The following is a 144,179-nucleotide window of genomic DNA, read 5'->3' as shown; positions in this document are numbered from 1 at the left end:
TCTTGTCTCCTCACTTTTTCGTCGTACTACACCTTAAGTTTGTAGCTATACATTTCCCTTTTATCCTATACTCATACTCAATTAATTACGTCTGTCTTGGGTGCTTCTTTTAGTATTCCTTTCATTTCGCCAATCTTTGTCCATCTTTTATTTTGTGCACGAGGAATCTCATGTTACTTCTGTATCCTTCAGAAAACACTACTTCTGCATAACCCCTTTCTCATTTTCATAGCATATTCTGTTCATCCCTATATATTCTTATCATACCTCATTTCTGGCATTCATTATTCTGTCTCGTTGCTCATCTTCCTTTAGGTTGGTCTTTCACAATCCTGTCACTTGTATTACTCGTTTTCCAAGCTATACATGTCATAACGCATCGCTACACTGTAATCCCACTCGCTTTCTCCTTATCTTCCTCTTTCTATTAACTCCTTCTCTTCCTGTGCTCGCTTTCACTTTCGTTACCACTTGACTTTTATTCTGTACTTTCCCTATAGAACTTTGTAAGTCTTTCTTATTCGTTCTACATTTTCTTTTCCGTTTCACACTAATCACATCGTATTCTTTAGTTACTTCCTTGCTAGGCTTTACTCATTTCGATAGCAATCCTTATGGTATTCACATTACATCCTGTTCGTAATCCATTCTATAACGTAACACTTCTTAATCTTATTCACGATTCTTACTATGTTTTAATTACACTCTATGGACTAGGCGTACTTAACCCGTCACTCTTTTTGATCAATCTTTACCCTTAATATCTCACATGCTGTCTTATCAATACCTTCATAATTTGTCATAGCTCTTCCTCCCCCGTACTTTTGTCTCAATCATACTACTACTCCTTTTGACTGTAAACTCGTCGTAATTTACCCCTACTTATCGGTTCACTTGATACCTCAATAAAATGTTCTGTTACGAGTTGCCACCTCTTTCTAAATCATCCCTTAGTATCACAAGCCCTTCTGAATCATCCTAGCATCTCACCAACAACATATGAAATACATGATCCTAGACAGCCCATAATTTAAGTTTTCCTTCCACAAATTCCATCTCCAACTAGTTGATTAAGAACCAATAAAATGTTACTAGGGAGCATTCTCCAACAACCAGCAGAAGAAAACTAGAATCCGACAAGCACCACAGGACCTCTAGTGCTTGATTCACATGGTTTACCTCCAGGTTTATTCTTGAGTCGTGAACGAATTATCTAGTTCACAAACTACCTGCTGTATGCTTTGTACTTTTCAATAGAAGTGAAACTTAAATACCGGAAGTTTTTGCCCTTCAACATAAGTTTATTCTAAGGCAAAAATGCGGCTGGACAATATTCTGGTCCGTCCAAATGAATTCCAAATTCTGATGCTCATATACGCTTCTTCAAAACAAGGTCTCTCAAACAAGAATAATGCTTCTTATGGATGATGTGGGGGTATTTCTTAACTCTTTAGTCCAACATAATTGATTTACCTTGTCGGTATCAACCTTCAAAACATATTATGAACTTATATCTCATTCTCTTCCTTTTCCTACTTCTGGAAAATTTGGGCAGAGTTTCCTCTGTACTTCTTACTATCCCAGAACTTGCACGCAGGAAATACCAACAATGCCTCACAGGGCCAACATATATACGCATATATCATATCGTATCATAGCCACACAGAGCTCCCAATTTCCAGTAAAAATATAAAGGTGTCGGAACTTACCTTACATAGCGCCTCGAGACGTACCTGATCCTTTGACGATCTGTTCTGTTATACTTTCCTATCCACCTCTTCTTTCACCCTTCAAATTAACGTTTCAATCATGTTTCAATATTCTTACCTTATCCAACATGCCTCTTTCGCACCGTAACTTACCTGTGTGCCTTGTAACTGCCAATATCATCGGTCGCTTTCTTCTGTCGATGTCGTTCTTCAGCTGAAATCAAAGGTTAGTGTAAGCAATTTCATTTCCTATGACTGGGGCTCTATCGCACGATCTTAGATATGAAAGAAAGGTAACATCCTAAATGCCTTGTAGCTTCCTATTTATAGATGTGGTGCACAACACACCGATAAACAAGACTCTACTAGACACGGTATGTAGACACTCCGAGGACGAACTGCTCTAATACCACTTTTGTCACGACCCAACCCCGTAGGCCGTGACTGGTGCCCGACCTGGACACCCATATACATACCTATCAGATATAGTCAAACTAAAACTACGAACAATATGGAACTTTACAAAAGAACTCTGAAGGTTCATAGCGTCATCATATATGTATATTGAGATACACTGTCTCCTGAGGAGTCACAACTGGTCATATCATGAAATAATACGCAAGCCGACAAGGCTGCCACTATAGATGAACATCGTACCACACCACATCGTATAGACACAGCTGAACAGAACCCATACACAACCCACACATATGTCTACAGACCTCTAAGAGTATCGATAGCGAAATATGACAGGACAGGGCCCCGCCGTACCCCTGGGTAAACATATACATATACATCATAAGATCTGTACCAAAAGTTTAGGCTCCGGAACAATGGAGCTCTCCAAGACAGCTGAGTAGAAGTCCTATGCTGAAAGGTCACCAAACCGACTATCTGTACCTGCGGGCATGAAACGCAGCCCCCCGAAGAAAGGGGGTCAGTACGAAATATGTACTGAGTATGTAAAGCATAAAATACAGTAAAGAGTATCATAACTGAAATAGGGAGTACAGGAAACAGGTACAATGTCCAGAATACCAAAACACTTGCCTTTGAAACATAAATCATGCATGTCAATATCACATATCATATACATATATACCGTACTCGACCCTCTAGTGAGGGACTCGGTGAATAAAGTCATCATATGCCCTCCTGGCCTCCATAGCATGTCATCATATCATCATATCATCATATATATATATATATATATATATATATATATATATATATATATATATATATATATATATATATATATATATATATATATACCGTACCCGGCCCTCTAGTGAGGGACTCCGTGAACAATGCAGTGAAACTGTGCACGATAACATACCCGGCTCGGGACTTGGTGAAAGACATATTGAGGCATGCACGAGCAGAGTAGTGAGCAACCATATGCAATTTAGATCATTATCAAGACTCTACAGAATAAGAAGAAGAGATTAACACCTGAGTATCAATAGCGACAATTATATCAAGTATCCCTCGAATGTCATCATAGTTCATATCAAAAGAGTCTTAGGAATCGTAGACACATGTCAATATAGTGTGAAATAGCTTATAGAAGTCAGAGACATTAGTTCGTAGAGTTTCTAGGAATAGGGGCTTATATATGTCGACTATTATCCAACGTATAGAAAACTGGAGAGGGAAGCTCAATCACTTAAGAGCTCTAACATCAAGAAGTGAATAAGAATCATAAATCACACTCAAGACTTATGAATAGTATTACCCCAAAGCTCATATCATTCATCACATAAATCTAAGACATGCCAAAAGAAAGAAGGGACAGCTTTACATACTTGCTGAAGGTTAATCGCACTTTCGTTCGCTTCGTCGCTCTTTTAGCCTATTTAATACAAGAGTAATGTTATCGTCAGTAACTATACTTTCTAGTTCATAAATCCGTAGCCCATCACTTTATAGAACTTGTTCTTTAACCTATACACTCTCGTTTAGGGTTTTCCATTAGTTAAGGGCTTAACGAAAATCGGGCAGCATTTCCCCTATATATTCGCCTAACCCGAATTTCTAATTGTTCTCCTGTCAACACAGAAATACCAACAACAACAATATACACATAAAATTCTCACAATTCAGCCCATAACAATTCTAACAGCCCAACAATTTCTCTTAATCCATTTCAACCCACAATTTCCTATAATATCGATTTCATGCATTTTCTTAATTCCAATTTCGTCCAATCCAATTCTAATAATTCCATTACAATACTATTGACACAATTACATCATAAAAGAAGAAAATCTTACCTTAATTTTCTCGGAGGAATTTCTACTTTTAATTGCTCCAATTTCGCAATTTCTTCTTCCCCGATTCAATATCCAACGTTGCTATCACCTCCTTGAACTTGTAAATCACCTCGGAATTGATTCAAAGTAAGAAAACACACATATTTTTTTATGATCTCCCATGGCCGTAGCAGCCATGGCCATAGCTTCATATATATTTTTTTTCTTTCAATTAATATTGAAGGTGAAGATGAAAATGATTTACATTGTCATCCAATTTCTTTTATATGTTGCTGCCCATGTGGACACGTTGTTGCCACTGACCATTGCTCAATTGGTGCCACGTGGTAGCCTACTTGGTGCCACGTGGCAGCCCTTTAATTTTTTTTTTTTAAACACTAATCCCTTACTTAAAAATTTAACCATCATTAATTAATTCCTAATCCCCAATAATATTTTTACACTAAATAAAATTTATAAATAATTTATATTCTAATTTAAAATTGAAATTTAAAGGTTTCTATTTCATGTCCGAAAATGACTCCGCCTTTAACTTGAGTCGACTTGCTTGCGAATAATTCGATGTATAAATATACGGGGCATAACAGGGACCTTGATAATTTTGCCGTTGATAACCCCCTTGCGAGTTGTTGACATAATTCGCATCTTCATATTGTGGATGCCCCTCTAGATAAGCTTCTTCAAAGACTTGGTACATTCTGGGAGCATGAGGTGGCATCTCCTCGACAACATTAACGCATCTGGCTTCTTTCTCCGTAAGCATCTTCGATAATAAATCCACGGTGGTTTGCAATTGAGCAAAGGCATGATCTTGCTCATGATTTTCTTTGGCCACCGCGGCAGTAGAGGGACTACCATATGACAAGACTTCACTATCACTCGAGTGCCAAGCTTGATTGTGGGTGGTAAGCTTATCGAGCAATCTGGTGATGACAAATGATTTGTCCATGAAGCATCCCCCAGCTGCAGTGTTGACAGCAATTTGATTCATGGTATCTAACCCCTTGTAGAACTTTTCAGTGAGGATAGCATCCGGAAATCCATGAGTCGGAGATAGAGCTAGATAGTATTTGAAACGCTCCTATGCTGCATATAATTGTTCCCCTGGAAGTTGTTTGAACTCAAAGATCTTGTCCCGAAGCTCAGCCTTTTTGCTTGGTGGGAACCACTTTTTCAAGAATATATTGGCTAACTCGTTCCAGGTGTGAATAGTATTGCTAGGGAGCTTTTCATACCATTCCCTTGCTTGGCCAGCCAAGGAATATTTGAAGACCCGTAACTGCAGTGCATCAACAGGAACAACACCTTGGGATTGTTGAGAACATACATGCAGGAAGTTCTTCAAGGGTCGGAGTGGACAATCCTCCGAAGAATTGCGGAAATAGCCTTCAAGTTTCTATAGCTGATAGATAGAACTATCAATTTTGAAATTAAGATTTCCCGTTCTAGGAGGAACCACAACAGAAGCATAATCAGCTTCATTGATGAATTCTGCAAATACATTCTCATCCTCCTCCTCTTCTGGTGCAGGAGGGTTCACTTAGAGTCCCCCTTGGTTTCCTTGATTGCGATTGGGTCTTCCTGCCATGTTCACCTGGTTCACTAAAACAGCAAACAAGGTGTGATGGAATAGAAAAAGTTTTAAAGAAGAGTACACAACAATTAGTAATTTCTAAACCGTAGTCCCCGACAACGACGCCAAAATTTGATACGCTCAAATTACACCTATTAATGGCGTAAAGCGGACGTTGTCAAATATAGTAACCCAAACAAGGTTGGGGTCGAATCCCACAGGAAATATGGAGAGAAAAGGTTACTAATCGTATGCGATACTAGTCTTTAACGACTTTAATCCTATTCCTGATAGTTTGAAATGGTTGTTGAATAATGTAATTGAATACTTTAACTTGAAATGTAATTAATGCAAGAGAGAGACTAAGGTTGTGTTCCCCAACTTGATTAGATATTATGCTTTAGGTTTCAATGCGATATATTTCTAATGGTTGTTCTATGAATATGCATTTGATCTCTTAAGGACTTCTTAATGTTTCCCAACAGTTAAGCAGTATTTCCTCTTTATGATTCTTCCGAATATAAAAGAGTTGCAATCGAAGAGCGACCAATAATGCCAATTTAGACTTGTTCTTATTCCTAAGTTAGTCTATTAAACGAGGGTTAACGCCTCGAGTCATTGTTATTCAATCTTACCAATATTAACTCTTTTTCCCAAGAAAAGTTAATATAATGGCTTCGGCTAATGCTTGCAATCATTACCCAACGCTAACGCACAAAGATAGAATAAATAATAACAGCCATTATGCATATATCAATAGTAGAAACCCATTCACATAATATCCATCAAGGGACCCACAACCTTAGCGTTAAAATTAGCTACTCATAATTTTGGCTAACAAAGAAAGCTTACAAGTTAACATATTATACTTACGATGCGAATACGATATGGAATAAAGGTGAAGTTGTTGCTTTGAATGCTCCCACCACTTTTACTATTAAAGACCTAGAGTTAATGCTCCCAAAAGAAATCTGAATAACGAAATTAAAACCCTACTTTAAGTATTTGTAGGGACAAAAATCGCGCTAAGTTTCTGGACAAAAACACCCTTACACGGCGTCGTTACGGACCGTAACACAGGTTACTGTCCGTCCTTTGGTTCGTCCCTTTGTCATGCTGATGTCACGGTCATTATGCGACGGACCGTAACTCAGGTTACGGTTCGTATCTCCCAGCGTATCATGGCTTCAGTCTTAGTGGTCAATGCGGTACGCCACGACGTTACGCCCCGTAACTCAAGTTACGGACCGTCCATCTGGGGCGTAACCTGTGATACTACTTGGCAACTTTCTGGAAATTTTCCTCATCTTACGGTACACGTTACGGCCCGTAACATGAGTTACGTACCGTCCTTCGTAGCGACACGTATCCTCTTTGGTACGGATCACGTTACGGTCCGTAACACGAGTTACGGATCGTCATTTGGCTCCAAGTTGTCCGTTTTTCCAGTATTTCTTATCATTTCCGATCCTTATTCAACCAACCCTACAAAAACAAAAAAATAACATAAGAACGATGTAAAAACACTTAAAAACAAGCAACACTTCTAGTTACAAAGGCATAAAATGTGCTGAAATTCACGGCAAATCAACAGCGAATCGGGCAAGAATGATAGGAGGAATGATCAAGGCAAAAGTAGCCATGGATTGATAAACAGAAATGTTGTCGATGGAGCCCCGAGAAATAGAGAAACTCCAAAGTTATTGTCACGACCCGACTCGGGGCCGCGACGAGCACCCGGTGCTAGCCCACCCGGGCACCCTCTTAGCTTACTCTTATGCTTACATCTAGGTGAGCCACATAATTATACATGTATTTCCATTCATTCGTCAACTAGTCCCATTTGGACACCAGCACATTTATATCATCATAGGCATTTATGCCAAATCAATGTACATGGGCCAACGTGGCCGACAAAATGATACACAAAACATAGGCCGACAAGGCCAAACACATCTACCCACACACACACATGTCTACGAGCCTCTAAGAGTATAACATATCACATTAGCGGGACAGGACCCCGCCATGCCCATAATTATATACACAAAAGAATGAGTACCCAAAAGATATGGCTCCGAAGGAAATGGAGCTCTCTATGTAATCTCCGAATAGGCAGCTATGGATCAAGTCTGTCTCCCTGTACACCTGTGGGCATGACGCAGCGTCCACAAATAAAAGAACGTCAGTACGAAGAATGTACTGAGTATGTAAAGCATGAGCAACATCAATAAATAAGCATCATGAACAACATATGAAATAGCATAGGAGGGGGGAGACAATAATATCATCGTCATAACACTTACCTGCCTTTCGTAGGACTTTTCATTTTTCATACGTATTTGTACACCTACGTCATCATCCGTATTCCATAATAGTACTCGTACCATACTTGTGCTCATATTCGTATACATGTCCTTATTCGTATTCTTATACATAGTCTTATCACATTCATATTCATATTATATACATAGTCATTTCATATACATAACATTTACATAGCATACCCGACCTCATAGGATCGGTGTTTCATACATACTTGGCCAACCAAGGCTCAAGGTTACTCATACCTGGCCCTACCAAGGCTTCAGGGTTATCCGTACCATCTGTAGAGGTCTGCGCGCGTTTCGTAATCTTATACATACTTTATACATATTCATATACATATATCCTACCCGGCGTTATAAGCTCGGGGTGTCATTATAGGCCTTCATAGGCACATGTAAGTATAATAGCCCGTAGGAACCTTTAGCATCATTATTATTATCATCGTCATCACTATCATCATCATTTTCGCCACATCTATATCTTATGCTTACTCGTCATATGGGGTGCGTGGTACAATCGTAGCACATATCGAGGATCGTGAGCTTATGAGCTCGGAGTGTCAATCGTTTGAATACAACATACTCATATAGAGGATTTAAGAGTTTGGCCAAGGAACCATGCCTTATGAAAGAAGGGTTAGCCTTACATACCTTTTCGTCGGACTATTCTACATTTGCACGCTTCCTCCCAATGCTAGCGTCTATACCTTTATTAATATCATAACAATGGCCATTAGTCATTCACATCATCCACATTATCTAGATTCCTTAATTTGCCTCTAATTCACCCATATTCATGGTCATAACATCCAACTTCGTCCATTCGTCTAAAGTGTCCAGTTCATGATCTTAGTGCCATTTATAATACATTCATATCACAACACAACAACATTAATGATTCAATTTAAACTATTCCTCAAAATGTCACTATTCATCATTCATGACCTACTTGACCATATTTTCTACAATCCATGTATTTCAACTCTTCAATACCTTAAACATCGTGTAAAAATCATGAATCTTACCTTAGAAGTTGTAGGAACAAGCTTTGGTTAATAATACTCCACTTCGAGCAAAACCCTAGTTTTTCTCCATTTGTATTTCTTGACCTAGATGATCTTGGATGATGTTCTTACTCTTGATTCACCTTGTTTTATGTTGTTGATCCTCAAATATCCTTGAAAACTTGTATAATAAATGTAGAGAGAGGTTTTAGAGAGAAGTGGTGTAATGTTGTAATGAAATAAAACAAGTGTTGGTCCCTTTATTTAATGACTTGCAAAATCTGTGCTTAGGTGAACAGTGGTCGTCCATCATGGTTTACGGCCCGTATTGCAGTTTACGGACAGTCCCTCGCGATCGTCTTTAACCATTTCCAGAACCAGAAGCTTTTGCTGCTTGCATGGTGATTTACGACCATAGTTTACAGGCCGTAAATCACTTTACGGTCCGTCCTCCAGGTCGTATTTTACCATTTCTCGGCTGGCAGAAAGTTGAAGCCTTGCATGGCAGTTTACGACCTGCTAGTTTACGGACCGTATACCAGTTTACGGTCCGTCCTAGCACTTTACGACCACTGGGCAGTTGCAATTCTGCAACTTCCCATATTTCTTAGACTTCTCATTTTAATCACCCACGTCCATGCACATGCATTGCTTACCTTATATCTCATCTTAATTTAGCCAACTTTCTCATCTCACATCGGATACCTTCGAAATCTCGCCTAAGGTCATCAAACGTCGTTTCTTGCTCATAGACATCATGCACTCATACTTATCACTAGTTCGTTCACTTACGTACCAACGGAAAATTTTTCCGAGGTGTAACAATTATCCGAGTATAATTTTTGCGTCGATGTAGCAACCATAGCGGCGGCCGTTATCCATAACAAAGAAACAAGGCATCCAAGGCCAATCCAATCTGATCCAGAGAAGCGGGATAAAAGTCTTATTTGCAAATATCATCACACTCACGGCCATCAAACCGAAGATTGTCGGCAGTTGAGAGAGGAGGTTGCTCGTCTGTTCAATTTGGGACACCTTCGAGAATTCCTAAGTGAACAAGCAAAAACTTATTTCAAGAACTTGGACTCCAACAAGCAGGATAGGCCGGAAGAGCCTCAGCAGGTGATACACATGATCATAGGAGGAACTGATGTTCCCATTGGGCCGGCTGTAAAACGCACCAAAATTTCCATAACAAGGGAAAAGCGTGTCCAGAATGATGACCCCGATGGTCCCATCTCGTTCAATGACGAGGACATGGAAGGCATCGCCCAGCCTCATAACGACGTATATGTCCTTGTCAATAAATTTAGAATCAAACGTGTGCTAATTGATCCAGGTAGCTCGGCTAATATCATCCGATGGAGATTCATCGAGCAACTGGGACTACTAGATCAGATCGTGCCAGTAATACAAGTCCTCAACGGATTCAACATGGCATGCGAGGCGACGAAGAGTGAGATCACTTTACCGATCAATATGGTAGGAACTACGCAGCAGACAAAATTTTATGTGATAGAGGGAGACATGGGATACAATGCATTGCTGGGAAGACCGTGGATTCACCTCGTGAGAGCAGTCCCCTCAACTATGCATCAGGTATTGAAACCCGACCCCAGAAGGTATCAAAACCGTCCGTGGTAAACAACAGGCCGCAAAGGAAATGTTCGCGGTTGAAGAATCTGTTAAGATTATAAAGGTGCAGGATCGGAACGAAGGGAAGAATGCCAAATAGCAATCACAGATTCCGATCCCAGAGTTCTCGGAAGATCAAAACGGAGACACACCAGATGAAGAGTTAAAGTTCGGAGTACCGAGGACCTTTGTGGTGCCCGATGACTCTGATGCCACTAAATACACAGTCGAAGAATTTGAACAAATCATATTGTCCGCTCATCCACCGGATAAGAAGGTATACCTGGGCACGAGGTTAACCCCCGAGCTCAGGGAAAAATTGATTGAATTTCTTAAAAATAACTCAGATTGCTTTGCTTGGTCCCATTTAGACATGACAGGTATTCCACCGGATGTGACAACACACAAGTTGAGTCTGGATCCAAATTTTCCTCCAGTCAAACAAAAGCGGAGGCTACAGCCCGAGGTAAAACATGCATTCGTCAAAGACGAGATAACCAAGCTCCTTAACATAGGGCCCATTCGAGAGGTAAAATAGCCGGATTGGTTAGCCAACGTTGTGGTAGTGCCTGAAAAGGGAAATAAATTTAGAATGTGCGTAGATTATAAAGATTTAAACAAGGCTTGCCCAAAGGATTCATTTCCTTTACCCAGCATCTATCGCATGATCGACGCTACTGCAGGTCATGACACGCTGAGTTTCCTTGATGCTTACTCCGGGTACAACCAAATACAAATGGACCTGGAGGATCGAGAAAAAACCTCTTTCATAACTAGGTCTGGCACGTATTGTTATAATGTAATTCCCTTCGACTTAAAAAATGTCGGTGCCACCTATCAGCGGTTAGTCAACTGCATATTTGAACACCAAATAGGGAAATCAATGGAAGTTTACATAGATGACATGGTCGTCAAGTCCCTGCGAACAGAGGACCATTTGAAATTTTTGCAGGAAACTTTCAGCATATTAAGAAGGTACAACATGAAGCTGAACCCAGAAAAATGTGCTTTCGGTGTTGGATCGGGCAAGTTTCTCGGGTTCATGGTATCGAATCGAGGGATCGAAATCAACCCGGATAAGATAAAGGCAATTGAAGATATCACCGTGATAAACGACATCAAAGGGGTACAAAGATTGTGAGGACGGATAGCTGCTTTAAGCTGATTCATCTCCAGATCCTCGGACAAAAGTCATCTGTTTTTCTCGTTGCTAAAGAAAAAGACTGACTTTTCATCGACCCCCCGAATGTCAGATGGCCTTAGCAGAACTCAAAAAGTACTTATCAAGTCCGCCTCTACTCCACACGCCAAAAGCGAACGAGCAGTTGTATCTATACTTGGCGGTGCCCGAGATAGGGGTGAGCGGTGTCCTGGTTCGAGAGGAGAAACGTACGCAATACCCGGTTTATTATGTAAGCAGAACCCTCAGTGACGCCGAAACCAGGTACCCATATTTGGAAAAACTCGCTTTGGCTTTATTTGGCGCATCTAGAAAATTAAAACCTTACTTTCAGAGTCATCCCATATGCGTCGTAACGTCGTACCCCCTAAGGAATGTCATGCATAAACCCTAACTCTCAGGCGGACTACCAAAGTGGGCGGTGGAGATTAGCGGGTATGATATTGAATACAAACCCCGAACTACAATCAAATCCCAAATACTAGCGGATTTCGTGGCCGATTTGAACCGGCCATGATTCCCGAGGTCGATAAAAAAGTGATTCTTGCCTCGAGGACAAGCACGGGAGTCTGGACTCTTTACACGGACGGTGCGTCTAATGTAAAAGGGTCCGGGTTAGGGATCGTTCTCAAACCTCCCTTAGGTGACGTAATAAGACGATCTATTAGATCGGCTGATTTAACTAACAACGAAGCCGAGTATGAGGCTATGATTGCAGGTTTAGAACTGGCTAGAAACTTGGGAGCCGAGATCATAGCGGCCAAATGCGATTCTCTCCTGGTGGTCAACCAAGCGAACGGAACCTTCAAAGTCAAGGATGATCGAATGCGGAGATACTAAGAGAAACTGCAGGTTGTCCTTCGCCGGTTCAAGGAGTGGACATTGGAACACGTGCCCCGGGATCAAAATAACGAGGCGGATGACCTGGGAAATCTAGGATCCTCGGTCGAATCGGATGGGTTCAACTCCGGAGTTGTGGTGCAGTTGACAAAATCGGTCATAGAGACCGGCCACGCCGAAAGAAACTCGACCAGCCTCACCTGGGATTGGAGAAACAAATACATAGACTATCTTCAAACAGGAAAGCTGTCATCCGATACTAAGCAATCAAGAGCCCTCCGAACCAAAGTAGCTAGATTTTGTTTGGTTGATGGCCAGCTATACCGACGGTCATTCCACGGCCCCTTGGCGAGATGCCTAGGACCGAGAGAAACCGACTATGTTTTGAGGGAAATTCACGAGGGGACTTGCGGGAACCATTCGGGAGCCAATTCATTGGTTCGCAGGCTGATCAGAGCGGGATACTACTGGAACGAGATGGTGGAAGACCCCAAAGCCTTCGTTCGAAAATGCAACGAATGCCAAAAGCACGTCCCGTCAATACATCAACTCGGGAAAGAACTCCATCCGGTCCTTTCCTCATGGCCATTCATGACATGGGGTATGGACATAGTAGGGCCTTTTCCATGGGCCCCAGGTAAGACGCAATTTATTTTGCTTATGACTGATTATTTCTCTAAATGGGTTGAAGCACAGGCAGTCGAGAAAGTCAGAGAAAAAGAGGTCATTGATTTCATTTATGACCATATAATCTGTCGCTTCGGGGTACCTGCGGAGATCGCATGTGATAACGGGAAGCAGTTCATAGGCAACAAGGTCAGCAAGTTTTTCGAAGAATACAAGATCAAGAAGATCTTATCCACCCCATATCACCCGAGCGTGAATGGCCAGGCCGAGTCTACCAATAAAACTATACTGCAGAATCTAAAGAAAAGACTGGCCGGCTCTAAGAACCGATGGAAGGAGGTTCTTCCCGAGGTTTTATGGGCCTACCGCACAACGGTAAGATCAAGCACTGGGGAGACTCCGTTTTCCCTTGTATACGGAGCCGAGGCCCTAATACCCGTTGAAGTTGGCGAACCAAGCTTGACATTTCGATATGGCACTGAGGACTCGAACCATGAAGCAATGTCTGCTAGTCTAAATCTCGTGGACCAAAGGAGGGAAGTTGCTAATATCCGGATAGTCGTACAAAAACAAAGGATGCAAAGATATTATAACCGGAGGGCCAACCTCAGGCACTTTCAGATTGGGGACTTGGTACTGAAAAAGGCTACACTTCATACAAAGAACCCTCACGAAAGGAAACTAGCCCTGAATTAGGAAGGACCGTACCGAATCACTGGAATAACCGGGAAGGTTCTTATCAGCTCGCGAATGAAGACAGACAACAGTTGAACCACAACTGGAACGTAGCACACCTAAAGCGATATTACTGTTAAAGGTACGAAAAGCTTTTCTTTTTGTTTTTCTTCTCTCCCGATCTAACCACGCAGGGATACAGTCCGAGGGACACCGGAGCAGCTCGATGGAAACTCGAAAGTCATAGACTTAGGACTGAAAGCACGTGCTGCACTCTTTTCTCCTTCGATCGTTTTGTCCCGAAGTGGGTTTTCGGCAAGGTTTTTAATGAGGCAGCGCTGAACGGCGTGCTACGCGAATAGAGCATACCGATCAAAGATCGGAGACTGGAGACTGCATATATCGGGCTAATAGTACCCGAGCCCTCATATCTCAGACTCGAGTACTAGGGTACTATTATACCATGAGCTAAGTGATAACTATGTAAAAGCCAAGGCTTGAACGATAGGATCGGATGTAAGGACCAAACGATCGATTGAATCGTGTCCAATTAGTTTATTCTTGCCATGGCAACAATTGCAGATACATCTCCAGTCGGTTTATCAATAAAAATCTTGCTTCGATCAAAATGATCCAATGTTGCCAAGTACTAAAAGGCTATGGCCTAAACGGTTAAAGACTACGGTCTAAAAAATATACGCAGGCTTGAAAGGCTATGGCATAAGCGGTTGAAGACCACGGTCTACAAAACAAAATGATCCAATGATGCCAAACACTAAAAGGCCACGACCTAAACGGTTAAAGATTACGGTCTAAAAACTTAAAAAATATTGTGATCCGGTCTGTCTTGTAATTTATAAATAAAGCAACGATTAACTTCAACACGGACTAAAACCCGATCACGAGCCGTTACCACTTGAATTCTATTCTGGTTGAAACAATAAGGCAAGCCAAAACGATGGCATAAATCGGACAAACAATGAACCGAGAAATACTTTGTAAAGGGCAACAAAAGGCGATGAATAGGTCGAATGAAGATTTTTCTTTTCATTTACACATAATATAAGTGGATTTACAAAGGCTCAAACTAGCGGCCTTAAAACTAAAAAACAAAAACAACAACAAGGACATAAGGCCCACGAGCCTAATCTTCACCCCATCCCTCAGTTTCTTCCCCGGCTGACTCAAGGTCGATATCCGAATCCTCGAGGTCGAATACAGCCTTTGCTTCCGCTTCGAGCTTTTTGGCCTCCTCGATCAGATCTGATAAGTCCACTCCAGTGGCTTGGACTTCTTTAAGGGTTTCTCTTCAGGATAAACACCGCACGTACTAGGCTCGAAGATTATTGGCCTTCTCGGCTGCAGTCACGTCGGCTTTATACTGGTCTAACATATCGTTATAGCCCGAGATCTGGTCAAGAGCCTTTCCATGTTCAGCCTGCAGATCGGTGATGACCCGGCTCAGTCTATCTCGTTCAGCTTCGGCCGCAACAAGCGACGAGCTAAGTCCATTTACTTGTTCCACCGTCACCCGAAGCTGCTCTTTGAGAAGATCCCGCTCGGCTATAGCCCTGATTGACGTTTCTTAGAGGGCATTAAGCTCGGGTTTGATCCCATCAAGCTCCGCCCGAAGTTGATCAATCTGGCTAACGTATGCCAGGCCTGAGAAGGAGGGGCATTAGTATCGGCCATTAAAGATTTATTGTAAACTTCGAAAGCCCTTACCTTCTCCGCCAACTGCTCACGTTCGTGCTTAGCCTCGGCAGCTTCATTTCGAGCCGCTGCCAAATCCGACTTAAGGATCGAAAGGTCAGGGAGAGACGAAATGTATTCCAATTTCTGCTCGTACAAATCCATGAGCTCGTCCACATTCTGACCCTTCCTTTTGAGCTCCTCCTTGAGCCGATCCACGTCGTCCTGAGCCGGTGGAAGTTTTCATGATGAAGCACGGAGGCCTATAAGGGAAAATATGAGGGGTTATTAAAATGAGGCATGAAATTAAAGCTAAGTGCAAAGAGCATAGGAACAAGACCTACCCGGTTCAACGCCTGCTGAGCCTCGTTGAAAAGGCACGATTCGCTGACTTCAGATATTTTCTTATGGTCCTTTTGGGACACCAGAGGGTATAGATAGCTGGCCACCCCGACCGTACCCGATAACATGTTCATATCGGCCAGCACCTTGAAAGAGATTAGCCTCTTCCAATTCGGGTCGGTACTAGGGGCAGGAAAGACTTTCTCCAACCTAGGACCGGAATTAACCCCGAAATGGTTGGCCACGGGGATGGATAAATGCTCGAAACCCGACATGCCAAGAGCGAGTATTTCATAACCCTCATAACCGGTTGCCCCTTCCGACCCCGTTGACTCCTCGGTCATCTTGCCTTTGGCTTTGTCAACATCGGCAGAAATATCCACCAATTGGGGGGGGGGGGAAGAGAATCCTGTATGCAAATTATCATTTCAGACGAGGCCACATCCTGTATCAGAAGGACAGAATCAATACCATACAAAGGCGGAATGTTAGGTACCTTTGAGGCCGGTACAGAGGAAGCTGCCTTCGATCCAGCAGCTGCGGCTGGAAGCCTTCCCGAGCCGTGAGTAGGAATGTGCTTTGTCATAAAGCCTTTGGATGTCCCAGCCTTCGAGCCGATGTTCCCATCTTCCGTTGGTCTCGGGATATCCCTCGAACCCGTCAGAATTGGGCTTGACCTTTCCACCAAGGGTAGAGTAACCTCAGCAGAACCGGTCAGCTCTTGCTCAAGGAGCTCATCGGTAAGTCGATGTTTGCCCGACTACTAGTCCTCATCATCGGAATGATCGGATGGTTGACCGGCGACATTGGCATTCAGAGCCCGGGCCGAGGCATCTTCCGAAGAGGTCTCTCTGATGGTGAGCCTCGATCCTTTCCTGGCTTCGGAAGAAGCTCGAGAAGACTAGGATGACCGCCTTTTCCTCCTCTCTGCTTTTTCTCCCTGATCGGGAGCCTCGATATCTTGCTCATTGGACGAGGCCTCAGCAACCTCCTGGCCCCGAATTATAGTGCCCTTTGATAGACCTGTGAAGCGAAGAAGAACCTTTTTAACTTATCAAATATGGCGTAGCACGTAGGGGAGACGGGCCATCACTCTAAGGGAAGGACTTACCGTGAGTTCCGGCCTCCCACCGGGACCGAGACAAACATCTCCAGGTGCGGTCGGCACAAGTAAGTTGGGAACAGATTTTTTCGATCCATTGATCAACGTTAGGAACTGTACCGAGGGTTCGAACAAGTGTTATGTACACACGAGCAAATCGAAGGGTCAGTATAGGTACAGTTTGGGTTCCATTTCTCAGGAAATGGCAATTTGTCAGCGGGAATCAGATCTGTTATCCTGATTCGGACAAATCTGCCCTGCCAACCTCGGTCTCTATCTTCGTTCAGACCGGAGAAGGGTGCCTTTCTGGCTCATTTTGAAAGTTTAATCATACCCCCTCTGAAGATACGGGGACTATATAGCCAGAGTAGATGGTGCACCGTCAATGGAATATTCATGTTTGTAGTGAAATAACGGAGGAGCACAATGATCCTCCAAAACGACGGATCAATCTGGCCGAGGGTAATGCCGTACCGTTTGCAAAAATCCACTACCGCAGGATCGCGTGTGCTAAATGTGAAAGGATAGGTATAAACACTTAAATACCCTTCCACGTAGGTCGTTATAGCTTCATTCTGATCGGGAATAACGACCTCCTTACCCTTCCACCCGCTATTTGCCTTGACCTGTTCGAGTTTGCTCTGGAGTATGGTGCACAAGTAGTCCGATATTTCGACACTTCGATCCCCTTGTTGAGAGGGTTTCTCGACTTTGAAATCCCGGATGGTCGAGCAATCTTGAGGAATGAAATCAGTCAGTACTGGCTCCGATTTTGGAGCCGACGAGGTCTTACTAGTTTTAGCTTTTGAAGATTTGCTCGTCATTTCGAAAGTATGAAGGTAAGAAGGTTTGAATGAAGGTTTGAAGATTGGGTAGAGGACTGATAAGGAGATATAAAGATATGAAGGTTTGAAGATATGAGGATCAATGTATCCAAAGCACACGAAGGTAAAATTCTCTTTGGTAAAAGTCAGAAAGTGAAAAATAAAAGGGAAAGCATGCTTTTATAGAGTGGGGCCGAGACGGTTCGCCTTCCATAACTGTCTTCACAGCCAACAGGGTCTCGACACGTGCCGATTTCAGATGGATATGACGGATGTGACCTTGATCTTATCTAACCATGGGAAGCGTACACGAGAAGGAACCGGGACGCCCCACTCGATCAACAGATTGTACGTGAGCAAGTCGGCCTTCCGATGAGACCTAGGTCGGGCTCTCACACGAATACCACTATGATCAAGTAAAGCTTCCATATCGGTCACAAAGGATGTAATCCCGAACCAGTTGCGGTCGAGTATAAAAAGTAAAATGTTCGAGCATGGGGGTCGGTAGCAAAACATTTCGAATTTTGGTGAATTGTACAACAAGTGACTATTGATCGAATATTGCAAGGACATATACAAAGGTTCAGGTACAAACAACACACATGGAATGCTAAATAAAGTCCAATAAAAACCAATTCGCAAAGTCCCATTAAAGGTTGTTCCATTTCACAAAATTCCGACTATGTCGGATACATCAGTACATCAGGAAAAAACAGGAGAAGCCCTACTCTACGGCTATAAATTGGGAAACGAAAGTAAGACAGCAACACCCTTAACCGACTTAGCAAGTCAAAGGTTGAGATCCTTAGCCTATCCTACGGGATGCGGCGATGATGCGTGATACCGATTAGACATCCCCACGACCTGCACCAGAGGCGGATGAACCAGGGATATTTGGCTCCGGTAAATCTTTTTCATCAAGCACTATTGTTAGCAAAGTCTCGCCAAAAGGAATTTCCCGACGGGTCTCCATGATATGATGGGCTCGAACCCGAGATCCAACCCCCGAATGCCCAACTGGGAAGCTTTCAGTCTCTCTTCGCCCAGGTGCCCTCGGTGGCGCAGGTGCTCTTTTTCCCCGAACAATATCCTCAGCTACCGACTTTCCCTTGGAAGCTCTTCTTGTCTGAAGCCCTGAAAATCAAATGCATTGGATCGAGACATAATACAGGGAAGTGAGGGTCGAAATGATCAAATTAAGGAATTACCGTGGCTTTTTCCTTTCCACCCTTCGGGTGCCATTCATCTCCAAGAACGGCCTATGCTACGAGAAGCTCGGAGAAGGGCAACTACCCATTCAAAGATAGTCGTATCAAGCTCGGGTTCAACTGGATTTGGTGAAGGGTTCCGCGCCTCATGAAAATCGGTAGATGATGGACGGTGAAGTTGAGCTGTGTGTATCATCACAAACCGATGAAGCCACCCTCAGTCATAATCATCTTCGGGGTCAATCAGGCTTCGACTTCCCCTAGGAAGCATATGAACAATCCCCCCTCGGATCACCTGAGGTATGTATATATGAAGCAGATGGTCAAGGGTGAAGGCGACCCCGGCTACAGTAGCCAACTTCTCAATACAATACACAAGTCTCCAAATATGTGGGGCGATCTGTCCGATACATATCTGATACCGACGACAGAAGTCCTCGATCACTCGATGAACAGGGAGAGTGAACCCAATGGAAAAACGATAAGTGTATGACAATGAGTAACCGACAACATGGTGATTATTTTCACACCATTCCCAACAGGGCGAACGTCAACATCTGCGCCTATATTGCAATCTTCCCTGATTGCGGTAATGATGACCTAGCATCGGGCAGAGTAAGATGTTGACTAAAAAGTCTTATCCTAGATAGTTGGGGACGGCTGTTCAGCTTTATTTGGGTCCATTTCTCGCTGTCAAAAATTTTACCTCGGGAAATGGGGGGACTATCTGTATACGGGTAAAACCGGGGATACAGACATGTTCGTTTTTCCGTTGTCATGGTTATGTTCGGGCACGATATGACCGGCTTATCGAGGATGAGGCTTCGAGCTCGATCTGGAACGAGGCATTAAAGGAAAGACGGTTAACTACCATAAAGAGAAGACCAGAATATCCGACCTCAACCGGATATTTCGGCGTCAATCTCGGCAACAGCTGTCACCAGATTTCTTTTCCTTACTTAGAATTGTACTAGGGTTAGGACTCCTCTATTATATAAAGAGGAGGTCCCCATCCATTTGGGGGGGTTCGGCAACAGAAAGAGAGAAAGAGTTCATGCAAAAAAGTAATAGAATCATCTGAGTTCATTCATATTGTTTCGAAGTTTATCTTTATTATTCATTGTGTAAGCACTCGGCAAAGGGGTTCGACCTCGGTTTCGATACTCGGGGCTAGTCATCATTAATATTTGGTCAGATCTGCTTCTTTATTTACTTATTCATTTATCTCGTAATCTAATCTCGAATTGAATTTAGCCACATATCTTTGGCATCACGCATAAATTTAATTGTTCTCCATTTTAAGGTTAGACAAGGTTGTCAACCTGAATTACAACAAATCCAGGTTTATGAATTCAAAGGAATGTAAGTATAAAATCCTGACAATATATCCTTTTGAATTTTGATAAAAAATTACTCAAGCACATTATAATGAAAAAAGAGGAGAGGTCAAAACATTAGCCTTGGTCGAGTGACACATGATTGTATAATCATAATCCTCGAGCAACTCCAACCATCTTCATTGCTAAAAGATTCAAATTCTTCTGTTGAAAAAATGCACTTCAAGTTTTTGTAGTGTGTGCAAATCTTACAAGTCTCATCATACAGGTAGTACTGTAAGAACTTTAGAGAAAGGACAAATTTAGCTATCTCCTAGTCATAAGTGGGTAATTCTGCTCGTGCTTCTTCAACTGTGTTGAAGCATAAGCTATCACAATGCCACGCTACATCAAAAACACGCACTAGTCAAGTTCTCAATATACTGAATAGCTACCTAAACCAGAGTCTTGAGTTATAGATGGTTTGAATTTAATGATACGGGTAGACTTTGTAATTTTAAATGGTGGTGCTTTATTTATGGTGTCAAGTTCTGAAGATCTTTATTTTTAACTTGCATGATTATTACTAATCGAGAACTTTAGATGGCTGCAGAGTCTTGCAATGTAGTTATAAATGGTATAGACTCTGTGAAGAGTAGACATTTGGGAAATTCGGTGTGTAATGAATTGGAGGGTGCTATAAAAGAGTTAAAGTTTGTAGCTCACTTTCTCCAGCAATTGGAGAAACATAACCCTGAGAATAGGCTTTCTGCACAAATTAAGTCTCTATTTGAAGAAGCTCATAATGATTTTTATGAGATATGGGGACATATGAATAATGAAGGCCGGATAAAGGTCACTATCAGTATGATTTCAGAGGTGCTGAAAAAACTAAAACCAGCGTTCATTGCAAGGGGAATCAAAGATTCAAAGTCACTGTTGAGACGATGACAGTTGTAGATTATTTTCTTGAGAGTGTTCGGGTTCTATGGAACTGTATGAAGGATATTATTTCACCTTACGTCACAAAAAGTGAAGTGCTTGAAAAGAAGCTGATATCTCTAAGATTCCTTATGTTTATTACATATCATTGCGTTGATGAGCATGAGATAATGAGTGATCTCCTGATCCATGCTGAGGATGTAGCTTACGCTGTTGCACGCCTATCTTTCTTATCTTTAGACCCACGGTCATTTGCGGTACGTTCTGAGTTTTCTAAGCTTCTGGAAACAATAAATCCTGTTAGGCCTGAATTGACACAGATTTATATGAGTGTCCTAATGACACACCCCTATCAGGAGTATGACGGGCTCCGACCCGTAGACCGGGAACCACCTGACTTATCCCTTACTCTGAACATTATAAACCATAACTCAAAGAACATCTGCACGCAGAAAAGGCCCAACATAGAAATATCCGATCATTCAGCACATATGTTCATATGCGGACCGACAAGGTCGCCATAACATAACGTATATCATAAAGCCGGCAAGGCTAACAGTAAAGTATCAAGAGCTCAAAATAAGGCCGATAAGGCCACCAAAATATCATACAACAATATGAACCGGTAGAGCTATAAAACATCTAACTGTACACACACGTCTACGAGCCTCTACATAGAATACAATGATCATAAGGACAATACCAAATAGACTGCAGCTCCGAAGTAAGTGGAGTGCTCATGAGAATCCGCTGATAGAACACCTACGGATCTGATCCATCTCCTTGCCTACCTGCGGGCATGAGCACAGCGTCCACAAGAAGGGACGTCAGTACGAATAATGTACTGAGTATGTAAGGCATGAATAACAACATAATATAGATATGGAAGGTAACATGGAATAAGAGAGATAACTTGTACATCTGGATGCCTCACAAGGCGAATGTCATGCATGCTTAGCCTTTTAAAAAAACATTTATATACATATACATAGTACCATGCCCGATTATTAAGGCTCGGTGTCATATATATAGTATCATGCCCGGCCATTAAAGTTCGGTGTCATATATATAGTATCATGTCCGGCCATTAAGGCTCGATGTTATCATCATTAGCCCGCGTCCGGGGCGATATCATAACATGCCCACTGCAGTGGTGTGCACATCTACGTGCCATGCCCGGCCGATTATAGCGCGGTGCGGTGTGAGAAAGTACATATATATATATATATAAAGCATTTATGAGAGCTAAATAAAAGCTACGACTCTATCGGAGTGACGTAAGGTCGGTAACCTCCGATTTATATTGTGGAGCTATCATCTTCGCTATATCTCACCTTGAAGGAACAATTATTGTAAGGTGAGGTCAACAACAATGAATAAAATCACGAAAATAACTCAACATTCTCATATTCACATTGAAATCATAAGCTTGGGACTTTTAAATATGAAATCATCATCATCATCGTAATCCTCATAAAAACATTCTCATCTTTAGCATCGTCATTCATATGGTAAAAACATGTCCGTTGTTATTGTCATAAAAGATTATAGAATCATAAATCTTTGACTCGGAAAATAGGGACATTTTGGAAAACATTTATGGATTATCAAGAAAGAAGTCATGTCTTTGAATCATGAACTCTAACTTTTGGAAGTAATGAGGTTATGAAGCATATGTAAGGAATTATAACATAGGAGTTTCTAGAAATAGGATCATCGTCATCATAAAACATGTTTATCTTTAGCATCATAAGAACTCTATGAATCATGAATCTCTAGCTTTTGAGAATAAGAATATTCTTGGAAAAAAATTATGGATTCACATAAAGGGATCATGGGACATTTGGAAAACACCTATTGGATTCATAAGAAAGGAATCATGCCTTTAGAAGAAAGGGACTAGCCTTAACATACCTGGAAGATAATTTCTCGACGTCCAACTTAATTCCTGTCTTGCAATTCACTTAAGATCATTCGTAGCCTCATAATCTACATATACGACCATTCATACTATTGTTAGGCTCATCATCATTCGCTCGTCTTAAACCCTTAATTTAAATCCATTTAGAATCTGCCGAAATTCGGGCAACATCTCCCCTGTTTATATGCCTAGCCCGAAATCACAATCATAACCAACAACAACAATACCAACATCACAATAACATTATCAACACCAATAGGCTCCATAAAACATCTCACACGATGTTTTCCAAGTTTCTCAACCATCCAACTTATTATACGACTATGTAATAACTTTATCTCCGTAAATAAACTGAAATTAATATTAATAAGGAGAGATTCATACCTTATTCTTTCTAGAGCAACAATATATTCAATATTTACTTTGAATCCAAGCCAATTCCAACGCAAGACAAAACTATAATTGTGACTACACGTTGTCCGGATCTCGATTAATACTCCGTAACTTGAAATCTCTCAAAATCCTCGCTTTTATGTTATATATATGCTCTCATATGTGGCTGAATTTTCTAGAGCATTTGGCAAATTTTTGTGAAGAAAAAAATGGGGTTTTGCCTCTTATATAGGGTGCCAAAGTCGGCATCACTGTAGCAGTACTGTAGCAGCCCGCCCCTGCTCTGCCCGCCTAACTTGTAACGTCCATAATTCTCTATTCCGACGTCTTATCGATGAGCAATTTGTTGCATTGGAAACTAGACTCGACAAAATTCATTTTAAGATTTTGAAACACCTTAAAACTCCCCATATACCTGGAGATATACCCCTCCAAAGTTGACCCAAAATTCTGTCCTTAATTCTGCCAACTTGTTCTAAATTTTCGACAAACTTATTTTCGTTGATTTGCTTGGTCCCAAAATCTTCTGAAACTCTGATTACATGATATTTATCACTAATCATACTTGATAATGGTCATGTCCTTTGGTTCCAAGGCTGTCCTTCTCGGTTACGACTTACAAGATCATAATTCATCCTTTACTTAAACAATATACTTAATAATGTTTCGTTCCTCACACTCCAAAGTTGTTTTACCTAGCCATAGCTTGACATACTTACATTCAAATTTAACCAGTGCTTCTCCGAGGTACGGGGTGTAACACTGAAAGTGCGGGGTGTAACACCTAAACGGCCACTCAAAGTCAACAACATCAAAAAGTACTCCAATGATAGCTCATGAAGTTGTGGAAGGTTTTCTTTGTTCTCTCCAGGAGGACCTGGAAGAGTTGCTAAGTCGCGATGCCATCTTGAAAGTGGCCTTTGATGATCAGATGCCTTGGCTCCAACAAGGATTGATTTACCTTAGTACTTTTCTTCATAACTTGCCAACACCATGCACTGTTGAGGACCAAAAACTATATTCTCTTCTATCACATATTGAAGCTTTGGCCAGTGAAACAGGACTTCTTGTCTACTCCTTCTATGATAAGGATGTGGACAAGGCTGCTGTTTTTCCTTTGCATGTTAAGTATAATCATGTCAAGATAGCAGGTGATCAGATTAAGCTACATGAAGCAACCAAAATGTCTTCTTTGAAGGATCTGATTGATAAAGTTCAGCAAGAGCTGATGGTCCTAAGAACTCGTTGTTCGCAACAAATTTCCTAGTTATGAAAATTAACCGCAATTACAAAAATAAAAGTAAAGTAATCCTGCTTCTGAAGGTAGGGTTATTCCTGCAGTTTTTTTCAGTTATTTACCATAAGGATGCTTTGTAATCTTCTGAACAATACCATAAGAATGCTTTGTAATCTTCTGAACAATGAAATGTATTATTCTATCTCAAGAAAAAGGAAGTAATTGTTGTCTGGAAAATTTACATGCTAAGTTTGAAATGTGAGAGGAATTTGAAGTGCTTATGTTTCTTGATGAAAAGTATTCAAAGGTAATGACTGTTAGAAATGTTATGTTGCTGCATTTTAGCTAAGTGGATAAACTAAAATGGAGTAAATGATCATTTAATTACTTAAGCTACTTCAGCTTTCAATACCTTATAATTACCTCATACTAAACACTATTTACATATGTTTTTGAATTTTCTAGGACTGGCATATAAGGAGTCAGTATTGTTGTTCAAATATGAAATATGTTATCAGTATGCCACTGCTTCAATGGGAATGACAAGCAAATGATCTTTTAAAGGAGTTATAACTTGAAAGTAGGAGGAATGTACGCATCGGGCAATTCTGCGAATTGCCCTACTTTTGGGGTGGTCTTTAAATTTTGTCCCTTATATTTGAAATCTTTAAATTTTGCCCTTCGGCTAAACCCCATGGGTTTCAGGTTCGAACCCCCACACAGTCAAAATTTTTAAAAAAATTCTTAAGGCAGAGTTTAAATTTCGCTATGCCCCCACCGGCATACACTTGTGAAGGAATTACCAAAGTTATGCCGAACCCGGCATACTTATGCCTTATGGGCAGACTTGGCATAAGTATGTCGGGTCCGGCATAACTTTGGTAATTCCTTCACAAGTTTATGTCGGGTCCGGCATAAAAGTTTCCCTATTAAAAGTATGCCCCCGCCGGCATAAACTTGTTAAGGAATTACCAAACTTATGCCGGACCCAGCATACTTATGCCTTATGGGCAGACTTGGCATAAGTATGCCAGGTCCGGCATAACTTTGGTAATTCCTTTACAAGTTTATGCCGGGTCCGGCATAAAAGTTTGCCCATTAAAAGTATGCTCCCACCGGCATAAACTTGTTAAGGAATTACCAAAGTTATGCCGGACCTGACATACTTATGCCAAGTCTGCCCATAAGGCATGAGTATGTCAGGTCCGGTATAAATTTGGTAATTCCTTAACAAGTATATGCCGGGTCCGGCATACACGCGATCCAAACCTTGTTTTGCAATTTTTTTTTTAATTTATGCTTGAGCGTGAACGCTCAGAGTTGCAATGCGAAAGGCAAAAATTAAAGACCAACAATATAAGGGGCATAATTTAAAGACCACAAATATGAGGGGCAAAATTTAAAGACCACCCCAAAAGAAGGGCAATCCACGCAAAAAAATGGTACGCATCCAGGAGTTGGGCCTCAATATTTTAGCCCACATGTAGTTTGACTTCCACTCTGGGCTTCTCTATATTTGTTTGTTTTGAAGGAATTTCACCATCTAGCCTATTTGCACGATGGCATTTAAGCCGCAATTACCTGTTTGAAGTATATGCGCATCCATAGCCAGTTAGGGATTTTCAGCATTAAAATCACCATTATAGCAAGCTTGAAAAAGTGGGTCTTGAATTTCGAATATAAAAATTGAGTTTAAATCAAGTGTCTTTGTTGGAAAAGCTTGGAAATGTTGACAGAGATAAATATTACTCTCAGTCCCGAATGTGTATGTCTGAAACTCCTTATATACATGTTGAAGTTTGACCTTGACAAATCAAACTTCACGGGAAAATGACCAAAGTTTGCTACCGAACTTCATAGGCAAATTTTTGCAATTTCGATCTTGTATGGTTGAAGTTTTGGAAGTGCTTAAACTTGCAAAATTTGATACACTGCGACTATTACTTAAATAGGAGTCCCAAAATCAACTATTTATGCATTTGGCCCATTTATTTTCCACCAGTAAATCATTACTGCTGATGCTGCTCTTGCATCTGCATATAAGCCTCAGAAATACCAAGCATATGGGGAAGCGTTACAGAAACATGTAGGTCTTGCATCATATACCAAAGTTCTTCTGATTTTCAAAGTAACTCAAGATTTAACCTGAAGAATAAAGTAATAAAATGCTCTAGCCGTGCCTATTAAATTTAATTGATAGTGTAATAATTTTTTACATTGTCAAAATATATACAAAACTAATTAAATCCTTTACAAAAGTACTATGATGGATTGAACAATTGCCATCAACAAGCAATTGACTGACGCATAGAGTCCCACCTATTTATAAATAACAGGTCCTTCCCTACAAGTACTCTGGCATATGGATCAAAAGAATAGAACCTCCTAAATAAAGAAAAGAGATCTCTGAGGTGGGGCTCCTAACAGATGGTCTCTTTTGACCAGTACACCTTATTTTCTTTTATTTTAGAAAAAAATCTGTCCTTTTTATTAAAATAATATAAATAAATAATCTATACTACTCCACTACTTAAGTTGATATCCAGGGGGAAAAAAGAGAGCATGAAAATAACTGGTTATAGCATGGTTATCTTTTGAGGGAAATGAAAGGGATAGGGCCATATATAGAGGCAAAGTGGTCACTTGTGAATTCCTCGGAAACTATAGCATCTTTATTGAAATTTGCAAAAATGAGAGATATCCATTTCTATTTTCTGGTATGACATGCGATATAACTTGGGAAAAGGGTCAAATTTACCCTCCAAATATGGTTTATAGTTTAAATTTGTCCTCCGTCAAAGTTTGGGATCAAATTTACCCTCTCCGTCAAAGTTTGGGATCAAATTTGCCCTCCAAGTATGGGTTATAGTTTAAATTTGCCCTCCGTCAAAGTTTGGGATCAAATTTGCCCTCATCGTCGAAGTTTGGGATCAAATTTGCCCTCATCGTCGAAGTTTGGGATCAAATTTACCCTCCCATTAGCATACTTGATAAATTTGCCCTTATATGAATGGAAGTCTGACTTGGACTCCACAACACAAAAAGTTAGCCACGTTGATCCACATAGGCTCCACGTAGTCTCCCAATCTCAATTCTCTTTTGGAAAAAAAAAATGCCCCTGCAACATTTGTTTTGTAATAGTGAAGGTTTCTTCATGAACTCTTCAGAGCATTTCTGAACAAAGGAAAATATTTTTTCTCAGAATACATTCCTAAACGTATACAGAAAGTAAGATCAGAAAAGTTGTGATCCTGCAAAAGTGATAACAAGACAATAAAATAAATTTGTGCAGTTCAGCTACGAAAATCCATTTTCAGTTCTCTTGAATAGTTTTTGAGAGCTTCTGACAAGGAGGCGACAACAATGAGTTAGTTAGCTCCATTGAAGTTCACCTAAGATAGATGTCATGTTCAAGAAAGTTTTGCTGGTCAGATAAATTCTATGTTTCTGGAGAGAACAACGAATCCTTGGTCGTATTAAACATTTGTTGTTGCTGCTGTAGAATTTTTCTTACATGCCTCCTATTTTATGCATTACGTGTGTACCTCGATGCGATTAAAACTTCGGCTTTTCACATTACTACATGTGCCTTAGTGTCAGCAATAGTCTAGATGGGTTAAGAGAATTGAGATTGGGAAACGGATTAAAAAGAGAATTGGGTTTGGGAGTCTACTTGGAGCCTATGTGGATCCGTCGTGGCTAATTTTTTTGTGTTGTGGAGTCCAAGTCAGACTTCCATCCATGTAAGGGCAAAGTTATCAAGTATGCTAATGGGGAGGGTAAATTTGATCCCAAACTTCGACGATGAGGGCAAATTTGATCTCAAACTTCGACGATGAGGGCAAATTTGATCCCAAACTTTGACGGAGAGGGTAAATTTGATCCCAAACTTTGACGGAGGGAAAATTTAAACTATAAACTATACTTGGAGAGTAAATTTGACCCTTTTCCCGTATAACTTCTATGTCTATTTGGAGAAAATATTTATCCAAAATGGCACATATTTCTAATATTACCCGAAATGGCCCATATTTCTAATATTATTCGAAATGGCCCTTTTATACAAGGTTGATACATTGTCGATAGTAAGTGTATAATGTTGTATATCGTGTGCATAAACACTGTTGCGAAAAAGAAAAGAAAAAATTGGCTATGCGGATGTAATTTAAAAATATGGATATGTGGATGTAATATTTTATGCTGGATTATACATTATTGAAATTGTCCCCTTTTTATTTTCACCTAGTATACGTTTGTACGATATCCCCATTGGGTCTCAATTAATTTGGATTCCAGCACAATGTAAGACCCATTAAACGAGGAAGCGCTCCTTACCATGATTTTTACATTTAACCCTCGGTGATAAAGAAGTAACGATTATATGTATTCTATTCTCCTTGCCTTTGCAGGTTTTTGCCCTACATTATATAAATTATGAATATTTGTGACAGCAATGTAACAGTTCCTTTTTCTGAGGAATTAATTCTTGATTATGACGGATCTTAAAACAGGTATATTAGTTGCTTATAACGATTGAAACTCAACCTTGTCTTCTGAATTATGTGATCTAACTAAATAGGCATATATAAGGTCATTCGGATTATTCTGTGTATAATAATTATTTTGAAGACTCTTCTGATTTGACAAGAAAACCAAGATGATTGAAAGATCCCTTTTTCTTAAAATAGTAAGAAAATCATTCAAACTTTGCGCTAAAATGTCATACATACTGCTACTATCTCATGTAATTGACTATAATTTGATATTTTTTTTATTTTATTTTTTTAAGATGAAAATTGTCTAACCTTTGATGGGAAATTAAATAAAGGGGTGGGGATTAAATACTGGTATTTCAAAAGTTTTAAAGTTTAAATAATATAAAAGCAGCGGGAAATTATGTTTGATAGTAAAACTTAATAACCCCACAGGGGCCTCCTTATTTTTCATTTTTTTTTTTTACTTTTTATTAGAGGGGCCTTCGTTTTAAGTACAGAGTAATTTTCTTTTTCTTCTTTTTTCTGCCAAATAGGGGTCTCCAAGTTTTGATGATGATATTACAGGCCCCTCTCAAGATAATATTTATTTCTTTAGCATCTGCATATGGCCACAGAAATTGCTTTGGCAGTATAATAATTTGACAACCATGCATTTGAAAAAACATTATAAACACATTATTTAACTGAACTTTAATAAAATATCCACCCCCTCGCCACACACACCCCACGGCTTAATTTCTAGTAAATATTATTGATTTTGTTACAGCCTTACAAGACAATGTGCCCTCATGGTAATGTTTTAAATTAAAATATTTAGAATTTACTAGGACCTATTCTTCTTTCCTATCAATAGTAGAAAAAATAAAAGTGATTAAACACTGATTTCAAGTAAATACCCTCCTTAATTCTAGTTATTCTTTTAGGTATTAATAAACAAGGTAGAGGTTAATGTCGTATCCCCCGCATTATAGAAGCTAAAATCCTGGGTGGAAGAATTTGTTTTAAAGAAAAAGTAAATACAGTGGAATATTAGAAATACCGTTGAATAGCGCGTCAATATACGGAGCCGAATTCATGATTTGAATTTTATGGGTTCACAGTTCTAAAATGACTTTAAGTACTATAATAACTAAGTTTAAGTTTAAAATTTATGCATACTTAGTGAATTTTATGACGTAAAAACAAGGTTTAGGACAAATATAATTAAACGTACTGAATTCAGTTAAACATGTAAGTTGTCTTCTAGCTCCGTCGCTGCTAAAGTGCTAATACATAAGTATTAGAGTTATGAGCACTAGGGAAATTTAGCCATCACCAAACATTTTACATTTTATGTCCATTAGATAAAAGGAAAAACAATAACGTGGACAAGAAACTGCATATGTGAATTTATAGCAGGGCATAGGATTCTCCAAACCCCTTTTTCTTTACGAGAGCGTGCCTTTGCAGAAAAAGCGAAGTCCCAAGTGGAGTGTAACATAAAATTAAAGAAAAAAACAATACTACTAAGAAAAGGACAGGAAAATCAACAATCAACTTATGATCACCTTAAAAAGTTGGTTTTAATGACACAAAGAGAAAGGGGGTGCCCACACGGATGTAGGTATCCCAAGCATACAAGCCCTACCTTTCACCCTAAAGCTAATTATAAAGGACAAATAAAAACAAGAAATGAATAGAAAAGACTAATTCCATATTTTCTTTCCTCATGCACGTGGAGCCTTTCTTCGTCTTTTACACTATTTGATGTGTCTTAAGTCTTAACATTATATCAGGTATCACATCTTACTTCCTCAATCAGAAAACGGGAAGAAAAAACCAACCACGTAAAGAAAAAAACAAACAAGAAAAGTATTTAGATTTTATATGAAAAGACAAGTTGATAATTTGTAAAGTCAAGATCAATGAGGTTTTTCATATGAGTGAGCTCAAATGGACATTTTTGTCAGTTTTGGGTTTAGGAATCATAGTTTAAGACTCTGCAAAAACACTAGCCTAATTAGAAGCTTAAGTAGAGGAGTAAACTCCTAAAGATTAAGGTAAAACCTAAAGTGTATCATTAATCGAATAGCAGAATAATATATTTTACATGTAATTATCTTTTAGGTGATTTGGTATCTAGTGTTAAAGTTCATTATACCACCATTTACTATATCAATTATACTTTATATATATGTATATGCATCAGAGGATGGTATATATGGATGAAACTTTACATGTAATATACTAGTCATGTCACATTTTAAGGTATGTGATAAAGGAAGTTGACAAAATTGTACGTTGTTTGTGGCTCATTAGAATTATATTTAGAAGTCATTACTTTCCTTTAAATTTAAAATCAAACGAGATTGGCCTAATTTGATGCCGATTGATGATGAATTTCCAATATCAGCAACAGCCAAAGTTTTCTGTTTCATTTTTGGTTCATGATTGTGACTAGCATTTAGTTTAAGATCAAAATTAACAATCAAGAAACTTTTAGAGTAGAACCAAAAAACTAAGATGAAATATAAAGTTCATTTTCTACAAAACTTAACAATTAGTAAGGTTAAATGGTTCTTCGTAGCAACTTCTTTAGATTCCTCAAAAGATTGTAACTAGCATCAAGAATATATAAATACTACCCTCCGAATCTCAAGTTATATGTCATACTTTTCTTTTTTATTTGTCCTGACAATAATGTCATATTTTCTTATTTAGAAATAATTAAATTTTAAATTTCTCATTTTATCATTAATGAGATGATTTATATAGTAACACAAATATTTCTTACTTTCAATTTTAACAATAAATTTAGTCTTTATTTCATTCTTATATTTCATCCACGGTCAAATTAAATATCGCCACATAATTACTCTAGCAGACGCAGTAAATGTAAATTGTGTTATCAAGACGGTAGCAAACATTATAAAGAATGCCCCATATATTGAAAAAAGCAACAGAAAGTGATTGTACTATTTTGTTTGGTTCCGTTAGTTGTATAGTATTATCCTACTTCAAACTTTAGTTTTGTAGGGTAAAAGGCAACTCACTTTTCCTTTTTGTTCATCATTATATTTGCTTACCTTTCTGTGAATCCTAACTTTGATTAGCTGAAGAGTAAATAATAAGGGGAGCGTTAATCTTAGATTTTTGAGGGACCCAATTCACAATCAAAGGCAAAAGATTATTGCTCCTTTTCCTCTAAATAAAATTGGCACATGATAAGGGTGATGCACAAAAAACAAACATAAATCAGATTTTGTACTTAATCCTTTTTTTTTTTCCCCTTCGGAAGGTTTTGTCCTTAATCCGGTTTTACTTTCTGTTATATTTCCTAATAAAGTTCTTTCATAGAATTTTTTGTTACCTCTTTGGTAAACTGTGGGACAGCGCTATTCTACACATAATAACGGTTGGAAGAGTACTAAGTCCAAGTTAAAATAGAAAATTAAATTATTTTAGGATCTTTTAGTTCATGTTTAAATAGGATTATAGTAAAACCTATATAATATGAATAAGTTTTTTTAGTTTCTAGTAAAAGTAGGTGCATACTATTATAAATATATGCATTGCTACTACATCTATCGTAAATGAAGAATTGAGAGAAGAACGTTAATAGCTATATTGAAATTTATTAGATTTCGGGTGTATTATTTTTTTTTTCCTTCAAGCACTCTTCATACACCATCATTTATCTTACAGTATCAAAAAAGAATATTCATATTTTATTGCCATTTTTATTTCTTTTTTGCTACTTTCTTTAACCCTTTGATGCCGGAAACTCACGGGCTCAAACTAATCAGGATTTGTGATTAATTTGAAACTTGTACAATCCCTTTTTTTTTTCTTTTTCTTCATATATGTGATTAATTATATGCAAATTTTCAAAGTGATAGGACTAGAGTAGACTAGTAGAGATTTCATGGAAGTACTCAAATTCATCATTTCCATCATCCATATTTATCGTTTGGTTGTCACAACTCTCAAGTACTAATAAAATATGTAGTGGTCAATTAGCTAGACTTCTATTCAAAATCTCAAGAATGATATGATTAAAAACCATTCAAGCTCATTATTACGACATTTGGCTCTTGGTTGAATATATTCTACCAAACTAAGACTCAAGAATCTCTCACTTCGAAGAAAATACAATTGAATGCTAATCATTGGATGCCATTTTCTTGAAGCTAAAAACTCATTTTCAACAGCAAGCAAATAGCACCATATATATACAGAATATATAGTAATAGGACAATTGAGAAATTAAAAAGTGAGTTAAGACAAAATGTGAAGAACATCGATTACTGTTTTAATTTTCTTAAAAATGAATTAAAGAACTGCAAGAATATAACAAAGCTAAAGCTTAGTAAAAGGATAACTGAGTATTATGTGTAGGACAATTGTATTCCAACTTTGAGAATGTATAGCAATGTTTAAATTGCTTTTGCCTAGGCCCTAGGGTTCCATCACTGTTTAATCCTTTCCTGTTTAGTTTGTTAATTTCTACCGACCTTTTGGCTTCTTCTTTCTCCCTTTTACATGTTACATTTAGATTCCCGCTATGAAAAATTTAATTATTTTCTACGCAAAATCAAACCATTTTTAGCAACTCTTTCAACTACTTGATCAGTAGGGGTCATTAAAATAGTGTAATTCAATGGGTCAAAATGCAATTCAATCTCAAAGGTACAACTCAAATTAATTTGGAGATTGAAAATGAGGTAAATTCGGGACATAAACTTTTTTTTTTTAAGAAAACAAAATAAAAAAGGATAGGATGTTGATCAAGTGTTGGGTGAATTGAGTCATGATACATTATTTAACCCAACTTGGCCCAACATATTTTGATCTAAGCAAACTTTGGACAAATTAGGTCATGATTTGTTTATCCACTTGACCCTTTTTTGACGGGCCAAGTTTGACCTAACCCACCTGTTTGTCACCTCTGGTGCAATAATGTAAAGTGTGTCTAATAGGCACATTTTTTAAATAAGTACAAGTATTAGTATAGGAGTTTAAGTGAAAAATTCGGGCAAGTTTAAGGGGATGACCTATGTACCTAGCCTAGATAATATTATTATATATGTAATTTGGAACCATATGAACAGATGATCATGAATGGCATAATGCAACTTGTTTATTGATTTGTACTGTTGTTATAATTTGAATCAATGAAGACTTTCATCGCTATCAATCAGAAAGAGAGACAAATAAATTGGTCACTCTATGCTTTAGCAGGAGCGCTATTGTAGGCCTCCACTACTATTCCCTGTTGATCCAAATAGATTAATAACTTATAATACATCAATCCCTTTCATTCCACTCTTTGGGGCACTACTATTCTTGCAAATAGTAGTATCAATTACTCTTGAATGCAACGTTAATGAGAGAGAGGAGTCACGTAGACTTGCAAGTTGCAATGTACACCATCATTCATCTTATCATCTACCCGTTAAATTTGAATGGATTTAATCTATATATACCGATGATGTTAAAAAATAGAGACTCTAGATCTTAACTTCTTGTTGCCGGTGAGTTGTTTTATTTTTCAGAATATTATATAAGTTTTAAATGAATGATTGACTGTAATTATCTTTAGCTGTATTTGATAAGATATGAAACTTAAACGGAACGGAAACTCGGTGTGCCTACATCAAAAGTATCTGCATCTTGTGTTTACTTGTCTTGCACACACATAATTATTAACTTAATCATAATTAAGTGAGGTGTATTTTCGCTTCGATTTGTAATCCTTCATATTAAAATAATTTGATTTAATTTGAACACCAAGTGCAATATATGAGTATCTTACCTTATAAATATACCAAAAGAAACGAAAGAAAAATTGGGGAATGAGCCATTGAGGTAGTGTTAGTATCTAAGCGTATTAATTATAAGTCTCATGGAGTTTAGCGTTAGTTTTCAAATTTCCCTTCATACCCGCGCCTAAAGAGAGAATCCCTTCATCAATACTCCCTTCATTTTAATAGAAATGAATTTTTGGCACTTTTTCTACGGTTCAAAATAAATGAATTTTTCAAAGTTTAAAGATGTATTAATTTTATTTGGAAATGCAAGAAGTAATATATAGTACTAGATATCAAAATTTAAACCAGTTTGCAAAGTACAAATTAAATTTTACCACCTTTCCCCAAAAAATAATCTGAAAACTGGTCATTCTATGAGGTTGTGTGACCAAATGACAGCTGGGGACCAAAATGAATCTAGCAAGTAATAAAATGTGCAATTATTAGAAAACATCGACTTCTGTTTTTACATAACAACTTAGATAGTTATAATCAAATTATAAGTTACCACTTCAATGATTATAAAAATGTACTCCTATCACAGGTGAAGATATGTTTGCTTGCTTCAAACCGACCAAAGTGCTAAAGGCACTGTAAAAGTAAGTCATTATAACATGCACATTTGTATATAAATTGAGTTAGCAACAATTACAAGTTCTGTACCTTTTTGCTCCGCTGGCTTCAGCAGTTGAGCGTGCCTCCTTATATATGAGGTAATCACCAAAAATTGTGATGGAATGGTAGGTATTAATTAAGTTTCGGGTTCGAATTTTAAAAATAAAATTACTTTGATAATGATTATTTTACCTCCAAAATGAAACTTTTCAAAATCTGAATTAGTCGGGTCGGGCCTCAGAACCATCGATGGAAAACCAAAAAAATATGTATAAGGAGATACTCTTATATGGTGGACATTCTTCACTCCTCTCGCGTTCTAAATTTCAATGTTGAATTATATGAATCTGTCTTTTAAAAAACAAATTGTTAAAAAGAATATTTTTATTTCATTTAAGCGGTATCCAAAATTCCAAATTCCAACATGCTTGTTAGTTATTACGTGCAAGTTCGATTCTTTTTCTTGAATAAACTGTAATGTTGTTTGTTCGTAAACGATAATGTAAAACCTGAATTGGTACAATATTGAATTGTATGAAACGCATTATCTAAAAGTTTATAAAGACGACTCTAACAGCTTATCCTACCTAAGATTTTATTCAAAACGAGATACTTAAAACTAATTCAACAAAAATTGGTTTGCTGGCACAATTCTCTGAATGGGCCGGAATTGTAACTTTGAATCAGATGGACCAAATCGTTTACTGGATCAAAACTCTGCGACAACTTTGTATCTACTATTATGTGCAATGCACAAACGTGCAAACCAGTGAACTAATATGTAGTTGTTGTTCGCTTAACACAGGGTTTGTTGGGTGTTGGTCACGCAGCTTGGGGAAATTTTAGTTGTGATAATTTTCCAAGTTACGGATATATATTTAATGTAAATACTATTTTTGTATAATTATCCGGTATTCATTACCCACATTGGCCTGAGTAATCTAGGTTCGTGCTGCATAATGGCCATCGGGGATCATATCCTACCAAAGGTTTCTTTACTCTTAAGATTCAAACACGAGATCTCTAGTTAAGGATAAAATGATCTCATCTATCCCACCACACTCTTAGTGGTAAATTATGTTTAATGTAAATAATTGCCTATAATATAATTTCAAATGACATGACTATATAAGTATTTTTACATTATCAATAGACAAAATAACTGTAGTGAAAATATAGTGAGTTGGCTTCTTATGATTGAATCTCAGTAATGTAGGGGTTTGCACCAAAATCTTTTTGAAGGATTGAAGAGTTGCCATCGACAAGATTGCGCCAAAGAAAGTGACTGACGCATTGAGTCCCACCTATTTATAACCAAGCAGCTCATAAATTAACAGCTCTTTCACCCACATATGAATCAAAATAATAGAACCCTTCCAAATAAAAAAATTAAAGAGAATCTTTGCTGGGGTTGCTCCAAAGAGATATACTCTTTTGACCAGTCCTCGTTCATTTTGTTTTTCCCACTACAAGAAAGTATAGATATCGCAACAAAAAAATTTATATTTGACAACAACTTAGTTTTATTGTTGGCAAATGATTTTTTTGCTGCCAAAGAATTTAATTTTGTTGTCATATTATTGATTATTGTTGCAACAAGTACTTTTGGCAACAAAAAAAAAGTTGTTGCACGTTGTTGCAATAACAGCCGTTGGGAAAAGTTCATGCAACAATATTTTTTTTTTTGTTGCCAAAAATACTTTTTGCAACAATAATCAATCTATGGCAACAAAAAAAAAATTGTTGCCACATATATTTTTTCTTGTAGTGAATTCCTTTTAATTGAAGAGTCTTGGAGCAACGGTAAAGTTGTCTCCGTGTAATCTATAAGTCACAAGTTCGAATCGTGGAAGCTGTCACTAATGCTTGCATTAGGAATGTCTGCATCACACCCCTTAAATCTTCCCCTAACCCTGCTAACGCATCATGCTTTGTTAACCCTGCTAACGCATCATGCTTTGTTAACCGGACTGCCTTTTTTTGTCCTTTCAATTAAATTGATAACATGAAATAGAGAAATAACTTCTTATAGCATGAATAACTTTGTAGGAAATGAAAGGGATAGGGCCAAATTGAGGTCATGTGGAAGGTGGTGTCTAGTCATGAATGCCTGAGGCAAAGAAAAAGAAACAGCTGATTATTGTGATTAATTCCTCTTGGAGTATAACATCTTTATTGAAATTTGTAAAAGATGAGAGAGACCTATTTCTGGTATGACAGCATGTATTCCAATACTCCAATCCTTCCTGTAGTTTAGGCCTTGCCAGGCTTTGCCCATCCTTGTTTTTGCTTTTTGCATGCTACCAAAAATCATTAACATTGTGACATTTATGATGTGGGTGATTTCTTCTCATCCGTTTGATATTTATCGAGCAGAGTTACCTGATGCTTTTGTTGGTAGGAAGTAGCAAGCAGAGCAGAGCTATAAGGGCGCAAGTGGGCTAGCTCATTCGAATCCCCTTCACAAGAAAATTACATTATATATACAAGTTTAAATTTGTCATATATAGTAGATGTTCATGAATCCCCTTAGCTTCTTCCTGTGTTTATATGATTATAATTTAAATTGCCTTAGTGAAATCTTGGAGCCGTCGTTGGTAACAAGTATATATCAAGTAAAATAATCGAAGTTGGTGCAAGCTTACCTAGACGCAATAAAAATTTACATGCACTCAATTTTTACGCCTGGCTATACAATTTAACTTTAGAAGTTAAAAATTAAAGTGAAAATGCATATCATTTGACTATGTGCGAGTAAATTATTACGGCCACCATCGTTCTAAAATAAAAAAGATCATGAACATTGTGACATCAATGTAACCGTACCTTTAAAGGGATTAACCTTGATTTGGAGAGATCTTAATATAAGTATAGTAGTTGTTTGAATGATTAAAACTCAATGTCATGTTATGTGTTGATCTATATAAACATAATTTTGATGAAGAACTTCTAAGTTTCATATGGTTGCTTATTTGAAGAGTCGAGTTTGCACTATTAATTGAAATTGGTGGGGAAAAGATAATAAGTACTAATATGCAAGCTTGAATTATTTTTTATGAACATATTATTTTGATGAAAGTAACGATCGATATACTTGAATTCTTGAAAGACTCATATTTCTAATAGCATTTTTTTAAAATAATGAAAAAATATTGTTGAATTTATTTAATTATTCTGCATAACGATATATATCTGCTAGCATCTCAATCAATCAACTATGGTTGATACGAAAAAGAAAAAAAATATCTGTGCGACTTTGATTACAAAATAGTAAAGAGTGGGGAGGAATGGGGTTATATATAGACAAGCATTTCAAAGGTCGTAAAGTAATATTTATATAATAATAAGCAGGCCGGGAATTATGGTAGCTAATATGGAATTTAAAACCCACATTTAGGGGAGTTAGATTTTCAGAATAAACTTATTGAATTTAAGTTTTATATATTGATGGTTAAAAAAAATTATACAGTCAAGTTATTTATAAAATAATTTCAGATAAACTTTTATGATAACTAATGGTGATTGACGACCTGAAATAATCAACCTACTACATAAGTACATTAATAACATAAAAAAAAATATAATGGACATATATAATATAAATCGATTCTGTTTTATTTATTTATTATATTAGCCAAAATGGGTCTCCAAGCTTTGATGATAATATCTCTTGCAGGCCCCTCTCAAGATAATGTTCATTTTTCTCAGCATATGGGTACAAAAATTGCCTTATAATAATTTGACAACAATGCATTTAAAAAAATATGATCACATATTTTTTTAACTCAACTCCAAATATAAATTAATATAAATCCCTCCACGCCCCAACAATTTTCGAGTAAATATAATTTGCCCTGTTGCAGCATTACAAGACAATAGGCACACCCTCATGGGAATATTCAAATTAAAGTATCTTGAATTAAGTAGAATGGAGCCTTATTTATTTATCCGGAGAAAATTAAATAGTAAATACTAAAATCATGCCCAAAATAAATAATAAAATAAGTACATATGATGGTTATTATATATTTCTTATACACATTTAGAGTACAAAATGTACATTATTTGTTACAATATTACCCATCTTACCACGTCCCGTGATATTGTACTTTAACAAAATATACACAATCAATGGGTAGAATACGTACGTTAAGCTCATTCAAAAAATTTGACAAAATCAATGTATATCTCATCTAATACCTTTTTGTTTGCAGAAGATTAACCTAAACAATAGCTCACCCAACCGATTTAATTAAACATGGCTGACGAATGTATAATTCATGTATAATATGTATATAACTGTGTTATTAAACCTGTATTCGAAAATGTACTTAAACAGAAACTGGAAAACTTCAGATAATAGAAAATCAGAATCTGGAAATTTAGAAGAACAGTATCTAAAAAATATGTAGGAATTAAATCGAGCCCACCAAATTCACAGTATGTCCTTAAGGAAATTATTCCCCTCAATATACCCGAGGTGTTGGAATATATCCTCCCAAGATAAAACGATTTATTTACCGTTGTAGCGGTACTGTAAATTCCGGCGACAACGAACCACTTGAAGGTTGTAAATCACCTGAGAATTTATTATTGTGCAAGAAGAAGAAGAGAGGAGAAGATCAAAAAATTCGTAAGGAATATTCTGAAGATCAACAGGAATATATAGCCATGGAAGTGTTGGTTCAAAAAGATTTGCTTCCTTTCAGAAAAGTTGTGTTCTAACAGATGGCAGGAATATATAAATAAATTCGGGAAAGAAAAATGGGTCAGACGCGCGGATCCGGTTCACTAACCGGGTCATGATTTGGATAATTAATTACTAATTAAATAATTAAAAATTAAATAAATTTGGTCTAAAAAGATTATCAATCAAATTCGAAGCCGAGCGAGCGACGGCGCGAGGCTTGCCTTCTTCTCAACCCTTTAACAACTAGAAGGAATGCTTCTATATTTAAATATAAGGACTTTTCTTTCCACTAGCAATGAGGGAGAAATGCTTCCTCCATAAAGCAAAAAGGAACAACTCATCTTCCCTCCATATTTCTTCCCTCCATTTCCCATTCAACCAATCATTAAAACCCAACGATCCCCCATATGAATGGGGAATGGCTATAAGATAAAGGAATGCATAGACAAGTGTGTGATTTACAAGTAAAGATTAATTGCATATGGATAAGTAGGTTTCCCTTTGAACTTTCCGCAGTGAACTTATATCGGATATACTCGGTCAATTGGTAGATGTGATATCTTTGAACCGTCGAGCTTTGTTGTGTACCTAGACAACATAAGTCACACAATTAACCTTTAACCGTCTATGGTTCTCACGGTTGTGTTCGTTTCAGCCATGAACACCGCCTGGTTTCATGAGTGCATAGAGAATGGGCCTTTACTATCATTCTCCTTGAATCGGCTTACACTTCACACTCACATAGGTGATTTCTAAACGTGTACCCTATAGATACACTATCTGGTCATATCTTGCCAAACTTAGAAACCATTAAAAAACTTTAATGCTTTATTAACTCATTAAAAAGCCTTAACTTTTTATCCTCGTTTCTAAACATTGTATTCATCACGAGAATGGGTTGAGTTATTTAACAATGTTGAACCGTCATTCATAACTTATTTGATCTCTTTGAACCTAGCTCTTGGCATCTCCAGTGTACTAGGTAGAGGTACCGCCATGATGACTTGTCCTAGGCCTTAAACCCATTCCCCTCGATGATCTGCCTCTCTAGATAGGCCTTTTGTAAGTGGATCCGACACATTATCTAGACTTTACGTAGTCAATAGTGATAACACCACTAGAGAGTAGTTGCCTAACGGTATTGTGTCTCCGTCGTATGTGACGAGATTTTTCGTTATACATAACGCTTCTTGCCTTACCTATTGCAGCTTGGCTACCACATTGTATACTAGGTGCCAAAGGTTTGGGCCAAAATGGAATATCTTCCAAAAAATTCCGAAGCCATTCAGCTTCTTCACCGGTTCTATCTAAAGCTATAAATTCAGATTTCATTGTAGAGCGGGCGACGCATGTCTGTTTGGATGATTTCCAAGACACTGCTCCTCTACCAATGGTGAAAATGTATCCACTTGTGAATTTAACTTCAGATGATCCGGTTATCCAATTTGCATCACTATATCCCTCAATTACAGCGGGATATTTTTATAGTGCAAAGCATAGTTTTGGGTGTGTTTTAAATACCCCAGAACTCGTTTCATTGCCATCCAATGAGTTTGATTGGGATTACTTGTGAACCGACTCAGCTTACTAATAGCACATGCTATATCTGCTCGTGTACAATTCATAATATATATGCTCGTGTACAAAGAATGAAGGTGAAAGTGATTCACAATTGAACAATGCACAAGTTTTGAGAAGTTTGATATATATATATATATATATATATATATATCAAACTTCTCAAAACTTGTGCATTGTTCAATTGTGAATCACTTTCACCTTCATTCTTTGAAGTGCAAAACTTACATCAATTGGAGTCTTTGCAACATTGAAATTCAAATACTTGAACTTGTTAAGTACCCTTTCCATATAATGAGACTGTGATAATGCTAGACCTTGTGAAGTTTTATGAATCCTAATTCCTAAGATCAAATCAGCAACTCCTAAGTCTTTCATGTCAAATTTGCTAGCAAGCATACGCTTAGTAGCATTTATTGTCCGCAATATCGCTACTCATTATCAACATGTAATCAACATATAAACAAACAATGACTTCATGATTTGGAGTGTTTTTAATGTGTACGCATTTGTCACACTCATTGATCTTAAATCCATTTGTCAACATTGTTTGGTCAAATTTTGCATGCCATTGTTTGGGTGCCTGTTTTAGTCCATAAAGCGACTTAACAAGTTTGCACACTTTCCTCTCTTTAACAGGAACCACGAAACCTTCAGGTTGTTTCATGTAAATTTCTTCCGCTAAGTCTCCATTTAAGAAAGCTGTCTTAACATCCATTTGATGGATTTTAAGACCATATACTGCCGCTAGTGCTATTAACACCCGAATGGATGTTATCCTTGTCACCGGCGAGTATATGTTAAAATAATCAAGACCTTTTTGTCTATAACCTTTAACAACAAGTTTTGCCTTATATTTGTCAATAGTGCCATCAGCTTTCATTTTCCTTTTAAAGATCCATTTCGAACCTAAGGGTTTATTTCCAAGAGAAAGGTCAACCAATTCCCATGTATGGTTGTTCAAGATTGATTCAATCTCTCTATTGACTCCTCTTTCCAAAACGGTAAATCTAAAGAAGACATGACATCTTTAAATGTTTGAGTCTCATTTTCTAGCAAAAACGTCACAAAATCCGATCCAAAAGAAGTAGATGTCCTTTGGCATTTGCTACGCCTTGGATCTTCTTTACTTGGTGTATTTTCCTTCGGTTTTTCCCGTGGTCGTTTAGATCTTTCGCTGGACGACTCACATTCATGTTTATACGGATAAATGTTTTCAAAGAATTCAGCATTATCTGATTCAATTACCATATTAACATGGATGTCGGGATTTTCGAATTTGTGAACCAAAAATCGACATGCTTTGTTGTTGGTAGCATATCCAATGAAAACACAATCCACATTTTTGGTCCTATTTTGACCCTTTTGGGTATAAGAACTTGTACTTTCGCTAAGCACCCCCACACTTCGAAATATTTCAAGTTGGGTTTTCTTCCTTTCCATTTTTCATTTGGAATAGATTGTGTTTTGCTGTGGGGTACCCTGTTGAGTATTCGGTTAGCTGTAAGGATAGCTTCCCCCCACAAGCTCTGCGGCAAACCGGAACGTATTATTAAAGCATTCATCATCTCCTTGAATGTTCGATTTTTCCTTTCCACAAGTCCATTGGATTGTGGTGTGTAAGGGGCAGTAGTTTGATGGATGATTCCATATTCTAAACATATCTCTGCAAAAGGAGATTTATACTCTCCACCCCTATCACTTCTTATCATTTTTATCTTTTTATTCAATTGATTTTCAACTTCAGTTTTGTATTGCTTAAATGCTTCAATTGCTTCATCCTTACTATTAAGCAAATTAACATAGCAATATCGAATGCAATCGTCAATAAAAGTTATGAAATACTTTTTCCCACCGCGAGATGGTATTGACTTCATATCACAAATATATGTATGAATTAAGTCTAAAGGATTGGAATTCCTCTCAATAGACTTATAAGGATGTTTAGCCAACTTAGATTCAACACATATTTGACATTTTAATTTATTACACTCGAATTTAGGCAATACTTCTAAGTTGATCAATTTCCGCAAGGTTTTGTAGTTGACATGTCCTAAATGAACATGCCATAAATCGTTTGACTCCAATAAATAAGAAGAAGCTGGAATTTTATTAATACTGTCAACAACCATTACATTGAGTTTGAAAAGGCCCTCTATGAGGTATCCCTTTCCAACATACATATCATTTTTGCTTACAACAACTTTATCATATACAAAAACACATTTGAATCCATTCTTGACTAGTAGGGAAGTCGAGACTAAGTTCTTCCTAATTGTAGGAACATGAAGAACGTTGTTGAGCGTCAGCACCTTACTAGAAGTCATCTTCAGGAATATCTTCCCATATCCTTCAACCTTGGTTGTTGCAGTATTTCCCATTGAAAGTGTTACACCTCGGAAAATTTTCGTTCGTGTACAGTGAATTGACTAGCGAAGGACAGTTACGAGTATCGAATTAATGGTGTCTTAATGAATTATTGGAGAAGAATTATAATTCCCCCTTACGTTGGTAATGAAGTGCCAAGTAAGTTTCAAGAAGGACCCATAAGCCAAATATGGGCATAAGCCATCCAAAAAGGGCGAGTTAAGGAAACACTTTCGGAGGATCTGGTTTGGAGGGGCCCAAACTCCATTTTTAAGTCGGAATTTGGGAAACCTACCACAGTATTAAAGTTGTAGATAATTGAAAGAGCTTTCTAACCATAGGTCGTGGGCCCTCACAGAATATCGGTATCAAAAGTTATGGCCATTTTACGACAGACAGTTCATCACGTTCTGGCATGACATGCGATTCGCACTTGGTGTCGCATGTTCAACATGCGACTCGCATGTTCGACATGCGACTCGCACTTGGTGTCGCATGTTGTGCCAGTGAGAACCGATCGACTGGCAAGACCTGCGACACAACATGCGACTCGCATGTTCGACATGCGACTCGCACATGGTGTCGCATGTGGTGCCGGTCCAGAATCTTCTGGACCATTATATATAGACCCAACTTCGTTTTTAACCCATTTTTTCACCATTTTTGGTCCGAAAATCCTCTAGAACCCTCTCAACATTTCATCCACAAGAAAAATCAAAGGAAACCAAGATTAACAACATCAAATCCATGAATCAAAGTGTATGAAACCCAAGTAAAGTTCATCTTCCTCAAGGAAATCCAAAGAGAGAAAGTAGGGTTTTGGTGCTAGAAGGGAAAACTCCACTCAAGGCTTGTTCAACCATCATCCAAGGTAAGTTTTATGACCATTTCATGTTGTTTGAGGTATTAGAGGGCTTAGATACTTGAATTGTAGAAGAACATAGAAAGTGGGTCATTATTGAGTGAATAGTGACGTAATTGAATGATAATGGAATTGAATCATAAATGTTGGAACGTTGTAATTAGGAATACGTTATAAATGACGTGTAGACCAAGACATGGGTGTGAATTATGCGAAATTATGATGATGGGCCATAAACCATAAATGTGAGTTAATTGGAAGAAAATGGTGGATTTTACTAAATGTACATAAATGACGATTGTGGATTGTGATATTGTGAGTGCTGGGAGTTGAAATATGACATGGGAAAAGTAGTAGAAACAAAGGAAACGCTGCCCAATTTTCCCTAGAAATAGTAGCGCGTTTTTCTCGTCGATTGACTAACACGATGGTGCGAATTATCTCTTGAAGGTAGAGACGTTACGTCAAGGGAAATCAAGCGAACGATAGCATAGTTAACGACAAAGGTATGTTAAGGCTTGTCCCTTTCTTTCAAAGGCATGATTCCTAAGTTATGAATTCATAAATGCTTCCATGACTTCCTTAATTTCAAAAGTTAGAAGTTTATGATTCCAAAGCATGATTCCTTCCTTGATAACCCGTAAATATTTTCCAAATGCCTACATCATTCCAAAACGAAGGTTTACGAGTTTGTAAGCTCTTATGAGGGCAATAATGGACATATTTTTTTATCATGATTACAATGATGCCAAAGATGAGAATATTTTCCTATGATGACTACGATGAGACGATTTCATGTTTAAAGGTTCCAAGTTGTGATTTCAATGACGATGTAAGAATATGGAGCTATTTCTTGACTTCTCAATTTTATTCATGGATGACTACTATATTTCCTTTAATATTTCCAAAAGTATATAGAATGACTTCTTACAAGATTATGACCCTACTCTCTGTTCTTTTTATATTAGTCTTCATTGACAGTCTCGCCTTATGATGATTGTCCCTTCAAGGTGAGACATGACGATCATGATTAATCCATAATATACCTGGAGGTGTTCGACCTTACGTCACTCCGATGGAGTTATAGCTTTTCCTTGGGTTCTCCTGCATGTTATGAATATGACGTATGTATATATATATATATATGATATGAAAATGTTCTCACGGGAAGTGGGGAAAGGTGAGGCGCTATACACGCATAGCCACCTGTACAGCTGGCATATCATGATTTCATCCCAGACGCGGGGTGCCCGGACGCGGGATAGATGGGTGATGGATCGGGTCGTACGTTCCGCGGCAATATAATTATATATGATGAGATATAGATCGGGCCGTACGTTCCGCGGCAATATAATTATATATGATGAGATATGGATCGGGTCGTTCGTTCCGCGGCAATATATTTATATATGGTGATACAGGGATCGGGATGCACGTTCCGCAGCGATATATGGTATGAAGTAAATCAGCATGTGTTATTTCTTCTACACGTGACAGTCATATACAGTTGCTCCTTATTGATGTTTCCTTTATCTCATTGACATATTTCCATTGTTATGCCTTACATACTCAGTACAATTTTCGTACTGACGTCCGTTTTCTTTGGACGCTGTGTTCATGCCCACAGGTAGACAGAGAGACGGCGCCGACCTATAGGAGCTATCAGCAGATTTACGGGAGCACTCCACTATTTTGGAGGTGCTAGTCGAGCTATGACTTTGTGTATATATGTATATGTCTAGTACTCCAGTAGAGGCTCGTAGATACGCAGTGTGGGTTGTGTGGTCTCCAAGGTTGCCATTATGTAGAAACTTTTTTTTTTTTTTTTTTTTTTTTTTAACCAAAAAACCATTCATCCGGGCTTTCACTTCCCGGGTGATGGGGGGTTTGGCAAGACCCCTACCGCGTCTATTGAATTCCAAAAATACAACAGTTACAGTTAAATAGAGGGGGACATAAGGCCTTACCTCCGTAATGTTTTTAGGACATGAGCAAACCTATCCTATGAAATTTGGTGATCTAACAGATCTTACAATGAAATCGTAATGCATTGAAACAGTGATTAGTTAATGCATTCTAAGGAATAACACTATCAAGGAGGATTAAATTGCCAAGTAGCATTCTTCTTAACTCTCCTCCTAAAAGAAGGGAAATCTAATTTATTCATCCTGAGGGGACCTCTAATAGCATTTGGCAGGTCACATTCTTGCAAAAAAATTATTGGAACCTGATTTTGGGCAGCGTGTTTGGCTAGAGAGTCTGCAACTTCATTTGCTTCCCTATAACAGTGCTTGAAGGTGATGTTCCTCTGTAGAACTTTTGACTGTATATCTTCAATTATGCCCTGAAGCTTCCAAGGAGGTCTGATGATGCCATTGATCATTTGGACCACTATCATGGAGTCTAGTTCCACTTCTAAGGCTTCAAATTGATGGTTGACACACCAAGAAATGCCTATTAAAGTAGCCTTTGCTTCACTATAGTTGTTAGTGCAGAATTGAGTAGGATAGGAAAATGCCATAATCATATTTCCAATTCCATTTCTAACAATACCCCCAGCTCCAGCTTTGTTATGATTCTTCATGTAACTTTCATCCGTGTTGAGCTTCCAAGCGTTGCCTAATGGTTTGATCCATTTGACCATTTTGCACTGCCTTGAAATTTTCTGCCATCAGACAAACTTTGCTCCAATTCCAGGTGTAGTCTATAAATTTGAATTTTTTCCGGAAGGCCACCTTGATCTGAAACAGAGATTGAAAACAAATATTAGAGGCAGTAATCTTTTTATTCTCAAACTTTCTGGTGCATCTTGCTTTCCAAATTTCCCAACAAACTATCACTGGGGTGATTAGTAAAAGAAATTTGTGAACAATGTTTCTAGGCTGTTGTCTCCACCACTGCCAAATGATTGCCTGAACAGTGTTTCCTGTAATATTCAGTCCTAGAGGGCTGGTGATCATGGTCCAAGTTTGCTTGGCCAATTCACTAGCTGCAAATACATGATCTCCTGTTTCAAGACAAGCTACCCTGCAACAACAACAACTAAGACCCTTGTTAATGTTAAATCTTGACAGAGACGCATCAAGAGGAAGATTATTCATGAGAAGCTTCCACATAAAGAAAGATATCTTGAAAGGAATTTCCTTGATCCAGATATAGTTATAAATGGGATCAGCCATGTTTTTGTTTCTAAGGAATTCAAAGGCTGTTGAACAGGTAAAAAAACCATTAGTGCTTAACTTCCAAATAGCTTTATCTTTATGTCCTTCCTGACCTATTGGAATACTTTTGATTAAATTCAGAATATCCAAAGGTATGGAAGGATCATGATTATCTAGCCCCCATTGCTGATTCTGTATGAAATGTTTCACTTTAACATTTCCAGGTTTGAGGATTGGGTTAATCATCTGATAAAGGGACCCTTGCAGAGTCCAATTATCCCACCAGAAAAGTACATTACCAGAATTGATCTTCCAATTAATGTTGATGTCCATTTTGTCCCTAATATGTAGTAGATCTTTCCAAGCTGCAGAATCTTTAGAAGCTATGACCTTGGACATGGGGTTACTTCTTTGACAGTATTTGGCTAATAAGAACTGCGCCCACAAAGAAGGTTCTGTTCGCAACCTCCACCATCTTTTAGCTGCAAAAGTATGACAGATATCCAATAGACTTCGGAAGCCAAGTCCACCCTCTTTAGTAGGAAAGCTCATGTTTTCCCATGAAGACCAGTGGTAACTATTTTTGCCATTTTTTTGTCCCCAAAAAAAATTAGCAAATTGCATTTCGATTTCATAAAGAGTAGTAACAGGAGGCATAAGAGCAGCAAAAACATGAAGAGCCTGAGATTGAAGAATGTGTTTAATGACCACAGCCTTACCTCCCGGTGATAAAAATCTGCCCTGCCATCCTGCAATCTCATTGAGAATCTTTTTGGAAATATTAGAGAAATAATAAATTCTTTTTCTACCACAGTATATGGGACAGCCTAGATAAATAAAGGGGAAAGTGGATTGCTTAAAATCAGTCCATCTTTTAATCCTTCTGTTATAAAGCCTGTCTGTTTTACTGTGAGTAAGAAAGAAAGTTTTGTCAGTGTTGATCTCTTGTCCGGAAGCCTTTTGATACAAATACAACTGTTTCATCATAAGCTTAATAGAGACTTTATCACCAGAAGTAAACAGAACAATATCATCTGCATAACTAAGATGATTAATTTGAGGACCCTTTTTATGCATTGAGAAACCAGAAAATCTATCATTATGAAAAAGATAGTTCAAGGCTCTAGAGAGAGTCTCAGCAGCAATAATAAAGAGAGCAGGGGATAAGGGGTCACCTTGTTTTAAACCTCGAGAGGATTTAAAGAAACCATATCTAGCTGTGCATATTATGTTGATAGCCTAAAGACTTATGTTTACAAAAGTATTTATGTTTCAAACAAAATATGATTTCTTTATTATTTGAATATAAATTGATTAAAGGAGTATTAAATTAGCAGGATAAGTCATAGAACGAGCGGTGCTCGGTGGTTAGCCCCGAGTACCCGTCGCGGCCCCTAGTTGGGTCGTGACAGAAAGCTCTTCTTCGGGTCCCGCTGGAGTATAAGTAGCAAATGCTTCTTTGACAGCACAAACATGTCGAGTGGTGCCAGAGTCAATCCACCACTCTTTTGGGTTTCCAACTAAATTGCATTCCGTGAGCATAGCACATAGATCATCAATGTCATCATTTTTTCCCACCATGTTTGCCTGATCTTTTTTCTTATTCTTCTTAGGGGCCCGACAATTTGGAGCCTTATGTCCAGGTTTCCCACAATTATAGCAGTTGCCTTTGAATTTTTTCTTGTTCTGTTCTTTCCTCTATCCAGGAGGCTTCTTCCTTTTCTTATTATTTGGAGCAGCTTCCTCAACGATTTTCGCTCCCATAATCGTTGAATTTCCACGCGACTTCCTTTCAAACGCTCTATTATCCTCCTCAATCTTCAAGCGAATCACAAGATCTTCTAGCGACATTTCCTTGCTCTTGTGTTTCAGATAGTTTTTTGAAGTCTCTCCACGAAGGAGGCAACTTCTCAATCACAACAGCCACTTGAAATGCCTCATTAATCACCATACCTTCAGCAATAAGGTCATGGATAAAGACTTGGAGTTCTTGAACTTTGGTTCCAACAGTCTTACGGTCCACCATTTATAGTCTAGAAACTTGGCAATCATAAATTTTTTCAAGCATGCATCTTCGGTTTTATACTTCTTTTCAAGTGCAATCCACAATTCCTTTAACGTCTTCGCAGAACTGTAGACATTGTGCAAATTGTCCTCTAAAGCACTGAGGATGTAACCTTTACACAAGAAATCCGAATGCTTCCAAGCTTCAACAACCATGGAGCGCTGATTTTCTGGCATTCCTTCTTCAGGAATAGGAGGATCTTCATTTGTGAACTTTTGCATACCAAGAGTGGTCAACCAAAAGAACATTCTTTGCTGCCATTTTTTAAAGTTAATTCCTAGAAAACTTTTCTGGTTTCTCTGCCGGTGCCATGGCATGTGCAGTAGTTGAATGGCTTGACGATGCAACAGTTTTCTCTGTCAATAGTTGACAAACAATTTAATCAATGGCAAACAAAAACAGAAAAGTAAACAACAAAGATGTTCAAACTGTTTCACTAGTTAACGATGAAGTTTTTATGTTCTTCAAATTGGACTAGAAAAATATACTTAAATAAATCTGAGAAAGAAATTTGGTCCAAAAAATTATCAATCAATCAGAGCCGAAGCCGAAGCCGAGCCGAGTGCGAGGCTTGCCTTCTTCCCAACCCTTTAACAACTAGAAGGAATGCTTCTACATTTAAGTACAGGGACTTTTCTTTCCACTACCAATGAGGCAGAAATGCTTCCTCCATAAAGCAAAAAGGAACAATTCATTTTCCCTCTATTTTCCATTCAACCAATCATTAAAACCCAACAAACTGTATATAATTTATGTATACCGAATAAACCATGAATCCGGCCAGCATTTATGTATAATTAATATGTTTGTTTAACTCAGGTGGAGTAACCTATGGCACTTTTTAGTGAAAATATTAAACATTTTTTGTATTTATATACTTTACATCGTTTTTTGTAATTTAAACATCACATCACAGTTTCCTGCTTACCTAACGTTCAATGAAAATAGTAGATATTGAAATGAAACCCAAATACCAATTCAGAAATAACTTGAGGATAGTTATGGTTACACTTAGGTACAAAATAAGGTTATAAGGGGGAGAAAAGAAAATTTAGTATTAGGAGGAAAAAATAATAATGAAGGAACTATTACCAAGTAAAAGGGTGTTTTCTTTCTACAGCGAAGCTTCTAATCATGATGTAAATCCAAAATGGAACATGAATAAACAAAACGTAGTGGAGTACCAAAGATGCACGAGAGTCATGATCACTTGGGAACCTTAGTCGTCATCCAACATGATATAAAACAACAAGATTCAACTTATATATAATACAACACCAACAACGACAACATACCTAGTGGAATCTCACAATATGGAATCTGAGGAGGGTAGAGTGTACGCATACTTTACCCTCACCATGAAAGGTAGGGAGGCTGTTTCTGAAAGATCCTCGGCTCAAGAGAGAACAAGACAAAAAGGTCAGATAAGGACAAACATATCAAAACAATATGAAAATGACAAATGACAAAAGCGAGAAAGTCATGATAGAACAGTGAAAGAAAGGACTAGTAGCGACCATATCAACTTACATATAATGTAAGTAATATTTCGCTAAAAAAAAATGGAATTAGTTTCAAATTTCGTAGATATATGTCGCTCAATAGCTTGTAGCAAGCAATTTTTTTATAGTTTATTGTTAATCCGTTACTAAATAGATTTAGCGACAGCGATTTTGATGTTTAGCTACAGAATTTATCCGTAACTAATTCATACCCCTCAGTCTCATTTTAAATCTTGTTTTAGCTTAAAAACTTACCCAAATAATTGTGACTTTAGGAATTCAAGACTAAAGTTGACAATTATTTTCAACTATACCCTAACATTAAAGAAGTATGCACAATAGTTAGGAGAAAATTTTAGTCTACCTTTATTAAATAAGAATAACTTAGTAAACTATACCTTGTTTTTATTGTTATTTTAATAGACGTAAAAAAAGCTAATAATATAAATTAAGATATTTATTGTATTAGATTACCAGCATATTAAAAAAACTATTTACAATTTTTTTATGTAAATCATTTTAATCAAAAAAAATTATAAACTAGAAGACAACTACGTAGACCAAGGGAGATGTGAATGGCGAGGCATAGGATTCCCAAGAACCCTTATTCTTTTACGAGAGCGTGCCTTTGCAGAAAAAGTGAAGTGTAAAAATAAAAAGAAAAACAAAATTTAAATAAAGAAAGATAAAAAGAGGTAAGTACAAAATCAACAATCAACTTATGACCTTAAAAAGGTGGCTGGAAATGTCACAAAGGGAAAGTGGGTGCCCACGCGGATGTAGGGATCCCAAAGCCAAACGTTTTTTATAGTAAAGCTAAGGGAAAATTAAAGAAATAAAATATATTGAAAAAGGCTGATTGCATAAGTTTCATTTTCATTCCACACGTGGGGCCTTTTCTGATCCCTTTTTCTTATTTCTCTTTTTCTTGTTTACCATTATCTTATAAATGCATGTATTAAACTTACGTAGCACTACATGATAAAAGTTCTCTCATACTCAGGATTCGAGTCTTACCGATGAGGATCCTCATGTTAGGTAGCGTTTAGTTTGAAGTGATATGTGGTTTAAAAAAAAATAAAGACTTTTTATTATGATTTAAACTATGATATAAAATTCATGCGATAAAAGTTTTGAAGTTAGTAACTTTAAACATGTCATAGGATTTGTATGGTTACAAAAGTTTTTCATTAAGGATAACATAGTGGCAGAGCTATATGTATTCAAGGGATATCAATTGACACCCCTTCGCCGAAAATTATACTGTGTAGCTTGATAATATTTTTTTATGTATATGTACTGTATATTGACTCCCCTTGGCTTTTTCATGAGCTTGTAATCCTTGGTGTTTTGACGTGTCTTAGTGAAAATTCTGTCTTTGTCATTAGAATATATAAAGTTGATTGTCTCCAAATTTAGAAGTGTATGATTTTTTTTAATGAATTAAAAAGTGTGTTATAAAACTAGAATAGAGGTAGTAGAAGTCTCGAATTCGTGCCCCACAAATGAGAAGCCTCTTGGTAGCTGAAAGCGTTTTACGCTTCCTATTGCTCTTGTCGGACAAGAATTTAAATTAGTCAAATCAATATATTTCAAATATAGGATGTTCAAAGAACAAAAGAAAAGAATGTATATTGGACTTCAAAATCATAAGTACGTACATGCATTAGTACAAAGTATGCATGTAACTTTACATGTAATCCTATTCTTGTCTCGTTTTAAGATAAGGAAGTTGACAAGATTGTACCTAGCGTGTCTTGTGCCTATTGCTCCACTTTCTTTTAAATTCAAAAGTGATTAGCTTAATTGATGTTGATTTTGTTGACAATTTGGTAAAAGTCAGCAACAGCAAAAGTTTTCATTTCACTATTTCATTACTCTAACAATTTGTGAATGTAAATATTTGTACAAATAAAAAACAGAACAAAAAGAAAAAGGGAAAAATAACAGAAAGTGATCGATTTGTACTCTTTTGCTTGATACCACGTCAAACTTTAGTTTTGTAGGGTAAAATGCAACTCTCTTTTCCTTTGTGTTCATCATATCTTTGTCTACCTTTCTGTGAATTCGAACTTGATTAGCTGAAAAGTAAAAAATGTTAAGGGGAGCGTTATAGTCTTAGATTTTTGAGGGACCATTTATTAACCAATTATCAAAGTTAAAGATCATTGTTTTTTTTTTTCCCCCTATAAATTGGCACATGATAAGGGCAGTGCACAAACAACTAGATAAATCAAAATTTTGTACTTAAGAAGTAATTAGTCCCCTTTTACTTTCTGTTCTTACTCCTAATAAAGTTGGCTCATACAATTTTTTTTGCTTCTTGGGGAAAACCTGTGAGACAAAAGTATTCCTTACAGGACCCAACTTGCATGCATTTCAATTATTTTTTTGTTACTTCTCACTAACACTGATCAGTGATCAATATCTATCAAGCACTACTAAAAAATAGGAATTATCGACACACAGATTCTGTAGCTAAAGCAAAAATCCAGCACTAATTCCATTTAGCGATATGCTTATTTAAAATTTTTGTTAGCTACGAGTTATTTATCGACAGATTAGCGACAAAATTCATAGCTAATTAATTTCAATTTTTTTTATACTGAAGGCTTGAACATATGAGAAAAAATTATCTAACATTTCTTGGCTCTGGAATTTAAACAATACAACTTCTATTTATGATGTTTTGGTGATATTCATTCTCTTTGGAATTATTTGATAGACTAGTTTTTCTTTTTCTATATATTTATGTTGGGAAACCCGGGATAGGGGTAAACAAAAGGAAAAGGGCATGAGAATAATATAATATAGCAGTTCTAACAGCGCTGTTTACGGCATAAGTTTCAATCTGTATGGCTTACTCTTTTTTAGTCCGTTTTAAATATATTACTTCTTCTATTTAGTAACTCTATCAACTTCAACATCATACATGATATATTAAAATCAGATGATTCAAAAGATATTTTGATACATTACATATATTTAATTTAAAAACATAAGAATAATTAAATTCTTTTTTATTCTCTTAAATCTGTACCCGGTTAAACTAAGATCCATTAAGTAAAAAGAGGATGTATATTTTTTGAGATACTTTATTCAAACTACATTGGTTATTTGTGTGGCTAAGAACCATTTGTTGGTAGATGAAGTCATGTTTTCCTAAGTAATCTTATCTTGTCAATTGCTTATTACTAGTTACTAATTATATCCTTTGCTTTTAGAATTCTTCTATCTTTTCCTTTTTGACTTTCTTTTTTTAAAATTTTCATTTGAAAATGAAGAACATAAAGAACAGATATGGACCCTTATTTTATTTAAAAGAAAGTGATCGGAGCACGTTTGGAACTGATATATATATATATATATATATATATATATATACACCAAAAGAAAGGAGAAACAAAGAAACAAGAAGAAAAAATAAGCTAACTTTGGCTAAACTTTCTCAATTAATTAAATTAATTAAAAGAGCCTGTTCATATGGTACTTAACATAGTTTATGATTTGGCACTTCGGGGATGGATTGTTTGCACGGTATGAACTTTTTTTTTTTTTTTTTTTTTTGTCACTCTTTAAATTCTGTCTCCATTAACAGATAATTAATAGAATGTTTGGTTAAGCTATTGGAAAGCAAGATACTTTTTTTATAAAAGAAAATGCTTGTTTTAAAGAGTTGAAGTGTTTGACCAAACTTTTTTAAAAAAAAATTTGAATAGTAACAGAAACTGTTTTTTAGAAGCTGAAAAAATAATTTTTCCCTTTAACAACTTTTGGAACCTTACCAAGTAAAAATTATTTCTCTAATATTGATAAAATTGTTTTCAAATTAATTAGTCAAACACAAACAAGGAAATGAAATCTTGCCCTCTTACAACTTAAATAAAAGAAAATGACCCTTTGCAGATCTCTTATGTGAAAAATGCTATCCAAAATAAATAGATCGTAGAAGTTTGGCCAAACATGCTGTAAATTTCATATATAAAAATAATAAGATGAATTTTTCTTTTCTTTAAATAATTTTAATCCACTGAGACCGAACTTAAATAGTGGCATCCAAAAAGGCCATTTGTGCAAATATCTCTTCGGCGCTCTGTAGGGTCCATCAAAATAAAAAAGGAATATCATAACATAAGGAGAAAACAAAAAGTTTTGCTAAATAAGTCCAACTTAGTATCAAATCAAAGGGAGATTATCATACGCTCATTGAATATTTAGATTAAATGATCATTAGGGTTTTCTTTTTGTTCACAATAGTTGCCACAAAAATGACCCACGTGTTTTTTTATTTACATTTTCATTTTCATTCTTGATTGATTATAATTGCAAGAAAAAGAAGTGCATTCACTTAGGCTCCTTGTAATCGATAGGTGGCGCTTGAGTTGATATGATGAGAGCTATTTTCCACAAAAATGAAAGCCCCACCCCACTCCCCTTAGCGCAAATCAATCTCTTTTGGAAATTGGGCCTCACTAACCATCTTTTCTTCTTTATAATCAATACTTTTAATCTTATAATTTTGAACTTTCACGCTACCTAATCCTATTGTTTATTTTTTTCACAAATTTAACCAGTATAATCACATATAATTAGTATGTATATGTTATACACTTATTATACACTGAGCATATATCTTCGGCGGCTACACATGATTACGGCTAAGTAGGTGATATTTTTTTTTTTTTACAAATTTTAGCCACTATAACTTTTGTATAATAAATATCATTGTGTATAATTACATGTTGATTATTGTAAAGAAATTGATCTTGGCTAACTCAACCTCAAAAGCTAGCTTATAAGAGGAGGATTGTTCAAGTTCATATCAATGTTGGACCTTTTGCACTCTTCAACACCCCACCTCATGCCCTAGGCTGCACATCTGGAGAGTGAATAATTTAATATGAGGACTCAATATTGGGTGAGATGGGTCCTGCTCTAGTACCATGTAAATAATGGATCTTAGGTCAAACTCAACCCCAAAAACTAGCTTATGAGGATAGGATTGCCCGAATCCATATAAGGAGACCGCTCATCTCATTAACCACCAATGTTGGTTTTTTTTTTTTTTTTTTACTCTTCAACAAGTATACATTTATTATACAGAGTATACCCCGGTGAAGACTACGAATGGTTACAACTTGGAGGGTGGAATTTTTTTTTTAGGCGTACGGATAAGTATATTAAGATCCCTACTAATTTTAGTATTTTAGGTTGCATTATCTTTAATTTATTTTACAGCAACGGTAAACAAAAAGAATAACATTATTTACATCAATGTTCACTTTCTTATATTTTAGTCCCTCAGTTGTCGAGAAATTTTAATTTTGATCCTTATAATTTCTGGTTAAGTACATTTAACTTTAAATTAGTTGACATATTCACTTTTAATCCCTCAATTATGAATCTTCACAAATTCAACGGATTATTAAGTGCTAAATCATTCAATTATGTATTATGTTAAATTTGTATGTCACTCCATATTTGAGGGTGATATAGTTTTAAAAAATGCTCAAACTATCACATATTCCCTGATATAGTCCTAAAAAATACTCAAACTATCACATATTTCCTATATAAATTAACCAAGACAGTACATTTTAGTTAATTGAAGGTTAAATATGCTTAACCAAATATTATGAGGATCAAAAGAAAATTTTATCAATAGCTGAACGACCAAAAGTGCAACTATCCGTAAATTTTTACTACCTTATTTACTCATTTTAGTGCATTAATGGGTATCTTATACTTAGTGCTCCATCGTGTTTTTTACTCTTTTATTAAGCCTAAACCATATGTTTTGTGTTGTCAAGGATAAAATGATTTAGTAATTTGAAGGTAATATGATATAGCATATGATTAATCATCTTCAAACTTTTCTAGTAGTCTCTAGGATAATCATGATTACTCTTGATAAATAATTTTGAACAAGACACAATGGAAAAAGAAGCTGCGAAGATTGGATTAATGTTTTTTTTTTTTCTAGACCTTTTTTTCTTCATTCATTTGCTACATTATTTATATTTTTTTAGTGATATGCATTATGATAAGGTGGGGAAAATGGCATTAGAACTAGGCCAACCGCATTATCTTTTTTTTTTCTCTTTTTTTTTTTTTTTGTCCAGAATATATGGGTCTTACCACAGCATTAAAAAGATATACTATATGATTTATGAAGATACAGAGAAATCTACTTTGCAAAAATAAAAACTTTAATTTTTGGCCTACCATCTTTGCTTCTAAAGCTCCCTGCAATATCATTCCAATGGGTTTTCATCATTCATTCCTTCTTTCCCCCACACATTAAATATTACATTTAAAAGAAAAATCAAGAAAATTCTACAATCCGCTTTTCTTTTCTTTCTTTATCATACTGGTGCTCAATAAATGTAATTAAAGTAGGGGAAGTTACACAATTAATCACTCAACCAAATATATTTATAGCCTCTAACCAATATCCTTATGTTATACGTATATTATACACCCGTCAGTTACTTTTTGGGTGAGTGGATGGCTATTTATGTTAATTTTGCTAAACTATCCTCTAGTTCGGTATCCCTCCATATTAATTGATTGGTTGTCACAAGTACTAAAAGAGAAGTGGTCAATAAACTAGACTTCAATTCAAAATCTAAAGAGTGATGTGATTAAAAAACCATTCAAGCTGATTATTAGGGCATTTGGCTCTAGGTTGAATATATTCTGCCAAACTAAGACTCTTTCAAGAATCACTTCAAAGAAAACACAGCTAAATGCTATCATCACATGATACAATATATAGTGATAGGACAGCAAAAAAATTAAAAGTGACGACTTAAGACAATTATGAAGACCATGGACTAATGTTTTCTTGCTTTTCAAGATCAATCAAATTTGCAAAAACTGACAAAATTAAAGCATATTTAGAGGATATATATACATGTGTAGGGTTATATTCCAACTTTGCAAAAGTAGCCTGGCTATGTATATAAGTTGCTTTTGCATAGGGTTCCTTCAATATTTGATCCTTTTATTTACTCTTTGGTGGCTGTTTGTGGGACAAACTTCCACCGACCTTTTGGCTCGTTCATCCTCGCTTTTACATGTTATAACATTAGATTCCCTCTCTGAAAAGCTTATTTTCTACATGCCTTTCATTGCTTCTTTCTTCTTTGCTTTTACTTTATAGGTAGATGAATATGGTAGTAAAATGTATCAATGGGATACACATGTTACGTTGATTAAATTTGAAACAATATGAACAAATGAATCAATCAGAACCAAATTGAGGATCTAGAGTCAACAAGTTCATAATAAATGTGATCTTATTACATGAATGCATTTTAATTAAATTCTTTTTTCATTTATATACATAGTTCAAGGTGAAAGTAATGGGTTTATTTGAACTCGTAGAATTCATCATTATCCACCTATGAACCAATGGCATATATGCAACCCTTCTTTTTAGGTTTCTTGGCCTGTATTTATTTCCTGCTTTGAAGCCTGACTAATCCGAATTCATGTACAGAAGTCATATTTTGACTTTTAAGAGGTATAACTCTCTTCCAAAAGCGACTCCATAACTTGCAGGATTGGGACATGAGACCTCTAATTAAGGATGAAAAGATAATTACACCACCACAACCGTTGGAGGTATATGCAACTATGTTTATAGGCTCTAGACTTACAGTGTCGAAAAATTCTACTTCGGGAGATAAAGCGCTCCATTTCAAAAGCGAGGTCATTTCAGAACTCAAACCTAAAACTTTTGATTAAGGAAAAGTACTTATCCCACCACAACCTTAGTGTATATGCAACTATGCTATGCTTATAGGTCGTAGACTCGTAGTGTTGTTATTAAGTTGAAACAATAACTCCTTTGGGCGGGATATTTCACTATCAAGCAGAAAGAGAAACAAAGTCGAATAAGACGGCCATTTGCCCTAAAAAATATTATGGCCAATTGACGCTTTAGGCTTTAGCAGCTAGCAGCGCCAGAGTAGGCCTCCACTATACTATTCCATTTGGTTAAAAAAGATGGTTAATTTAACATATATATGCATCAAATATTTCAAATCTCTTTCACTATCTGTTCGTGTCACACATATTCCTTGCCAAATGGCATCAATTAAACTTGAATAAGTTGATAAAAGTTAAGGACTAATTTTATCTTAAACACGGAGATTATGAAGGAATTTGAATATATTATCGAAATGATTAGCCTCATCTAGACGAGAAAATAGAAGATGACAATGCCTTTAATTGGTTTTGAACTCAACGTTTAAGTGGTGCACGCAGAGTAAATTAAGTTGATTAGATTGTAACTCTAATTCCAAAATGAAATGTTTTGAAATAGAATTTAGTAATCAATTTGGCGACTTTCATAGAGAAAATAAGAAGATGAAGTCAAATTGTCAATAAAGAACTTGCTAGAGTTCTAGAATGCAACAAATTAAACAATTAAAGCCAAAGAAATTAAAGTAGTTAAGATATATACTCATGGGGATTGATTGTCCTTTTGTCTTTAATCAAAATTATTTAAAAATAATGAAGGGATATACTTGATAACCCTAGCTATAAAATATGAGATATGGTACATATTTATAGATAGGATATTGGTCACTCGAACACTATAATTGTTAAAGAAGCCAATATTTTGTCTTCTAATTAGCTAACCTTTAATTTGTCAAAAGGGGTAGTCTGTTTTGATGATCAAATGGGACAATTTGCAGAGTAAGTGCAGGGACTTCTTTGTTGTCATAGACAAAAAATGGTATAATTATTGAAGGTCGTGGTGGGATAGTAAACACCCTCTTCATTTTTAATTACATGTTTCGAAATTGAGTTTTGGGAATGAAGTAGCATTTGATAGGGAGTGCTTTACTCCAAAATGAAACTTTTTAGCACAAACCTGAATTAACCGAACCTCAAAACTAATACTGAACATCGAATAGAAAAAAAAAATTAGACCAACAGTGGTATGAATAGGTGCAATCGTTTTAATCATTTTGAAGTATACTAAACTTCAATGCACTATGAGATGGCCATAGTATTATACCCCACACGTTTGTTTTCAAATTGAAGGACACCTTTTCGGACAATTTTGTGAGTCAAAAATCTGTTTAGGTTTACATCAATTTACGAATTAAGCAGAAATGCAAAGAGTTTGAGGGTCCATTCCTAAAGACATGTAGAATGTTCATTGCAAAATTCATTTAACCAAACAAAAAGTAGAAAAAGCAAAAACCATAAATGTCACATTGGATATAAATCAAGATTAAAATTGCAATTGAGGCCCCAATTTCCCTTTGGTCGAATACGCGTTAGACAGAAATGTTGACTTTAACAAAAGATGAGTTAATTAATGACATTTTTTATTTAAAAAAGCTTAGCTACAATTATTTTCAAATTAGAACCTATATTGAACTTAATTGAAGCTAAAAAGATGCTTAGCTATGAGTCTATGACTATGACTATCGTTGAAGACGAGCATTTTCCTTCTTTGGCTGTATTAATTTTATGAGCTAGCGAGACGTGGTCCTATTTGAATAATTGATTGTAATACGAGCTTAATAGAAGTCATAGTCAAACAACAACACATTATTGTTGTTTGTTTCTTGAATTATATGAATCCAAATTTTGTCAAATTTTCTTGTAGATTTGGAAAATTCATTTTCCTCGTAGATTTAGAAAAAACATTTGAGATTTATAAAAAAGATTGTAATTGGGGATGTTTGTACTAATCTTCTCATTCATAGTGGAAAATTCACCCTGTTTCTACCTTGAGGACATAAACTTTAGCCGAACCTACTTAAAACTTTGTGTTATTTCTTCTTCTCTATCTGTTTTTGTCTGATTATGTGTTAGTTAACCCACAATCTTCAACAAGAATTGGTATTTGAGTTTGTTGTGATCGAAATAATCAGGGCGTCATGCGGAAGCTATCAATTGTAAACCTTGAACGATGATAAATAAGACGACAAAAGAAAGGTATACTAAAGATGCATAATACTTTAATATTATTTGGTCAATTGACCTACATAAAAAACTAATATAAAAGAAATTATAAAAACTTATGAGAGAAAAATCTCCCCCTAAACAAGACTCTTTTAGAGACTACATTGTGGATACTTTTTCATGTTTTTTTTTAATTGTGAGAAGGAGGTCTTCAATTTATAGATGTCCAGAATTTTTCCTCCAAGAAAAGAGTTACTCAAATATGAGATTTATATTATCCTTTTGAAAAAAAGTAAAATCAATTATGGTAAACTCTTTGCCCTTCCTTCAAGAAAAAGTAAAATCCAAATATGATAAGAGAATCAGGGCAAAACCCTAACAGAGTTATGGTTTGAATTTTCTACACATAGTTTAAGGTTATGTCTTCATCATCTTCAACAAAGTATGAAGTATAGAAAATCTATGAGTTTCAATTTTAGTCTATAGAAGATTAAAATGAGATTATATGTTGTTACAGGGGTTATAAAAGGGAATTGATGAAGATTTTACCGAATAGCTGAAAGAGCCTGAGAAGCCAGACTTGAAGAGGAGGGCTTTGAGTGAGACTTTCAGGTTAGAATATTTTGTAATCTCCTATTTTAGGTTAGCTTTGCTTAACATATTATTTGGTAGAATTAGCTCCTTAATTCTAGCCTAACATTACGATTGTATAGTTTGTATATTAACCAAGTCAGGGAATGAAAGGAGGCACGGAAAATATTTCCTTCATGTTATCAGATTAGGGTTTTCCTCTTCCTTATTCTTCCGCTACGCCCTAGTCCCTCCTTCTTTCTCTTTCCGTCATATTCACTCTCTAATCCATCAGCCATGGGCGATGCAACACCCACTCCGGTTAAGTCCTCGTTCCACCCGGCCCTCACGGTCTCGAATATCAACAATCACATCTCTGTTATTCTTGAGATGGAGAACTCACAATAAGGAACATGGGCCGAGCTTTTCAAGATTCATGCTCGTTCTCACAAGGTCCTTCATCACATCATTCCTCCCCCCACAGGTAAGGAGAAGTCGGCTCCCAAAACTGATGAGGAAGTCGAATTATGGACGACCATTGACGCCACCGTGCTTCAATGGATATATTCGACAATCTTGAATGATCTGTTAAACACCATCATCGAACCAGACGCTACTACCATGGACGCTTGGGTTCGTTTGCGTGATATATTCCAAGATCATCAAAACTCTCGTGCGGTGACTCTCGAACAAGAATTCACGACGACTCGTATAGAGGATTTTCCGAATGCCTCCTCCTATTGTCAACGTCTAAAGAGCCTTGCGGATCAAATGAAGAACGTTGGGGCTCCCGTGACGAATAGCTGCCTTGTCCTTCAACTGGTTTCGGGTCTCACTGAAGCGTATAAAGGGGTTGGGACACCAATTCGCCATGCTAAGCCTCTCCCCCTATTCACAGAGGCTCGGTCTTCCCTTGTTTTGGAAGAACATGAACTTGCATCCATGGTGTCTCACGGGTCTGGTTCGGCTATGGTAGCCGTGGTCGACGACGCTGCACTTCAATCTGAAAACACAAGCTCACACCGAGTGAAAAACAAAAATTCCCACCGCCACAATTCTGGGACTGGCCGTAAAGCGGGTTCTGGCCATGGCTCAGGCGGCGGTAAAAACAACTCTGGCGGACGCGGTGGTTCAGGCCGTAGCAGTGGTGGTGCACAGCCAGCGAGCTCCTCTTCGCAGCAGTGGCATGCCAGACAACTTGGTCACTGGCAGTGGGTACTGCAGACTCGATGGGTTTCTGCTCCTCCCCCCGTGTCCGTACCGAACCATTTCTTGGGCTCGTCCCCCAACTGGACCACCAAGGCAACAAGGTATATTGGGCCCTCCTCCAGCCCAGCAGTTATACACGGCAGCAGTAGTACCTCATGGGTCGTATGTTCCAACCGACATCGAGTCCGCAATGCACACCATGACTTTGAACCCGCCCGATCAAAATTGGTACATGGATACCGGGGCCACTTCTCATATGACATCCTCGAACGGTAATCTCTCATCTTATTTTAATTTGAGCAATCAAAATAATTGTATTGTTGTGGGAAATGGTCATTCGATTCCAATTCGTGGTTGTGGTCATACTAGTTTGCCTCCCCCAAACCCCCCTTTATCCTTACGGAATGTCTTACATGCTCCTAAACTCATTAAGAATTTAATTTCAGTACGGAAGTTTACTACTGATAATTCTGTGACTGTTGAATTTGATCCATATGGGTTTTCTGTGAAGAATTTTCAGACGGGGATGGCACTAATGCGGTGTGATAGTCGGGGAGATCTTTATCCAATCACCACCATCAAATATCCAACCACCACTCCATCAACCTTTGCGGCTTTGTCCTCTCCCTTTTGGCATGATCGTTTGGGTCATCCGGAAAATTCTATTTTGGATTGTCTTAGGCTCAATTAAAGCATTGAATGTAATAAATCTAGTCATTCTAGTATTTGTCGTTCTTGCGTTCTTGGTAAACACATTAAGTTGCCGTTTGATTCTTCTATTTCCGAAACTTTGATGCCATTTGATATTATTCATAGTGATTTGTGGACCTCTCCCGTGTTAAGTTCATTGGGTCATCGGTATTATGTTCTTTTTTTGGATGATTTTTCGAAGTTTTTATGGACGTTTCCTTTAGCTAAGAAATCCGATGTTTATGCGAAATTCTTAGCTTTAAAAGCCCACATTCATACCCAATTTGAACGTCATATTAAAGATGTCCAATGTGATAATGGGAGGGAATATGATAATGGTCAATTTGGGAAATTTTGTGAGTTAATGGGATGTCATTTCGTCTTTCTTGTCCACATACGTCCTCACAAAATGGGAAAGCCGAAAGAAAAATCCGATCTATCAATAATATCACTCAGACTCTCCTTTGCTCATGCTTCTCTTCCCCCTTCGTTTTGGCATCACGCCTTACAAATGGCAACATATCTTCTCAATATTTTACCAAGCAAATTATTGGGTCATGTTTCTCCTCTTCAAGTGCTATACCAAAGAAAGCCATCTTACTCTCATCTTCGGGTTTTTGGGTGTTTATGCTATCCCCTCTTTCCTTCTACGACTATCCACAAATTGCAAGCCCGGTCTACACCGTGTGTATTTTTGGGGCATCCTACGAATCATAGAGGGTATAAATGTTATGATTTATCGTCCAACAAAATCATTATTTCTCGTCACGTAATTTTTGATGAGAATGTTTTCCCATTTTCCAATTTACATTCTCCCACTTCAACTACTTATGATTTTTTGGATGATGGGATTTCCCAATTTTGGTTGCATCATATGGCTACTGATCTGGATGATCAGCCCAGTCCACCCCACGCTGCACCCGTGACCCAGCCAAATACTCCCCTCCCACCGTGGATCGTTCTGCCGACTCCCCTCCATTGGCAGCGCATGGGCCAGCCAACTCCCCTGCCGCTCAACCCCTTCCGTTGATAACTCCACAAACAAAACCACCTTCCCCTCTCACCTCTGCCTTGGGCCAACAGCCATCTGCTTCGTCTCCCACACCCACACAAACATCACCCCAGCCGCCCCAATCTACCAATCAGCCCCGAATGGTGACCCGGAGTCAACATGGTATTTTTAAGCCGAAACGTACGTTTAACTTGAATATAATGGTTACGAAATCCCCTCTCCCTCGTAACCCTGTGACCGCCCTTCGTGACTCGAATTGGAAAATGGCTATAGATGATGAATTTGATGCTTTTATTAAAAATAAGACGTGGGAGTTGGTGCCCCGTCCACCTAATGTGAATGTTATTCGTTCTATGTGGATTTTTACTCATAAAGAAAAGTCTAATGGTGATTTTGAGAGGCATAAAGCCCGTCTTGTAGGTGATGGAAAGACTCAACAGGTTGGCATTCATTGTGGTGAGACCTTCAATCCGGTGGTCAAGCCGGCTACGATCCGTACCGTTCTCAGCCTTTCATTATCAAAGAAGTGGCCTATTCATCAGCTAGATGTCAAGAATGCTTTCTTACACGGTGAGCTCAAGGAAACAGTGTATATGCATCAGCCTATGGGTTTCAGAGATCCCACTCATCCGGATTATGTATGTTTACTCTGTAAGTCCTTATATGGACTTAAGCAGGCCCCGAGGGCATGGTACAAGCGTTTTGCAGATTATTTCTTTTCTCTTGGTTTTTCAAACAACAGATCTGCCAATTCTTTGTTCATCTACAAAAAAGGGTCCGATATGGCATACATTTTACTTTATGTTGATGATATTATTCTTACTGCTTCCTCAGATTCTCTCCGATGCTCCATTATGGCTCTCCTTGCCTCGGAATTTGCTATGAAGGATCTGGGTCCTTTGAATTATTTCCTTGGCATTGATGTCACTCGGCATAAGGATGGCATGTTTCTTTCGCAACGTAAGTATGCCGAAGAAATCATTGATCGAGCTGGGATGTCTTCTTGTAAGGCTACTTCTACTCCGGTTGATACTAAACCGAAGGTGAGCAGCACATCGGGTGCTCTATATGATGACCCGACTCACTATCGCAGTCCCGCAGGTGCACTTCAGTATCTTACTTTCACGAGGCCGGATATTTTTTATGCTGTTCAACAGGTATGCTTACACATGCATGCTCCGCGAGATGATCATATGCATGTTCTTAAGCGCATCATCCGTTACATTCAGGGTACACTTGATTATGGTTTGCATCTTTATCCATCCTCAGTTACTGACCTCCTTTCCTACACTGATGCGGATTAGGGGGGCTGCCCTGACACACGTCGGTCGACGTCTGGTTATTGTGTCTTCCTTAGAGATAATTATTTGGTAGAATTAGCTCCTTAATTCTAGCCTAACATTACGATTGTATAGTTTGTATATTAACCAAGTCAAGGAATAAAAGGAGGCACGGAAAATATTTCCTTCAGTTACAAATAGCGTTCTTCGTGAGATTGTTACAGAAACCTATTAAAACTCACAAGGATGAGGTTAATCCAATTAGAATGGACATGAAAAACATAAATATCAAAATTGAGAGTGACGATGGAGCCTTGATTGTATTATATTTTTTACCACGTCTTATGATACTTTTGTTGATACGTTATATTATTATATGGGAAAATCAATATTTCACTTGATGATATTAGTAATGCACTAAATTCTAAAGATTTTAAAAAGCACCTATATACCCAAAAAGCAGAACAACTGGTGAGGTCTAAGTATCAATAGGGGAAGAACATAATAGAAAGATTTTAATAAGAAAAAGTTTAAGGTCAAATTGAAATTCAGAGCGAGGAACTTACATTGTTTTGAATAGATCATGGTAACTTTAGGAGAGATTGTCTAAACTGAAGGAGGAAACTGAAAGCAGAAAAAAGATAATTCTGCAAATACTCGTGACACACTAGTAACAGTTTTTATGATCGTAAAGATGTAGGGGAAGTCTCCTAGTGAGTTCTAATCGTGGGTATAATTCATGGGTTCTTAATTCTGGTGCAACTTTCCACCAACATAAGTAGATGAATGAGACCGTTTACCTGGGTCATGATAATCCACTATGGAAGTATCGATAGAAGGGACTAGTCACATCAGAATTAGAATTAGATGGTATTATTGACATACTCCTCGATGAAGAGGAATTAGTTTCTCTTTCAACTCTAGATGATCAAGTGTTTTAAGTCTTTTAAAAAGCTAATATCACCCCAAGATTTATCCTGAGCAATTTTTTATTGATAAAAGTCGTCAAATGAAATAGAATCAATAAGGAATGCTAAATCTTACTTTACTAATCCCAGTGAGGGAAATAAAGAGCTACCTCTCGACAAGCATTCAAAAAATAGGAACTAGGCAAGAGATTAAGTTTTACTCACAGAATGAAACACTTATAGTTTGTACAGACTTAATGGTAACCATGAAAGGTAAGCTACATTCTCTATATTGTATTTTTTACAGGGCAGTGTAACTGAATCAGAAGCTGATAAAGAGTGATATATATGAAGCAATCTTAGTTGTGATACTTGCAATTTGGTCACATAAGTGACAAGGGACTTTCTTTATTGAGCAAACATAATTTGTCGGATGATTACAATAATTAAGCTTATGAGTATTGTGTGTTTGGTGAACAAACAAAAAACTCAGGAAGAAGGTAGAGCATGAATTCGAGGAAAATTTGGATTATGTACATGCATATTTGTGGAGTTCGAACGAAAGTTCCCTCCAAGATTGATGCTGGTTTTTCATGACTTTGATTGATGATTACTCAAGAACGATAGAGATATATTTCATTGAAGAACGATAGAGATATATTTTTTGAAAAATGAAATAGGCACTTTCGACATTTGTTAAATGAAAGGCGATGGTTGACAGGCAATCATAAAGAAAAACGAATAGTCTTTAAATTTACAATGGGTGAAATTTTTGCAATTCAGAATTCAATAATTTCTGCAGCAAAGAAGGCATAGTGAGGCACCACACTTGTATAAGAACACCACAATCGAATGGTGTTGCAAAACATCTGAACATAATACTTTGTGATAGGGCACAAACATGTTTTCACATTAATTTATGTGTTAGCTAGACTTTTCGGGTTGAAACAATAAATAAATCTTGTTATTTGGTCAATAGATCTTCATTCACAACTATTAAGTGCAAAACTCCTTTTGAGATATGGTCTAGTTCGCTTGTCAACTATTTAAATTGAGGATATTTGATTGTCCAATTTACTGATGCGAGGGATGACAAACTTGAGCTGAGGACAGAACAATTATTTATGGGATATGCATATGAAGTAAATGGCAATAGCTTGCAGGTGCAAGCAAAAGACTAGAGATAATTATATTATCAATAGGAATGTAGCATTAAGTGAATCTGTCTTCACTGGGAGAAGGCAAATGGTAAAAATAGATTGTGCTATCAGTAATTGCATGGAGCTAGAAATTGAAACTCCGCTAGCTCAGCTAGTAGTTCGGAAATAGAGGGAGTATGGACGAGGTGCAAAATCACAAATAATCGATTTTGTTACCCCTATTTAAGACATAGCTTCTATGAATAATTTTTTGTAGGTTTAGCCAAGTTCATATGCAACGCGACTGAAGTTACAAAATTTGCGTCTGAAGTTATAAAATTTGCCTGAAGTTTGGTATATTGCTTGTGCAAGCAAATTACTTACAATATCTTTGTCTGAACTTTAGACATAGGCAACTGAACTGTAAATATTTATGTCTGAACTTCAAGTATTTATGCATGAATTTCAAGCATATATGACCGAACTTATGTATCAATCACGAGGTTGAGGCTAAAACTTTAGAAAGAAACTATTGTTCCGAAAATTGTCATTTGCTCGTTAATGCACAAGTTTATTATTCCAGAACGAGTGAAAAAAAAAAAAAAAAAAAAACTAACTACTGTAGTAAAGCAAAAGCTACACATAGTTTTTTACCATGCACACAGTACTCAACCTACAAAGCTCGGTCAAACAGAACAAATCATGTGAGCTATAATAACTTTAAATTAATGCTTCTAGTAGTTGCATAATAACATCGTTAAAATTAGCTTTCAATTGTAATTGCCTTAATTTTATAAACATAGATGACCTCATTCTTGCTTAAGAGCTTTCACGTTTGATGAATTAAAGATCTACGAACGGACATTTTGTATTGTTTTTTGTTTTTACAGGACAAATAAGTAATTAAATAGTATAAAAAGAAGTCGGAGGAATTCTATTGGAAGTTTGCTAATATTGGATATACGTTAAATATATTGAAAAAAAGTTTGAATATAACTAAACAGTACGGTAAAAACTGGCTACTGAATGAAATTAACATGTAAATATTATATATTTTTGAAAATTCCTTGAAGGATTGTATTTTTCTACCATCTATGTTGCCATTAATTTGTTAAAAGATAAAGGAATCTCTCCTTCCATTCTTTCAAGCACGTATAGTACAACTTTTAAGAATACAGTATAGAGTTTAATTAATATTATCCTGAACATACAACTCAGCGAGATTAAGGGTCAAAAACTTAAGTTTGACTACACACTACTCAAGAAAGTATTTTAGAAGTAGAACATTTGATTCTTGCCACATCAACTACCCAAAGGTAAATTGTACTTCAATCCTTAATTTCATTTAATTTAATTATAATTCCCTCCCAAAGGTCTTATTTAATTAGAACATTGCTACTTTAGGATTATCATTTTTTTTAAATAGTTTTTAATTTACGGGATATATTGCACATCCATATATCAAATTCATAAATCTGAAAGATGCTCCATTTTTTTCCAATTAAATGAGATGCAATTAACTCTATATGATTGTAGCATGCTATATTTTGATACAAATTTGGTAAAAGAATGGTCCTAACTCTTGGATGCAATATGAGAGGTTCACAATTGTTGAGTGCAACTTTATCAAAAATGAAAGATGGGGAACCAAAATGTTTTTTTTGTTGAAACTTCAGGGTGGGGGATCGAATTAACTATATTTGATGATGAGCAAAATCCAATACATGACGTTCATGACCTCCATGAAAGCTGTTTGACAAGCTATAAGGCTAACTATAGAGGACAAAATGCCAATAATATATATTCAAGCAAATAAATCCAAACTCATCAGTAATTTGAATTTAAAGTCACACCAATTAAGCTGATGGACCAATATCATGCCCACACAAAATAGTCACTGTTACTCCGTTTGGCTTTTCCTTTCTTCCTTTTTTTTTTTTTTTTTTTTTTTGATTTGTTGTTAACTATGTGAAAATAATAAGAAGGAGAGCTATGGAGCAACGGTAAAATTGTTTTCGTGTGATCTACAGGTTACGGGTTCGAGCCGTGGAAGCACCACTAATGCTTGCATTAGGGTAGACTGTCTACATCATACCCCTTGAGATGCGGCGGCCCTTTCTTGGACTCCGCTAACACGGGATGCTTTATGCATCAGGCTTCCCTTTTTTATATGATAATAATAATAATAAAACTTTATTTGTAACAATTACCAATCCAACAAAAAGATTACGGAAACAGAAAAAGGGAACATTAAGGATACCGTCAAGATTTATAGTCTAGTAGTATCGATGAGAGTTTTTGCATCACTGTCCTTTTTTTTTCCGTTATGCTAATGAGATTTTTGGTCCATCAATTATTGGTAAAGTTTAACTTCAATTCATGTTATATCTGACTAAGCACATTTAACTTTTAATTACTTGAAATGTGCACTTTTGATCCTTTTCTTTTGTTCACAAATTGTTTGAATAAAGCCGTTTCATCATATAATTACTCACTTGTTATGTTAAGCTTGTAATATCACTCCATATTTAAGGGCAATATACTTCTAAAAATAGTTCATACATTATATATTTTCTACCTAAAGGGACCAAAGCCCATGTTTTAACTAATTGAAGGAAAATGTGTTGAGTCATCTATCACAAAGACGAAAATCATAATTTACCAATTAACTAAGCAACCAAAAATGTTATTCTCCTTTTCTTTTTTCTCCTTTCATCCACCAATGTAATAGAATATTAAAAAAGAAAAACATCAAAAGGTTAAAAAGTTTGAATTTTTGGCACCTTCACCCCCAAGCAATCAAGAAATATAAAAAATTTCAACTTTGAATAGCAGGACTACATTCCATTTACTCACAAAAAAGTGGTGAATTATATATGATCAGATCACCAGGCTGGACTGATCACATGACCATATGCTCATATTTTTCAAATATGAGACCCTATTATCCCGTTCTTTCTTCAAACTCACGTGGCCTGCACCCTCATTTATTTTTTCATTGAAGTAGAAAAACACACCTCGCCCACCCCATTACAAAACAAGTAAAAATTTGAACTGTAGAAATCTACATGCAATCTCATAATGCATAGTAGTTGGGTCACGAATGTTGTCAAGTACTATTCAAAAAATGAAGTGGGATTTTTTTTTTTTTTATAGATAGTGAGATGGTTAAGGAAGAAAAAAAGTAATGAGGAATCTATAATATTAAGTCAGTAATTACATAATATTACTTTTCTCACTATTACTTTGTGGCAATAAGTATATAAGTTTAAACACAATACCCTTTATAGAATCATTCTAGTACTATATATTTATTTTTTAATCAAAATACGACCGTACTTGTTATTGAAATTGGGATTATTTTTTTTAATTGACATTTGGTATTTATACTAAATTATTCCATTAGTTACATGGAATTGGAGATGGAACAAGAATTTGAAGGTTATAGGTTTGAGATTCTACTCCATTCTGGATTTTTAATTAATAATTTGTAAATATTAAGTAAATTTTTAAGACAATACAAAGTTTGGATCAAATTACTGGGTCCGCCCGAACCCGTAAGTTGTATTCTAGCTCCGCCGACGTGACATGTATCTTTAACATCAATCTCAATCACTTAACCACGATTAATTTACATATATTTATATTTAATAAATCACATAATTACAATTATTATTTAAGATGATTTGGCAACACAATCATGAGTAAGATTTGTCAATTGAAATGCTATCTTATCAGGTGTTACACCATTTTTTGTGGATGTTTGGCCAAAATATCAATAGCCACAGGCCAATCATATTATGTAGTTGCCGGTTATTTTTTTGACCACGCGACTATTTAAGTTAATTTTTTCTCGCTTTTATTTTTATTTTTCATCCGGTGTCAGGTACTGTTTTACGATCCGACTAATTTAGATATATGTTAAAAAAATTACACGTGAAGATTAAAGCGTTCCCACCAAATGAGACTCCATAGGAACTACACACTCTTTCAAATACTATCCACATAGTAGAAAGCATCATACTCCCTCTGATTCAAAACAAATGTCCAATTAGATTTTTTATTTTGGTTTAAAATAAGTGTCCGTTTACACAATCAAGAAAAAATTAACTGTATTTTTTAAAATTTATCTCTATTTACTCAAGACAATAAATAGATAAGAGTCGTATTAAGTAATGGTATTTTAGTTAAAATACCTATTTTTTTTTAGAAGTTCATGTCTTTTAAAGAATGTGTAAGTGGACACTTATTTTGAACGGGAGGGAGTAATTAACATATTACTACTATATATAAGAGCAAACTTAGGGACTTTTGTAGTCTTCACAAGAATTTTCAAATTTTTTAAAAACGTTTTAATTAATTACTTTTAGGTCCTAATCTTATTTATTTAAGTTAATTTTTTTATTTTTAAGGTCTACTTTTCAAAAGTTATCGAACCTCCTACCTCATTTTTCATGTTCTTTGGTTTTCTGTTTGGTGCTCGATATCCGCATTTGAGCCCAATTAATCCAGATAATTCGCACTGTATCGCGCTTATTCGGGGGAAGTGCTCCTTCCAAAGATTTTTTCCATATCAATGTTCAAACCCCTAATCCCTAATTAAGGGAGGAGCAACTCCGTCCACTGCACAAATTAAATTATGTATTTGTCTTAAAAGTTCATTAACTATGTATAGATTATTTATTTAGAACTAAATAACTTGAGAAAATTAAGATACATAACTTGTAAATGTCAAATTCTGGCTCCACATTTGATTTGAAGTAAATAATTTCATCAAAATGGAAGTTAAAATATTAAAGGAGTGGAATGAAAATTTTGCTTTCATATATTGAAAATATACTTATATGAAATTTAATTATTATTAACGTAATTAACCACTTGTGGGACTACAATGGCTATATAGTTATTGTACACTTGTACTAATACAAATTATATTTCTTTAATTAAAATATCTACTTTTATATCTTGAGTTTGGGTCCGGACTTAGCATGGACCGCACTTAACTAGTCATACAGTATAAGAAAAAAAAAATGGAGGAGAAAGTGGGGAATGATGGTACTAGTTTTCTAGTATGCCATTAATTATAGTCTCATGGAATTCAGCGTTATTTTTCAAACTTTGGCCCCTGCAATACTCCCCCGCGCCCAAAAGCAAAGAATCCGTTGATTTTTTTAACCACACACACATACATATAATCCATTATACCCCACTCAAAAACACGCCAATACAATCACCCAAACAATTCAAGAAAAGCCGTCCCTTTTTACACAACAACAAAGACCAAAAAATTATGCTCTTTTAAACACCCCACGCCCTAAAATACCTTCAAGATCATAAAAAAACAATCTTTATAAGGCTTCATATACCCTTTTACACAACAACAAAAGCAAAATATAACCTAATGTGTTATGTCAAAATCACGCATGTATATATAGGGTATAAGGGTCATATACCTCCATTCATTTTTGTAAAGACCCTTTTAATTAATTTCCTCCAAAAAATTTTGCTCTTTTGAACACTCCCCCCACCCTCTAAAATACCTTCAAGATCATAAAAATACAATCTTTATAAGGTTTCATTTACCCTTTTACACAACAAGAAGACCAAAAAATTATGCTCTTTTAAATACCCCCACCCCCCTTTTTTTGCTCTCACCATAAAAATACAATCTTTTACGCAACAAAGAGCAAAAAATTATGCTCTTTTGAACACCCCCCTCCCGACCCCCACCCCCACCCCTTAAAACCCTCTATATCATAGAAGATGACCATAAAAATACAATCTTTAAGGTTCTATATACCTTTAGATCTACGTTAGTATAACAAAACCCCATAAATTGTTTGTTTTCTTTTTTTCATTTTTCCCAAATCTCGAGGTAATTTTTTTTTGTGGTCCAATACAAATAAAGAATCCTTAATTCGGATTCCATGGATGTTGTTTGAACTTTCTTGGGGCAAAAAAAGGGGTTAAAAGTTAGAATCCAAGGAAAAAATAAAGAAAATGGCTATTTCAAGATTGTAATTTGCTTCTAAGTTGTGTAAAAGAGAAGTATTATACAGTTGTTTTCCCTTTTTGTAAAATACCCTTTTGTTCTTTTTTATATATAAGATTCACATAAAAGGGTGTCTTTTTTACTACTATAGTATGCAAGTGTTGAGGGAACAAAGAAGTGAAAAATGCAAAATATGAAGAAAAGTGGAAATAGTTGTGAAGCTGCTAAGCCTAAAGAAAGACATATTGTTTCTTGGTCTCAAGAGGTTTGTCTTTATTTGAGTTTCTTTTTTTTTTTTGTTTTTGGTTTTGTTATTTGTTGCAAGAAATGTTTTTTTTTTTTGTCAAATTTTTATGTTTTGAGTTGTTGGATTCTTGTATTGATTGGAAATTTTTTTGGAAAGAAATGATTTTTTCTGTCAGTTTTTTATGTTTTGTGTTGTTGGATTTTTTGTTGTTTAAAGAAATGATTCTTTTTGGTCAGTTCTTTTATGTTTTCAGTTTTTGGATTGTTGTATTGATTGGATTTTCTTGAAATGTAATGGATTTGTTTTTGAAAGAAATGATTTCTTTTTTCAGTTTTTTATGTTTTGAGTTGTTGGATTATTGAATTGATTGGAATTTTGAGATGTAATGGATTTGTTTTCTGTTGTGTTGCAGGAGGATGATATATTAAGAGAGCAAATTCGAATCCATGGAACAGACAAGTATAGTTTTTTACCCTTTTGATTGTTCTTTCAATGTTTTCATGGAGACTTTATTGTTGTAAAGTATGATTAAAGTCAATAAATTATGTTATATGGGAAATGAAATTCAAATTTATTTTCTGGTTTGTTTTTGTAGTTGGACGATCATCGCATCAAAGTTCAAGGATAAAACAACAAGGCAATGCAGAAGAAGGTTAGTTAAAAATGAGTTCTTGATAGGGACTATCACTTTGTATCTACTTTTTGTTTTTATTATTATTATTTATTTTTTTTGGTTTGTATTTGAGGTGATAATGTTTGCAAATATCTGCAGATGGTTCACTTATTTGAACTCTGATTTCAAGAAAGGAGGGTGGTCACCTGAAGAAGATATGCTTTTATGTGAGGTGAAATGATGCTTTCTTGATTGCATTTTTATTTTTATTTTTATCTCCAACTCCCATCACTGTCACTTATTTTAGGATTTTGGGGCTTATGTTTGGTTGATGTAAAGATTTGCTGTTTCTATTTCAGCCCATTTTAAGTTCTGATGAGAAATTTGCTCTTTTGATTGAAATCAAGATATCTGATAGAAAAAGAAATGTTTGCAGGCTCAAAAGATTTTTGGAAACAGATGGACTGAAATTGCCAAGGTGGTTTCAGGCAGGTAATTAGCTTTTTTATTTGTTTATTATTTTACTTTTTCAGTATTTAGTTCTGACAGATTTAAGTGTTAAGCTGAAATTCTTGTTTTTTTTTTTTTTAAACTGCAGAACGGATAATGCTGTGAAGAATCGGTTCACTACGTTGTGCAAAAAGAGAGCAAAGCATGAAGCTTTGGCTAAAGAAAACAGCAATTCATACATTAACCTAAATAACAAGAGGGTTATTTTTCCAGATGGACTTAATATTGACAACATAACCAAAAGTGCTGCTATTAAAAAGCTGAGGTAAAAACGAATACAGCAAGCTTTAACTATCGTTTAAAGAGAGAGTATCCAACATAACACTATTGTTTTGCTGTAGGACGAGCAACATTTCAGATGTCCTTCAAAATGGTAACAGCAGAGAAAAATCTGTTGGTGATAGCGGAACGACACATCCAGTACTAAGACATCCATTTGCAGTACTAGCTCAAAACTTGCATAATGCTGGGACAACTGAAAATGGTAAATAACTATGAAAAATTAGAACAGTATATCACTGACTAGTAAAAGGAACTGTCTGATACATTAACTTGAACATGTATCTAACTCACTGTTTTTGGATTTTTAAGCAGCTAGCGACAACAAAACTCAAGGAACATTCCTTAAGAAAGATGATCCAAAGATACATGCTTTGATGGAACAAGCCGAGCTCCTCAGCTCACTGGCAATGAAAGTCAATACAGAGAATACGGATCAAAGCCTTGAAAGTGCTTGGAAGGTGACTTCAATGTTCTTTGTACCGTTAATACACTTCTGCTTTTGGAAAAAATTGATGTACTATGTGAATTCTGATCCACGCCATTCAGCTGCATAATAACTATTTGGTTCATCTCTAGGCAAGCAGTTGTTAGAATTAGTGTCTCGTGAACTTGTAATTCTTGTAATCACGTCGAAAAGGACAAAGCAGTAGACTTGAACCTTGTTCTTACATGATCTGATTAACTCAATCAGGAAAACTAATGAACCATCTAGTCTAGTTTAATGATTCATTTATTTGGGGAAAAACGTGAGATCCATTCTTCAGCTCTTCGACAACATAAGAAAGATAAAAACCATTTGAATGATAAGTTTCTTCAATTGTCCAGTTCTGTTTCTTATGTTTATAGTTCTAGGAACCAGTCTGCACATATCCTGCTGAAACTCTAATGGGAAAATGTGAATATTGTGCAGATACTTCAAGATTTTCTTCAACAGACAAAGGATGGCGATACACTCAAGTTCCAGCTCCCTGAGATGAATTTTGAACCTGATGATTATAAGAACCTGATAGCAGATTCAAGGAGTAGTAATGAAGGCAGTCGACCATCTTGGAGGTATTGACCATGCAAGCTAGGGGTGGCAAATCAGCCCATAAATCATGACCCGCTTATTTTATTAGTTCAGCCCATTTAAAAACTTGGCTGATATGCAGCCCAAATTGACCCATGCGAAACTTTGTCCAAATATTTCTTAGAAGGCATTTTTAAATTGATATTTTATATATAGCCATAATAGTTTTATTATATACTTAAACAAATAAAGAATTTTAAACTTAGTAAGAGTTGGGCGGGTTGGATTATGACCCGATTCTTGTCCCATTTCAGCCCAAGTAACTAATGACCCGCCAGTTTATTAACTCAGCCCGTTTTGACCGGCCCAAATTCAGCTCAACCTGCTTATTTGACACCCCTAATACAAGCTAACTTTTAAAATGACGCCAGCTCATCCCATGCCATTTGTGTCTAAAATGTTGATGTGCAGGCAACCTGCTTTATCTGAAGATTCTGCTGGAAGCTCTGAGTATAGTACTGGATCAACTCTGCTATCCCATGCACTCGCTGATAAAACAGATGAAAGCCAAACCGAGGTGTGTGCGCATCATCAGGATATCGAATCTGAATCACGAACTTCTCAAATGAGTGATCAAGCTGGGCTTCATGAATTAGAAAATGGAACCTCCTCCCGTGTATCCACCACTCGAGGTACATTCATAATTGGAATAATTACCTTTTTGGACCAACCTAAAACATAATAGCTGGCAAATGTGTATGTTTTGTATATTGAGTATAAATATACACATTATATACATAAATATACCTAGTCAGTGTATATGTTATGTATATTTAGTGCCTGTAATTAATTTCGCCGACTGGCCAAAAATGAAAAAAAGCCTTTCATAATTTGGGGGAAGGACTGCAATGTTTCTTATAGTTCTACAGCCATTGGAGTTGCTTTGTACTGATACTAGTAGTGATTGTATTATCTCAGATACTTTGCCAGTATGTGATGAAGAAAAAGTGAATAATGGACCAGCTACAGCTGAATGTGATTTTCTGAATACAGATTACAGTTCTCCTCTTCAAGTTACTCCACTCTTCAGATCTTTAGCTGCAGAAATTCCCACTCCAAAGTTTTCAGAAAGTGTAAGCAATCTATACCTTGTTAACATTTTAATGTAACTTTTTTTTAACCAAAAGCAGCTTCACTTAAAAGTGCACTGAGGTAATGGATCAAATTGGACTTGTTATGCATGCGTAACCCATCAAAAGAACTGATACCTTTGCTTAATTGAGATATTAGGAGAGACGTTATTGCTACAGATTTTATCAGTTCTGCAATGATTCTTATTGGAACTGTGACACCTGCCTGTTGCACAAAAGAGAGTAGTATGATTAGGCTTTTGAGGTTTACAAGTGTGAATCTGTTCCAACCAAGTATTGCCCATAGTGAACTGTAGACAAATTGATTAAACTGAAAAGCCGAGTTTTACCTCAGTTGATAGTTCAAAAGCTCAAGAGAAAGTCTGCCGTTTTCTTTTTTTTTTTTTTTTTTTTTTTTTGTTTTTTGTTTTTTTTGGTTCTTTCCATTCGGTGTCTCCTTAACACAAATTGAATCCTTGTTATCTAGAGTGCTTTGTATCATGTTTCCTTCTCTATATAATATAAAAAGAAAAAGGTATAAATTAATGCTGTCAGCAAAGAACTATGCATCTGTTGTGAGCTTTAATATGTTGAACACTAAAAAGGAAGAAGGATAACGTGAAGATGTACTGGTATTTCTACATAATGCAATTATCTGATTTTCAGACAGACCTCCCAAATCTTTGCCAGAAGGCAATTTCTTAGATATATGCCAATTTCTGCTTGTTAGGTACAAAAAGCCGAAAGAAAGAAAATCAAGTTTTAGAGGTTACTGATTGTCTTTTATGTATTGATCTATAAGTGTTCACATATACTAGTTGTCATCAAAAAGTGTTTACTTATACCAGTTGCCAACAGTTGCTAGAGCAATCTATGATGCTCGGACTCTTCAAAAGTGCCGCCGATTGCGTGTCAAATCCTCCAAAAGTAGTTCATAATTTTGGAGGTTCCAACACGGGTGCGGCAACAGTTTTGGAGAGTCCGAGCAACATAGAAAGCAATCAAAGATAAATGGTAACAATATTGAGATTCTATAGGAAATAGTTTATAGCATTACATCGCGTTAAGGGTGACATATGGGGACTATGGTTGTGAGAAAATCTATGTGGACAGCAAAGACAAGGCTGTTAGCATGAAATGCTTGCCAAAACCCTGTCAGTTTACCGGTCCTTCACTTTGTTGACCTAATCTCTAGAAGAGCCAAATGATCTTAAGCTTGCAGCATAATTGATTTTAGGATATAAGCTGCTTCCCCATTGTTATCTCTTACACAAACTTTCTTTCACAAACTTGATCTCCCTTTCTAGTCTGGCCTTAACCATAACAATTAGCATCCAAATTCTATTCTAGCTCATTTGCCTTGGAAGAAAAGACATGCTTATCTTTGATGCAGACTGATTTACAGAATTCCTCAGTGGACACTAACGAATGAATAAATCCAAAGAAAGACACACTTTTTTGGATTCTTATGTTTAATCGGAGAGCATATAATTGCCAACTCTAAACAATCACATGAATTGTTCACCTTAAGCCTTTCCTCCTCTAAACCTCACCCTCTTGTCACGCTTACCGACTACCCGTTCTCTATCCTTTTAAAATTATATAACCCCTATAAAGATTCTAAAAGTAAGATATCAATTCCAATCAATTCCAATCAAACATTAAGTTGTTTTAGTTAATTTTATTTCTTCGTTATATGCTTAAAATGAAAGTCCTAAGATTACTTTCATCATTTGGAGTAAGTCACGTTCTTTCCTGATTTTTGGGAACCTGGAAACTATTTGAAGTTTGGTTTAGTGATCCTCATCATGCCTTTTACATTGACTTGTCTATTTCATGTAAATTGTGATGCATGATTTCATATAGCTTCCTCATTGACCTTTTACCTATTTTATGCAAGTGTGAGGCAAGACTGAGATTAACTTTTATTAATTGTTTTTTCAGGAGAGGCAGTTCCTATTGAAAACACTCGGAGTGGAGTCCACAAATCTTTCACAACCTCCTTCGTGCAAAAGAGCCCTCCTCCACAGTCTATAACCAACTTTACCGATCAAACCTTATACAGATTCTGCCGGAAGCAGTATCACCATAACTTTGATCAACAGTTTTTTCTTATATGTAGTCTACTCAATTTTTGGAGTTCTTTTTGTTTGGATTGCAGTCTCTATGACCTAAGTTTTTTTCAAGAGGCCTTGGAAGATCTGGTCTACAACCTAGAATGCAACGGAGGCATTCTAGCTTTTCTCTGGAGATCTGACAGATGATCTGCATCCTTTTTTGGAGTTTCCAACCTAATACTCACAGTATCTAGTGTGGTTTCTTTTATTGTTTATCATTCTTTGGTGTGTAGTTATGGAACTCGAATGGGGGTATTCGATGTTCCATAAGTTTTCGGCTTTTGATTAGCCAGTTGTACAGAACAAAACATTGTACTTACTAAATTGGCACCTCGCCAAGGTTTATAGAGAATATTGATAAGACAGAAAGAAAGAAGAAGAGAAGAAACCATAGAGAGGTAGGAGGATCAACAAGGTGAATTGGCCTCCTACGTCAGTTTCTTTTCATATATTTTGTGTGTAGAAGATGTTATATAATAAGTTCCTAGGCTGTTCAGAGCTTGTTTTTTTCTCTTTGGCTGATCTACATGTAATGTAAAACATACTTTATTTGATTGCAGAATGCGATATGGTTCGTGTGTGCAGACATTTCTCGTCTTCTATACCTGTCTGATATTGTTACTGGTAATACAACTACATATCCAGTGTGATCCCACAAGCGGGATTTGGGGAGGATAGGATGTACTCAGACCTTACCCCTACCTTTGTCAGGTAGAGAGGCTCCGTTTCTGATAGACCCTCGGCAGATACTGTTACTGGTAATGCTGACTGCAAATGAACAGCTATCTTTACATAAAAACTTGTTATATGCACAGAACATGAAAGAGATACAGAGTTCTTACACGAAAACATAAAGGTTGTTGCTTTCTCTGGCTTTATGAGAGAGCTCTTCCCTTCCTTTTGCTTCTGCTGCTGTTGTCTCTGTGTCTGATATGTAAAATGGGGTTAGAATCTTGTGGGGGAAGGAGGGGTCTGTTGCTTATTCAAATTGGTCAGCAGTTGGTGGTGGTGGTGGCCAACTATAATCATTATTAAAAGCAAAAAGCTAGTGGTACAAGGAGAGGGAAGCCTGTACAAATTAAAGTGTGAATTCTACTGGCAGTCACTTTGTGGGTTGAACATTGAGAGGAAAAGACTAGAATGACCTTAAATAACTATTGTTAATTGTCTTGTGTATACTGTGGAAGGACATAATAGTAATTATATGTGGTCATGATGGACCAACCATGGCCCAAGGAAAGTTCTTTAATGTTTGGCTTAACATTGACAACTCCGCAAATTCGACTGCAAGTTTCATTTAGACACTTGAATTACGACTTGTTTCAATTGAGCACCCGACACATGATAAAATTCATATTAGTTACTTTCGGTTCAAATTTTGAAATTTTCTTGCGTGTGTTCTAAATGCCCATTCCGTAAATAAATTAACCATTAAAATATGTTTCTTCTTTTAATTATACGAATTAGTCTCAATAACGAGTATGATGTGCATAAATAACGAAATAACACATTTTAAGTGGTTACCTTATCTAAATTTGAAATCACGTGCAAAAGCTTTTTCAAAATTTAAATCAAATGTGTCTAATCGAAACACTTTATTACATGTTCAGATGCTCAATTAGAACAAGCCATAATTCGAGTGTAATGAAATTTACTGACAAGTTTGAGGATTGTCCATGTATTAAGCCTTATATTTTGAATTATTTTTTGCGTTGGAATAAGGTGTGCTGTTGGATCTGCCATGTCCCATTTTGGTCGTAGCCAAGAATTATACAGAACAACGTTGTACTTACAAATTGGCACCTGAAGGTCTACCGAAAATATTGAAAAGAGAGAAGTCCTTAGACGTTCTATAAAACATTAGTGAAGCTATAGCTTCTGAGCTGTTTGTGGTCTAAAACATTGTAAGTATGAAACAACTACAAAAATGGGCTTACAGTATACCCTGGAAAAAAACTTCGTTCTACAAATGTGCTAATTCTTTTCGATTACATTTTCCAATAATGGAACTGTTGCCACTCCTGGGATGCTGGAACTACAGCAGGAGAAAAATGACTAATAATAGTACAGAACTGTATCCTCAGATAAAAAGATATAGTAACATTTACATGGGCTTCCTCTTCTTTGTCATCCTCTGCAACTTCCTCCACTTCAAATAAATCTGGTAAGACAATCCTGAGAACACCATGGCGACGCTTGTCCATTGCTTTTGTGACAGTGGATTGCCACTTAACACGGAAGATACAACTATGCTCACAAACTTGCGTGTTGTAGTGATGGTTGTGTTGGTCAGAGAACCAAAGCGACTAATGGTTAGGAAAATGAAGTTCTGGCCCACAGCGCCGCATAGACAGTAAAGAAGAATGTCCCATGCTGCCTCTGGATGCTGCTTACAGAACTGAACGGCCTCATAACCGCTGGCAGTTGGCCAGCCAAACATGAACACCATATTGTAAATGGTACCCCACAAATTCATTCCAAACATAATATCCCACGCAGATGTCTTAGGATACCTGAGAAAAATTAGGAGAAATTTAGTTGTTGAATACAAGTGAAAAACAGGATTTCAGAGAACTCCTTAAATGAAAGAACAGACTAATGTTAAAGGACATTTGATGTATCGCTAGCGCATTCGAGGAGAAAAAGATAGCCTGACATTCAAGATATGAGCTGTGCATCCATTGGCAATAGAATAAGCATAAAACTACTTTAAATACTCATAACATGGAACATGATTACGTGCAAATCCATCCTATTCTTTATCAAATTTCAACTCGAAATCCAGAAACTTCCACACACATGATATTCCAGTTATTATCCTACTATTCCTGATATCCCTCTCCAGTCAATTGTGTGCGTGAATGAGCTGGTTTCGTGGATCCAATTTCTATGCTTAAGCGACTAAAATGTCCTTTCTGGGTAACTACCTGATGTCGGGACACCAGACAGTGTATCCGACTGGAGGTACTTCAGTTAACTCTTAAAACACTTCCGGCTCTTTTATACCTCAACGTAAATTTGTGTTGTTAGACACTCAGCAACCTGATGGACAGTAGATCACCTAATCATGTAGTTAGTCTGAATTGAAATCAGGTAACTAATTTAAACAATTAAATAATTTTTTATTTATTAGCCATTAATTTGTCCCGGGGGAAATATCATGAAATATAGAAATATTCTACTTAATGGAGTTATAAAGCCAGACAATTCCTCCTGTCTCAACCTCATAAAAGCTATACCAATTAGACCCTTTAGTACCTTTGTGCTTCCTTCTACTGCCATATCTTTCCTAAACCCTATAGAATTTGTGCTTCCCTTCTACTCCTGTTGAGAAAAAGCGTCCATGAGGTGGAATTAAGTTCCAGAATAAGCAGTTGGAGAAAAGTGAGAGCACTTCAGAGCCATAAAAGCAAGCTTTACTGGAGTTATTGGATAAGCCAACTTTTCTATCATCAGCTTGGTCACTTTTACTACATGTTACCTTCTGCCCAAATCATGCTTAAAAATTATCAACAGCATCTTGCAGTTAAGTATTTTGAAGGACGGAGTTATAAAAAGGAAGTGTTTGTTGCTCCTTTATTAGTACGTCCTTTATCCCCAAATCCCAAAATACCCTTCAATCCAGCTTGAGAGTTGGTATAACTGGCATAGTTCAGAAGACTGTAAGGTTCTTCCGTATGTAAATAGATAAAATTCCGGTTCTAATCCGGATGATTTCTGGACAGGACTCTACTTGAGATGAGAAAATACAAACCTACTGAACAAGAGTCAATTCTACGATGTAGTGTTTTCCCCAGCATTAGCAAAAATTCATGAAGTGAGAGAACATTGATTTGCACTATTCAGGATGTGATAAAGAAAGCTAAAGCATATAAAACAAAAAACAAAAAACAAAAAACAAAGAATTCCTTGTAAGAACTTCCGGAAGATTAAGCACAAAAAGACTTCGATAGGTTAACAGGAAAACTACCTTGCTGAAATCGAATCCTGCGTAGCATTGGTGAAACCATCAAAGGTGAGGTTCAGGAAGCAAAGCCCATACCCAAGTGGAGCGTTTGGGTGTGCCAATTTACTAATGGTTTTCGAGCTAGTCTGTAATCAAGTCAAGTACAAGAGAAAAAGTAAGGGGTAGTTCACAGAAAGGACCTTGGCTTTTCCTCGAATAATTACAAGCATGTCAAAGGGAAGAGAGAAGAAAAGTTACACATTGTAGCTTAGATATTGTAATGAAAATGTTACCTTTGAGAGCGCAAATAGTGACACACCACCAGCAACAAGTAGAGAACACACATATTCTGGAATGGAGTATCTTATGCCATAAACAAGCGTTCCCATGAACATTACTACAAGAAGCAATGACATAACTTTTTCAGAAGACAGAAAAAGAATAAGAAGAAAGAAAGTTATACTGAAATAAACTTTAATCTCATTATCAAAAAGATTGACTTCAACATTCTTACTGCAGAAAAACTTCGCTCTTTAGAGGAGATAAAAATAAAGTTACCAAGAAAAGAAAAAAAAATAATCTACCAAAACATCTTTTTTCCCCTTTCATGATAGCATGATTCTTTCCTTATCGAACAGCATCCACATAAAATCTAAGTGATACTACAGATGGTCCGCAGTAATGCTAGTTTCCACCTAATGCTCAGCCCTTGAAAACTATATCAATGGCAAACATCTTGATCCAGTGAACTCATGTTCCTCTACAGAATGCTCTAATTTCCTTTTCTGCAGCTGCAATGAAGCTCTGCTTTTGGATGCAAGAATTCAGTTTTAGAATGATAAGAGAACATATTTGTAAATCATTTTTTAAGGTTTTAATTCTAAATCCTTTATTCAATCACTAATTCATCTCATATACCAACATTTTCGCTCTTTATATTCTTTCAATCAGAATCAGAGGCTTTTGTTCATTCTGTAGATCATGGAGAACTAATAACAGTAAGTTGCCACTAAAGCAGTAATTGCTCCTAGATGGTCCAAGTTGTGCAAATAAAGTGGTGAGTACCTATTGACATATTTTCACGCACTATAAATCCAATCTAGGTTTACAATATTTGGAATCCTGCACCTTCTATAGAGCAGTCAGATTATAACACTTCAACAATCAAACTCTTCGATTTTGATACTGAGGCATAGTTGTTGAAGAACAATCAAAAGCTTCTATTTTGGCTAGTTTCTGGAAGGATTATTGCAATGGTTGATACAATGCTTGGAACCATGATCCTATGCTTATAAAAAAAATAAAAAATCTTGGAACCATGTCAAGTATTTATTCAAATATTTTATTTGACCAAAGTATGCAATTACTTGGGACAGATCTAAGCCTTCAGCTTGTGTGCAGTTTTCATAACTTCTATAAGTCCATGTAATGTATTCAAGGATAGCATTAGTAGAACATCAAAAGATCGAAATGCGTCTCTTTTTCTTTTCCTTTCTTTTGACATTAATGTATTCAAAGATGGCTCTTTTAAGTAATGGTTCGCATCTTATTTTGTTTCAGTATATCTTATTCTACCATTTGTGCTCTCCTCTCTGTTTCAGTAATAAAAGCCCTTTATCTAAAAATTAGTTCTGCCTACATCACAGAGATTGCTATGCCACACAAATACCACTCTTCTCTTTGCCCTTTTATCTTATTTGTCTCACAATCGGGTATAAAGACTTAAATTTCACTTATAGCAACTCCAGTATTCAAGATTGTCGCATTCCATTATGACATAACACCTGTCCAAGTATAAAACTGCAAGGGCACAGCTGAATTACCAAAGACGTAGAACAATTGAAAGACCACCATGTTCACTGGATCTCCTTACAATTCAGAAATTCAATAATATCATCATATCATCTTTCTTTGAAACTCTAAAACCCCTAGAACATGGCCTTTTCCATAAATAAAAGTTCATTCAAGACATTTTCTATCCACCTTTTTATCTTCCCATAAATCTCAGAATTCACAACATACACAAAAGCATACTCAAAGAAAAGAACATCCATGTAAGTTACAAAAAATGCTTGCTTGCTAACATACCAGGAATCATTTTTGATGATTTTGCCAGGACCTGCAAGGGTAAATAGCCTTATTACTTACTACGTATTTGGTGAAAAAAGGAAACAACAATCAAGGTTTCATCAACTAAACATCAGGTTAATCAGCCACTAAAATGACTTAGAATGTTACTAAAACCTCATGCATTTCTCTCAATCCCGAAAAGTACTTCAGGAAATCCTAAAATGCTAGCTAGTTAGTACTATGTTTCACATTTTACAAGAAACCACAAAACCAGAAAATTCAAGAAATTAAGCCCCTCACTTGGAATATACAAGGAAAAACAAACAAGAATTGCGCATACCTGAGCAGGATAGCTAATGTACTTCAATGCTTCAATCCCCATTGCGGGGCCAATAGTATTTGTAATACCCGCACTCCAATAACTCCACCAAGGAGCACCACCACTCTTCCCATTAGACCAAATCTTAATCACTGCAACAAAAACCACACTCAGTACTTAACCAATTATGCGTTTCGCGTACACATTATAACAGAGAGTCGTCGAACATGCTATATACTTACTTATAAATGACCATACCAAACAAACTACATTCTGCGCCAGGTTTAGGAACGCCAAGTGTTCAAACCTCTCATTGTTAGGACCAAACCGCTTCGTTGACCTAAAATCCATACGTAAACATATTAAAATTAACCAAATAAATAAGGAAATAGATGAATATAAACACATTCCACAACAAAGTTAAAAGGAAAACACCAAAAACTTGCATAAAACTCATGCATTGCGAGCACATTGTACTCAAAATTGGACCTTTTAGAGTATATAAGAAAAGAAAAACTCGACAAATTGTTACTAATAGTGCATCTGTAACATTGTTTAAGCTCAAAATGAGAAAAAAAAAAAAAAAAACTGGAATTAACTACAACTTCATCGCTAATTTGCTCATAGCTAACAGAATTATATTATAATCCGTCGCTAATCCGGATTAATCGCGGATTTTGCTGTTTAGCTGCGAAATTTGTCCGTTACTAATTCCTAATTTTTTAGTAGTGTTCACGAATGGGGTACTCTCTCTGTCCCAATTTATGTCCCAACGTTATATTTTTTGTTTTTTGAGAGTCAATTTGACTAAATTATAAAACTAAGTTGAATTAGATCAACTCAATATTTTAAGATTAAAAAATTATATATTTAAAATAACGTAAAAAGTATTATAAGTTACAACTTTTCTCATATCAATTTAGTTAAATTATAGGGTTTGAACACACAAATTGGGACAGACTTAGCTAACATTTGGCAAAAAGCACGTTTCACCAATTCGATCAATTAAACATCAACTTTAATCATAGGAAAATGCAGAACTTGCACTAAATATCATGAATTTTTATTTTTAACAATAAAAGAAAATCATATAAGTAATAAACGAAGCTTTAAAAAAAAAAAAAAAAAAAAAGAGGAATTAAATAAAAGGAGAAATGTAGTTATACACAGTCTCTTGAAGAACGCCTTGATAAATATAAGCAGACCAAATGCCGGCAACACAAAACGCGAGTACAGCTACGCGCCGGAGACCAGCACCGTGAGCTTCCATTTCGGATCCCCGGTTGCCACGTGGCGTATTCTCCGACGATCAAACGCCGCAGGCCAAAGAGAGAAATGAATCGAAGCCGTTGATGTTTTCGCGGTTTTCTTTTTAGCCGGCGATTTAGTTGTTTGCTGAGGAATTTTTTATATATATATCGCGCGTGGGGTGAGTGCTACGTGTTTGATTACACGTGGAGAGATATTATTGGTTAAGGTGAGGTCAGTGTGGCAGGTGATTGGCTGAGTAGATTTGACCCAACGTTTAACGACTTAAAACTGGAATAGTAGCCCCTTTGGAAATCTTTTTTTTTTTTAATTTCTATTTTGAGATCTGACTTTTTTTTATAACGGATAATAGCACTTTTGATCCCTAAATTATTGATTTATTTTGTTTTCAGTCGTTATAATATATGATTCAGCATATTTAACTATTCATTAATTAAAATAGTATTTTTGGTCCCTTCTCATAAAAATATTATACTCCAACCGTTTCAATTTATGTGAATAGTTTAACTAGACATGAAATTTAAGAAAGAAGGAAAAACTTATGCAATTTGTGGCCTAAATTAAACAAGCTGTAAATATTTGTTTGGCCTTAAATCATTTTATTAAGGGTAAAAAGAGAAGTTTTTATTTCTAATTATAGAAATGTATCATTCTTTTTTAGATAAACTAAAAAAAAATGTATCACATCAATTGAGACAGGGAGAGTAATAATTATTTATAAAACTATATAATGATCAAATTTGAAGTAACAACACAAACTTAACATAAAATGAGTATTTAAGTGACAGAAATGATTAATAATTATCACAAACTTATAAATATTCACAAGCAAAAGGATAAAAAAATGTCGGTGCAATTAATTAAAAGTTTAATGAACTAATTGTTGGTGTGGAAGTAACAAATACACAGTAGTAATAGATTGTTTTGATACCAACCAGTTTATAGTTAAGGACCTTCAACTGTGAAATAATTCAAACCTTGAAGGACCGGGGTTTGAATCTCATGTCCTGCTTTTCTTGGTAATTTTTTCGTTTTTAGCTGACAAAACGCAGGAATGGCAAGTTTCAAACACGCGACCTCATGGGCAGGGCAGAGCTAGGTAGGTTCAAGGGGTTCATCCGAATCCTTTCGGCGAAAAATTACAGTATATATACAAGATTAAAATTATTTTTTTATGTATATATAGTAGATATTGAACCCCCTGGCTTCCTCGTATATTTATTTCTTCATATTTTTAAACCTCCTAGGTGAAAATTCTTATTCCGCCACTGCTCATGGGCACAAAGTGGTGCTCACAACCATCACCCCACAAACTAAGCTTTACCAATTAGGGTCATTTAATTCATAATTATACGTTATCAGTACATTAGTTCTATGTGTGCTTAATACAATTATCGGACGAAGTGATATTGCGTACATGCTTTAACTAACGTGCATTTATCCTTGGTGGTGCCCCGTCGTCTCCAAGTCCTATGGGTCCGCCTCTGTTCAAGGCTATTTCCTATTATACAATGGTGTACAAATTCAGTATTAAATATCCTCGCAAAAAGGCTGTAAAATGCCGGATGAAGATTGATATGCCAAAAGCCCACGACTCTATGGAATGGGGTTTCCAAAAGCAAGTGTTAAACAATTTAAACATACTTGAAACTTTTTTCAAATGGATAATGACTTGTCTAACCACTAACTTCTACTACATTATCATCAATGTGAAACCTTCGATCAAGTCCATTGCCTGCCAAGAAGGTCTGAGGAAAGGACGTGATTCTTTGTCCTCATTTTTATTTGTGCTAGTCATATACTCCTACTATCTAAACAGGTTACTAAAATCACTTAAGAATAAAGCAAAATTTAACTTTCATCCAAATTAGTATGCAATTAGTTAAACATTATTCAATTGAAATTTGCAAGATGATCTGTATTACTATGTAGAGGAGATGTTATCTTAGTACGAATACTTTATGAATGCTTTAGAAGTTTCTCTTAAGCTTCTGATTTGGTGGCTAATACTTAAAAAAAAATACTACTCATATACATTTGGTGGAGTGTGTGAGGATGTAATATAGGTGATATTAAAGAGTTTGGGGTTTATTAAATGTGTTCTACCTATTAGATATCTGGGAGTCACTTTGAGGATGTTGGGTAGAATCGCATCATGGACTACTAAATATTTATCATATGCTGGAAGAATTTAATTAATTAAAAGTGTCATGTTCTCCGTAACAAATTAAATCTTTTGGTCACGAATTTTTATTTTGCCAAAGGAAATTGTCTACTGGATAAAAGTTACTTGCAGATGGCTTCTTATGGACTGAAGGAACTGAGGTTATAAGAAATCAACGCTAAATTGGGATAGAGGTTGATATCCTAAGTTTGATGGGGGCTAAAATATCCTGGATGTGCAGATATAGAATAAAGCTACTATATATAAGTGAGTACTATGGAGCTAACCCGTGCCAAAATTAGAATGACAAGCTTTAGGTTCAGTGAATACATATTTACTCTGGTAAGGGGAGACCAATATACAAAAATATTAATTTCTCTCAAGCTTCCGAGATGATGAGGAAAGTGTTGCAAGACGACTTCCCAGTGGCGGCTAAGGGGTTAGGCCACTAAGGCATTTGCTTTAGGCCCCAAATTATTTCTAATAATACTATACTACAACAACAACAACCCAGTGAAATCCCACAACGTGGGGTCTGGGGAGGGTAGAGTGTACGCAGACCTTACTCCTATCAAGGTAGGATGGCTGTTTCCGAAAGACCCTCGGCTCAATAAAAAACATAAAAAGAGGTCGGATAAGGCTAAGAGATTCAAAGCGATATGGAAATGAACTTTTGGGAAGTACTATTAGTTGTCTTACAAAAATTAGGTAATAGGGAAAACACATTTAGATCCTTGTATACCTCTTAATATAAATCTTGTTAAGCCGTCTATATTTGATAATGGAGTAAATGATCCAAATTATGTTTCTCGTTTTTTTCGTCTTACAAGAAATCTATAGTCTTAATTTTTTCCCCTTCGTCCAAGTAATACATTTTTGTGTGTGAGAGTGTGTGCGCGAAGTTGTTTTTGAAAAAAAAAGGTTTAAGGCCTATTATTATAGTTTGGCTTTAGGCACTAAATATGTTGAACCGCTCCTGCTACTTCCAGGCTACTAGTGTTGTGGTGGCTGAGATGGAACATATTGAATCTTTCTACATAAAGAAAAGAGATATTTTCGTTTATGTTCCTTTGGCCAAACTTAATTAATTACCGGCAATAGTTTAAAGATACAAAACCTATACACTCATGTGTATATTATACTTATAGTTTATGTATATTATATGTATGGTATATGTATATTTAAGTATAAATATACAAATCCTATGCATTTTCTAGCTATTGTATAAGCTAAATCACCCAAAGATGCTGGGCTATAATTTTTCGTAAAGATGCATATGAAAATATATAAGAGAGGATTTTCAGAAGGTCTTTGGAGGAAGTTGTCATGCAATAATTATGGTGCGCCAAAATGGATTTTCATTCTTTTCTTAGCTAGTCATGTCAAGTCTTTTACGAAGGATAAACCACATGACGAGATTATTGATAAACAAATGTGCCCAATATGCAATAGTGAGGATGAGAGCATAACCCATCTGCTCTTTGGTTGTGAGATTTTCAAGTGCATTTGGAGTACAATATATATTGATAACAACAATAACAACATACCCAGTATAATCCCATCAGATGAGGTCTGGAGAGGGTAGAGTGTACGTAGGCATTATCCCTATCTTGGGAGGTAGGGTCGTACAATATATACTGGTATAGCAAGATACTCAAAGGCAGAGTATAGAATTATACCAATGCATCATTAAACTAGCTAGGTTTCGATCCCAAAGTATAAGAGTAATTTTGTATTTCCCTCTCTTAAACTAGTACGCTATGATAAAATATTTAGTCTCTGAGTAAGGCTTATTTAAGTAAAATGAAATCTTAAAACAACGGCCCATTAGCTCAGTTGGTTAGAGCGTCGTGCTAATAACGCGAAGGTCGCAGGTTCGAGACCTGCATGGGCCATTACTTATCATTTTTGTTACTATATTTTGGCAGGTTTCGTATGGTATCTTTTTAACATTACGATTCTTTTTTTTTTTTCCCCGTAAACAACCCAATAAATGGGGTAACTGTAAAAAAGTCTATCAAATATAGTTTAATTTTAGGAAAAATATCGAACTAACTTTTGTAATTTAAAAATGACTAAACTTTCAACATATACCCTAGAAAATCAATTTGCCCACCAGCCAATCTTCAGCAGAACTCACACAAAGTCACAAACCCAATTTTAAATCATATCTTTTCATTAAAAAAATCATTTTGTACTGAAAAAAAATTCTCCCTCACCATTGGAACATGGGCGGAGCCACCTTCGGCCAAGGGTGGTCAGGTGCACACCCTTCGTCGGAAAATTACGCGGTGTACATAGGTTAAATGTTAGCTACTATGAGTATATATTTAATTTTGCACACCCTTAACACAAGTGAGAAGAAAATTTGCACACCCTTCGCCAAATTCCTGGCTCCGCCACTGCATTGGAATAATCATTTGCGGATACATTAAAAGTGCCAGAAGCAAACATTATAGGACCATTAACCTTTTCTACTCCAAAATGTTTTTTTTTAAAGCGAGAAATGATTTTAAATATAGGTTTACTGGTTTCCGTGCAAATTTATATTTTAAGCTATGTACTGAAAGTTTCTTAGGCTGCTTAAGTGCACTAAGCTCCAGCTATGCGTGGGGTCCGTGAAAAGTTTGGACCACAGGGATCTATTGTACGCAACCTTATCTTACATTTTTACAAGAGATTGGTTCCACAGCTCGAACCCGTGACCTCCGGGTCACATGGAAGTTTCTAGTATTAACATATAAATATCCTTATTTCCTAACAAAAAGTTTATTTTCTTTATTACGAGAATTGGTTTCCCCTTGTTGAGGAATCTAGTTCACAGGACTTTTAGTAAACATGATTTTGACATAAGTGAATTGAAGGAAGGGTCAACAAAAAGTAGGTTCTCCCCTTGGAGAAAAAAGAAGTTTCTTCGTGTGAAAGAGAATATGTAAATTTTCTTTGTTTCTTCTACGGGAAGCAGGAAGTAGCTTTTAGGTAGAGATTTCTAAGAGGTCGAAAATGATATATTGCAATTTTTTTTTATAAATTTCTTGCTTTCAAATGTTAAATATTGTTGCGCCGTTGTAGTTATCATGCCATTTTTTAAAATAAAAAAAGTTATCATGCCATTTTTTTAATTAAAGAAGTTATCATGCCATTTTTTTAATTAAAGAAGTTATCATGACATGGTTTTTGATTAAAAAAAGTTCATTTGGTTTGGTTTTTTTTAACCCCTCCCTAAAAGCTTCCAATTTTTTTGCTCCGTTGATGATTTGAATTCACAATCTTCGAGTTAAAGGTGAGGGTACTTACCACCTGAGCAACCATCTCTTACTGTTTCGTTTATTCTTATTCACTGAGTCTCCACAAAAGATTTTCGATGGCGATTACTTAATTTTTTGTAGTGACTAACGATTTTATTGTAGTAGAACAAAAGTTTTGGTTTTATTTGTTTTTTTTCCTCTATTACGTCTTTTTAATACTTTTCTTACCCCATACCACAAAGAAGTCCAATAGTTGCGCTTACTTCTTCCTTCAACCCTGAAAAGAGCATATGCATCCCGGGATTCTCTCCATCTCAGAAGTGGATTCCCCTACAAGGGTACTTGAGTACGACTACGGCTATGAAAAGCTTCTCAAAAGAGGAGGAAAGAGCGTAAACTCGACTCTAAAAGTTTCAGTTGCCTCCCTCTCTCCGCCCTATAACTGAAAAAACTTCTAATATCCCTATTGATCACTTAATTCATGTAGAATCAACAATATCACTTTTTATCCTTCACCATTATGTACGTGATGCCAATGTCCAATTACCTATTGCTTGGTACTGAACGCAGTAGCTATACCATTGGAAAAAAGTCTTACGTCCTACAAAAAGTTGAATTTTCTTGATCCATAAAAAGGTTTCCAAAACTAGAATTTCTTCCCTACGCTACAAGGTGGCAATTACACAAGTTGTTGAGTACTCTATGAGATTCTTCTTACTGAGTTCCTATATCACAATCGAAATTCGAAACTCAAGGCTTGCTTTATAAGATCAATGGACAATTTAAGGTGTGTTTGGTACGGAAAAAATATTTTTTGAATTTTTATTTTTAAATTTTCATATCTTTAGAAAAACAGCTGTCTTTAAATATCAAGAAAATAACTTTCCAAACAAGAAAATCAAGTTTCTTAAGTAAATATTTTACATTAATTGTCTCCTCTAAACCTCCAACACCGCACCCCAACCCCCCGCCTCTGCCTCCACCTTGACGACTACCTCCATAGTGTTTGCTAGATTATATATAAATGATCTTGAGACAATATATATTTGTTGTTTACTTGACAAACATAAAAAAATAAGTCTGAAAATCACTTATTTTTTAAAAATATTTTCCTTTGTACCAAACACACCCTAAGGATAAAATTTTTGCTGTCGAATTGATTTCCACAATGGATCTCAAGACTCCTAAAATATCTACTACTAGAAATTATTATATTTTTCTTCCCATACTGTAGGTCTTTCATTAATGAGTCAAGTCTAAGGTCCCATGACTTTGCTAGGATGGTACATAACTGTACATGGCCACCCATGATTTCAAATTAACTAATACCAAAGTTCCAATAAAAAAATCTTGCTGTGAATTGTGATAATATTTCCACTTGTACAGACTTAAAATATTCGAGAAAATAAATCTGGTCAACAAGGAAGCTAACTTATGCCAATTCCAGTGTGAATGGGTTGCACATGAAAATTCTGCGTACGTGTTAAGTAATTATATTTATTTCTAACTTTGAAAGTTTGGCTACATGTTTTCCTTTAGGACGCAATACTTTCGTTGGCAATTAGCGTGATGATATAGTATCAACCCATTGACTATGTTAGCTAATCAATGTCTCAGATTTGGCCCCAAAGAATATTTGACTTTTCTTTTAAGAAAAATACCTCCCTTCCTTTTTGTTTTCTTACCGAACGTCCAATATCCACATCGAAGCTCCGACTAATCCGAATTCGCGTTGCTTAGAGCTTAAAGGGGAACAACTTCTTAACAAAATCTTTTCTGTATATGCCTAACCTGAAACTCCTAATATAATTAAGGGTGGAGGGATTTTGTCCATCCTACAACAATTTCTTGTTGGTCTTCCATTTTTTTTTTCTTCTGATTTCCCACCACTGTCTCATACCCACAAGTACTATTTCTATTTACTTTGTATTTGCATCATATGTGAAACAACATATTTAAAAATTTAAATGGTCAGAGATGAAACATTTTTATTTATATATATTAGATGTATAACACGCCCCTTTATGTGTGCATCTAATTTTTATTACGAGGGTCTTGAGACTTATAACTTTTTTGGCTAAGTTTCTGAGAGGTTAAAAATGTTTATTTTCAAACAAAATTCTTAGCTTAACAATTAAGGTGTTTGGTCAAACTTTTAAAGAAAAGTAAGTGTTTTAAGTAGTAGCAGAAATTGTTTATCATAGGCTGAAAAAAGTAGTTTTTCTCCAAGAATACCTTTAGATCCTTGGTCAAAAATAAATTGATGCTCTAATTACTTTTCAAATTGAATGAATTGGCAAAAGTATTTTACAAATCAATTAGCCAAATACTAACCACTACTATGCAAAAATACTTTTGACAGAACTTCTTTTTAATTTAAACAGATTTTGAAAAATTGGCAAAATAAGTTAAAGTATTAAACATGTTTAAACAAGTTGCAAGCAGACCAATGACCCCAAATTCAAGAAAGTAAGTGAGTGCAAATGGAGAAAAAGGAAGCGGGAAAAGGAGGAAAAAGGGGAGGAAAAACCATTGGAAGAATTTTCTCCCATGGATAATGACACTTTGAAGGAATCTTACATCACTGCTGAGGTGGTTTACAAAAATTACATCATGCTTATGTTTTAGAATCTAATTCCACAATTGTCACTTCATTGCATTTTCTCATTAGTTACTAATAAAACAAACTTACAGTAAAATGAATTTATTTAAGATGGGAAATAGTATTAATAAAATGATTTGCATGCTATATCAAGAATAAATCGTGGGGCTAAGTGGATGGTATTTTTTTTTTTGGGTGCATGCTTGCCTTAAAAATGCGTCTAGTAAATTAGAGTAAAATGTAGTCCACTCTTTCCAAGAATGCAATTAGGTTTTAAGTAATGAGAAAATGAAATGAAGTGAAATATAGAAAATGCAATAAATTTGTATATTACATTTTCACACAAATTGATATATAGTAGAATTTATTTCTCCCCTGTAAAGGAAAGCCAAATGAAGCAAATGGATATAAGGATAATTGGCCATGTTGGCTAAGAAATTTCTGCAACAATCAGGATAACAATAATTCAAATTAATGTCGTTAGATTTTTAAAAAAGGTACAATTTCCCTTTAATACTAAGAATAGTTTTGAAGCATGGAATTTACTTTTAAAATGGTGAATAGCCTGACAACACTTCTACTCCCTCCGTTCACTTTTAATTGTTCACTATTTTTAAAATAAATTTTTATTTTTACTTGTCATTTTTCACATATCAAGATTAGACAATTTTTTTTTTACCCTTAATTTATTTACTAGACTTCTAGAAATTGTAATGGTCAATTTTACTTAACCAATGCATAGCATTGAGATTGACACAAACCCCTTCGTTTAGTACTGTTTGGCTTCAAAGAATTTAAAGCACTAAAGAGATAGATGAGTTGTAAAGTGCTAGTATATATACGAACCGTGGAATTTCATATTGCTCTAATAATTACGTATGGGAATTTGGGTTTCAATTATTGAGATTGAGTATTAGTTAATAGGGGTATTGTGGTAAAATACCTATCTTAATCATTGTTTCTTAAACAGCATGAAAAATCAAAAGTAGACAAATAAAAGTGAACGAAGACAGTATTTGTTAGATTTTGATATCGCGCTCCCTCAACTCCACAAAGTCCCAACCAGAAACTTGAGTTCAGTATTAATAAGAGTTCTAAAACTCCATTTCATTTTATGTGACACGAAAGCCCAAGCTTATACGCACTAGCACACAGGTTGCCCAATAGGGTCTGAATGAAAGATCAGAGTGCGAGGTCAACAACCTAATCTTTAGTGTAAATTCAGCTAACAAAAATATTCAAAGCTTTTTTAAATAAAATTTACATATCTAGAAATTACATGAAAAGTACTATAGTCGGAATAACTAACCATTCAAAATATTTAGAAGACATATGAGTAAATTACAATAAAAAATTTCCTTTTAACTCTTCAAATTCTAATTGTATCACATAAAATAGGACGAAGAAAATAGTAAGTAATAAAAAAATGATAGCAGTATGAATCATGAAGAAAGTATGGGAATGAAGCAGTGGTCAGCATGGTACGGTATTTGAAACTTCGGTACGGTAATTTTGGTTTTCGGTTTCTAAAAATTCTATACTATTACCGTACCAAAATTAATTCGGTGCGCTTCGGTATTTTAAAGTTCGGTTTCGGTATTTTACGGTACGGTAATCGGTACAATAGTTTGTCCGACTTCGACTTACATATACTCATATCGTGGAGAATTATGACTTCCGCTACTTAAAAAACGTCCTTACACATGTAAAAATATTCAAAAGAAAGTACAAACAATCCCCTTTGTAAATCAATTACACAAAAAAGACATTTAAATCAAGATAGAGTAGTTAAAGTTTCAAAGTTTAGACAATTAATTTTCTAATAATACTAGTTTACAGATTTGTTAGTATCATAATACTAAGATATATGATTTGTATATGTAATTATATACTTCGGTATGGTATTCGATATTTCGGTATTTTCTTTATGAATACCGAATACCGTACCGAATACCAAACTTTTTGAAAATACATATTAAATACCGTATCAAATATCATATTACTGAAATCGCGATATAAATAAATTCAATTTCAATATGATAATCGATATCTATCATACAATGCTCACTCCTAGACTGAAGTGGATGTTTTTTTAATTTTTTTCCATCTTGAATTAGACCCGTCTTGGCTAGGCTCAGACACTGCTGGATTTTAAACTGTAAAAGTCAACTAAGCTCGTTTCTAAAGTCCCCACTAGTTCAAAATTGTTGTATAAGATAAAGTATTATATTCAAAATATTATTTATATATCCGTTGGTGGGTACCTGTTGACTGCACAAAAATGGAATATATTATTATTATTCTTATATTCCTATATATTTTTGCTTGCTTTCCTTTTGAAAAAGCGTCTAATAAATTAGTGAAACATAGTACACTTCCTCTAAAAAGACAAAAGGACATTCCAAATCCTGAATATCATGTTCTTCTTTAAATTGTTGGTAATTATGTTATTTCTAATAGAGACAGAATAAATATTTTCTTTTTTACTCCAACATTTCCCTAATTTGAATACAAATTTCTCGCATAAAGGACTTCGTAGCTAAATGAACTCATGTTATTTAGAGAAGGATAATTGTGAAATTAACATATTTACTTTTGGAAGAAAATTTAATTTTATAAATTGAACAACAAGGAAAAAATGATTCTATGTGGACCAATGGAGCATTGAGAATAAAGAAATACATAATACATTTTCTCTTCCAATTTCATGCTGTTTATCATGTTTAAATCAAATGTCTTGATAAGCTTTAGTTTGTTGTTTCCCTCAACGTAGACTTTTTACTTTTTCTACAATGAGTTTAAGAACAATATTTTTTGAAACATATTGTTTTCTTTGTTACAATTTATGTGATTGTATTTGATTGAGCACGAAATTTACACTACAAAAAAGTATAGAAATCGCAACAAAAAAAATTATATTTGGCAACAACTTAATTTTATTATTGGCAAATGATTTTTTTGTTGCCAAAGAATTTAATTTTGTTGCCATAGTATTGATTATTGTTGCAAAAAGTACTTTTGGCAACAAAAAAAAAGTTGTTGTACGTTGTTGCAATAACAGCCGTTGGGAAAAGTTCATGCAACAAAATTTTTTTTTTTTGTTGCCAAAAGTACTTTTTGCAACAATAATCTATCTATGACAATAAAAAAAAATTGTTGCCAAATATATATTTTCTTGTAGTGTTAAAATGAAAAAGAGACTTTTCAACCGTGTGGCCTAAACAAGCCATATGTATTTATATGGTTTTTAAAAAATCTTATTAAGAATAAAATGAAAAGCTTAAAATACCAAATATAAAAATATGTCATTTTTTTTAGACTGAAAAAAAAAAACCCATACAAATTGGGACAGGGGAGTAATTGATCTAATCTCGCCTTCGGGGTAGGGGGGGTGGGTGGAGGTGGGAGAGAGCGTGAACTAAATATTTTCCTCCTCCAAAGTTCAATGTTTGTTTGGACCATACTATAAGTTACAACCTCCGTTCCATAATAAATGATTTTTTAAGCTCATGCATACCTTAAGAAATTGCTCACTAATAGAAAAGTAGGAGTATTTTTATTAACTTATCCATAATCAAGTATTACTACTTTCTGGAAAAAGAAAAGGTAACTAGTGAATCTTGACTATTTAAATAAGGGTAATCTTGGAAGAATCTGCCAAAAATCTTCTTGAATCCTAAAGTATCACTTCTTTTGGAAAAAATTAAAATGCGTAAAACACCACTTATTATGGAATGGATGGAGTAATTAATAATCAGTTTCTCTTTATAATTTCTAACTCCTTGATGGGAAAAGGGACCAGTATTTAATATGGGTTGTGTTGGGATAGTTGGGACCCTCTACCCTTAATTAGAAGTTTCAGGTTTGTGCCCCTAAAGATGAAAAATATTCTGTTGAGAGCGCCGCCTCAGAAATTGACCCTACAGTGTGCGATCAAAATTTAATCGGACTGAAATATGAATTCGGATATCGAATGAGAAAAAAAAGTTAATAACACTCAACCTCTATGTGTTATTAATGCTTTCATTATCAGGGCACCTCGACATATTTTTTCTTGAAGTTGTTCCCATTTTGTCTTCCTCAAGTTACACACTCACACATGTTTGTGTGCTCCAATTTCCACATTAAATAATATTTTCCCTTTATTTCCCAAAGCCACAACTTAATTAAGATTTAAGACTACGCATGGTCGGTTTTGAGTGGGCGGACAAGGCTCTTATATCCGTAAAAATAATAATTTCTTCTTTTCTTGGCAATGAGTTAGGCAATCTAGTACTCCCTCCTGATTAAAAAAAGTGTCCACTTAACTATTTGCATATTTTTTTAAAAAATATTAACTTTTAAATAAAAATAGATAATTTGACTAAACTTTCCTAATTAAATAAGTATTGAGATTTGATCACAGTACACTTAATAGAGGCAAATTTGAAAAAAAAAAAGTTAATTCTTTCTTGATTTGATTAGTGAACACTTTTTTTAACAAAAAAAAAAGGCTAAGTGAACACTCTTTTTGATCCGGAGGGAGTAATATAGATACTCTGGCTTTAAATAGATTATTAAAAAGTTCTTAACTATACAATAATGACCAAAGGGTACCTACAAGCAGTGTTTTAAAAGGCATAAGGCGAGACGTTTTATGTATGCCTCGGCGAGGCGTAACCCGAGGCATGGGATGTAAGCCCCATGAGTATTTAATTATTAATATTTTCACAAAATAATATAATTATAATAAATATTTTTAAATAGGTAAAATTACATAAAATATAAAATAAAAGCATATATATGTGCTTGATCCTCACAAAAAACTAATCAAAGCAATCCATTATATGTCACTTACAACTTGTAATTATTATAGAACATAACTTTACAAGTATAAACAATACAATGAAATAAAAGCTATTATGAAATGCAGATCAGCTTTAAAATCTTAACTTTCAAACAATGAAAAAATCACAATTTCTTAAAACAATATTACTATCACACTATTCATTTTATCTCCTTATAAGTAAATAATAAATAAAATTTATCAATATTATAATTAAAACGTAACTCCTTCATGAATAAAAATAAAATTACTTTCAAAATGCGAAATAATAAAATATGATAATTTTAATACATAGGACCAAAAGACCAATGACAAGTGAAAATGTACAATTCAGCTATGTATTTTTAAAAGAAATATTAAGTGATATTGAACCTCACGATATTATACAACAACAACATACCCAGTGAATCCCACAACGTGGGGTCTAGGGAGGGTAGAGTGTACGCAGACCTTACCCCTACCTTAGGTAGGGAGGCTGTTTCCGGAAGACCCTCGGCTCAAGAAAAGACATATGAAAGGTCAGATACGGGCAAACAAATCAAAACAATTATGAAAATGAAAACAATGAAAGTTAATAAGCCATTATAAACCAACAGATACTCGCAGAAATCAAGAGACAAGAAACTATAGAGCAATATAACTACTCGTAAGAAAGGATAAACGCGACTACCTACTAGCCTTCTACCCTAATATGAGTCCTTCATACCCTCCTATCTAAAGTCATGTCCTCGGTAAGCAGGAAATGCGCCATGTCCTATCTAATCACCTCTTCTCAATACTTCTTCAGCCTACCTCTACCTCTTCTGAAACTGTCACTAGCCAGCCTCTCGCACCTCTGCATTGGGGCATTTGCATCTCTCCGCATCACATGCCCAAACCATCTCAATCTCGCTTCCCGCATCTTGTCTTCCATTGAGGCTAATCCAACCTTGTCTCGGATGACTTCATTCATAATCCTATCGCTCCTAGTATGCCCACACATCCATCGCAGCATTCTCATTTCCGCCACTTTCATCTGCTGAACATGAGATTTCTTGACTGGCCAACACTCCCCCCCATACAACATAGTTGGTCTAACCACCACTTTGTAGAACTTGCCTTTAAGTTTTGGTGGCACCTTCTTGTCACACAACCCTCACGATATTATCAAATAGTAAATATGCAATAGTACGACTTGTTGTTTGAGTTACACCCAATCTTCTTATTTGTATAGATGAAAAACTATTACGTATCTTTCATTTGTTAAAGAATTATGAGGGTCAACGATTTTAATTAAGGAATTTAATATATAATTTGTGTAAGAACTGTTAGGCGAGCCGCAAGCATTGGGCGTTAGACGTGTTTAGGGCGTATAGTCGAGCGCTTAGGACATAAGCCTCACAGGAACTACGCCCTGCAAGTTAACCCCGAGGCATTTTGCCAATGCCCCGCCCCGAAGTGAGTCCTGAAATTGCCTTTTAAAATACTCCGCATAAGTAGGGCCTTTTATCATGGGGCTATTGGTCCTGTATTTCCCTACAACTCCTTCACATTAATTAGGTTTTTCAAAAAATAAAATAAAAAATAAATAAATAAAAAAAATTAGGTTTTTCAATTATTGGGACAATTATATTATATTAATAATAATAAAAAAAGAACTTGCTATGGACTCTTTATTTCCCGTAAATTAATTGACCTACTACATATTTTGGGTTATCCTGATTTTGACTTCTTTCTTATAAAACGAACGAAAAACTTTATACTTCACCAATATTTTCGTATAACTTACTTCCTCCGTTTTAATTAATTCATATGGGTTGATGCGGAGTACGATGATTAATGTGAATTCGAATATAAATTTTTAATGTTTATAGTTCTATAAAATATACATATGTAGACACTAAATAAGAAATACTATAAGTCACAATAATTTACAATTTAAAAAGTATTTAAAACAATTATTATGATAAAAAAAAGTCCTTTGACGCAATCAATAGTACAATAAGAAGCATAAATTAAAACAAAGCAGTATAATGAATATATAAGACATGTTCTGATTGAGCACCTATTGTTTCTATTAGATATTTTCGGTCAAAATTTTTAAAAAATTTAGTCGCGTTTTCAAACGTTCATTACATAAATAAGTTAAGCACTTAAAATATGCCACCTCCTATAATCATAACATTTCCCTCAACAAGACGTATAACCTCATGCCTATTCTTGAGGTTGACGTGTACTATATTTAAAGGAGATGACATATTTTATGTGACTAACTTAAATATCTAATAAATGCTTGATGTAATACAGACAAAAGTTGTTTTAAGAAATGAAATTTGAACTGAAAGGGTCTAATATGAACACTTTATTAAGTGTCCATAAGCTCAATTGGAACAAATCTTAATTTGAGTGTCTAATGAAATTTGTTGCTAAATTTAAGGGGTTGTCCATGTATTAAACCAATTTTAAAATTATGTCAAGGTGATTGTTTTATGTCTGCTTCGATGGAATAAGGGTCTGTCCCATCATCTTTTATATCCGTGTGCTCGCTTTTGATTTAAGTAATAATTAAGAGGAAAAAAAAGACGAAGATGGTGAATGTGTAAGGGCAAATTAGGAATAAAACTAGGATGAAGATTAGTGACACCCCACAATAATCACTATGGACACACGTTTGTTGATTTATGTGTGATAATAAAGCAAGTAGAAAGAGACAAGTGAGAAAATGAAAAAACAAATAAATAAAAAGGAAGCTACTTCCCTATTTCTATAACTCTTCCTTTCTGATTCCTTTTTTTACCTTTATATATTAAACCAACTAAAAGCCTCCAAGTGCTATTCTTGGTAGTTGTTTCATGTGACCCTTTTCACAATTTTTCCACCAATACTTACCAAACTTTCTTTAGCTAACACATATCTTGTACACAACCCAAATAAATATCCTGTATTTGGGGTTGTTCAAGATTTGAAATTTTTGCAGAAAAATTGTTGTCTAGACTTGAATTTTAGCTAGTAAAAGATTGATTTTTTTTTTTGTGATGGGCAATTGCATAGGTTCCTCAGCTAAAGTTGAAGCTACTCTTAGCTCTAATACTCCTTCAGGTACTTTATTCTTCTGTGTGTGTGTGTGTGTTTTTTTTTTGGTTGGAAAAGTTAAAGATTTTTTTTTTTTGGTATCTTTTTGAGATGGGTGTGATATAGTTCTTTGCTTTTAATTGCTTTTAGTAGTCTTGTTATGTTTCAGAACTTAGTTCATTGATCCCTGTTTTTTTCTTTTTCTTCTTTTTGTGGTTTAGAGATTGTTTTTTGGGTATGTTTTTCTCATTCTGCTTTATGATGGGTGTATTTTGTTCTTTGGGTTGTCTTCATTTTGCTCCTTTTTGTTGATGAATTTGGTTTAATCAGTAAGTCAATATATGTTGGTGCATAAAAGCATGGATCTTTTTAATTTTTCCCCAAATTATTTGACTTTTTAAAAGATAATTTGGTAGGGAGATTTGTGAGTTTTGGATGTTGATTGTTAATTAAAATTTTCTTAAGCTTAGGATGTAAAACTTGTTGTTCGGACTCTTCAAAAATATTGTATCACGTGTGTCGGATCCTCAAAAAAACACTACTTATGGAGGATCTTGACACACACCCTTCAATATAGTGTAAAAACACATCATAGTAATTACCTACTTAAGGTGTTAACTGAAATTGATGACAATGCAAAGTCATGGCTTGTCCCCTAAAATTAAGCAGAGTGTTGAAAAGAAGAGTTCTATAGCAAAAAAACATATTGATATACTATGTGAGCAATGTGACTGAAAAATAACATTTCCTACTATTTTATCTGCCAGCTTCTGAAGCTTCAAGATTTCCCAGCAAAAAGAGCAATTCTTCTGTTCCATCAAGCCTAAGTATTCCATCCTATGGTAGGAAAAGCAGTTCTGAAAGCCTTCCTACTCCAAGATCCGAAGGCGAAATATTATTTTCTCCTAATGTCAAATCCTTCTCCTTCAATGAATTGAAAAACGCAACGAGGAATTTTAGACCTGACAGTCTTCTAGGGGAAGGAGGATTTGGTTATGTTTTTAAAGGATGGATCGATGCGCAAACTCTTACTGCTTCGAAACCTGGTTCTGGAATTGTGATTGCTGTCAAGAAATTGAAGCCAGAAGGTTTTCAAGGTCACAAGGAGTGGTTGGTATGTTACTTTTGCACTTGTCCTGCTTAAATGAATTTTTGTTCTCGTTGGCACAGTAATGAAATGTCAAATACTCTGCAGACTGAAGTTAATTACCTCGGGCAACTTCGTCATCAAAATCTGGTTAAACTCATCGGCTACTGCATCGAAGGTGACAATCACCTATTGGTGTATGAGTTCATGCCTAAAGGAAGCTTGGAGAACCATTTGTTTAGAAGTATGTCAGCTTTCTCCCCTTTCCTAGCTTTGGATTTGTCTTACTGCTGTGATTTCATATTTGCTAATTTCTTCTCTGTTCTGCCTAGAATTATGTGTATTTACAAATTGGTGGTAATTCTTGGCTTAATCTTTGTTAAAACAGGAGGACCTCAGCCTCTAAATTGGGCAACAAGAATTAAGGTGGCTATTGGTGCTGCTAGAGGCCTTGCATTCCTTCATGATGCTAAAGAACAAGTCATATATCGGGATTTCAAGGCTTCTAATATTCTGTTGGATGCGGTACGTAATAGACCCTGATCCCCCCTTTCCTTAGGATAAGTCTTTCCTGGTATCTTGCAAAGCTCAAGACATGTTTGCTTTTCTTGGTACCACAGGAATTTAATTCAAAGCTGTCAGATTTTGGTTTGGCAAAGGCAGGGCCAACTGGTGATCGCACACATGTATCCACTCAAGTAATGGGTACACAAGGCTACGCTGCTCCAGAATATGTTGCTACAGGTTAATACATCACCTCTCTAGTTAGCTGTATTGACCATATAACACTACCTTCTGGTTAAGACATCCTCTTGTAGGAATTTGGAATAAAACATTTTAAACAATGACTTTTTAATGACAAAATCTTGCTATATGGTTGTTGTAACTTTAACTCTTCGTAATTTAGATGTGATGGTAATGCTCTACAAGAATATATGTTGTTCGGACTCTCCACAAATATTTCCATACTTATGTCGGAACCTCCAAAGATGCACTATTTTTGGAGGATCCGACATGCACTCAACATAGACTAGTATGGTGGAATTATGATCATTTTCTGGCGTTAATTGCCAGAAATAGGAAATATATTTGGGAATGTTCTTTTTTTTTTTTGGGATGTATATTAGTTTGTGTCAGAAATACAATGTTATCCATAATTTTGCTTTGGCCATTGGCTTTAATTGAACTAAGAGAACAGACTTATGACGTTTAGCTGTATACCCGTTCTTACCCAGATGCCTATGATGGCACTATAATTTGTCCCGAACTTTTAATTTTTCATGGAGAATAACGGGCTTAATTTCTTACTATGAGTAAACATAACTCTGTTTTCCTTATGAACTCACTTTCCATTGTCAGTTTATTGAGTAATCTTGTAACTAAATATCGCTCGATCTTACAGGTCGTTTAACAGCGAAAAGTGATGTATACAGCTTTGGCGTGGTGTTGCTTGAACTGTTATCAGGACGACGTGCTGTTGATAACACAAAGATCGGTATAGAGCAGAATCTTGTAGACTGGGCAAAGCCATATTTAGGAGACAAAAGGAAGTTGTTCCGAATAATGGACACAAAATTAGAAGGCCAGTATCCTCAGAAAGGAGCATATACAGCTGCTAACCTTGCTTGGCAATGTCTAAGCAATGAGTCCAAGCTCCGCCCTAAAATGTCCGAGGTTTTAACTGCTCTTGAACAACTTCAATCACCAAAAGGTCTTAGCAAACTCTCCCATATTGAGCATCGGGGTATTTCCAGCCCCGTGGCTGTATCTTCACCTATGAGACATCGCTCGCCCTTGCATATGACACCTTCGGCATCTCCATTACAAGCCTATCAAAAGTCTCCTCGTGGAAGATGACTCAGAGAGAATATACATATTTTGATTTGTCATTGTATATTTCACATATATCTACCAAATTTTGTTTATATGTTTTGATGCATTGGCATTCCAAGAATAGATTTTTTCTTTTTTTTGTCCAATGCTGAATTGCTCACTGTGTAACCTATTCATACACTGAGTTGGCTCTCACTATATTGGGTTGTCATCCACTTAGTTTTCCCTTCAGCTACTTGATCAAGTTAACAAATCTGGGATATCTGTAATTCCAATATATCACATAGCATATATGTTTAAAATCAAAAAATTCAAGGACATTTTGCTACAACATACACATCCCTAATTTTAAACCAGAAGATTAAAAAATTTTCTTTTTTAAACCAGAAGATTAAAAAAATTTCTTTTACTTTCTCAAATTTTTGTTTCTAATCAAACTTAAAACACATAATATAACAATGTGAAAAGCCACAATAATGAGTAAGGTTCGAATTCTCCAACTTATTCCAAGTGTTCTATTCAACTCATGTCTGTACTTCCTTAATCGTTTATATACTCTCTCCATCCCAATTTATGTGGAGGAGATCTGAGTATGAATGTCTAAATACTTAATCTTGACTACAAATTTGAGTATAGATTTTACAATTTTTTTGAAATAGAATTTGTGTATTTGAAAACTACTACAAGTCCTCATAGCTAATGATTAGTTGGCATCTCATAACGGCAAAGAGGGCAACAATGGCCATTCTCCAACCAGTGGATAATACAATCTCCATGAAACCTATGTGAGCAAGGCATACACAACAACTCGTTCTCCTTCCCAAGTTTTTCAAGACAAATCACACAATCATCATTCGTACATTCTTCATCAACCTCCTTTTTCTTTAACAACTCCATCGCTGACTCACATGCAGGTACCATCCTGTTGAACCGCCGCGATTCTTCTCCTAACAAAATCCCCACAGCATGAGAAAAAACATGGTCAATGTTTAATGTTACGCCAACGACAATCTCGAACTCCTTAAGACCTTTCTTAGATCTGTTATTAACAATTACGCGTATTTTACGTATCATATCTTGGATGACTCTGTCACGACGATTATTGTCAAAGTACTGCTCGTCCATGTTCTCGAAATTTCGTTGCATGACATGGTAGAACATGTCATCTGACATGTACTCAGAAGAGTTGAGCGTGAGACGAAGTGATTTGGTATTAGTTTGATTATAATCATCTAGGGGTTGATATTGTGTAGGGTCATGGGGTGGTACATACCAGTATTGTTCATTAGTATGAAGGTGAAATTGAATGGTTAAAGGGGGTAAAGAAGAAGAGGGAGAAGGGATATATTTTACATCAATATTTATGTGAATATTCGAGGTGGTATGGTGGTTTTCTAAAGTATTTTCCATGTTCAAAGAGTTGATATGGAAAACATAGAAAGTGGTTTCAAGGTTAGCTATAGTCTTATGTATTTATAGTAGTTGAGAAGAAAATTAATCCAAGACCTACTGGGCTTAGTAACTTGAATTTGATTACGAAAGGGTTTCGGTGTCGTTCCTAAAAACAGACCTAAGTATGAAAAAAAGAAAGGAAACTTAATCGCATTCCTTTTCCCTTTGGTAGACGGCTTTATCACTCTTCGTGGATTTTGAATTTAATTATGTACTGAAAATGCAAAATAGTTTTTATACTATTAGGTAAATTTTACTTATTATAATAGGTAACCTTGTTATTCTTATGTTTAAGATTATAAATTTCATATTTTAAGTAGCATGTAAATATTCTTTGGGAGCACGAGTGTGAAAAAATATATTTGCTAACAATGTATATAATTTAAACTTTTATTTATAACGGCGTGCTTAAAATTGTATCCGTCTTTTATATCTTATATCTCACTATTAAAAAATCTCTATTTCCCCACTGATTGATTTCTCAATGAAAAATGTTCCGTGTCTATTTTCCACTTAATGTCGGTGGGAAAAAACTTAAATAGTAGTGTTTTTACACGGAAAAAGTATGAAGTTTCTCAGCATTTAAGTGGAAACCTATTTCGCACCATATGTTTTTCCAGTGAACTGATTCGGTGTGAATGAGATGGAAATCATGTTTATATCACAAATTTTCCACCGAATATCGTTGGAAAAAACATTTTTTTCTAATAATGTCTATCACAGTAGCATACAAATATCTAAGCACAAATAGTGATATATACGTATGAAACCTTTAAAAAATTAACGGACTTAGTACCCGTGCTAGCTTTTACTTTAATCAACTTAGTCCAAGCATTATAGGGTCACTAAATAATTTTTTGTCCAAAAAAGTTGCCCAATTACCTAACTATAATAGAAAATTCTCTTTCTTAAACAAATCGTTAAGATGTTAACTTTTTTTTTTTTTTGTCCTCAAGCGTTATGACATATCTATTGAGTTTGCGTATAAACTTTTATTCATAGTTGATAATAGTAAACATTAGTTCACAGTCGATGATCAAATTCAAACTCACAAAGCAGCAACACAGTTATACAAAGGTTGCAAATCCAACCTTGACCTATTTGAAAGTGACCACTAGCTACTTGTAAAATCAATCATGTTTGAAGACATCTAAAGTGCTTAAGCAATTCAAATTCACAAGGCAACAACACAATTAGATACGAAGGTTGCAATGATCCAACCTTGGCATAAATTATAATAAAATTTACAATAATTCAAAATCTAAAATAGTCAAATTAATTGTCTGTTACAACAGTCAAATTAGTTGTCTGTTACAACAGTCAAATTACGCATTACTACTGATTGTTTGTTATCATCCACCACACACATCCAACAGAAACTTACTTGGTTGTTACAACCCAAATAACAAAATTAATTTTTCAAAGAACCATTAATCTAGGCGATAACGCCCAGCACAATTTTTTCAGAGTCAAACTTAACATTAGCTTGACTCGTCTCATTAGCATCCTTATCATTAACTTGAGCAATTGGCATAGGAACATCTTTTGCCTTCTCAACTTCAACAGTTGGCACAGGGAAATCTTTTGCCATCTCAACTTGAGTAGTTGGCACAGGGACATCTGCTGCCTTCTCAACTTCAGCAGCTGGTCTAGGTACAACAACGTTCTTAACCTCAGCAACTTGTCTAGGCACCTCAACCTTCTCATGTTCAATAGCTGGTCTAGGGACATCAACCTTATTAACCTCAACAGCTGGTCCAGGGACCTCAATAGCTCGCACAACCATTGGTGCTTGCACTGCATTTTTTGAACATAATTAACAAAATACATAACGCATACAACATAATTCAACAAAAAAGTTCACAAATTTCACCTTTCTCTTTGAGAGTCTCCATCTTCTTCTTCGCCTTCCCACTCTTTCTGAATTTTTCCTCCTTCACATAGGCGAGAAGAACCTTCAAAGACTCCTCCATCTTTTCCACATGCTGATGCAGTCCCTCTTGCTCCACCTACGCTAATGGGCCCCACTTGGTGCCGCACGACCCCTAGACATCCCAATGTCAAACCATCCCCCATCATTGTTTGCGATTGAATTACCACCAAAATCCTCCGAATGAGTATCCTCCGAATGAGTATTCTTCTTATCGAAAAGCTCCATGGGCTCCTTTCCCGACCTACTAGAAGCCTTCGAGCCATGATTTGGTATAGCCAACACAGTCACGCCTTCCTATTCACCCTTCAAGGTATCTATGATGGGATCGCTAACCTCATCATCATATGTCAAAAGGTTTCTCATGTATTCCTAATCCAACTCACGCACTGTAGGAATGATGTAAGGGTGCACAACCTACAAATAAGAAAAACATTAATATTTAATTTATATTGTAGCAAAAACATTGATAATAGACTCCAAATTTATACCTCTGAAGCTCTCGTTCGAATCCTAAATGGATCATCTTCAGTAAATCACTCCATTTTTTTGGTGTACCACCTAAGCATCCTAGGAATAGTCAAAGGAACCTTATTTGATTTTCCAGCATTCCATTCAAGTGCGACAAAAGCTTCATATATCCAGGCCTGTTATGGCACAAATAATCGCTGAGTGTAAAAATAAATAACACGCATTCTGTAATCTACTGCACCTGTGGTTTATAATATTTACCATGAATTCCCAGGGGAAAGCCATTGAGAGCATATGATGCAATATAGAGAGCATATGAAGCAATCTTCTTATCAGCGTGGGTTTGGTGGTTCCTAGTAATGTCCACCCTTTGCTTCAAGTATTACAAGGTGAGTTCAAAGGATTCCTTTCCCTAAGGTTAGTTATGGAAGAATTTCAAATCGTCAGCCATTTTAATCATATCATGTTCCACACCCTTGGCTACATACTTTGCAAGCAAGGTTGTATGCACAAACCACACAAGACAACATTTAAGCTTTTCTTCTTTGTTTAGCCTAGGCCCTCTTACCACCACCAATGGACTTTCTGTTGAAATCTTCTTGTTGCGAGTAACCTTTGTGCAGAATGCTGCCCCTATCCTAATGGCCATGTCCTCTCTAGATTGGCTGGGATAAGATCCACAATCTATACCAGTCATCAAAGCAAACTCCTTCAAGCCAATATACATAGGCTTGTCACTCACGAGGGACCACATCTCATGCTTCTTTTTCTAATCCATATAACGAAAAAGCAGATAGTAGACCATCCGTCTATTGAAATTGATGAAGTGTTCTGACAGTTTTCTAAACTGACCAAAACATGAACACTTGAACATTTTCCTGAGTTTTTGATCTCTCGACGCTTTTTAGATTCAGCTAACAACGTCAACCTGCTCCTAACAGAAACTTTTGCTGGGAAAGAATCATAATCATCCAGCCAAGTAACCAAACCATACTTCTCCACATTAATTGTCTTTGCACAATATGGCAAGAATAGGGGATAAACATCTTCATCAGTACTAGATTGCTTTGAACCATCCTCAGAAACATAACTATCACCTTGATTACCATCCACACTATACTCATCTATGGGATCTGAGTAGGCCTCACTATCAGCTTATACAATTCTTTTTCTTTTTCCAACTCGTCGAACTTCTTCACCCCTTCCGTTTTTTTATCTTTAAGATTCGCAAAAGGGGTTTGACCATATCAGTAGAACGGGGGAGTACTTTTACTTCTCTTCCTCTACATCTAGGCATTTTTTATGATCTATATACAAACAATAGAGTGACGTTGATCAACCACCATAGAAAAACAAGAATAATCAACCAAAAGTCCAGTAATAGACCATAATGCATCTGCCAAAAGCAAAAACAGAATAAGGAAGATCGAAACAAGCAAAACAAGTATAAACAACACATAAGCAAAAAGAGAAAAAGAAAGACGTAACAACCAAAATAGGTATAAATAGCACATATTTCAACAAAAAAAAAAAGAGGCTAAACTTCCAAAATTTTGAATAAAAATTGGAACTTTATGAACACCATGAATCGATAAAAAATAACAACTTTCAGGGCAATATGGAGCTCAAAATGCTTCGTCAGAGTTGCAAAATTAAAGAAAATACCTAGGGACCATGATTGAACAATATTGAAGCTTGGGGGGAGAGGAAAAGCTGGTTAGAAGCTTGAGAGAGTTCAAATTGGGAAAGTGAAAGGGACTGAAGAGAAAGAGAGAGAGAGAGAGAGAGAGAGAGAGAGAGAGAGAGAGAGAGAGAGAGAGAGAGAGAGAGAGGGATTTTTTATATTTTAATACTAGTCAATAGGACTTAAGTGTATAAGTTTAAACATTCAAAATTTTTAAAATTATGAAATGTATCAGCCCCCTTTTCTAAACCCTAATCCGAAAAAATAAATGAAAAAGAATTTAAGGCGCTTGCTAATAAATTAAAGTTTTGAAATGGCCTGCTTGCCAAATCTTCTCGAGTACGTTGATATAATATTTGCACCAGCTTAACCTTTTTCGCTTTGTAAACAACAAAGAAGTATTAACTTGTTAAACTTAAAACCAAGTCCGTATGGGTTTAACCTAAAACGTTTCTAAAATTTGCAGGATTGCCCTTCGCTGGGGGTGGTCTTTGATTTTTACCCCTCAAAATGGTGGTCTTTAAATTTTTCCCTTCAGATAGAAATTCTGCCTGTGCACAAAAATTCTGCCTCAGCCTTGAGGCAGAATTTTGCTAAGTCTGCCTTGCGGAATTCTGATTTGCGATTTTTTTTTACTGAGCTGGGGTTCAAACTCACAACCTTGGGGTGTTAGGCGAGGGGTAAAACTTAAAGACCACCAATTTTAAGGGTAAAAATTAAAGACCACCCCAAAATTAAACCAAGTCGAAATAGGCTTAATCAGGGTAAAAAATTTGCTTTTTTTTTTTTTTTTTGCACGGATTATCCTTCATTTGGGGTGGTCTTTAAGTTTTTCCCTTCGCCTAATACCTCGAGGTTGTGAGTTCGAACCCCCGCTCAATAAAAAAAATAAAAAATCACAAGGCAGAATTTCACACCTTAAGGCAGAATTTTGCAAATCTGTCCATACAAATTCTGCATGGCAAATTCTGCCTATTACAGCGAAATTTTGCTTGAAGGGCAAGAGTTAAAGACCACCCTCAGCGAAGGGCAATCCTGCAAATTGCCCAAACATCTAAATCCTTCTTAAAGTAGGTTTAGAATTGGAATATCTATAAATTATCTTGACCCACATATCTATCTTTTGTAAGCTTAAAATTAGTCAAGCAATATGGAAATTTCCATTTATGAAGAGTCCAAATTGCGTTACAGCTTTGGGTGGCCTAAAATGAAACCGAGAAATCATCCCAATCCTCCTGCCTTTGGATAGTTAAAATCCAATTAATTTGCAAAACGGAACATCTTTGGCATGATGTTTCTGGCAAAAAGAATATAAGCGAACCTCCACAAATCTCAACATGCATCACAATGGAATCTCAAGATTTCAAGAACCCAAAAAAGACTCATCTAACTATACACGGCCAACTAAGATATTGGCAGTTTCTAGTTTTCGAATGCAAAGTGATCGTTGATGAGTTGATCGAATTGGAAAATCAATATAGCAATTGTTCCGTGCTCGTGGACGATTGTCACGTGTTGAATCTTGGCCCTTGTTTGGATGGTGGTTTCCTGTGGTTCATTAATGTATGGTTTTCTATGAAACCATGTTTGTTTTTATTATTCTTAAAATTATGTGATATGGTGTTGTAAACCCGTGGTTCATCCCATGGTTATATAACCATGAAAAAATCCCAAATTTTGTAACCACAGATTTCGTGGTTTTTCCGTGGTTACGTATTTCATTTCTCCATTATACCCCATCCTCCTCCATCCACCCCACCCCACCACTCACCTGACCCCACCCCTGCCACTCACCCCCACCCCGCCCTACCACCCACCCAAACCCCAACTACCCCGCTTCTCTGCTACCCACCCCCACGACCCCAACCAACACCCACTACGCCTTACCACCGCCCAACCCCACCCCATAACAACTCACCCCCACCCTACCACCTACTACCCCGCCCTCATCCCACAACCACTCACCTCACACCTCCACCCCTCCACCACCCCCATCCACTACCCCTCACCACCACCCACCCCTATCTCCATAACCACTCACCCCCACCCTACCACCCACTACCCCCACTCTCATCCCACGACCACCCACCTCACACCACTCGCCCCTCCACCACCCTCACCCAATGCCTACTTATTTTCTAAAGTTCCCATTTTATTCTTTACCTGAGTTTTATTAATATATATAGATTAATTTACAATTAAGAGTTAAGGGTATTTTAGTAAACTTACTAGTTATTATACAGTACCATACAGTCAAACAAAACAATACAAATGTTATTAAACCACAATAAACGATACAGTCTATCCAAACATTGCGTTCATTAATATAGTACAATACAATACAAAACCATACTGTACATTAATGAACCACGGGAAACAACCATCCAAACAGGGGGTTGATGTTAAGTTTGATATGTCTCACCGGTACAAGCAAATAAATGAGAATGATAGGAATGCCTTGGCAAGAACTCTTCCCACTAAAAATTGCAAAGTATGTGAAGAAGACATTTTTGGAGGATCCCCAATTATAAAGATGTCGTGCAAACATATGTTTCACTTTAACTGCATGAAAGATTGGTTAGAGAAAAACATTTGTTGCCCTATGTGTAACCCTAGCTTGTATTTTTGAATATTTTTATACTTTAGCAGCTTAGGTAGATTAATTTCATAGTAATATTTTCCAATTTTGATGTTACTAGTATGAAGTTTTAAAATGTGTTTAATCGACTGTGTCCTATAACTATTACTCAATTGCAAATTTTGTTTTGAATTTCTCACTTAGTGTCTGGTACCACCTTAATTTGGGTCCTCATTAATTCGGATTCGCGCCGTGTAAGATTTATTAAAGGGGAAAGTGCTCCTTGTTAGATTTTTTTTCCATTCTCAAGAGGCTCGAAACTGTGATCTTTGTTTTTTTTTTTTTTTTTTTTTAACCAAAAACCATCACCATTGATGATGGGGGGTTTGGCTAGACCCCTACCTTGTCTATTACTTTCCACAAAAACTTACACTGGCTTGGAGAGGGGCTTAATACATAACCTCCTTTGATTTGTAAGACAGTATACACTATATTTTAACATTTTAATCAGTAACCCTTATAGCAAACTATATAAAGATGCATTGAAACTATGAGAAGTTAATGCATTTACACTAGGTTTGCTCATGGTGGTTCGAAGTACCAGCCAGAGTTTTTCTTCACTTGTCTCCAGAATGATGGAAGATCAAGTTTATTCATTCTTAAAGGACCTCTAGCCTCCAACGGTAAGTCTCCTTCAATCAAAAAAATTATTGGAGCTTGTACTTGTGCAGCGTGTTTAGCTAGAACATTCACAACCTCATTCCCTTCTCTATAGCAGTGCTTAACCAAAATGTTTTTGCCTATCATCTTTGCCCTTATTTCATCAATGATACCTTGTATCGTCCATGGAGGTTTAGGAGTACCATTTAATATTTGAACCACCATCAAGGAGTCCAGTTCCACTTCTAAAGCCTCAAATTGTTGGTTGACACACCAAGAGATTCCTATCACAGCTGCTTGAGCTTCACTATAGTTTTTAATGTAGAATTGGGATGGATATAAGAATGCCATGATCATGTTCCCAATTCTGTTTCTAACAATGACACCAGCTCCAGCTTTGCTTTGATTCTTCATATAGCTTCCATCTGTGTTAAGTTTTCAATTGTTTCTTGTTGGTTTGATCCACCTGATCATTTTGCTTGTGATTACTGCCTTGAAATTCTCTGCCATAAGGCAGACCTTGTTCCAGTTCCATGTGTAGTCAATGTATTTGAATTTCTTCCCAATGTCCACCTTGATCTGAAATAGAGATTTAAAACATATATTAGAGGCTGTAGTCTTTTTGTTTTCAAATTTTTGTCTACACCTTGCTTTCCAAATTTCTCAACATACTATCAGTGGTGTGATAAGTAGTAAGAATTTATGGACTAAGCTCCTTGTTTATTGTCTCCACCACTGCCAAAGAATGGCTTGGACAGAATTTCCAGTGACAGCAAATCCCAGAGGTCTTGTTATAGTATGCCATGTTTTTTTGGCCAGTTCACTTGTTGCAAAAACATAATCACCTATTTCAATACATGCTACCTTGCAACAACAGCAGCTGGGGCCCTTGTTAATGTTAAATCTTGATAAGTAATCATCTAGAGGAAGATTTTTCTTTAAAGGTTTCCACATGAAAAAGGAAATCTTAAAAGGAATCTCTTTAATCCAAATGTACTTATAAATAGGGGAGGGGGGGGGGGGGCACATCTTTGTTTCTAAGATTTTCATAAGCAGTTGAACAACTAAATGTTCCATTGCTATTTAAATTCCAGATTGCTTCATCATTCTCCCTTTCATTGCCAATAGAGATATTCCTGATCATTTCCAGGATATCCCTTGGTATAGAAGGATCATTATCACCCAACTCCCATTGCTGATTGTGTAAAAAATGATTTACCTTTACATTTCTAGGTTTGGGAGTTGGATTAATCATTTGATAAAGGGACCCTTTAAGAGTTCATTTATCCCACCAGAATAAAATATTACCAGAATTAATCCTCCAGTTGATATTGATCTCCATTTTATCCCTGATGTGTAGCAGATCCTTCCAAGCAGTAGAGTCTTTTGAAGCTATCATTTTTTAATTGAGGTTGCTTCTTTGGAAATATTTGGCTTTTAAAAATTGTGCCCACAGAGAAGGCTCAGTTCTTAATCTCCACCATCTTTTAGCAGTGAAAGTATGACAGATGTCCAACAGACTTTTGAAGCCCATGCCTCCTTCTTTATTTGGAAAACTTATGTTTTCCCAGGAGGACCAATGGTAACTGTTTTTTCCATCTTTTTCTCCCAAAAAAAAAAAGTTAGCAAACTGCATTTCAATCTCATAAAGAATTGTAACTTGTGGCATTAGTGCAGCAAATATATGCAGGGCTTGAGATGGTAAAATATGTTTAATAATCACAGCCTTACCTCCAGGAGATAAAAATCTGCCTTGCCAACCTGCAATCTTGTTGAGAATCTTTTTGGAAATATCAGAGAAATAAGAAATTATCTTTCTTCCACAGTATATGGGACAACCAAAATAAGTGAAGGAGAAAGTGGCATGTTTGTATCCAGTCCACCTTTTTATCCTCTTGTTATAGATCCTGTCTGTTTTACTATGAGTTAGAAAGCAAGTCTTATCCTTATTAATTTCCTGGCATGAGGCTCTTTGATACAACTTCAACTGTTTCATAATAAGCTTAATAGAGAGTCTATCAGCAGCTGTGAACAGAACAAGATCATCAGCATAGCTCAGGTGATTAATTTGAGGGCCTTTTTTATGCATTGAGAAACTAATGAACCTTTCATTATGGTGAAGATAATTCAAGGCTCTGGTAAGAGTCTCAGCTGCAATAATAAAAAGAGCTGGGGATAATGAATCACCTTGTTTTAATCCCCGAGAGGATTTGACGAATCCAAATCTAATACCATTAATGATCACAAAATACCAATTATTATAATCAGTCTATAAACCTTTTTAATAAAGAAATCATCAAATCCCATCTTCCTAAGAATAGATGTAAAGAAATTCCAAGATAATTTATCATAGGCTTTAGACATATCAAGCTTGATAACAACATTGCAATTAATAGACTTGGATATGATACCATGAATAATCTCCTGTGTTAGGAGAATATTTTCTGTGATCAATCTTTCTTTAACAAAACCAAATTGATTTTCTGAAATAATCTTAGGCAAAATAGTGTTGATTCTTAAAGAAAGAATTTTAGACAAAATTTTGTTAGAAAAATTACTTAAACTGATCGGTCTAAGTTTTGAGAAACAATTAGGAGAAGTGACCTTAGGGATAAGACCTAAACAAGAGTGACTATAAAACTTAGTAAGTTCATCTCCATGAAAAAAGGAACGAACAAAGGATAATACCTCTCTTTTGATGATATCCCCGCAGTGTTGGAAAAAAATACCATTGAAACCATCTGGTCCTGCACAACTATTAGGGTCCATAGAATCTATATCCATTTTGATTTCCTCTGCTATTGGATTTTTTGTCAATAGCGTATTGTCCTCTTGACTAATCAAGTTGTCACAATCTCTAACAAAATCCAGGTTTATATCCTTATGGTTTTCGGAAAACATCTCACTGAAGTAATCAATAGCAGCTTTTGAGATGTCAGTATTTCCTTCTACCCATCGGCCCTGTTGATCTTTGATTTTGAAAATCTGGGCTCTCCTTCTTCTAGCCCTGATAATACTATGAAAGTAATTAGTATTGGAGTCTCCTTCCTCAGCCCATTTTATTCTAGCCTTTTGCCTGATGATAGAGTCTTCCATTTTTAACCATTTTATGTATTCAGCCTTAGACTTATTGAGAAGCATTCTATCAGTATCAGAGTCAGAGTTCAAATAAGCTGTTTCAGCTTCTGAGACTTCTTTTTCCAACTCCTTAACTTTTTCAAAAACATCTCCAATGCTATGTCTAGACCATTTACTAAGCTCCTTGGCTAAAATCTTAAGCTTTTGTTGTAATCTCCACATAGGGTTACCATAAACTTCAGTATCCCAAACAGTTTTAACCAGTGGAAGAAAGTCTTCTTGATCAGTCTGGAAATTAAGAAACTTAGAACACTTGATTACCTGTTGGTTGTCATCTGTACAGTTAACTAGTAGCAGATTGTGATCTGGTCCAGTCTTTGATAGATGCTCCACATGGATGTTTTGAAATTTGGTAGTCCATTACTCTTTGTGCAAAAGTCTATCAAGTCTCATATGGATCCTTTCAGTGCCTCCTCTTCCATTGCACCAGGTGTGGATATTACCCACAAAACCAGCATCAGTCATTCCACAGTCTTCCATACAATTAATAAAATCCAGACAAGTGCTTAATGTAAAAGGAACACCCCCTTTCTTTTCTTTAGCTTCCATTATATAGTTTAAATCCCCTCCAATGATCCATGGACCATTAATGATAGAATTTAGATCTCTTAATTTCTGCCAAAGGTGCCTCCTTTTGTTTGCTTTGGATCTAGCATATACAATTGTTATCCAAGACATGTCTGTATTTCCTTGTAATTGAACTTGCAAAGTAAGTTGTTGTCTACCTTTGGACAGTACTAAACAAACAATGTTAGCATTCCAAAAAATCCAAACTTTACTATGAGAATTGGAGATGGCATGATCAAAACCAAGCTTTCTCCTAATTTTTTCAATTTTATTACTTTGTAAAAAAGGTTCCTGCAAAGCAATAAAATCAATTTTGTGGAGTTTAACTAACTTAGTTAGTCTATCAAAAGCACCTTGAGATGTTATCCCCCTAATATTCCATATTATGAGCTTAATCATAAAAAAAATCTTAGAAGGTTACCATTTTTTCAGCTTGGTCAGCTTTATTTCCTTTTCTGCTGTTTTTACCTTTCCCGTTTTTGTTACCTCTTGGTGACAAGCCTTGTTGATTTATGACTTGTTCTCTTTCCTGTGTGATAGGATCTTTGATGTCCCTTGGACATGGAGAAAATACTTCAACCCAACTGTCAAGTATATGTTCCTCTTCTTCTGTAGTAACATCTTCAAAATTGTTTGGCACTTCCTCATCTGATGATATTCCTGCTATTTGTTCCTCACTAGTGTCATAGCATAGTTCCTGATCATAATTATGTTCTCTATCCGGGCCATGTGTATCTTCCAGTGGAATGAACTCTACATATCCCAAATCTATCTCCAATCTGCCTCGTTTTTGTTACAAACACTCAGTATCAGCAGTAATACGAGACATATGCCCTTTGTGGTCCCCTTTAGAGCTGCTACCCTGGCTGTCTAATATATCATCTCCATCTCCTCCTTTATTAACCTCTATGCTATCTGTTAAATTATTGTTCTTATACTGCTTTGTTCTATCAAGAATTTCCTTAGTGTAAGCTTGCTTTGGTTTCTGCTTAATCCATAGCATGTTCTTGAGGAATCTAGCTGCATTTACTTTCTTACTTTTCTTTCTTTGCTTCTTCTTCTGCCCTTTGGCTCCAACACTTTTCAAAGTTTTCTCTGTGCTTTCTGTTGGACGATGAAGCTTTTCCGGTGCTTTTTCTTGCTCCTTCTGCTTGCTTTGTTCAGCTCCTAATACCTTATGAACCTATTTTCTTGCATCCACCACATGTTGTCCCTAACTGTGTTTGCCAGACTTGCTTGGTTATGCTAATTGGGTACTCTTTTGTCTTTCTCTTTGAGCCTCTATCTGCTGATACTGTTTCTTGTCCTGTTTGCCCCTTTCTTGGGATTTTTGTGTTTCCTTGTTTGGAATGATTGCTTTGTTCTGACCTCCTTTGGTAGCAGTGACTTTTTTTTGTATTTACAGGATTTAGAGGCTTATCAAAATCTTTCTTGTTCCTTCTCCTAGTGACTTCTGTGAAGCCATCTTCATCTTGAATCTTTTTCCTCTTATTAGAAGCACTTGGAGCATTGTTCCCTTTGTCATTGAGCCTGTTCTGGTCGCCTTCCCCTTCTTGTTGTTGTGTTTCCTTTTTTCCTCTTGATTCTTTGTGCTCTGTACTTCCTCAGTTGCCTCTTGTTTTCCCTCTTATTTATTAGATGTTTTCCTAGCTTCCACTTTGCACTTGAATTGATCATGACCCTATAATCTACAAGTTCTACAAAAAGCCGGAACACCTTTACATTCAATTTTTTGATAGTAACCTTTCAGTCCAGCCCCTTTCTTTTCTATCCCAATAAATACAGAATTTGGAAGAGCTTTCTCCAGATCAACCTCAACCCTTACTTTAGCTAAATTTGGTCTAGTTCTGGTATTTGTTGTAATGTCCCTTTTTATAGGAATCCCAACTTGCTCGAGTATCTGACTAAGACAGTTCCATTGATACAAATGATATTTCAAACCCGGAAGTAGAACCCAAATTGGGGCTAATGAGGTTTCCTCATTTGGGTCAAAATCCGGAGACCATTTAAACATTCTCATCAAAGAGTCATTAGTCGAAATAAATCTTCTAAAATAAACATCATTGAGATCTGCTTCATTATCAAAATCTAAAAAACTATGTCGATAATCATAAAAAACCTATGCGAACTTCACCTTTTAGAGGAATCTGCTCACGAAATTTGGTCCTAATTAGGTCAATTTGAGGTCTGCCATATGTGTATTTGCCCACCAGAGTCCATTTGCACTGTTCCGTCATCACCCCGTAATAATTATCAGCATCAAAGATCGCCGCAGGTGTGCCGTTGTGGATTGTTTGTCTTGCCTTTACTAGATAGTTATTAAATAGGGATAAATTGTTTATGTGTTCCTTCAATTGCCCCTTTATAGATGTTCTTTTTCGAATTGGGCATCATAGAAGTGGTCGCCTCTACTGTGGGGTCTTTTGGTTGATCAATACGCACCGGAATTCCGGCCATCGAAGTTGCCATATAAAGGAGCGTGGGTGAACGCGCTTGGATTTACTACCGTTGTGGTTCAATGGTTGTTTTTGTTGTGATCTCTGGTTAATCGTGGAAGGATCCTATCATCTCAACAAATCCGTGATGGTTTCCATTTCATACTGTTATCATGCTATATTTCATTTAATTGGTTTCTATTTCATATAGCATTACATAAATTGGGACTGAGAAAGTAATAGTTTACATGCTAGGATACACATGCTAACATATTGCAAAGAATTTCAAGTTACTATATATTATGGTTGTTTTTTCTGTTAACGTGTAAAATTTCAAAGGCAGAAAGGGAAAATAGTTTTGGAAGATGTAAATAATAGTTTCCTCCTTTTCTTTGCAGATTGGGCAAATGGTATCAACGTTAATTGCAATGTGATTAAGATAAGTTCTCATGTTGTGAATTTTTAATGGTAAAATTGCCAAAGGAAGAACAAGTTTTATTAGGAATTAATAGCTTCTAAATCTAATTGAACTTTTTATGCAAGCTCATGTAAGGATCGATTAGATTATATATAGATTTGGTGGTAAATATAGCATCATTATTGATTGATCATGTGGTCGTGTCACTAGTATTATGATACAAAGGAGGATTGATACTCATAATAAACAAAATAGAAAAAAAATCATTTAAACTCTTCTGTAATAAACATTAAAAAATGTGTATACATTTAAATAAAACTAACGGTAAAGTAATTCTTTTATGTGGTTGCTGTTAGAAAAATAATAAAGGGCATCTGAAAAGGAAGTGTTCCTTATAACGAGTTATCCTTTATTTGGCTTGTAAAAGGGATTGGCCTCGCAAACATGCATGAGAAATGGACTGATCGACAAAAGTGATGAATTTAATTGGCCCCCTACCCACAAGATATATATGAGACTCGACCCAAGTTATGTTTTGACAAAAATACTTTTGACATTTGGAGCCTACTAGAAATATGTTGAAATACATGCTTAACAGAAAAAATATGCACTATCAAATTCATCATGTAATTGTCATGATTCCTAATGTCGTTTTAGTCATTAGTGTATAATAACAACTATAAGCCATTAATAATTCTGCTGGGATTTCTTCAACAATTGATCATTGTTGTTTTTGCTTCTAATTTATATTAGAATAGCTTGTTCAATCTTCGAAAATACATCCTAAAACACAATCTTCTTAATATACCTCAAGCTTTGAATACCTTCTTGGTAGTAGCTTAACCCTAAAAAATAGTTGTCAAAATAAAAAGAATTGTCAAGTTTTGAACACTTTATTTTTCCTTTTTGCGAGAATGTACTAAGTAGATGATGACCAAGCTTTTAAGAAGTAATACTCAAGCGCTTTTAAATAATAGCAACTTTATTTTCAACATTTGATACGCAAAAGCACTATTTGAAAAAGGTACGAGTAAATACAAACTTTTTACCATATTATGGAAGTAAGCACTTCTGAAATGATCGGCTGAAAAAAAGGCAGAATATCTAAAGAATCTTTTATATCTGACGTGCTTTATTTAGATCCTTCTAAATTACCAGTAGTTTTAATTATTGTATAGGGTAAAAACTGATACTACACATGGCAGGGTACAGCGTTGACATGTGACAGGCAAAATTGATTACGGATGCGATTCAGCTTAGGACTCAGAGGAAGCCGCTCCATACACGACCGAAGAAAAGGTTCCGGATCAATTGTCATGGAGCAGAGCGTTAGACGTTACATATCCGGTCCGGATAAGCAGCCACACGTTATGCATTTATAATTAAGGAGAATTTATATATTGACCATTATGACGCATTATGAGGAAGCAATTCATGGTCTTTGGCTACCTATTTGATAGAGCCCAACATCTGTGTTAGGGCATCTAATTCTAACTTAACAATGTTCACTTTATGGAGTAGGGAATAGCTCCGTAACATATCATATCATATCGGAATGTGCACATATCAAACATATCAGATGGCCATATCATATCATATCATAACATCATATATCAGAATGTGTGTACATGGCACAGCATACTCCACAACCCATGTACATGTATACCTGCCTGTTGACACCCAATTTTGTCCCGTCTCTCTGCCAAAATACCTATTTTTAAGCTTCTAATATTTTTGGAAAAAATAAAAAATATATACATTATGTTTACTGTAATTATTAGCCTCTTATCAATACCGACACTTTATTATTCTATTATAATAATAATAATAATTATTATCATTATCATTATTATTATTATTACTATTTATTAATATTATTATAATTCACAGTTCTTATCATTTCGGCATTTTACCAGCTTACGCATTTATCTTTGCATAATTAAATAATAGTATTTATTTAGTGCGGATTTTCAAAGAAAAATAACATATATTATTACACGGCTATTATAACACCATATGATTTTATTACCCGAGTCTAGTAATCACATATTTTTTGGTATTAAGTAATATTTTGTCACCCTCGGTATGTTCATTAATTAAAATGGGTCTTTTATTCAAATTTAAAGCCAAACTATTTCTTGCACTCGGTCCGCATTTTTACTTACCGGACCCCAAATCAAAGTCCGATTAACCCCTAATATTTTTTGGTCTAGTCCGTATCTCTTATCTCAATTTTTAGAATAATCCGTGTTTTAATTTATTAGCCTATTCTCTTAATACCCAGTCTAAAAAATTGACCCAGTCCATTTATGGACTGGGTCCGACCCATTTTCGTCCAAAAAAGGGGGAAACCCTTAGGACTTCCCCACATTCTCACCCGCCTCCTTCTTCACTTCCTTTCCTCTTTCTCTCTCGCCTCCCTCCACCTTTCCTCCGCCTCCCTCTTTCGTCGTCATTCCATCACCGCCATCTACACCATCACACCCCACTACACCCATACCGCTATTTCTTTCTCCACCCACCCAACATCACTGTTCGCACCCATACCTCTGACACCTCCACTACACCACGCTCCTCCACCCCACGCGTCTGACACCTCGCACGTTACCTCTGCCAACACCCTCTCCATCTTGCTCCCCACGCGCATCTATCTAAAAAAGAAATAAACAAAACCCTAAAAGAGAGGCTCTATAAGAGGAACTGGGGGAGATTCTGAAAAGGGAGGGATTTTGGATCGGTGAAACCCCCCCAAGAACCGAGAGGAGACTTTTTTTCAATTCATGAAATTCCCCAAGTTTGAAACCCTTGAAATCGCAGAAATCCCCCCAAGAATCAATGTTCCTGAATCGCTAAATTTCCCTTGAAAATACAAGTCTTTAATTGCTCCAGTTCTCCTTTAAAACATCGGCTTTCAATTTTCTCGATATCATCACAAAATATTAAATCTTGTTCTGTTTTACTTTGGGTGTTCGTTTGAATCTGAATACACGCGAGTTCGAATTTTGAAGTGTTTCGAGGTATATCGGAAGCTCGAGCCTCACTTCGCTGCACCCGAAGAAGGTAATTTCTCCCCCTTTAAGCCATTTTACTTACAGTCGGATCCATGTGTATGTCTATCTTGTTTGGTGTTTGGGCGAGTTCAATTTAGTCGGTTTGCGTGCGGATGTTATTTCCTGTTTATTATGTGTTGGTTAACATTTGTGATTGATTGCTAAAATTAATGGTTAGCTCCGCATTGTTAGCAGCTTTAGCATTATGGGTCTGTTCCGTCTTAGTTTAATATAGTGTTGTTTGCTCATATGTTAGTTTAGCTGCTATTGAATTATAACCTTAATGTAGTCCAGTTTTCAGTTTGGTGTTAGTTGTTGGTCGTTATGATTAGTCTTTAAGTATATTGTTAGTTTTATGTAAGTTCGGATATCACCAAACCAGATGTTTATGGATGTTGTCCAGTACCTCATTTGAACGATGCTCATGTTTAATCCATCTTAGTCATGCATTCCCATGTCCCAGTCATCTTGGCTAAAATATGCTCATGTACCATGTCCATCTATGCTTTCTTCATAATTGTGAATAAAAAATGTTTATCATGGACCAAAATATTGATCTTGCACTGCTCGCATCACACTACCCTCAGTTTTGAAACCTGATTTCTTTAGATCCCATCTTATCTCTTCTCGCTTCATATTTTTTTTAAGCTATCTCTGCCTGCGACCAAGCTGAAATTGCTCCATTTATTTGGGCCTACTTTACTCGTTTTTGTTACTTGGATACATTATTGGGCTGCTGCATCTGTTTAATTCCTTTTCTTGCTGTTTCCTTGGAAATCTTCAATATACTAATTATAAGTAGTTACTGATTAATTAAAAGTGGTTAACAGATTGTTTCTATATTCCACATGAATGTGCATATATGGAATATACTGGACATGCCTAGTATATATATGAGTCATCAATCTGTCCCCTGTTTGCTAGATTTTGCAATTAAAAGAAGGAAGTTTCGATTTGCTGAGTTTGTTTGTTTCATCACTGTGGTTTAGCATTCATCTGCCTTAAATGGAATATACTTGTTGTGGTTATCATGCATGATGTTGTCTTCTTGTGTTTTGTATAAAATTAGTTAATGCTCTCTCTCCCTTCCTGGGTATGTTGTAAAAGCCTAAAATGAACTGAAAACTGCGAGACAGATTGGAGGAATAGAACATCTAAATCTGTGGGAAATAAGTGTTGGTTAATGAGTATGTGTTATCATGTATTTGGTTTGGTATAGCTATCGAGTGTAACTTAGCTCTAGGTTTCTGATAAGTCTTTATATAGTGTTGATGAAGGTTTGGTATATGAATCAGTTTGCTTAAGTGTTCCTGTATTTGCTTTTATATGTTCAGTGTAAAGTTTAATTTGTTTAAGTAACTTGATAATATTGTTAGTAGTATTGTAATTAGGTTGTTCTTGATTAGTAATGTAGGAACTAAAGTGAAGAAAGATCATAAGTAACCCTTGATTAATCAGCTGCGAATTCATTTAAATATGATCTTGTTTGATTGGCTAAGCTTGAGCTCATTCTTTTTTTTTACCTTATTCATAGCCTTAAGAGGTTCAAATCTATCTTAAGAATCTGTTTACTTTCTCCTCTCCTGTTATCTATTTAAAATCAATTGCCAAGTTAACTTCCCAACTGGAAATGTTTCTTTTTTTCTTCATTCATTGGTTTGCCTTTATTTTAAACTACTGTAAAGATAAAAAATGTTTCAAATAGTTCATTTCCCTCAAGATTTATCTAATCAAGCTTTGTTTAAATGCATCTTATGGAATTTTAAAACACGAGTTTAGTGAATTGACTCATTTATGTATTAATCCTTGTTGGAGTTCGATGGGATGTCTTCTGGTATTGTTGCTAACCCTTAATTTCCTTCATTTTATGCATGACCACTGCGTGTGAGTTCGAGGGACTCGTCTCCTTCCGCATTCGGTGTTAGGGCTAAAGCCCAACAAACACTTCTGTCGAGTCAGCCCCATCAGCTGTGCAAAAATTCCGGGCTGAGGCCTATAACAACAACTATGGATCGCAGCAGTCCAAACTGGGCCTAAGCCCAAACATGTGCACAGTTCCAGCAGTTGGGCCTCAAAATGGGCCAGATCCATTTCATCTTTTTCTTCTCTCTCTTCCTTATTTTATTGTTGTGTATTTTTATTTGCCTTGTACGACTAACCTTATCTTATTTTATCAACTTAGATGAATCCTAATGAATTAGTAGATTTAGTTTTAGTAATGGGTAGTTAGTTTAAGAGAGACGAACAATCAATTCCATAAATTCCATTTTCTTCTTTTTATATTAAAGTTATTTATAGTATCCATAATACTTACTTCTAGAATAATTGATAGTATAAAATTCATATTTTTTCGAATTAAAGGAGTCACATTCTTATTGTCTTAATTTCAAAGCATCATTAATATGCAAACATAAATTCAAACACTTTTAAATAATTCTTCAAGTTTTGAGTCAATCACGCATATTCTTAATTAAGCATAGTTGATAAAGATAATAAAATGAATAGAGGAAATCTATTAGCTATTTTACATTTTATCCACACTTCTAAACTCAAAATTCAATTAATACCTCATTGCTTAGTTCGTCAAATATTTATTAAAACATTGCATAAATTCGCATCTTCTTCTACTTATATGTAAATTATCATATTTTGTAAACTTCATTTTTATTATGCTACTTCTTTTAAATCTATTAGCAACTATTATAAATTTTATTCAAATAGTATTTTAAGATTTTCTTTTATACAAAGTATTAGTCTTATTTTAATAACCTTCTTATTTAAAGCCTTAGCATATTTTTAAATCTTATTTTAAATAGCATAATTATGTTTTCCTTTAAAACCTCAATAGTATTTATAACTTATTTTTTTTTCTTAAGAGTTAAGCATTATATTTAATCTCAATTAATTAACCTAAGTTTGGTCGGATAACCGTAAGTTAACGGATTCTAAAGGATGCCTAACCCCTTCCCTTTAGGATAATATAGAGCCCTTACCTAGAATCACACTGGTTAAGCAGACTATTAATTGAGGTTTAGTTTTAACTTTACCTTAGTTAACATTTAGGTGTCCTAATTCACCGTTAAATCAATTAGGTGACGACTCCTTAAAACAAACAATTTAGGAATCCCCAATATGTCATACTCCTAAATCAATCCGGTTAAAATGGGGTGTGACACTGCCCCCTCACATCGAGGCACGGCGAACAATGCAGTGGAATACGCGTGATAACATATCCTGGCCCGAGCTCAGTGAAGGAAACATTGAGGCATCCACGAGTGGAGTAGTGAGAAACTAATGCAATATAAAATATAACACATTTACGGAGACTCGATAGCATAACTCAGATAACAACACATATAACAGAAATTGAGCGGTAATCATAGTGTATGCCTTTCGGATGTCATGATGATTTATGTCAAAATAAATTTTCTGAAATCGTTTTCATGTTTCAAAATACATTATGGGACTAACGAAATAATTCAAACAACTATCGTATAGTAGTTAGAAGAGTATCCAAGAGTTTCCTTTGGATTCTACTCCAAAATAAGTCAAACGGAACAATAAAGAAAAATCCGGGAACAGCGGGCTCACCTCGGGTCAAATGAGGTGGCGTACACAATTTACGTACGTTACATTTCATGACGTCACTTGTGAGAGTTTTAAGGTAGTCGGATCCTATTTGTGCAAGTTCTAGATGTTTAGGCAATTTTTCCAACTATTCATAACATATTCAATTCAATTCTACTGAATGAAAAAGGGGCAAATTTAGGCGCGGATTCCTAAGAGTAGAGTCGTCCCCAAGGCTCGTATCCAAGCCTATCACATCTAAGACATGCCAAGAGAAGGAACGGTAAAGCTTTACATACCTTATTCGCCTTTTACGCTTGTCTAAATTCAATTCCCGTTTTCTCCAAAATCTACAATTGGTCACAATTACCAAATGTTAATCATAAAGCTTTCAGAATTCGATCTTAACCAATACTTGTCTACAGAAATTTGGGCAGCATCTCCCCTATACATACAACATCCCCGAGATTCTAACTCGGCCAAAATATCAACAACCATACCAATAGCAATACCAATAATCATCAACAATCGATTTGAAACACATTCTAACATAAATTGTCTTCTTTTCTAAATAGTGCAACAACTTCCAATCCAACTTTGCACTTTCAAATCATTGTCAACATTTCCATATTCATACACTAATTTAAGATTATTCAATCATAGGCCAAGAACATTCCAAGCAATCTATACAATATTCAACAATTCCATCAATTCCATATTCCACCCGAATTCCTACATACGCAACAAAACTATCACGACGCATTTTCTACTTTCAAATTCATAATCAACAACAACAATCCACACTTTAACAACTTCATTTCCATAATATCATAAAATCATACTAAAATGACATAATCTTCTACAATCAATTTCAATGCCAACTTGAACCATTTAACCTTCATTTACATTATAAAGATCACAACAACACAACTAACATATTAAACAAAATTAATTCATTTCCATTTTTATCTCCCACACCACACGGCCCCATACTCCATTTTACAACTTCAACCAAATCATCAAACTTCCATTTCCAATATAGAGTTTACAACAACCACAACTAGAATACTACATAAAATTCAACTCATATTGTCTATACAACAATACATATACACGGCCACCTACACATATACACACCCACTTTGCAAACTTTCATATTTCCATAAATTCTACTCATTTCTACATACTACAACATAAACAAGCCTTCATAACATAATAAAAAGGAATTAATTCTTACCTTTTCCTCCTAACTTCTTCACTTGACCAAAGTGCTAAATTGATGAAACAAGCATCCTATCTTCAGAAATAAGTACACCACGTTGTAGAGGGCCCTTGAATTAGTAGGAATACATGAAGAAAATAATTTTTGGGACAAGATTTCAAAGGGTCTTTTTTTTCTCCTTCATGGCCGAATAGGCCATTGTTTTTCTCCTTCTTTGTTTTGTTTTTAGTCTTGAAACTTCTTCAAAATGAAGACTTGTGGCTCTTTTTATTATTAATCACATGGATTAATTACTCCATGGGCTTGGGCCAAGGCTTGGCCGGCCACCCCTTAGACTTGGGCCTCTTTTTCTCTTCTTTTTTTTTGTCATGGGCCTAACCCGGTTGGCCCCGAGTTGGGCCTAGCCCACTGACCTTTCGACCTTAAAACGTCCATATCTCCTTGTACCGACCTCACCTGGAAACCCACGACCTATGGTTGGAAAGCTAATTCAATTATCTACAACTTCTATTTCTTAGTATTTTTCCAAATGCCAAACTTATAATACCGTTTTTCCCCTCAAAGTCAGGTCACCCGAAAACGTTTTCTTAAAAATATTCGTTTGGAGGGCTTCCACTTTGATTTGTCCCAAGGGTCCTTCGTGAGTTGTGTTTAACTTTACATATGTGATTCATATAACTTGTCACATGTTCCGAAAAAATCATGACGTGTGGGCCCCACCTCAGCTTACAAATAATCCGACGTTCAAAAATATGGGATACAACACTATCAACGTGAGTTTAAATTATGTAGCAACAACATAATTGTCAATTTTTTTGAGGAAGCACGTGTCACGCTCATGCTCTGAAAATGCGGGATATAACAGTAACCCTCATTGTAAATTCTGTATATTGTTCTTTTGCCGCCGCGAGGGCTTATATATATATATATATATATATATATATATATGTGTGTGTGTGTGTGTGTGTGTGTGTGTGTGTGTGTGTGTGTGCATGTTTTATGGAACTTATATGTGTATAGGTTAAGACGATTGCATTATGATGCGTGGTGCTCGGTAGTCAGCTCCGGGTGCCCGTCATGGCCCACTAGGCGGGTCTTGACAATACTATAGAAATTAAATAAGTCAAAAGAAAAACTATAATTCGCCTTTTAATTTACACTAGCAAACTATGCCCGTGCGATGCACGGGGCCCAACATGATTAATTTGGTTACTCAATTTAGTTCGTCTTTATGGTTTGTATATTTTGCAAAGGATACTGCGATTCTCCTTAGTGAGTCTCCATGTTTTTTTCTTTTCCTCTTATTTTTTCAATTAATTTCTCAATTGTTGTTAAAATTTATCTTGTTTTAGTTATGTCCACCTTCTTTTATATTTAGTAAGTTGACAATTCAAATATCCTACATGTCAAGTTTATAATCACAAGATTCAAAGGATATTTTATTATATTCTACACATTTTTAATTTAGAACCACAAGATTCAAAAGTCTATCTTTATTTCTTAAACTCCGTGTCTCGTTAAATGTAGACACTTAAATTGAGACAGAGGGAGTATATGCCAAATGAAGGAAATGAAAGGACAATTGAGACATTGCGGACATGAGGGGACTTAAAAAGTAAACACACAAGAGGTAGCATTAATGTTAAACTTCTGAAATGTACACATGTTAGTCCCGGCTTAGAGTACAATTTCAGTTGTTTTTTGTACAATTTATCGTTGTTGTGTCCGTCCACGTTGGGTGTTTGTTGTTAAATAAAAAAAAATTGTCTTATTTTGGTTATGTCCGCCTCTTTTTATATTTAGTAAGTTGACAATTCAAATATCCTACATGTCAAGTTTATAATCACAAAATTCAAAGGATATTTTATTATATTGTACACATTTTTAATTTAGATTTGAAGGTCTATCTTTATTTCTTAAACTCCGTGTCTAGTCAAACGCAGACACTTAAATTGAGACAGAGGGAGTATATGCCAAATGAAGAAAATGAAAGGACAATTCAGATACTGCGGACCCGTGGAGACTTAAAAAGTAAACACACAAGAGGTAGAATTAATGAGCCTGTTTGAATGGCCTTTAAAAAAGCAGCTTATAAGCCAAAAAAAAAAAAAGTTAGGGTAGCCCAACTTATTTTTTTTGGCTTATAAGCTGCTTTTTTTAAGGTAAGTCAAACGGGCCCAATTATTCTTTTGGGTTTATTTTAAGCACAAAATGGCTTATAAGCTAGCCAGTCAAACACTCAAAAGGGCTGAAAACAGCTTAACAACAACTTATAAGGTAAGCCAAACGGGCTCAATGTTCAACTTCTGAAATGTACACATGTTAGTTCATGCTTAGAGTACAATTTCAGCTGCTTTTCGTGCAACTTATTGTTGCTGTGTTAGTCCACCTTGGGCGTTTATATATAACAAGAAAAATATAGAATAGAAAAATAGACATATATTTTTAGTAATGTGGCCAAGTAATATGGGACGAAGGGGGTACTTAATTTATTAATTCTTAAAGAACGTGAAAAGTCAAATATAGTAATGTGACCAAGTAATATGAGACGGAGGGAGTACTTCATTTATTAATTCTTAAAGAACATGAAAAGTCAAAAGTGAACAAGTAAAAGTGCACAGAGGAAATAAATATGTGTTGGAGAATTAAAATTGAAATGCATACATGTATACATGAGAAGAGAATAAATATTCATCAAGAACGTGAAAAGTCAAAAATGAATAAGTAAAAGTGCACTGAGGAAATAAATGTGTCGGAGAATTAAAATTGAAGTACATACGTGTATACATGAGAAGAGAATAAATATTCAGTACTATGACATATGTCCACGTGGGATTTATTAATTCCTAAAGAACGTGAAAAATCAAAAGTGAACAAGTAAAAGTGCACGGAGGAAATAAATTTGTGTAGGAGAATCAAAATTTAATTGCATACGTCTATACATGACAAGAGAATAAATATTCAGCAAGAACGTGAAAAGTCAAAAGTGAACAAGTAAAAGTGCAGGGAGAAAATAAATGTGTCGGAGAATTAAAACTGAGTTGCATACGTCTATACATGAGAAGGGAATAAATATTAAGTACTATGACATATGTCCACGTGAGATTAAAAAATAGTTAGTTAAAGTGTATAAGTTATATAGCTTTTGGTACAAGCATTCATTGCTTGTACAATTTATAAAGATTTTGGTACAAGCAATACTATATTGACCCCTTTTCCACACTTATATATAATAGAAATGTATAAGGAGATTCACACCAAGTCTGAAAATCAAAGGTTGCTGTGTAATTGATATATTGTTAACTCCAAGATAACTTTAGTACTACTGTCGAACCTTTCCTTCGTTTGTTCCGATATTCTTTTTGTTGCGATAGCGAAATATTATTATAGAGAACATATAATATAACATTACATGAAAGATCTGTTCCACACAATCACATGGTTGTTATAGTGAAGTGCTATTATATAAGGATGTTGCTATAGAAGGCCTGACTATACTTAAATAGCTCATCTGGATCGACTTCAATATCGTTACCCAAAAAAAAAAAATTGAAGTGTTGCAAAAATAAGTTACTGTATTAGACATGCTGTACACTAGTAACAACATATTATATTTAACAGAATGAAAGCAAAAACAAATTTGTGGTAAAGCTTATGAAGAGACCAAATGGGTACATATGAGTTGAGAAATCGGCCACATTCTTCCAAATGGTGATTTTCCGGCACAATAACCTGAAAATATTGCAATTATCTAGTACCTCAAATTGTGATATGAGACACTACAACTCAGTATTTTCTTCAAATGATTGACGTATGAGACGTAAGATATCTTGTTGACATATGTGAAGTATGAGACGCTCAATATTTTCTTCAATTGTTTCCAGCTCTTCCTTTAAGACACTAAGTTTCAATGTATTGTCATCATGGACGTTTGGCGGAACTTTCTCTTTATATCCAGAGGCACTCATGTTTTTGTTCAACTTTTCATATTGCCTGCAAAAGAAGAAAGAGTTGGTTCACATCATCAATGACAAACTGAACAACTTGTTAACTTCAAAATATAAACCGACTCAAATACCAAGATAGATTTTGGATGGAGAAGGAGGAACATGGTTTCGGATTATCAAAGGAAGAACATGCTAGATTTGATCTTTCACACAATTTTTCCTATTCGCCAAACATTTTTCGTGATGTCATTCAATGACCTCAAGTATCAGTAACTCAAAGACTACGACAAACAGCGATTTCCTTTTCCTGCAAAGTTGGAATGCTTTGTATACCGACTCAATTAATATCAGACAAAAAGCATCTAGTTTGCTTCTCTGATAGAAAAAACAGATAGTATACCGAGGAGAAATTTCACAGGCACTTATTCTACTAGTTGATAAATCAATTTTGCAAACACTTGAGCATCTGGGTTACCTGTAGTCTCAAGAAAAACTGTGATAGATTCATGATCCACAATTTCTTTTTTATTTGAAACTGACACAACTTTTGTCAGCCATTGAGGTGGAGCTGCATCACTGTCACCTGAGACCTAACGATTAACGAAAATAAATGCAAGAAAAATAAGGATGTAGATTCTCTACTTTTTCGTATACTTGTGCACACAAAAGATTTTCCCATTATCAATAAAATCATTTACTTTATAAAAATAAAATAGGGAAGACAAGGATGAATATAACATGTTTTTCGTATGCAATTGCAAAACGACAAAACTAGTTTTTACAGCACAGTTGCGCAAACTCACATCAAACACATGCATTGATTGGATTTATTTTCCAAGTGTTACAGATTCAGTCCACAGCTGTATAATCTTGTATATATGGTAGTATAGCTGATTTATAGGGATTAGAATATCTAGTTACCATAGTTAACTTATTCTCTTCATGTATTTATATCATTGTATCCTTCCGGTAATAAACATGGAATTCTCCTAAAATACCTTGTTTAGTAACACCAGGTAATATCCATGTCCAATTGAAACAAAAGTATAAATCATCCTTCTCAAAACAGGACCATAAATAAGCAACAATACTAATAAGACTTTCCTCCTTTTTTTTTTTAGTACGAACAAATTTTGCCACTTCTATATGTGACATTACCTCCAAGATCCTTAAAAAAAGATGGGGGTTGGCAAGGTGATCTTCTCTCTTATGGAGGAAAGGCAATTGTCATCCAACAGGTATTGCAATCAGGGGTACTGCAACAGGAACCTTCTAGCTGCTATCTGACCTCTTAAAACTATCTTGTCTCTTATAAAAACAATATCTTGCTTTTTAAGGACATACTGAGGCGAAAAATAAGTATTACTGGACTTCGTGGATGTTGATTTCAAATTGTTTTCGTAAATATTTAGGCCAACCAAACATGAAAAAATAAGGAAATGTTTTCCTTCTTACTAACCACACCCTATATATACTTTTTACACCATATATAACTTAACTCTTCAGAATAATGATTTGAGATTAAGAGTTGAGTTTGACAAATCACAACGACTCATACTAGTAAAGTTGTGTGCTCCTTATATTAGGCTGTAATTTACAATGTGAACCCAGGAGTTCCCCCAAACACTTCAGCAGGGCTTCAAACAACGAAGTAAGCCCTCATGAAGCGGTCAAGGGAACTCTAGGGAACACCTTGATAGACTTATACGACATACATTCCTATTTATAATATTGTTTTGGTAAGAAAATTCCATGCTAGATGTGAAAGTGGGGTTTGAACTAGGATATGGGGTGACACTATATTGAATCTGGGTACTGTTAGGTGTTTGGGTTTTCCCTTATTATGTGAAATTGAATTAATAAAACTCAATCCAATTTGAACCAGGGCACTTTTGCCCAAAAATTCTGTCACACCCCCGACGAGGAGTATGACAGGCTCCAACCCGTAAGTCGAAGTCACATGACTTAACTGTTCCTTGGACAGCACATACCATAACTCAAGAACGTCTGCTCACGGAAAAAGGGACCAACATAAAGGTATTCAATAAATCAACACATATATACACATGCGGACCGATAAGGTCGCTACAACATCAAGTATATCTCAAAGCCGACAAGTTAATCAAAACATGTCAAGAAGCCAAAACAAGGCCGATAAGGCCATAAATAATATTTACATATCCCACAATGTCCATGAGCCTCTAAGAGTATACATATGAACATACATTACACCAACAGAAAAATACCAAAAGATAGCAAGCCCAGAGTAGTGGTACTTGCTAGCACCGCTGAAGCTGGGAAGTCCTACTGCGGTTGCTCTTCAACAAATCTGTCAGGGCCTGCAGCACGAAATGCAGCGTCCCGTGCAAAGGGACGTCAGTACGGATAAAAGTACTGAGTATGTAAGGCAGGAGGGCAACAACACAATTAAGATAAAATGGGACATTAGTATAGGCAAAAGAAAAACTGAACATCTGGAAGTGGCACAAAATGCAATGCATGATAAAATCATTTGTATGCTCATATGTATATATATCTGTATGTAGTAAATAGTATCCATGCCCGGCCGTAAGGCTCGGTGTCATATATGTAAAATCATGCCCGGCCATTAAGGCTCGGTGTTATCATCATTAGCCCGCGTCCGGGGCAATATCATAACATGCCCACTGTAGTGGTGTGCGCATCTACACGCCATGCCCGGCCGACTATAGCACGGCACGGTGTAGTAAAATAGTGCAATACATGTATATATATGTACATACCATTATTGGGCTGGACTAAAAAAAAAGGACTGCGCACAGTTCCGCTTTCCTTCCGCGATGCGGAAGGAAAGCGCAATGTCCTGAAGCTTTCTGGGCAGAACTCTGTTTTCCTTCCGCAGCAGTGTTTTGAGGCTGGTTTTGAATGAGAAATCAAGGATCTGATTCTTGGCCTTTCGGGATGACATTAGGTCGTTAACCCCCGAATAGTTTATGGAATTCATATCGAGTCCAAGGAATAATCGATGACGATGAGTGACATAATGTCTTAAAAAAACCAATCAAACAACAATACCTTAAGATTGAAAATACAAGCATAAGAATGAAGTGGCATTTGTTATGGAACGCTCGTGTTTATGTACTAATTGGATTCGTGCCAAAGAAAGAGGGAAACGAACACCTTACATACCTTATCCGTCGAGCCACCCCTTAAAGAATTCCTTATATCGAGGCTTGCCCTTCGCCCGAGCCTATATATATCGAGAAATGTATCATTAATCTTACTTTCATCGCATTCCCATTAACTTATAAGTACTAATTTATGGAAGTCTAATTTGGGTTACAAAAATTTGGGCAGCATTTCCCCTATATCGTCGACTTCTTCCAAATACCCAAAACAACTCCCAAAAAATACCAACAACATTCTCAACATTCTACAAGACAAATATATGTATTTTCATTCAAAATCTTCTTCAAACCCCAATCCATAAGCCAACAACATCAATACAACAAACTACAACTCTTATTCTTGTACCTATTCCTTAATCAATGTTAATAAGAAAAAGATTCAATGATTCATACCTTATATTCACTAAAGTGACAAGGTCTTCAATATCCACTTGTTTCCAAGCTCACTCCAACACAAAACGATATGGTAATCGTGACTACATGTTATCCGGACTTCGATTAGTATTTCGTAGCTTGGATGTTTGCTCAAAATTCTTACTTTTATGTGATATTTAAGACCCCTTTAGTTGCTGAAATTTTTGGAACATTTTAGAGAGTTTTTGGATGAAAAAATGGGGTTTTAACCTTTTTTATAAGGGCTGGGGTCGGCTGCACTGTAGCAGTGCTGCTACAGTACTGTAGCGACCCTGTTTCTGCCCTGTCAGTTCAGTTTGTAACGTCTATAATTCTCTACTCCGATGTCCTATCGATGAGCGGTTTGTTGCATTATAAACTAGACTTGACGAACTTAATTTTTGGATTTTGAAACACCTTAAAACTCCCAATACACATGGAGATATGCCCCTCCAAAGTTGACTCAAAATTCTGTTTCAAATTTTTCGACAAACTTAATTTCCTTGATTTGCTTGGTCCCCGAGTCTTCCATAGATTATTATATGAACTCAAACCCTCGTAACCATGAGATGAATGCGCCACGTCTAGACTTAACCAACTAATGCCCAATAGATTTCACGTACACGACTACGAGGTGTAACAAATTCCTCTATAGATAGGATCAATTTAGGTCTTATTTTCAGAACGCAAGAGTGAATTCATAGCATCCATATAGAGAGAAAGCAGATTTTCGTCCAGAAATTTTCTGCTACAGCAGTCCACTTTAAATTACGTTTCCCGATTCGCTAACCGTTTGATCATGCAGAAATTTCGACTGGGGGTTCTCAACATCTGGTTCTTCGATTTCAACAGTGAAGATCGGATTTTGTGGTCTGTAGCTCCAGTTTTCGAGTACGAACAGTAGCTCATTTTTTAGGTTGATTTCTCTCCTTTCTTCACTAGTTTTGGTGCTATCTTTTATGTATTGTTGCTCCGTGCTTGGCTTTGTTGTTGTAGCCATTTGGAGAACATTGTTGTAACTCTTGTTGATTATAGTAGAGATTTTGTGGGCCGGAGGTCCCGTGGATGTTTCCTCTTCACCTTGAAGGGGTTTTACCACGTAAATTTGGTGTCTCTTGCATTCGATTTATTTTTGCTTGCTTTGCTATTTTATTGTTGGTATAGCTGCTGCCTGGATTTCCATCTGTGCTAGTGTTTATTGTCTTCTCTTGGTTCAAATAGTGTGGGAAGTTTCGACTTGGGTATTTCTTCCGCTATTACCTCGTCATGCAATTTGGTTATTGCTTGTTTCTTCCCAACAAAGTGGTAGCAGAGCTTGTGGTTGTATTTGGTTGCGTTGATTGTCTATTTGAATGATGGAGGAAAATATGAGCAAGATGGTGTGATTAAATGGCATTAATTACCATATTTGGAAAAGCAAGATGAAAGATCTTTTATTTGTCAAGAAATTGCATTTACCAATGTTCGCTTCTACGAAACCCGAGTCTATTGAAGATGAGGATTGGGAATTTGAGCACTTACAGGTTTGTGGCTATATTAGGCAATGGGTTGAAGATAATGTTCGAAATCATATTGTGAATGAGACAAATGCTAAAAGCTTGTGGGAAAAGCTCGAGGCACTTTATGCTTCAAAGACTGGCAATAATAAGTTGTTCCTACTGAAACAATTGATGAATATTAGATGCAAAGAGGGCAGCCCTATTTCTGATCATATCAATGATTTTCAGGGTGTCCTTGATCAGCTGTCTGGAATGGGTGTCAAGTTTGATAAAGAAATACAGGGACTTTGGCTTCTTAATACTTTGCCAGACTCTTGGAAACTCTTCGAGTTTCTTTGACTAATTCTGCTCCCAGTGATGGTGTAACTATGGAATATGCTAAGAGTGGTGTTTTGAATGAAGAGATAAGAAGTAGATCTCAAGCTTCGTCTTCTTCAACTTCACACTCTGATGTTTTGGTTACTCAAGACAGAGGGAGAAGCAGTTTCAGAGGTCAAAATGATAGAGGTAAAAGTAGAAGCAAGTCAAGATTCTCCAGGTACAAGAACCTTACATGTGACTATTGTCATGTCACACCCCAATCCTGATAGGGCATGATAGGCACCCGACCCTTACTTAGAGCCGAGCGAACCCGCTGGTTCTCGTTATACTCATAATCTCACAGGACTCTTAAGTCATGAAATGAAATGCATAATGGAAGCTTTTCGAAAACATTCTTTTCGTCTTTCTCGAATCAAATAAAATCTGTAATCGTATGAATCTGTAACGTAATGCCTAATGATACATCGGTTTAAATAACTGCTTACAAGACTGGCATACTGTATACATAACTCTGTCTGCAAAGTCTCTAACATAAATCAATATACCATATCATAGATACTCTGACTCGGCAACACTCCGGAAGAGAATGGAGCTTGTCAATCCAGCTGGAACATCTTCTAGCAATAGCCTCTACTCATCTGTATACACCTGCGTGGCATGAAATGCAGCGCCCATAAGAAGGGGCGTCAGTACGAATAATGTACTAAGTATGTAAGGCATGAGTAACAACATAACATAGATATGAAAAATAACAAGGAATGAGAAAGATAACCTGTACATCTGAATGCCTCGTAGGGCGGATGTCATGCATGCCTAACCTTTTAAAAAAAACATTTTATACATATACATAGTACCATGCCCGGCCATTAAGGCTCGGTGTCATATATATATTATCATTCCCGGCCATTAAGGCTCGGTGTTATCATCATTAGCCCGCGTCCGGGGCAATATCATAACATGCCCACTGTAGTGGTGTGCACATCTACGTGCCATGCCCGGCCGACTGTAGCGGCCCACTGTAGTGGTGTGCACATCTACGTGCCATGCCCGGCCGACTGTAGCGCGGCGCGGTGTGAGAAAATACATACATATATACAAAGCATGCATAAGAGCCCAATCAAAAGCCACAACTATATCGGAGTGACGTAAGGTCGGTAGCCTCCGATTGTTTTATGGATCAATCATCATCGTTTATCCCACCTTGAAGGAACAAAGGTCATAAGGTGAGAATACCAACAATGAAGGAAATTAAGAAATTGCAAAATAAGATCAATCACCACATAATAATATCAAGCTCATGTACATGGAAATCTCGATGAATGAAAATCATCTCATAAAAGCATTGATCTCATAACTTGAGACTTTTAGCCATAAAATCATCACCATAATCATCATAGAAAATATCCTCATCTTTGACATCATCATTATCATCATAAAAACATGTTTACCGCTGTTATAATAAGAGCTCACAAAATCATAAATCTCTGGTTTGGAAAATACGGCATTTTGGGAAAATATCTATGAATTATTAGGAAAGGAATTATGCCTTGGAGTCGTAAACATTTAACTTTGAAAACGAGGAAGATATGGAAATATTTATGAAGCCATAGCATCGGAATCATGCCTTTAGAAGCTCAATAATATTATAAGGATCACAAAATTCGTGAACTTCTAGCATTTGCGGAACCAATGATATCATGAGTACGACACAAAGGTTTATAGCGAAAGGATCATGCCTTTAGAAAGAAGGGGACTAGCCTTAACATACCTGGAAGATGATTTCTGGACTTCCAACTTACTTTCTGTCTTGCAATTCACTTAAGATCATTCGTCGCCTCATAATCTACATATATAACCATTCATACCATTGTTAGGCTCGTCATCATGCTCGTCTCAAATCTTTAATTAAAATCCTTTTAGATTCTGTCGAAATTCGGGCAGCATCTCCCCTGTTTATATGCCTAGCCCGAAGTCATAATATCAACAACCAATCAACAACAACAATACCAACATCATCAACACCATTATCCATACCAATATATTTCCTAAAACATCCCACACGATGTTTTCTAAATTTCTCAACCCACCAACTTGTGATACGACTATTTAATAACTTTATTTCCGTAAAGGAGCCGAAATTAATACCAATAATAACAACAACAATACCCTCAACATTCTACAAGATAATTATATATATTTTCATCCAAAATTCTCTTCAAACTCAATCCATGAATCAACACATCAACACAACAAACTATAACTCTTATTCTTGCAATTATTCCTTAATCCATATTGATAAAGAAAGAAATTCAATGATTCATACCTTGTATTTACTAAAGTAACAAAATATTCAATATGTACTTGTTCCCAAGCTACTCCAACACAAAAATGAAATCATAATCCCGTCTACGCGTTGCCCGGACCTCGATTGATATTCCGTAGCTTGAATTTCACTCAAAATCCTCACTTCTAGGTGGAATTTAAGACCCTTTTGTTGGCTGAAAATTCTGGAACATTTTGGAGCATTTTTGATGATGGAAATGGGGGTTTTTAGCCCTTTTATAGTGGATTGGGCCGGCAGTACTGTAGCGGTACTGTAGCGCCCTGTTTTTGCGTTGATAGCTCAGTTTGTAACGTCTATAATTCTCTGCTCCGATGTCCTCTCGACGAGCGATTTGTTGCATTAAAAACTATACTCGACGAACTTAATTTTAGGCTTTTGTTTCACCTTAAAACTCCTAATATACTAGGAGATATGCCCCTCCAAAGTTGACTAAAAATCTGCCCAAAATTATGTCAACATTTCTTAAATTTTCGTCGAACTTATTTTCTTCAATTTGCTTGATCTCGAAACCTTCCGAAACTCTTCATACATGATATTTATCATTGATTATACATGATAATGGCCATGTTTTTGTGTTTTAAAATTTTCTTTCCCGATTACGACTTACGAGATTGAAATTCGTCCTTTACTTCATTGTTACATACTCTCTAGGGCTTGTACCTTCTAAAACATCATGGGACGTCTCCGATACTCCATTGCTACGGTAATGCACGTGTCACGCTCATGCTCTGAAAGTGCGGGGTGTAACATGTCACTTGAAAGGGCACATCAAGAAACATTACGACAAGTTTAAGAGAGACCAGAAAAAGCAAAAGAAAGAAGGCGATAATGAAAATCGTGTTGTTGTTGTTGCTGAAAATGATCTTCTTGTTGCTTGTGGTAAAAATAATATCAATCTTGGTTGTGATGATTCTACCTGGTTTGTGGATTCAGGTGCCACTTCTCATGTCACGCCAAAGAAGGAATTATTTTCTTCTTATACTCCGGGTAATTTTGGAATGTTACGAATGGGCAATGATAGTGAGGTTGAGGTATTTGTTATTGGCACAGTTTGCTTGAAAATTAAGAATGGTTCGAGGTTGGTTCTTAACAATGTCAAGCATGCTCCAGATGTTCATCTGAATTTAATTTCTGTAGAAAAGCTTGATGATGAGGGTTATGATCAAATCGTTGGTGGTGGCCAGTGGAAGCTTCTTAGAGGTTCAATGATTGTGACTCGAGGTAACAAGATATCTGACTTGTACTTATTTCAGGACTCCATTTGTGGTGACTCAGTAAATTTAGTGGAGAATGATACTTCATCAGAGTTATGGCATAGAAGGCTGAGTCATATGAGCGAGAAGGGGATTGACAATTTGGCTAAGAAGAATTTGCTTTCTGGAGTGAAACAAGCAAAGTTAAAGAGATGTGTTTATTGCTTAACCGGGAAATAGAAAAGAGTTTCTTTTCAGAGTCATTCACCTTGAAGAAAGCTTGATTTGCTGGAGTTGGTACATTCTGATTTATGTGGTCCTTTTAAAGTAAGCTCTCGTGGTGGTGCACTTTACTTTGTGACTTTTATTGATGATCATTCTCGCAAACTCTGGGTATTTCCTTTGAAGTCTAAGGATCAAATACTTGATGTGTTTAAGACTTTTCAGGCCTTGGTTGAGAGACAGACAGGGAAGAAACTAAAATGCATCCGCTCAGACAATGGTGGTGAATACATTAGTCCTTTTGATAATTATTGTAGACAGCAGGGTATTCAGCATCAGAAAACTCCTCTAAAGACTCCTCAGTTAAATGGTTTAGCAGAGAGGATGAACAAAACTCTAGTTGAGAGGGTTAGATGTTTTCTTTAAGATGCTAAGCTGCTAGATTCATTTTGGGCATAAGCACTTAATACTGCTGCTTATGTTATTAATTTATCTCTAACTGTTGCTTTGGATGGTGATGTCCCTGACAGAGTTTGGCTTGGTAAGGATGTCTCTTATGCTCATCTGAGAGTCTTCGGGTGTAAGGCTTTTGTGCATGTTCTTAAGGATGAGAGGTCAAAGCTGGAAGTTAAAACTAGGCAGTGTATCTTCATTGGTTATGATCAAGACGAATTAGGCTATCGTTTCTATGATCCAGTTGAGAAGAAACTTATTAGAAGTCGTGATATTGTGTTCTTTGAAAACCAGACAATTGAAGATTTTGACAAAGCTGAGAAGGTTGATTCTTAGAGCAATGAGAGCTTAGTTGATGTTGATCCAGTTCCTGTGACTATTGCACCTGAAGAAAATCTCCAAAATAATGAAGATCAAGTTGATAATGAAGATAGTAATCATGTTCAGAATGACCGGCATGATGTT

The 144,179-nt window shown here is 36.0% G+C and overlaps 5 protein-coding genes and 2 non-coding genes across 12 annotated transcripts; 5 read left to right on the top strand and 2 right to left on the bottom strand.

Moving 5' to 3' along the window:
- The first annotated feature begins 5,022 nt into the window (after positions 1–5,022).
- On the top strand, positions 5,023–5,129 carry LOC132643075 (small nucleolar RNA R71). Its single transcript, XR_009583524.1, has one exon. It is a non-coding gene; the product is annotated as a small nucleolar RNA R71 (small nucleolar RNA).
- Positions 5,130–63,072: 57,943 nt separating this feature from the next.
- Positions 63,073–67,893, top strand: LOC132639788 (uncharacterized). The gene is made up of 2 exons (XM_060356208.1): positions 63,073–63,666; positions 67,858–67,893. Exons 1-2 carry the CDS (start codon positions 63,073–63,075, stop codon positions 67,891–67,893), a joined length of 630 nt encoding a protein of 209 aa, XP_060212191.1.
- A 6,515-nt stretch (positions 67,894–74,408) lies between these two features.
- Positions 74,409–81,177, top strand: LOC132641529 (transcription factor MYB124-like). 5 transcript variants are annotated; one of them, XR_009582870.1, is made up of 13 exons: positions 74,409–74,946; positions 75,341–75,387; positions 75,524–75,580; positions 75,701–75,773; positions 75,978–76,033; positions 76,140–76,316; positions 76,393–76,535; positions 76,643–76,791; positions 77,244–77,386; positions 77,814–78,034; positions 78,321–78,475; positions 80,417–81,004; positions 81,150–81,177. XR_009582870.1 is itself a non-coding variant. In XM_060358562.1 (13 exons), the coding sequence occupies exons 2-13, from the start codon at positions 74,866–74,868 to the stop codon at positions 80,507–80,509; spliced, it is 1,395 nt and encodes a 464-aa protein (XP_060214545.1). In that variant the 5' UTR covers positions 74,414–74,564; positions 74,833–74,865; the 3' UTR covers positions 80,510–81,177. The 5 variants fall into 5 exon arrangements, 4 of the variants coding, with proteins under 4 accessions (XP_060214546.1, XP_060214544.1, XP_060214545.1 ...); XM_060358562.1 differs by having other exon boundaries at positions 74,414–74,564; positions 74,833–74,946; positions 80,417–81,177; XM_060358563.1 differs by having other exon boundaries at positions 76,646–76,791; positions 80,417–81,177.
- Positions 81,178–82,412: 1,235 nt separating this feature from the next.
- LOC132641528 (UDP-galactose/UDP-glucose transporter 3-like) lies at positions 82,413–88,322 on the bottom strand. 2 transcript variants are annotated; one of them, XM_060358560.1, is made up of 8 exons: positions 88,091–88,322; positions 87,167–87,264; positions 86,946–87,076; positions 86,624–86,654; positions 84,829–84,932; positions 84,560–84,681; positions 82,698–83,102; positions 82,413–82,618 (listed from the first exon to the last, which is right to left on the bottom strand). In XM_060358560.1, exons 1-8 carry the CDS (start codon positions 88,192–88,194, stop codon positions 82,564–82,566), a joined length of 1,050 nt encoding a protein of 349 aa, XP_060214543.1. In that variant the 5' UTR covers positions 88,195–88,322; the 3' UTR covers positions 82,413–82,563. The 2 variants fall into 2 exon arrangements, with proteins under 2 accessions (XP_060214543.1, XP_060214542.1); XM_060358559.1 differs by having other exon boundaries at positions 82,413–83,102.
- Positions 88,323–92,178: 3,856 nt separating this feature from the next.
- TRNAI-AAU (transfer RNA isoleucine (anticodon AAU)) lies at positions 92,179–92,252 on the top strand. Its single transcript has one exon. It is a non-coding gene; the product is annotated as a tRNA-Ile (tRNA).
- Positions 92,253–103,836: 11,584 nt separating this feature from the next.
- On the top strand, positions 103,837–107,218 carry LOC132641527 (probable serine/threonine-protein kinase PBL3). Its single transcript, XM_060358558.1, has 6 exons — positions 103,837–104,110; positions 104,851–105,197; positions 105,279–105,414; positions 105,559–105,695; positions 105,791–105,914; positions 106,573–107,218. Exons 1-6 carry the CDS (start codon positions 104,047–104,049, stop codon positions 107,025–107,027), a joined length of 1,263 nt encoding a protein of 420 aa, XP_060214541.1. The 5' UTR covers positions 103,837–104,046; the 3' UTR covers positions 107,028–107,218.
- Positions 107,219–107,699: 481 nt separating this feature from the next.
- Positions 107,700–108,176, bottom strand: LOC132639787 (E3 ubiquitin-protein ligase SIRP1-like). Its single transcript, XM_060356207.1, has one exon. The coding sequence runs from the start codon at positions 108,174–108,176 to the stop codon at positions 107,700–107,702; it is 477 nt and encodes a 158-aa protein (XP_060212190.1).
- Between the last annotated feature and the right edge of the window lie 36,003 nt (positions 108,177–144,179).

This window comes from Lycium barbarum, chromosome 5 (genome assembly GCF_019175385.1).
Source record: "Lycium barbarum isolate Lr01 chromosome 5, ASM1917538v2, whole genome shotgun sequence".
NCBI lineage: Eukaryota > Viridiplantae > Streptophyta > Magnoliopsida > Solanales > Solanaceae > Lycium > Lycium barbarum.
Note: the sequence above shows the minus strand (reverse complement) of the source record. Positions and strands in the feature narration are given on the sequence as shown.

Excerpts from the sequence above, each read along its gene's own strand:
- LOC132641527 (XM_060358558.1), top strand. The coding sequence starts at position 104,047 with ATGGGCAATTGCATAGGTTCCTCAGCTAAAGTTGAAGCTACTCTTAGC. Across the intron at positions 105,198-105,278 it reads AAGGTCACAAGGAGTGGTTG|ACTGAAGTTAATTACCTCGG; the intron begins GTATGTTACTTT and ends AATACTCTGCAG. Across the intron at positions 105,696-105,790 it reads CTAATATTCTGTTGGATGCG|GAATTTAATTCAAAGCTGTC; the intron begins GTACGTAATAGA and ends TTGGTACCACAG.
- LOC132639787 (XM_060356207.1), bottom strand. The coding sequence starts at position 108,176 with ATGTCAGATGACATGTTCTACCATGTCATGCAACGAAATTTCGAGAAC.
- LOC132641528 (XM_060358560.1), bottom strand. The coding sequence starts at position 88,194 with ATGGAAGCTCACGGTGCTGGTCTCCGGCGCGTAGCTGTACTCGCGTTT. Across the intron at positions 87,077-87,166 it reads TTTGGTATGGTCATTTATAA|TGATTAAGATTTGGTCTAAT; the intron begins GTAAGTATATAG and ends TTTTTGTTGCAG. Across the intron at positions 84,933-86,623 it reads ATCATCAAAAATGATTCCTG|TAATGTTCATGGGAACGCTT; the intron begins GTATGTTAGCAA and ends TGCTTCTTGTAG.
- LOC132641529 (XM_060358561.1), top strand. The coding sequence starts at position 74,866 with ATGCAAAATATGAAGAAAAGTGGAAATAGTTGTGAAGCTGCTAAGCCT. Across the intron at positions 74,947-75,340 it reads TTGTTTCTTGGTCTCAAGAG|GAGGATGATATATTAAGAGA; the intron begins GTTTGTCTTTAT and ends GTTGTGTTGCAG. Across the intron at positions 77,387-77,813 it reads GGCAGTCGACCATCTTGGAG|GCAACCTGCTTTATCTGAAG; the intron begins GTATTGACCATG and ends GTTGATGTGCAG.
- LOC132639788 (XM_060356208.1), top strand. The coding sequence starts at position 63,073 with ATGGACGCTTGGGTTCGTTTGCGTGATATATTCCAAGATCATCAAAAC. Across the intron at positions 63,667-67,857 it reads AACTTGGTCACTGGCAGTGG|GGCAGTGTAACTGAATCAGA; the intron begins GTACTGCAGACT and ends TATTTTTTACAG.